Source organism: Tachyglossus aculeatus, assembly GCF_015852505.1.
Source record: "Tachyglossus aculeatus isolate mTacAcu1 chromosome 12 unlocalized genomic scaffold, mTacAcu1.pri SUPER_6_unloc_1, whole genome shotgun sequence".
NCBI lineage: Eukaryota > Metazoa > Chordata > Mammalia > Monotremata > Tachyglossidae > Tachyglossus > Tachyglossus aculeatus.
The window spans coordinates 21120621-21262848 of NW_024044828.1; the positions used below are offsets into that span (position 1 = coordinate 21120621).

The window sequence follows — 142228 nt, forward strand, 5'->3', positions numbered from 1 at the left end:
CGGTACTCTGCACCCAATAGACTTTAAACTCCTGTAGGACAAGCATCGGGTCTACTAACTCTATTGGACTCCCCTGAGTGCTCAGTACAGTGCTCTACACACAAGAGAATCTAAACTCCTCGAGGGCAGGGATCCTACCTACTTTCTGGTTCCCTCTGTCACCGCTGACCTGCTCGGATAACAGGACCGCCCCTGCCCCTCAAAGGGTAACCATGACCAGGGGATCGTGAACCGGGATCATGCTCATAATTGGTCAACCAATCGTATTTATTGAGCTCTTACTGTGTGTAGAGCACTGTACTGAGCACTTGGGAGAATACAGTGTAACAGAGTTGGTAGACACATTCCTTTCCTACAACGAACTTACAGCCTAGAGGGGAAGACAGACATTAATCTAAATAAATACATTATCCATTCATTCATTCAATCGTATTTATTGAGCGCTTACTGTGTGCAGAGCACTGTACTAAGCGCTTGGGAAGTACAAGTTGGCAACATATAGAGACGGTCCCTACCCAACGGTGGGCTCACAGTCTTGAAGGGGGAGACAGACAACAAAACAAAACATATTAACAAAATAAAATAAATAGAATAAATATGTACAAATAAAATAAATAAATAGAGTAATAAATATGTACAAACATATTCATTCATTCAATCGTATTTATTGAGTGCTTACTGTGTGCAGAGCACTGTATTATGCTCTTGGGAAGTACAAGTTGGCAACATAGAGAGACGGTCCCTACCCAACAGCGGGCTCACAGTCTAGAAGGGGGAGACAGACAACAAAACAAAGCATATTAACAAAATAAAATAAATATGTACAAATAAAATAAATTGAGTAATAAATATGTACAAACATATGTACATATATACAGGTGGTGTGGGGAGGGAAAGGAGGTAAGGCGGGGGGATGGGGAGGAGGGGGAGAGAGGGCGAGAGGGGGAGATTGATCATAAATATCAATCAGTCTTTTTCTGAGCACTTACTGTGTGCAGAGCACTGTCCTTAGTCCTTGGGAGAGAACAGTGGCCCAGCATCTTCAGGTTGATGCATCTTTGGATTTGCGGCAAAGGCACGCATTGCCTTTTGTAGCTAAAGAGATCCACTCCAATCAATCAATCAATCAATCAATCAATCGTATTTATTGAGCACTTACTGTGTGCAGAGCACTGTACTAAGCACTTGGGAAGTACAAGTTGGCAACATATAGAGACAGTCCCTACCCAACAGTGGGCTCACAGTCTAGAAGGGGGAGACGGAGAACAAAACCAAACATATTAACAAAATGAAATAAATAGAATAGATATGTACAAGTAAAATAAATAGAGTAATAAATATGTACAAACATATATACAGGTGCTGTGGGGAAGGGAAGGAGGTAGGATGGGGGGGAGGGAGAGGGGGATGAGGGGGAGAGGAAGGAATACTTCCCAGACCCCTCCCCTTCCATCCAAGAGCCGTGCGTGTTTTCGTGTGTACTAAGCGAGTTCTTCCTTCCTTTAGATGAATGAGGGGGTGCGGGAACACGCAGGAATTCTCCGGCAGAGGAAATTCCTCTCGTGATGAGGTAAGCAACGCCGATTCCTCCGTCTTTTGATGATGGTGTGTCCAGGAAACCCTGTCCAAGAGAGAGCTCCGGGTGTTGACGCTGGAAAACGCTGGGACTTTTCCCCGAGTAGTTCCGCAGGTGACCACATTGTCCACCCTGGACCGACAGTGATTATAATTATAGTAATAATAACAACTGTACTGGTTAAGCGCTTACATTGTGCCAAGCACTATCCTAAGCACCAGGGTAGGGACAAGTTGGTCAAGTTGGACACAGTCCCTGTCCCATATAGGGCTCACTGTCTAAGAAGTATTTAATCCCCATTTACAGATGAGGAAACTGAGGCCCAGAGAAGTGAAGTGACTTGCCGAGCTCACACAGCAGACAAGTGGCGGAGACGGGATTAGAATCCAGGTCTTCTGGCTTCCAGGCCGGTGCTCTTCTTAGAGAAGCAGCGCGGCTCAGTGGAAAGAACAGGGGCTCTGGAGTCAGAGGTCATGGGTTCAAATGCCGGCTCCGCCAATTGTCAGCTGTGTGACTTTGGGCAAGTCGCTTCACTTCTCTGGGCCTTAGTTACCTCATCTGTAAAACGGGGATTAAGACTGTGAGCCCCCCCGTGGGACAGCCTGATTACCTTGTAACCTCCCCAGCGCTTAGAACAGTGCTTTGCACATAGTAAGCGCTTAATAAATTCCATTATTATTATTATTATTATTATTATTGTTATTATTATAATTATTCCCACTGGGCTACACATGCAGTCTCAGAGCTGGTGTCTTCCTGCTATTATTTTGCGGTGGGCAAACAGGTGCCCAGGAGTCCCCAGGACCATTAATAACAATAATAATAATAATAATAGCATTTGTTAAGCACTTACTATGTGCAAAGCACTGTTCTAAGCGCTGGGGGAATCCAAGGTGATCAGGCTGTCCCGCGTGGGGCTCACAGTCATCATCCCCATTTTACAGGTGAGGTAACTGAGGCTCCGAGAAGCAAAGTGCCTTGCCCAAGGTCACAGGGCAGATATGTTTAGTTTTGTTCTCTGTCTCCCCCTTCTATCATCATCATCATCATCATCAATCGTATCTATTGAGCGCTTATTATGTGCAGAGCACTGTACTAAGCGCTTGGGAAGTACAAATTGGCACCATATAGAGACAGTCCCTACCCAACAGTGGGCTCACAGTCTAAAAGGGGGAGACAGAGAACAAAACCAAACATACTAACAAAATAAAATAGAATAGATATGTACAAATAAAATAAATAAATAGAGTAAAAAATATGTACAAACATATATATATACAGGTGCTGTGGGGAAGGGAAGGAGGTAAGATGTGGGGGATTCTAGACTGTGGGCCCACTGTTGGGTAGGGACTGTCTGTATATGTTGCCAACTTGTACTTCCCAAGCGTTTAGTACAGTGCTCTGCACACAGTAAGCGCTCAATAAATACGATTGATTGATTGCTGTGGCGGAGCTGGGATTCGAACTCAGGACCTCTGACTCCAAAGCCCGGGCTCTTTCCACTGAGCCACGCTGCTTGGGGAGAAGGGAGGGAGGGAGTAGGGGAAAAGGGGGAAGAGGGGAGACGGAGCACTGGCAGCACTCCTGAGGAGTCAGGGCGGAGCTGTGGGCACAGGAAGTGCCCAGTCCAGCACTGGGTACGTGGTAGATGCCCAGTCCAGCACTGTGTACGTGGTAGATGCCCAGCCCAGTGCCCTGCTCCCGGTGGCATTTAGGGGCCACTGGAGCTGATTTCCTGGGCTGGGAGCGCCCCCTCGTGGCCGCCTCAAGGAGGGCCGGCGAGGCCGTGCTGCCCCAAGTTGAGCGGGTCTCAATCAATCAATCAATCAATCAATCAATCAATCAATCAATCGTATTTATTGAGCGCTTACTGTGTGCAGAGCACTGTACTAAGCGCTTGGGAAGTACAAGTTGGCGACACATTAGAGACAGTCCCTACCCAACAGTGGGCTCACAGTCTAGAAGGGGGAGACCAACCAATCAATAATAATAATAATAATAATGGCATTTGTTAAGCGCCTACTATGTGCAAAGCACTGTTCTAAGCGCTGGGGGGGGATACAAGATGATCAAGTTGTCCCACGTAGGGCTCACAGTCTTAATCCCCGTTTTACAGGTGAGGTAACTGAGGCTCAGAGAAGTGAAGTGACTTGCCCACGGTCACACAGCAGACATGTGGCAGAGCCGGGTTTTGAACCCACGACCTCTGACTCCAAAGCCCGGGCTTTTTCCACTGAGCCACGCTCAATCAATCGTATTTATTGAGCGCTTACTATGTGCAGAGCACTGGACTGAGCGCTTGGGAAATACAAGTTGGCAACATATAGAGACAGTCCCTACCCAACACTGGGCTCACAGTCTAGAAGGGGGAAATAGAGAACAAAACCAAACATATTAACACAATAAAATAAATGGAATATATATATATAATATAAATATAGATATAAATAGAAGAGAAGAGAAGCAGCGTGGCTCAGTGGAAAGAGCCCGGGCTTTGGAGTCAGAGGTCATGGGTTCAAATCCCGGCTCCGCCACTTGTCAGCTGTGTGACTTTGGGCAAGTCACTTCACTTCTCTGAGCCTCAGTTGCCTCATCTGTAAAATGGGGATTAAGACTGTGAGCCCCCAGTGGGGCAACCTGATCACCTTGTAACCTCCCCGGCGCTTAGAACAGTGCTTTGCACATAGTAAGCGCTTAATAAATGCCATCATTATTATTATTATTATTATTATCATTATCATTATTATTATTATTAATGACCAGCACAGAGGCCAGGGAGTCAGAAGGACCTGGATTCTAATCCCAGTCTCTACCACTTGTCTGCCATGTGATCTCGGGCAAGTCACTTCACTTTTCTGCACCTCAGTTGCCTCATCTGCAAAATGGGGATAAAGACAAAGAGCCCCAGGTGGGACAGGGACTGAGCTCAACCTGATTAGCTTGTACCTTCCCCAGGGTTTAATACAGTGCTTGGCACATAGTCAGCGCTTAACAAATACTATAAAATGCACTTTCCGTAGAGGCCAGGGGCTCCGGGAGAGATTCTCGGTGGTTAGGTGTCTCCCCCACTGCTCGGGCCCTTGGTCGGGCCTGTGACCACCTTGGTCCGGCCTGTGACCATATCATCATCATCATCATCATCAATTGTATTTATTGAGTGCTTACTGTGTGCAGAGCACTGTACTAAGAGCTTGGGAAGTACTTATATAAGTATTATTATTATTATTACAAGTTGGCAACACATAGAGACAGTCCCTACCCAACAATGGGCTCACAGTCTAAAAGGGGGAGACAGAGAACAAAACCAAACATACTAACGAAATAAAATAAATAGAATAGATATGTACAAGTAAAATAAATAAATAAATTCTCAGGCTCCCTGGGTGGAAGGGAGCCTGAGCCTTCTAGACTGTGAGCCCACTGTTGGGCAGGGACTGTCTCTATATGTTGCCAACTTGGACTTCCCAAGCGCTTAGTCCAGTGCTCTGCACACAGTAAGCGCTCAATAAATACGATTGATTGATTGATTGATTGATTGAAGGGGTCAAGGAGGTGTGAGCCACCAAAGACCTATTCCTCGTCTGCCTGCCCGTCCACCAGCCCATTTCCTCTCCCTGCCCACCGTTGTCAGACATGGCCTGGTCCTTTCTTCTTCCTCAACCCCTGTCCTCCCTGCGGAAGACAGGGAATGGGTCCCCCCCTGATTATCTCGTCTCTACCCCAGCACTTGGAACAGTGTTTGATGCCAAGCGTAGTGGAGAATGGAGACGCAGCAGAGCCCAGTGAGTCAGTAGGACTTGGGTTCTCATTCCGGCTCCACCACTCGTCTGCAGTGTGACCTTGGGCAAGTCACCTCACTTCTCTGGGCCTCGGTTCCCTCATCTGTAAAACTGGGATTTAATCAATCAATCAATCGTATTTGTTGAGCGCTTACTGTGTGCAGAGCACTGTACTAAGCGCCTGGGAAGTCCAAGTTGGCAACACATAGAGACAGTCCCTACCCAACAGTGGGCTTACAGTCCACAGACTTTGAGCCCCACATAATAATAATGGTATTTATTAAGCGCTTACTAAGTGTAAAGCACTGTTCTAAGCGCTGGGGAGGTTACAAGGTGATAAAGTTGTCCCACAGGGGGCTCACAGTCTTAATCCCCATTTTACAGATGAGGAAACTGAGGCCCAGAGAAGTTAAGTGACTTGCCCAAAGTCACACAGCTGACAATTGGCAGAGCTGGGACTTAGTAGGCGCTTAACAAATACCATAAAAAAGTACACATTGAACAATCAGTCGAGGCCTTCCCTAAGCCCTCCTTTCCTCTTCTCCCACTCCCTTCTGCATCCCCCTGACTTGCCCCCTTTATTCATCCCCCTCCCAGCCCCACAGCACTTATGAACATATCTGTAATTTGTCCATTTATGTTAATGTCTGTCTCCCCCTCTAGACTGTAAGCTCACTGTGGACAGGGAATGTGTGTCTGTTAATTGTAATTTTGTACTCTCCCAAGCGCTTAGTACAGTGCTCTGCACACAGTAAGCACTCAGTAAATACAATTGACTGCCCAACTGACTGGCATTTACCCGGGAGTGGAAGTGGGAAGGCAGGGAGGGAAACTTTCCAGGAGAACAAGAGCTTGAGGGGTTTATGCAAGAGGAAGTTGTAGTTTATTTTATTAGTAATAATAATAATGGCATTTATTAAGCACTTACTATATGCAAAGCACTGTTCTAAGTGACGGGGAGGGTACAAGGTGATCAGGTCGTCCCATGTGGGGCTCACAGTCTTAATCCCCATTTTACAGATGAGGGAACTGAGGCACAGAGAAGTGAAGTGACTTACCCAAAGTCACACAGCTGACAATTGGCGGAGCCAGGATTTCAACCCCTGACCTCTGACTCCAAAGCCCGGGCTCTTTCCACTAAGCCACGCTGCTTCTTTAATGTAAGTCTCTCCCAGTAAGCTCCTTACAATAATAGTAATTAGGGTATTTGTTAAGTGCTTACTATGTGCCAGGAACTGTACTGGGCCCTGGGGTGGATTCAAGCAAATCAGGTTGGATATGGTCCCTGTACTGCATACTGCTCACAGTCTTAATCCCCACTTTACAGATGAAGGAACTGAGGCCCAGAGAAGTGAAGTGATTTGTTTTGCACTCTCCCAAGCACTTAGTACAGTGCTCCGCACACAGTAAGTGCTCACTGAATATGATTGAATGAATGAATGGCCCCGATACTTATGACACTCAGGCCTGGGGTCTGTCCACTAGACCATGCTGCTTCTTGTCCAGTTTCAGTCCCCCCCGGCAGCTGAAAGGCCTGAGGTGGGGGGAAGAGGAAGGGAGGGTGGGGTGTGTGTGTGTGTTTGTCCATCTGTCCATCCCAGTATCATTCATTCATTCATTCAGTCGTATTTATTGAGCACTCACTGTGTACAGAGCACTGTATCTGCGTCCATCCTGGCTTCCCCATCAGCCCAAGCTTCCTACCCCGTGCCCAGCCCGGCCGTGCCTCCGGTTGGCACCCGGGGTGGACAGGCTGCCCTGTGAGGCTGCTCCCCGACCCCTGGCACTGCCCGGTCCCTGGAGGGGTGGGGTGGATGCCCCTCAAGGCCCCGTTGGCCCCTCACTTCGTCCGCCTCGAGGCTCCGTTGGCCTCTCGCTTCGTCCAGGCAGTGGGGCGACCAGCATCAGAGTCCCCATCCTTCCCCAAGGGTCTGCTCTGGTCCGGCCGGGCACTGATTCCCCCTGGCCCTGCACCTCTTCTGGGGGGAGTTTCAAGGCTCCTCCTGCCCCTCGGGTGAGTTTCAAGACTCCCCAGTGCCGTTTCTCCCCAGGCCTCTCCTCCAGTGATCGTTTCACTGCTCCCAGCGCCCCTCTGCCCCTTACCCCTTGTGCCCCTCTTGGATGAGAGTTTCAGGGCTCCCCATCCCTCGAACCTGATGATGGGGGTCTGGCACCGAGGGTCACAGGGGCCTTGGCAAGGGGTTCCGGCAGGCCAGTGCCCCCTTGACTGGGCATGGCAGGGCAGAACAAGGGGTGTGGGGCCGAGGGCGGGCCCTGGTCCCTGAAGCGACCCGGGTGGGACCGGGCCAGGATGAGCCACATGAAAGGGGCCGGGTGGGGCTTGGAGGCGCCCATCCTGTCTCCCGCCCAAGTAGAGAGCCACATTCGAACTCGGGGCCCCGGGGAGGGGGGAGCGACAGTCTGCCACCCCAGCGGCTCATTTTGTTTTTAAAATGGTATTTGTTAAGACCTTACCATGTGCCAGGCAGTGTACTAATAATAATAACAATAATGGTATTTGTTAAGCGCTCACTATGTGCCAAGCACTGTTCTAAGTGTTGGGCGAAACAAGGTGATCAGGTTGGCCCATGTGGGGCTCACAGTCTTCATCCCCATTTTACAGATGAGGGAACTGAGGCACAGAGAAGTGAAGTGACTTGCCCAGTCACCCAGCTGACAAGTGGCGGAGCCAGGATTGGAACCCACGACCTCTGACTCCCAAGCCTGGGCTCTTTCTGCTGAGCCATGCCGAATGAAAGTAGTGGGTAGAATATGGGCCTTAGAGCCAGAATTCTGACTTGGACACTTATCTGCTGTGTGACATTTGGAGAAGCAGCGTGGCTCAGTGGAAAGAGCCCGGGCTTTGGAGTCAGAGGTCATGAGTTCAAATCCCGGCTCCGCCAATTGTCAGCTGGGTGACTTTGGGCAAGTCACTTCACTTCTCTGTGCCTCAGTTATCTCATCTGTAAAATGGGGACTAAGACTGTAAGCCCCCCGTGGGACAACCTGATCACCTTGTAACCTCCCCGGCGCTTAGAACACTAGTGCTTTGCACATAGTAAGCACTTAATAAATGCCATTATTATTATTATTGTTAAGTCACTTCACTTCCCTGGGCCTCAGTTACCTCATCTGTAGAATGGGGATTGAGACTATAAGCTCAGGTGCTGATGAGGCGCTCTCGGGTCCCCCCAGTCTCAGCCTGGCCCCCAAGTCGGTCTCCCTGGCCAGGCTAGGGGCAGAAGGAGAAGGAAAAAAGCTGAGAAGAAGCTTACGGTCCTCTAGACTGGAAGCTTATTGTGGGCATATATATGTACATAAATGTATATATATATGTATATATGTCCTGTATATGTGTATATATGTTTGTACATATTTATTACTCTATTTACTTTACTTGTACATATCTATTCTATTTATTTTATTTTGTTAGTGTGTTTGGTTTTGTTCTCTGTCTCCCCCATTTAGACTGTGAGCCCACTGTTGGGTAGGGACTGTCTCTATATGTTGCCAACTTGTACTTCCCAAGCGCTTAGTCCAGTGCTCTGCACACAGTAAGCGCTCAATAAATACGATGGATGGATGGATGGCAGGGGATATGTCTATTTATTGTTACATTGTACTGTCCCAAACGCTTAGTATTTCATTCATTCAATCGTATTTATTGAGCGCTTTATGCAGTTCATTGTACTAAGTGCTTGGAAGAGTACTAAACAACAACAAACACAGTCCCTGCCCACAATAAGCTTACAATCTGCACCCAGTAAGCACACTAAGCGCTCAATAAGTACAATTGAATGAATGAATTAATGACTGGAGTGATGAAGGAGAGGAGATGGGGGGTCTGTGGGGCAGTGGGCAGCAGGGGAGGGGCGCGCAGCCCCTATCGGGGCTCCCAGCTGGCAGCACAGGAAGCGGCAGCCCCGGCCCGGTGCCAAGGAGAACCGTGGTGAAGTCCTAGTCTGCCCGTGGCGGAGCTGGGATATGGCAGCGGCGGGCTCGGAGCCCTGACGGGCCTCGGGGAGGGCAGGAAAGGGGCTGGGGTGGAATAGGAGCCCACCCTTCCAGGGGGGAGCACCAAAGGGTCAGAACAGGGAGGGGCCACTGGTAAGAGAAGCAGTCACCTTCCTTATAATAACAATAATGTTGGTATTCATTAAGCGCTTACTGTGTGCCAGGCACTGTACTATATGCTGGGGTGGATACAAGCAAATTGAGTTGGCCACAGTCCCTGTCCCATATTTGACTCAATGTCGTAATCCCTGTTTTACAGATGAGGTAACTGAGGCACAGAAAAGTGAAGAGACTTGCCCAAGGTCACACAGCAGGTACGCATGTGGAAGACTCCCGACTCCTAGGCCTGTGCCCTATCCATTAGGCCGTGCTGCTTCCTCTAAGTGCTGTGGGGCTGAGGTAGGGGTGAATAAAGGGAGCAAATCTGAGAGCACAAGGGGGACGCAGAAGGTAGTGGGAGAAGAAATGAGGGCTTAGTCAGGGAAGGCCTCTTGGAAGGCTTTGAAGGATAGGAGCAGTGTGGTTCAGTGGAAAGAGCCCGGGATTTGGAGTCAGAGGTCATGGGTTCAAATTCCAGCTCCACCAATTGTCAGCTGTGTGACTTTGGGCAAGTCACTTCACTTCTCTGGGCCTCAGTTCCCTCATCCGGAAAATGGGGATTAAGACTGTGAGCCCCCCGTGGGACAACCTGATCACCTTGTAACCTCCCCAGTGCTTAGAACAGTGCTTTGCACATAGTAAGCGCTTAATAAATACCATCATTATTATTATTATAGGAGTCCAGAATCCCCAGTTCGGCCCTCTGCCCAGGACCCCCACCTGCAAAGTCAGGCCCTCTCCCCCAGGCCCTCAAACTGGAGCCCAGCACAAGTGGAGGAGGCGGGGCGGGGCCACCTGCCCAGAATCTAATCATAATCTTCAGCTCAGCCACTCAGACAAGAAAGTGAAAGGGATTTGGCTGGGGGCGGGGCACTCAGGGACAGGAGAGGCAACAGCAGCCCTGGGCCTGTGCCCCCTCGCCTCCCCACCTTCGCCATTCTGGGGGGGGCACCCTGGGGGCATCAGACCACACTGCCCACCTACTTGCCCTCTGACTTTTCTCCAAAATCAATCTCCCAGCCCTGCTCCATCTTCAACCCCAGTGTGCTATACTGTCTCCCCCTTCTAGACTGTGAGCCCATTGTTGGGTGGGGACCGTCTCTATATGTTGCCGACTTGGACTTCCCAAGTGCTTAGCACTGTGCTCTGCAACAGAAAGCACTCAGTAAATATGAATGAATGAATGAATGAATATTGAATGCTTACTGTGTGCGGAGCACTGTGGGCCTGGGAATCAGAAGGACCTGGGTTCTAATCCCTGGTGTAGCCACTTGTCAGTTGTGTGACCTTGGGCAAGTCATTTTACTGCTCTAGGCTTCAGTTCCTTCATCTGTAAAGTGGGGAGTAACACTGTGAGCCCCATTTGGGTCAGGGACTGTGTCTGACCCTGTATATATGTATATATGTTTATGCATATTTTTTACTCTATTTATTTTACTTGTACATATCTATTCTATTTATTTTATTTTGTTAATATGTTTGGTTTTGTTCTTTATCTCCCCCTTCTAGACTGTGAGCCCACTGTTGGGTAGGGACTGTCTCTACATGTCGCCAACTTGTACCTCCCAAGCACTTAGCACAGTGTTCTGCACACAGTAAGCGCTCAATAAATACGATCGATTGATTGATTGATTGACCCGATTATCTCGTTGTCCACCCCAGCATTCAGAACACTGCCTGGCACATAGTAAGCGCTTAACAAACATCACCATTAGGTTAGATTAGATTACCATAGAACAGAGTTGGTAGACACGTTCCCTGACCACAAGGAGCTGAAAGTCTAGGGGCGGAGACAGATTTTAAAATAAATCTGGATATAATATAATAATAATGGTATTTGTTAAGCGCTTACTATGTGCCAGGCAGTGTTCTAAGCACTGGGGGGGATACAAGGTGATCAGGTTGTCCCATGGGGGGCTCACAGTCTTAATCCCCATTTGACAGATGAGGGAACTGAGGCTCAGAGAAGTTAAGTGACTTGCCCAAGGTCACATAGCAGACATGTGGCGGAGCCGGGATTCGAACCCATGAGCTCTGGCTCCAAAGCCCGGGCTCTTTCCACTGAGCCATGCTGCTTCTCTAATGTACATTAAGGGCAGAGGGGCTGAAGGATAAAGGGAGCAAATCCAAGTGCGAGGGTTAGGGAGTGGGAGAAGAGGAATTGAGGGCTTTGGGAAGGCCTCTAGGAGGAGATGTGCCTTCAAAAAGAATTTGAAGTGTGCAGTAGCAGGAAGGCTGTGTCTGGGGGGGTGGTTGGGGGGTGTTCCTGGCCTCACCCTGTTGAGGGCCCCGGAAACTGGGGGCCAGGGAGGGGATCAAGGGAGAGGGGGAGGAGGCGTTGGCGGCCTGCAGGGCTGAGCTCCCAGGTACCCCGCAAGGTTTCAGAGTGGCTCGGCCCAGGGAGAGCAAGTGCTTCCTCTGGCAACCGCAACCGGGCGTCTGCGAGCGGCTGCGTGTGTGAGTTCGAGAGTGTGGATGTGTGTGTGTGTGTGTGTGCGCCTGTATGTGTGCCTGTCCGTGTGCGCGGCCCGGTGTCTTTTCGTGGGCGCCCAAGTGTTCGTTACCACATGTACAAGACAGAATGCAGGTCGCTAAATATATATATGTTTGTGTGTATATATCTATATGTGCGTGTGTGTGTGTGAAGTGCAGGTGTCACTGCCTTCATTCATTCATTTATTCATTTATTCTTATTTATTGAGTACTTACTGGATGCAGAAAGCTGGGGAGAGGACAATATTCATTCATTCAATCGTATTTATTGAGCGCTTACTGTGTGCAAAGCGCTTGGGAAGTCCAAGTTGGCAACGTATAGAGACGGGCCCTACCCAACAGCGGGCTCACAGTCTAGAAGGGGGAGACAGACAACAAAACAAAATATATTAGCAAAATAAAATAAATAGAATAGTAAATATGTACAAGTAAAATAGAGTAATAAATATGTACAAACATATATACAGGTGCTGTGGGGAGGGGAAGGAGGTAAGGCAGGGGGAATGGGGAAGGGGAGGAGGGGGAGAGGAAGGAGGGGGCTCGGTGTGGGAAGGCCTCCTGGAGGAGGTGAGCTCTCAGTAGGGCTTTGAAGGGAGGAAGAGAGCTAGCTTGGTGGGTGTGCGGAGGGAGGGCGTTCCAGGCCAGGGGGAGGACGTGGGCCGGGGGTCGACGGCGGGACGGGCGAGAACGAGGCCCAGTGAGGAGGTGAGCGGCCGAGGAGCGGAGGGTGCAGGCTGGACTGTAGAAGGAAAGAAGGGAGGTGAGGTAGGAGGGGGCGAGGGGATGGACAGCCTTGAAGCCCAGGGTGAGGATGTGTAGGTTGAACAGATATGTTCCCTGCCCACAACGAACTTACAGTCTGGGGTGTGGGGGGGACAAACATTAATAGAAATCAATAAATGACAGATCTGGACATAACTGCTGTGGAGCTGGGAACGTGGCGGAGTGGGGATGAATGAAGGGAGCAAGTCAGGGCGATGCAGGAAGGGAGAGGGAGAAGAGGAAAGGAGGGCCTAGTCAGGGAAGGCCTCTTGGAGGAGATGGGCCTTCAAGTAAGGCTTTGAAGGGGAAGAGAGTAATAGTCTGTTGGAGAGGAGGAGGGAGAGCATTCCAGGCCAGAGAAGGTCATCATTAGAAGAGCAAAGCGTTCGGGCTGAGTTGGAGTAGGAGAGTATGGAGGTGAGGTAGGAGAAGGCAAGGGGGTGGACTGCTTTAAAACCGATGAGGAGTTTTTGTTTTATGTGGAGGTGCAACCACTGGAATTTCTTGAGTGGGGAAACATGGTCTGAACGTTTTCGTAGAAAAATGATCCGGGCAGCAGAGTGAAGTCTAGACTGGAGTATGGACTGGAGTGAGGGGAGACGAGTTAGGAAGGTCAGCAAGAAGGCCGAGACGTGTGTGCCCATATGCGTGTGGGCATCTGGGGTTTATAATAATAATGTCTCGTATTTGTTAAGCGCTTACTATGTTCAAGGCACTGTACTAAGTGCTGGAGCGAAGACAAGCAAATGGTCTGGACACAGTCCCCGTCCCCCGTGGAGCTCCCAGGCTTAGTCCCCATTTGGCAGATGAGGTCACTGAGGCCTAGAGAGGCGAAGTGACTTGCCCAGGGTCTCCCAGCGGACAAGTGGGGGCGGCGGGATTAGAACCCAGGTCCCCCGGACTGTATGGGAAGGAGCCCGCCCCGCTCCGTTGTTTCCTTGCAAAGCCTGCGGGGCCGGGCGGGGCCTGGGGCTGGGGGTGGGGTCTTGGGGCTGGGGGCGGGGTCTTGGGGCTGGGGGTGGAGGAGGAGGCGGCGGTGGCGATGCCCCCGCACCCAGGCCGCGGGAGCCGGGCCGCCCATGGGGACAGTGGGGAAGGCGGGGGACCCGCCACGGTGAGTGTGGGGGCGCGGGGGGCGGCGGGGACGGGAAGGAAAGTGGGCCCGGGCCACCCCATCCCCACAGACACACACACTCACACCCCAATCCTTCCAGTCTCCCCGACTCAGAGCACCCCTTTCCCCTTCGCCGTCCCAGCCTGGTAGGGGGGTTCACGCAGCTCCCAATCCCACCCCCCCCCCCACCACCGGGCCCTTTTTACTTGCCAATCTATCAATGGTATCTAGTAATAATTATGGTATTTGTTAAGTGCGTACTATGTGCCAAGCACTGCCTGAGCACTGGGGAAGATACAGGGTAATCAGTTTGTCCCACGTGGGGCTCACAGTCTTAATCCCCATTTTATAGATGAGGGAATTGAGGCACAGAGAAGTTCAGATACAAGGTAATCAATTTGTCCCACGTGGGGCTCACAGTCTTAATCCCCGTTTTACAGATGAGGGAATTGAGGCACAGAGAAGTTCAGATACAAGGTAATCAATTTGTCCCACGTGGGGCTCACAGTCTTAATCCCCATTTTACAGATGAGGGAATTGAGGCACAGAGAAGTTAAGATACAAGGTAATCAGTTTGTCCCACGTGGGGCTCACAGTCTTAATCCCCGTTTTATAGATGAGAGAATTGAGGCACGGAGAAGTTAAGTGGCTTGCCCAGTGTCACGCCGCAGACAAGTGGTGGGGTCGGGATTAGAACCCACGTCCTCCAACTCCCAAGCCCGTGCTTTTCCAAGAAGCCACAGTGCTTCCCAATATGTTGAGCACTTATCGTGTACTGAGCACTTGGGAGAATACAGTACAGTAGAGTAGGTGGACACGAGCCCCTCTCTCCAATGAGTCTAGAGGGGGAGGAAGACATTAAAATAAATTGCAGATGGGTATGGCCATAACTGCTGTGGGGCTGGGGGTGGTGTGATTATCAAAACGCTTAAGGGGTTCAGATCCAAATACATGGCGAATTGGGTGGGGGAGTAGGGGCCCGGCCTGGGTCTGAGCAGAGAGGGGGATCCCCAGGTTTGGCCCAGGTCTTGAGGGAGGGTGAAGATCCAGGACCCCAGAGAAGCGAGGCTCCAGCCCCCCTCAGAGAGGTAGAAGTGCAAGGTATCCCGGATGGAGATGGTATTAGATCCAGGGAAAGGCGGTTTAACCTGAATTTGCTTTAGTTGTTAATATATTAGGGACATTTTAAATATTGTGACGATCTCAGATCTTGGCGTCTGCCCACTGTGGGGGCTGGGGGAGAAGCTCAGTGCGGGGGGGATACGGGGCCCAAAGCCCTTAAGTCCCCTGGCCAGCATCCCCCTCTTTCAATCAATCAATCAATCGTATTTATTGAGCGCTTACTATGTGCGGAGCACTGTACTAAGCGCTTGGGAAGTACAAGTTGGCAACATATAGAGACAGTCCCTACCCAGCAGTGGGCTCACAGTCTAAAAGGGGGACAAGCAGGACCAGAAAGGTTCAGCCACCAGCGTGGGGTCACATAGCACATTCTAGGCAGGAACCCAACTCTGACACGGCCAAGCTCGCACCTGGGGCTTTGTAGAATTTGAACTCAGAACACTGGTGCCTCCCAGGGCCTGGCTTAGCTCCAGGGGTGCCGGGGGGTGGCGGGGGTGAAGCATCTTCTGCCTCTGAGCATTTTAGGGCTTCCCCAGTCCCCTGTTTATGTGCAGCCCCCTCCCTCACCCCCCAGTCTACAGCTCCGGGCTGCTACTGGTGGGACTGGTCTCCTTTGGACTGCAGGCTTGGGAAGCCCCGTCAATCCCAGAGGGCCCCTGCAGCCCACAGCTCCTCCCCATAAGCCCTCAACACAAAAGTGCCAACCAGCCGGGAATGGGCAGGGCTCCTTTGGGGCCCATGCCCGCGGTGCCCTCAGCCTCGGGGCAGCACAGCTGGGGACGGGCAGGGGGAGGGAGATCTGAAGGGGTCCGTGGGTTGGGGTGTTGCAGACTGGAAGGGGGTGGGATTGGGGTCCGCAGAGCCTTGGAGGTCAACCTGACAAATACAGAAGTGTCCTTCCGCAGATTTCACCCCACTCGCCAACAGACACACACACACCCACACCCAACTCCCCAGGGCCTGGGCGCTCACAGGACTGATCAGACGGAGAAATGAGGGCTTAGTCAGGGAAGACTTCTTGGAGGAGATGTGATTTTAGGTGGGCTTTGAAGGTGGGGAGAGCGGTGTTCCGTTGGTTATGAAGGGGGGAGCGTGCCCCAGGCCAGAGCCAGGACGTGGGCGACAGGTCGGCGGCGAGATAGACGAGATCGAACTATACAGTGAGTAGACTGACATTAAAGGAGTGAAGTGTGCATGCTGGGTTGTAGTAGGAGAGTAGCGAGGTGAGGTGGGAGGAGGCAAGGGGGTCGAGGTCTTTAAATAATAATTGTGGTATTTGTTAAGCCAGCGGTGAGGAGTTTCTGCTTGATGCAGAGGTGGATGGGCAACCACTGGAGGTTCCTGAGGATTGGGGAAATGTGGACCGAATGTTTTTGGAGAAAAATGATCCGGGCAGCAGAGTGAAACCTAGACTGGAGTGCGGAGAGACAGGAGGCAGGGAGGTCAGCGAGGGGGCCCGGTGGGATACGATGAGTGTTTGGAGCAGCTTGGATGAAAGGCAGAGGCCGAATTTAGCCACGTCGGGAAGGTCGAACAGACAGGATTTGGTGGCCAACAGACTGATTAGAAGATACGTCGGGGGCCAGCCCAGACTGGATGGGAGTGGGTTGAGGGAGCCGAGGGAGGCTGGATCAAGGGGAGCGGTGTGTTCTGTTCCCCCATTGCCCACTGTGAAGACTGGTGACTCCTCAGCTCCCCCCACCCCTTGCGTAAAAGTCAAAACTGAAACAAGTCAGCAGGCACAGCTCCCAGCCCTGGAAATGGGCCTAACCCTGACCCTGTTCAAACCCCATTCGACTCCTAACTGTGACCCAGCCCGCCCTGACTCCAGCCCACCCCCAGTCCCCGATTATCTCGATCTTCCCGGTCCCCTAGGGTCCCCCAGCCCCCCATGGCCCGGATGCAGCCTGGGACCAGGACTCCCCACAACCACCAAGGGCTGTGTGCGCCCTGTGTGTCTGTTCTCTTCCGTCCCCTGCCCTGGCCACTTTCGACTGGCCTGTCTCTCTCTCTCTCTGCCTGTGTCGCTCTCTTGCTGTCTGAGTCTCTGTGTCCCTGCCTGTGTCTCTGCTGACTGAGTTACCGTGGGCCCAGTCCCCTCCCGGTGCCTGTCCCCCGACACTGAGTGACTCTGTTCTCTGTCTCTCCCTCCTCCCCACTTCCTGCAGGAAGCCCCCCGGCGACGGCGGTGGTGGTGGAGGGGGCAGCGGGGGCGAGGCCGTCCCTAGGGCTGGTCCGGAGGTGAGGCTGGCAGAGCCGGTCCCCTCCCGGCCCGCTCCGGGCCAGCCCCCTCACGGTCGGTCCGGGGCCAAGGCAGCCGTGGCCCTGGGGCCCCTGGCCAAGGGAGCCAGCCTGGACCAGCTCATCGACACCTGCGTCCAGGCCTTTGGTGAGTGAGGGGCCGGGCCAGCCCGGGATGAGGGGCGGGCTGGGGGGCAGGTTGGCCAGGCCGTGTGGGCATGTGTTCGAGTGTCTGTGTGCGTGTGCACCTGGGGGAGAGGTTGCTTATGGCGTGTGAGTGCTTTTCCACCATCAGTATCCGAGAGGCCACACCCAGTGGAGGGAGGGAGGGCCCCCCTGCTTCCCTTTCTTTCCCTTGTCCCCCTTTTCTCCCCGCACCTGCTTTCCTCCCTCTGCCCCCGACCCGTTTTCCCCTTTCTTTCTCCTGACGTTGATATCCCCAATCAGTCGTATTTATTGAGCGCTTACAGTGTGCAGAGCACTGTACTAAGCGCTTGAAGCCTCGTTCACTTGTGTCACCCAGAGCGCTTTCTCCAGGCAGGACGGGTAGGAGGAAGGAGGCATCCAGGTGAGGGCCAAGGCCCAGAGAGGTAGAAAGACTCGCTCGAGGTTCCCCAGCAAGCTGGCGGCAGAGCTGGGACGACCCCCAGGCCCGCACGCATTTCCTGCGGAAGACTGGCCTGGGGTCCCCTCCGTGGCTCAGTGGAAAGAGCACGGGCTTTGGACTCACAGGTCATGGGTTCAAATCCCGCCTCCGCCAACTATCAGCTGTGTGACTTTGGGCAAGTCACTTCTCTGGGCCTCAGTTACCTCATCTGTAAAATGGGGATTAAAACTGTGAGCCCCCCATGGGACAACCTGATCATCTTGTAACCTCCCCAGTGCTTAGAACAGTGCTTTGCCCATAGTAAGCGCTTAACAAATACCAACACTATCATTATTATTATTATTATTATTCAGCAGGGGTGAGGAGAAATGGCCGGGAGCCGGGGGCCGGGGTCAGAGTTCCTCAGGAGAAGCCGCTGGCCAGGCGTCAGGCGAGATAGCTGCCTGTGGCAGAGAGCAATGGTAGATCGAATCCTTGTCACCCTCTGGCTTGCAGTTCTGGAGCGGGGTGGGAGGCGGGGGGCTGGGGGCAGGGGGAGATGGGGTGGGATCAATCAATCAATCAATCGTATTTATTGAGCGCCTACTGTGTGCAGAGCACTGTACTAAGCACTTGGGAAGTCCAAGTTGGCAACATATAGAGACGGTCCCGACCCAACAGTGGGCTCACAGTCTAGAAGGGGGAGACAGAGAACAAAACAAAACACATTAATAAAATAAAATAAATAGAATAAATATGTACAAAGAAATAAATAGGGTAATAAATACGTACAAACATATGTACATATATACAGGTGCTGTGGGGAGGGGAAGAGGGGGGATGGAGAGGGGGAGGAGGGGGAGAGGAAGGAGAGGGCTCAGTGTGGGAAGGCCTCCTGGAGGAGGTGAGCTCTCAATAGGGCCTTGAAGGGAGGAAGAGAGCTAGCTTGGCGGATGTGTGGAGGGAGGGCATTCCAGGCCAGGGGGAGGACCTGGGCCGGGGGTCGACGGCGGGACAGGCGGGTCCAGCTGGGAGATCCAGGCTCGGCCACAGCTGCCCTCTTTGACCTCAACTGGCAACTCTGTGCTCACCCCGGGTGACCCTGGCAACCGCCCCAGCCCCCAACCTTGTAACCGCCACCATCTAGCAATCAGTCAATGGTAGAGGGACTAGTGGCGAGAGCCCGGTCCTGGGAGTCAGAAGGACCTGGGTTCTAATCCCGCCTCCACCACTTGTCCGCCGGGTGACCTCGGGTAAGTCACTTCACTTCTCTGGGCCTCAGTTACTTCTTCAGTAAATTGGAGATTGACTGTGAGTGTCATGTGGGACATGGACTGCGTCCATCCTGATTATCTTGTATCTACCCCAGTGCTTAATGCAGTGACTAGCACATAGTAAGCTCTTCATAAATACCATTAAGAAAAAAAAAAAAGAAAATACCTCACTATGTGCGGGGCACCGTACTGAGCACTTGGGACAGCACGATTCCATAGAGTTCGTAGGCACTATCCCTGCCCTGAAGGAGCCTCCGATCCAGTGGGAGAGACGGACCCTCAAATAAGTCAGAGAGGGGGAAATGGCAGGGGGGACGGAGATGTATGTAAGTGCTCCAGGACTGAGGTTGTGGGGAATATTAAGAGATTAAAGGGTACAGAGCCTCGTGCAGAAGAGACACCGAGGAAAACGAGGGCTTAGGGGAAGGCTTCTTGGGGGAGATGTGATTTTAGGAGGATGTTGTAGTTGGAGAGAGCGAGAGACCACTGGATATGAGTGGATAGGGAGTTCCAGACTGGAAGGAGGGATGTGCCTTCTGTGAGCAGGGCACTGTACTGGCCACCCACAGGGCGCTGTATTAGGCGTCTGCCAGGTGTGGAATGGCGCACGCTGCTTAGGGACGTCACAAGAAGTCGATGCTCAGTCCTCGGCCCTCTGGGAGCTCACCGGTCCCCACCCCCTCACCCTTTAACCCTGGGCCTCGCCGTCCTTGTCTCCCCCTCCACCAACCTCCTGCTCACACCCTCCCTCCCCCCTCACATTATTATTGTTATTATTATTGTATTGGTCACACCTTTATTATATGTCCAGCGCTATAATAAACACTAGGGAAAGATGTAGGTTAATCAGATCTCTGTCCCACATGAAGCTCACGGTCTGAGTAGAAGAGAGAACCGGCATTGAATCCCCATTTTACAGATGTGGAAACTGCAGCCCAGAGAAGTGAAGGGACTCAACCATGGTCACACGGGTGGCAAGTGGCAGAACTCGGATTAGAACCCAAGTCCCCTGACTCTCAGGCCCGGGCTTTTCCCATTAGGCTATGCTGCTGTCCCCATCTTCAAAGCCTTTCTGAATCCCTTCTCCTCCAGGAAGCTTTCCTCGACTAACCTCTCATCCCCCCTCCTATTCCCCTCCAACTGCCATTTCAGCACTTCCTCACCACCCAAGTACGTAAATACCCCCAACCCCCAGGAACACATGGGACCGTCTCTATATGTTGCCAACTTGTACTTCCCAAGCACTTAGTACAGTGCCCTACACACAGTAAGCACTCAATACAATTGAATGAATGAATTGCACACCACATTTTTAAGCACGTGTACATGTCCATCTTTTTTCCTTCTCTCCCGTCTGTAAGCTTTCTGTCGTTCTCCCCATTAGACTGTGAGCTCCAGAGGGCGGGGTTCACGTTCACTAACTCTGTTGCCCTTTCCCAAGTGCTCAGTAAAGGGCTCTACACCCATTGGGTGCTCAGTACCCCCCAACTGAGTGGTGGTTGATTGGGAGAGAGGGAGCTGGGTTGGAGGGTGTGTGGGGACGAGGAGGTTTGGAGCAGAGAGGGAGAGAGACTGCCGACTGTGAGGACGAATCATAACCCTTTTGGGAGGACAAGAGGGGCTTGTTGAAAAGAGGTGTCACTTGTGGGGATTGAGGCCCATGCAGATCACCAGGTGGTCCACCCCTGTGCGCCTTGGGGCCAAATTTTGGGGTGAGTCCCATCAGGAGCTCGGGGGCCGGGCACAGTCTCCCTCGGGCGACACTCCGACCCGCATGATCCGCCCTTCCACCCGGCCCCCGAGGTGTTGGGGAACACCACCGTGCTGCCCGATCCAGGCAGGCCCACAGGCTGAGCCAGGGAATCCCCCTCAGCTGTGTAGACCGCAAGTCCCAAGCTGCCCCACCCAAGCCCTCGGCTGGTCGGCAGCGTAATAACAGTAATAGTCATGATGATGGTATTTGTGAAGCGCTTACTTTGTGGCCAGCACTGGTCTAAGCGCTGGGGTAGATACAAGGTAATCAGGTTGTCCCACGTGGAGCTCACAGTCTTAATCCCCTTTTTACAGATGAGGTCACTGAGGCACAGAGAAGTTAAGGGACTTGCCCAAAGTCACACAGCCGATAAGTGGTGGAGCCAGGATTAGATCCCACGACCTCTGACTCCCAAACCTGTGCTCTTTTCACTAAGCCACGCCGCGCCCGCCCGCTTCCTCAGAGGCCGGTCTCGGGTGGCCGGCGGCCCGAAGGGGCCCCGGCTCAGGTCAGCGGTGGGATCTGGGCCCCTTACTGGCAGGCCCATGGGGCCGGCAACCGCGACAGAGGCACCCAGCCCGCCCCCGCTTCTTTCTCTCGTTCTCTCTGTGTGTCTCTGGCTCACTCTCGCTCGCTCCGGCACTGTGGTTTGCCTCGCGGTGGGGAGGCGGAAGCAAGAACAGGCCCCCAGGGCCGGCGGAGCTTGGGGCCGGGGGTTGCTGGGGATTGATTGGCAGAGGGTGGGGATGGATACCCAGGCGAGGGCGCGAGGCCGCTGTGTGACCTGGGGCAAGTGACTGCGCCTCTCTGGGCCTTGTTGTCCATCTCTGGAAAATGTTGTCCATCCCCCCCCATCTTACCTCCTTCCCTTCCCCACAGCACCTGTATATATGTATATATTTTTGTACAAATTTATTACTCTATTTATTTTACCTGTACATATCTATTCTATTTATTTTATTTTGTCAGTATGTTTGGTTTTGTTCTCTGTCTCCCCCTTCTAGACTGTGAGCCCGCTGTTGGGTAGGGACTGTCTCTATGTGTTGCCGACCTGTACTTCCCAAGCGCTTAGTCCAGTGCTCTGCACACAGTAAGCACTCAATAAATACGATTGATTGATTGTGTGTAGGGTGTGTGTGTGTATGTGTTTTGGGGGGGAGAGGGCGAGGGGCTTCCTCCTTCTCTCCGTCCCTCCCGGGGGCCGCTGTGAGGATGAACTGAGACAGCGGATGTCGGCGGGCTCGGGGGGCTCTGCTCCCCTTTACCAGAGTTAGTTACCGTTGGCATTGCTCTTTTTTGTTGTTGTCTGGGCTGACAGACGGGTTGACACCCTGTAAACCAGAACACACCTGCCCCTCCCCTGCCCGGTGCCCTCCTCTGTGCTCTGTTTGCTCTTCCCCTTCCTGTCCTCCCCGCTCCCCCACTCACCACCCCAGCCATCTAGAGATTAGGATCTTTTATCCAAGAAACTAGGTCGCGCCATACAGAGCATAGCAGGCTTCAAAAGAGCGGGGTGGGGCTCACCCTGCTAGAGCGGGGCACAAGAATCCCACCAGGGATTCCAGTTCCAGTTTCGCTACCGACTTGCTGTGTGACCTTGTACCGTTTATTTATCCTTAGAGAGGCAGCGTGGCGCAGTGGAAAGAGCCCGGGCTTTGGAGTCAGAGGTCATGGGTTCAAATCCCAGCTCTGCCACTTGTCAGCTGTGTGACTTTGGGCAAGTCACTTCACTTCTCTGGGCCTCAGTTGCCTCATCTGTAAAATGGGGATTAAGACTGTGAGCCCCCCCGAGGTCATGGGTTCAAATCCCATGACCAATTGTCTGCCAATTGTCAATCAATCAATCAATTGTATTTATTGAGCGCTTACTGTGTGCAGAGCACTGTACTAAGCGCTTGGGATATACAAGTTGGCAACATATAGAGACGGTCCCTACCCAACAGTGGGCTCACAGTCTAGAAGGGAGAGACAGAGAACAAAACCAAACATTAACAAAATAAAATAAATAGAAATGGAGAGAGAGAAACACAGAGGGGGGCAGAGAAACAGACAGAGAAAGAGAGGAAGAAATAGAGAAATGGAGAGAGAGAGAGAGAGAGAAACAGAGAGGGGGCAGAGAAACAGAGAAAGAGAGGAAGAAATAGAGAAATGGAGAGAGAGAGAGAGGGCAGAGAAGCAGACAGAGAGAGAGACAAACAGGCAGAGACAGAAAGAGAAACAGAGATTGTCAGCTGTGTGACTTCGGGCAAGTCACTTCACTTCTCTGGGCCTCAGTTCCCTCATCTGGAAAATGGGGATTAAGACTGTGAGACCCCCCGTGGGACAACCTGATCACCTTGTAACCTCCCCAGCGCTTAGAACAGTGCTTTGCACATAGTAAGTGCTTAATAAATGCCATCATCATTATTATTGTTATTTTTATCCTCTCTGGGCCCCGGGACCCAGCCCTGAAGGAGCAGGGGCAGCCTGGCCTGGCATCTCCCCTCCCTCCATTGCAGCCCTGGAGCAGATCTCAGGGCGCCCCAGCACAGGGGCGAGGGGGCCCTCTCTTCCTCCCTGCCTCCAGCCCTACTCTGGGGGTTAGGGCCCTGCCGTCCCCCTCCGCCTGCCCCATGGGGAGGGGCCTGGGTATTTTTGGCACAGCCCACGCCAGTGAACAGCTTTCACACCTCTCAGCGGGGGCGGTTGAAGGGAGCAACAGGCTCTGTTATTGCTCAGGTTCCCTCATGCCCTGACCGGAGGGTGGAGGGGGTCGGCAGTCCGTGCCCCAGGGTGTCCTGAAGCCCACCCTGCTGCTGATAATAATAATAATAATGGCATTTATTAAGCACTTACTACGTGCAAAGCACTGTTCTAAGTGCTGGGGAGGTTACAAGGTGATCAGGTTGTCCCACGGGGGGCTCACAGTCGTTGGATAGGGACTGTCTCTATATGTTGCCAACTTGTACTTCCCAAGCGCTTAGTACAGTGCTCTGCAGACAGTAAGCGCTCAATAAATATGATTGACTGATTGATTAATCCCCATTTTACAGATGAGGAAACTGAGGCACAGAGAAGGTAAGTGACTTGCCCAAAGTCACACAGCTGACAGTTGGCAGAGCCGGGATTTGAACCCGTGACCTCTGACTCCAAAGCCCGTGCTCTTTCCACTGAGCCGTCCTGCTTCTTTAGCCACACTGATCCTACCCCCCAACACGGCCCGAGTCACCTGCTCTCTCCTCCTTCCCTCCCTACCCTTTTTTCCTCCTTCCTCATCCCCCCACTTGTCCTGTTTCTCCCAGAAGCATCTCCCACGGTGTGTTCTGAGTGCCTACTGTTTGCAGAGCGCTGTGCTGGCTGTCTGCTGTGCGCGCTCGGAGTGAGCCATGCTGGGTGCCTGTTGTGTGTGGAACGCGGGCCGGTCACCGACTTGCGGGTCGGGCACTGTGCCGGATGCTGATTGTGTGCGGAGCACTGTGCCCGGGGCTTGGGAGCTGGCACGGAGGAGCAAGCAGCCAGTGAGTGGCGGGGGGAGCTCCAGGCCATCGCTCCTGCATGGAGGCCATGGTCTCCCCCCTCCAGGGGCAGTGGGCACAGTGAGCAGGAGGGAAACTGGGCGGGTGGTGTCTCTGACGGAGGCACCCCTCACTCCCCCCCAGCAGATGCTAACGGGAGCCCGAGCAGCAGCAGCAGTCCCCTGCTCCAGGCCACACTGGCCATGCACCGCATCGTACTGCCCTCCGCCGACCTCCTCCACAGACTCGCCACTCGATATCCTTTGCCCATGTGGGATGGGGAGGAGCCGGGCCACGGGGGCGGAGGGGAGACCCGTGGCCCATATCCCTGGGGTTCGGGCGGGGCCTCGGCTCCCCATCCTGGCTCCAGGGCCTCGGTGGAGATTGCAGCGGCCCCCCAAGGTACCGGCCCAAGCCGATGCCTTCCAGGTGAACCCCGGCCTCCTCTTCCCCTAGCCCCAGGGGGGCCGCAGCAGGGCTGGGATGGGGGTGCCTGCTGTGTCTTGATTGGCCCAGGTGGGCGTGGGGATCCTGGGGAGACTGGAAGAGGCGGTGGCAGTTGATAGATGTGCCCAGGGGTGGTGGGGTGGTTCCTCAGTACCTGTATATATGTATATATGTTTGTACATATTTATTACTCTATTTATTTATTTATTTTACTTGTACATATCTATTCTATTTATTTTATTTTGTTAGTATGTTTGGTTTTGTTCTCTGTCTCCCCCTTTTAGACTGTGAGCCCGCTGTTGGGTAGGGACTGTCTCTATATGTTGCCAACTTGTGCTTCCCAAGCGCTTAGTCCAGTGCTCTGCACACAGTAAGCGCTCAATAAATACGATTGATGATGATGAGGCAGCCCAGAGGATCCCGGCTTGGGGGAGGGGAGGCCGGCCCCCGGTGCCGGGAGACCTCGCTGCCCCGTGGCAGCTCCACCAGGAAGTGCTGTGGGCTCTTCATCCCACCTCAGCTTCCAGGAAACCCAGCCACCCCAGGGCCATCCTGGGGCCTTCCTGGGGCTGGGGGAGCCAGTGGCCCCTGGGGCCCTGGTTCCTCCACGTTGCCCCCGCGGCTCGTCTTCCCCAGGGGCCTCACGCCCAGCATGTTCACTTCCCTCCCCACCCATCTGCCTTAGGTCCAAGACCCCTATCGGGAGATTAGGACAGTGTAGACACTACCCCCAGCGTGTGTATGGTGGCCCTGTGCTGGCAGGACCTCAGTGGGGATGGATGGAAGGACAGACAGCCCCACCCGCCCCCGCTCCCACCTGGAGTCTTCCCAGAGACGGGGCCAACGTCAGCTTGGATTGGGGGCCGCCTCGGGGGGCCGGGGCCAGCCATCTCCTGGTTTCCTTGACCGCCGGGCACATACCAGGAGGCGTTGGCCAAGGACTCGGCTGAGATTTGCCTGCAGGTCTGCTACTTTATCTGGTGAGAGGCTTCGCCAGGGCAGTGGGGGCCCGGTCCGTGGTCACATGACCACCACAGCCCCACGGGTGTACTCAGTGGGGGCGTCTGCTCATCCTCTGGGTCCACGCCCAGGGGAGAAGCAGCCCCACCCGTGAATCCGCATCCACAGGGCTCTGCTCGCCCGCGGCGTCCCCACCCTGGGGACTGGCGGCACCTGGCGTGCCTGCCACCATGGGCAGAGGCCACCATCCGGCCTCATGGCCGCCGAACCCCGCAGGTACTGGATCACCGAGTTCTGGATCACGTTCAAAACAGACCCGGAGCTGGCTCTGGCCCTGGACCGCTTCCAGGCCTTGGTGAAGGCAGCAGGCCAGGAGGCCCATGCCCGCCTCGTCGACACGGCGCAGATGTGAGCCCGGTGTCCCGCGCCCCCTCCTCGTCAGCCCCCTGCCCCGGGCAGATCCTCGGGCCCGTGGCTTCTCCCAGCTCCCCCTCTGGCCCTGTCAGGTCCCATTGTCCAAGCCCAGACCCCAGGGGAAGCCAGGCCGGGGTCCAGCCGGGAGAGCCTGTGTGGGAACCACGGCTCTGCCCCTCCAGCCGGGATCCGGCCCCAGCGGGGGGCAGGAAGGGACAGAGGGAGGGAGAGCAGGGCATCTCGCTGGTCAATCAATCAATCAATCGTATTTATTGAGCGCTTACTATGTGCAGAGCACTGTACTAAGCGCTTGGGAAGTACAAATTGGCAACACATAGAGACAGTCCCTACCCAACAGTGGGCTCACAGTCTAGAAGGGGAAGACAGAGAACAGAACCAAACATACCAACAAAATAAAATAAATAGGATAGAAGTGTACAAGTAAGATAAATAAATAAATAAATAGAGTAATAAATATGTGGTCCACTCCACTCTATCGGGTGTCAGGATACTGAGGGTCCCAGTCCCCGTGCTGACCCCCGGCCTCTAACCCACCCAACCCTGGTGGGTGTGACCGGCAGACTCGGCACAAGAGTGACCCTGGGCTGAGCTGGGAGGCTCCCAAGCCAGAGCCGTGACACTTGTCTCTCTTGTCTCTCTGTCTGTCTCTACCCCCACCCCCAGCCACGCCCGAGACTGGTCTCAGAAGCTGACGCACAGAGTCCAGCCCAACACCAGCAAAAAGCGCAAAGTCTCGCTCCTGTTTGACAACCTGCAGCCCCAGGAGTTGTCGGACCACCTGACCTACCTGGAGTTCAAGTCCTTCTGCCGGATCTCGGTGGGGGCTCGCTCGGCGGGGGGCGAGTGGGGAGGGGGCGGTGGCGGGGGAGATACCTCTGCTCTTGATAGACTGGGTTCCCGGAACGGCCCCCAGGCTGCCCCCCTACCCCGCCCCACAACTGCCCGGTTAGAGTCGCCCGCCGCCCCAGCCCGTCCCACTTCCCGTCGGGGTCGCCGTGTGCTGACGGCTCTGCGTGTGTGTCGCGGCACCTAGTTCTGTGACTATCAGAACTACATCGTGAGCAGCTGCGTGCGGGACAGCCCGACCATGGAGCGGTCCATCGCCCTGTGCAACGGCGTGTCGCAGTGGGTGCAGCTTATGGTGCTCAGCCGGCCCACGCCACAGCTGCGGGCCCAGGTCTTCGTCAAATTCATCCACGTGGCACAGGTCAGATTCCCCGGGGCGAGGCTGTGGCCGGAGAACGGATGGGAGGGAGGTTGCGGGGGAGGCCCTGGATCCGGGCCGGCCGGCGGGGAGGGCCCCTGGTCCGTCTGGGCGCTGCCACCGGGTCCTCTGGGTCCGGCCCCACAGGGGCTCTACAAGCTGCAGAACTTCAACACGCTGATGGCCGTGGTCGGGGCCCTGAGCCACAGTGCCGTCTCTCGGCTCAAGGAGACCAGCGCCCACGTGCCCCCCGAAGCCAGCAAGGTGGGGGTCGCCCCCACCAATGCGATTGCCAGAGGGAGGGGTGGGACGGTTCTCCGGGCCGGCGGGGTGACCCCGGTTCCGCCGCCCCACAGACGTTGGGCGAGCTGACGGAGCTGTTGTCGTCGTGCCGGAACTACGACAGCTACCGGCGGGCGTTCGGCAGCTGCGGCGCCTTTCGCCTCCCCATCCTGGGCGTCCACCTCAAGGACCTGCTGGCCCTGCACGAGGCCCTGCCCACCTACCTGGACGGGGCCCGGGTCAACGTCCACAAGCTGCTCACCCTGCACGGACACATCAGCGAGCTGGTCCGCCTGCAGGACACCCCGCCGCCTCTCGAGGCCAACAAAGACCTGGTGCACCTGCTCACTGTGAGTGCCGCCCTGGAGGGGCCGGGGTCGGGGGCAGGGGCTGGGGGCATGAGCGGGCCAGACGGGCCCGATGCCCGGCCGCAGGGCAAACCGGGATCCTGAGATGGGACTTGGTTCCGGAGAGGGGAAGGGACTTGCCCCGGTCCGCTGTCGGGCGGGTGGCATTCATTCAATCGTATTTATTGAACGCTTACTGTGTGCTGAGCACTGTACTAAGCGCTTGGGAAGTACAAATCGGTAACATATAGAGACTGTCCCTACCCAACAGCAGGCTCACAGTCTAGAAGGGGGAGGTAGACAATGAAACAAAACATGTGGACAGGTGTCATCATCAGAATAAATAGAAGTAAAGCTAGATGCACATCATTAATAGAATAGTAAATATGTACAAGTAAAATAGAGTAATAAATCTGTACAAACATATATACAGGTGCTGTGGGGAGGGGAAGGAGGTAGGGCGGGGGGGGGGGTGACGGGGAGGAGGAGAGGGAAAAGGGGGCTCAGTCTGGGAAGGCCTCCGTGGTAGAGAGGGGTCTGGGCTGGGGTCCCCGGGCTCCTTCCCCCTCCCGCGGTGGCTGACGCCCGCCCTGCTGCCAGCTGTCGCTGGACCTATACTACACGGAGGATGAGATCTACGAGCTGTCGTACGCCCGCGAGCCCCGGACCCACCGTGCCCAGGCAGGTGCCTCCAACCCGGGCCCCGGGGGAGCAGGGAAGGAGCGGGGCCGGGCCGCGCCGCCCAGACTGCGCGGGAACCAGGGCCGGGGACTCGGGCCTGATCCCCCCTCACTGCCCTGGGCTTTCGAGCCCAGAGGTTCTGGGGCAGGGGGTGGACGGAGGAGGTGAAAGGCGCTTCTCCGGCCCTCCGCAGCCCCTGACGCCCTCCAAACCCCCCGTGGTGGCCGACTGGGCCTCGGGCATCTCCCCGAAACCCGACCCCAAGACCATTAGCAAACACGTGCAGAGGATGGTGGACGTGAGTACAGGCGGAGCGATATGGGGGTCTCGGTGGGGGAGAGGGAGAGAGTCCGTTGCCGGCCGCTGGGACCCCCAGCTTCTTGTCCTCTGTTCCGCCCCCGCCCTGTTGACCTCCAGAGTCGGGTGAGACACTGGACCTCTCTGAGCCTCAGAGTCTTCACCTGTCAAATGGGGGTGAGGGACCTTCTCGGCTGGGAGTGAGCTGGGAGAGGCACTGGGGGGGATTTAAATTTGAGGGCACAAGGAACTTATCAGGGTACCAACAAGGCAGGGAGATAATGATGATATTTGTTAAGCATTATGAGCCCAAAACCTGAAGCATGGGGGTCAGCCTGAACAGCTGCTCCGTCCCTGCCCCCCACCCGGGGACCCCTCCCCTCCAAGCCTCTTCACGCCCCCCCTCCCTTTGCCATCCCCAGTCCGTGTTCAAGAACTATGACCACGATCAGGACGGCTACATCTCGCAGGAAGAGTTTGAGAAGATTGCTGCCAGTTTCCCCTTCTCCTTCTGCGTGATGGACAAGGACAGGTGAGCCGGGGCGGGAGCCAGACCCGGGCCACAGAGCCCGCCCACCCACCCATCCACCCCCTGCCTTGGGGTAAGTCAGGTTCCAGAGAAGGAAACCCACCCTCCCTCAAGGGAAGTTCTTCCTTGCGTCGCTGATATTTATTGAGCACTTACCACGTCTACGGTGCTGTACTAAGCGCTTGGGAGAGTACACTACGACAGAGTCGGTAGACATGATCCCTGTCTGTGACAAGCTAACAGTCTAGACAAACCTAGCCCTTCCGGACCCCCGAGGAGCCCTCCAGCTTCAGGACCAGCAGGGACAGGGCCGGGGAAGGGGCGGGTACAGGGGGGCGACTTTCCAATGCCCCTCCCGCAGCTCCCTGCCTTCCCTGATCCTGGTGCCACAGCGGCCCCCACTCCTCCCCACTGATGGGCTTCGATGTGTGTGCAGGGAGGGGCTGGTCAGCCGGGAGGAGATCACGGCCTATTTCATGCGCGCCAGCTCCATCTACTCCAAGCTGGGCCTGGGCTTCTCCCACAACTTCCAGGAGACCACATACCTCAAGCCCACTTTCTGTGACAACTGTGCCGGATTCGTAAGCCCGGGCCCTGGGGCAGGGTGGTGGGGAAGCCGGCAAGAGAGACAGTGCCCTGCCTGGGTGTGGCAGAGTGGGGCGAGGGCGGGGCAGGCGGGGGCCCAGCTAACACATCACCGCTTTGTCTTGCAGCTCTGGGGTGTGATCAAACAGGGCTACCGCTGCAGAGGTAAGGAAGCCCAAGGAGGGCAGCCCCGAGGCCGGGGGTGGACCTCCTTTGCCCCTCTACCCACCCCCCACACACACCTGACGGTCAGCTGCAGGGGCGCGGCAGGGGGGTGGGCGCTGAGCCAGCCCTCTGGCCCCCAGACTGCGGGATGAACTGCCACAAGCAGTGCAAGGATCTGGTGGTGTTTGAGTGCAAGCGGAGGGGGCAAGGGCCAGCCGGCCCCACGGAGACCAACCCCCGGCCCGGCCTGGCACCCAACCTTGGCAGCCAAGAGCCGCTCCCCGGTGAGTCTTGGAGCACCCCTCCTCCTCCCCTTCCCTCTCATTCCCTCATCCCGCTGCGAGCACCAAGCTGGGACTTGGGAACCTTGGTCTCCTTATCTGGGACAAGAGGAGGACGGGCCCTGCTTCTAAGCATTGTCAGGGAGCAGGAGACTGCGGGGGGCCGGGGGTGGGGGGCGCTTTCCCAGGACCCTCTGGGCTCGGCAGGGGTCCAGTGACCACCCCGTGTCCCCCACTCCCAGGAGCCGAGGAGGGGCCGTTCCCCAACGGACTGGAGGAGGGCAGCCGAGACAGGACCATTATGCTCATGGGAGTGTCGGCCCAGAAGATCTCTGTGCGCCTCAAGCCAACTGTGGCCCACCGGGGCACGCAGACCAACCCAGGCGGCCCCGAGGTCCCGGGCAGGCCACTCGCCCCCTCGTCCCCCTCCCCACCTTCCCTCTCCTCTTCCCCTTCCCCGCAGAGGTCACCCCTGGAGACGCTTTGCCTACCGCCCAGTCCTCCCTCGCCACGCCCTCCGTCCCCGTCTCCATCCCCAGGACTTAGCCGTCACCGCCGGGCCTTCGCCAAGTGGGACAACAAGGCAGTGGTGGCCAGGGCCAAGGAGGAGCTGCGGCAGCTCAGGTTCCCCAGCTACCGGGAACTGGAGCAGGTGGGACCCCCAGCCTCCGCTCCCATTCCCCTTTCCTTCTCTTGGGGCTGGGGTGGGGGAAAGGGCAGGACTTCCCCTGCAGCAGTGTGGGCTCTGTCCTGCAGGAGAACCACGCGCTCAAGGCAGACAACGAAGCCCTGCGGTTCCAGCTGAGACAGGCCCAGCACAAAATGGATGCCCTCTTACTCTCCCACGGCCCACAGCCCCTCGACCCCGGGGGCGGGCAGCTCGCGGGTGAGCTAGATGGACGCAATGTCCAGGCGCCCTAGCCCTGGGGCCGCCCGCTCCAGGCTGGACTAGATGGACAGATTTGGCTGGCACCGAGGACAGAGACGGCACCCGCGTGCCTCTGCCGCCGGGGTTGGCTGATAGGTGGGCCCAGCCCAGGCCCCGTTGTGGTCACCTTCTGGAAGGTTCTGGCCATGCTTGATCACTGCGACCGGCCGCCCCCTCCCCTGAGGAGTTGAACCATGGGACCGTAGTGGAGGATGTTGCCTATTTATGGGATAAAAGGATCCAAGCCCAACCCCTGCGTCCGCCTCTCGTGTGCCTTCACGCTCTACCCGCCGCGTGCCCGGCCCCGGTAAGGCCAGCCTCCCCGAGCTTGTCTCTCTGCGTCCCACCGCACCCCTGGCACCGGGCCCAGGGGTCGGGGCTGTGATCGGCCTCCGCACCGCCACAGAGGAGGACAGAGGCCAGCTGGTTCTCCACCCACCCCTCTGGAGCCAGGTCAGTGCGGGGCTCCGGCCCCACCCCTCTCCCGGGCAGCCAGCTCCCTCACCAGCTTTCAGGACCCCTGTTGCCCATTTGCGGGAGACGTAGATGTACAGGCCTCCCACCCCGCCACCGGTCAATGCTAGCCTGGCAGTGCCGGCGGTGTCTCCGGCTGCGCCTCCTCCTTCCGTTGGCTCCGCGCCGCATCACCAACACGAAGCTCCTGAGGAGAGCTCTCCCCTGCTCCGCTGCCCCTCACACAGACGCCCACAGCGAGGGGAAACCGAGAGGACGGGGGTCACTGAAGGTGCACAGAATGCCCCCTTCCCGTTTTAGCTGACAGCCCCTCCAACGGCAGAGGGGGAGGCTCCCCCTACTCCAGTGCCCTAGGGCTGGGGGTGGCCCAAGAACCAATGGGACAGGGAATCCGATGGGAAGGAGTGGATTTGGGGTCTGGTGGTAAGAAATTTTTACTGGTCTACAAATTCATTTTTATTCGCTTTTCTGCTTTTTCTTTAAAAATCCAGGCTGCTCCAAGGACACACAAGGAAGGGGCGGGGGTGACCCACAAGGGGCCCTAACTCAGTGTCTACACAAAAGACCAGCTTTGCGTCACAGACAGACAGCAGGCACAGTCCAGCGGTGGCGGCCTCAGCCGCTCCCTCCTCCTCAATAACGCCGGTAGCCCCCTCCTCCGCCTCCATAAGGATCTCCGTAGCCCCCCCCGCGCCCACCGTAGTTCCCTCCACGCCCGCCACCGTAGCCTCCCCTACCCCCAAAGCCTCCACCTCCGCCCCCACCGCCCCAGCCTCCACCTCCACCTCCGCCCCCCCCACCCCAGCCTCCACCCCCACCGCCCCAGCCTCCACCTCCTCGCCCGCCCCCACCTCGCCCACCACCCCCTCGCCCACCCCAGCCCCCTCTGCCTCCACCTTCCTGTCTTTTCTGCCATGGGGGCATTTCTGGTGGCGGGGGCTCGATCTCCGTGGGCCGCCCACCCCGGTCAGGCACCCTTCCCATCAGCACCTGTGGCGAGAGAGCGCCGCTTGGCTAGCCCTGGGCACAGAGTCCCATGCCATGGGCATATCTGCCGCCCCCCAGGCAGCCCGCAGCTCCCTCTGGAAGCCCCCAGAGAGCTTCCTTCGGGGCAGCAGACAGCCCTCGTGGGGGGTGGTGGGGGAGGAGGAAGCATGCAGAGAGGTGGCACAGTAACCTCCCGAAGGCGGCCGTGAGGGGAAGCACCCACCTTATTGATGGGGCAGGCGGTCTTGTCGCGGGAGGAGCCGCTGCTGGTGCGGACGATCTTGGACAGGTCGGCGCGGGCGGCTAGGAGGTGGGCCACGCTGACGGTGGGCTTGGGGGACAACGCATAGCGCTTGGGCTGGTAAACCCTGGCGATGTCGTCCGTCTTCACCTGATCGCACAACCAAACGCCCGCGTCACCCCTGCAGCCGGGGAGCTCCAAGGGGGACGGCCCAAACATGGGTGAGCTGAGCCAGCGCCCCCGTACCTCGGTGGGAAACACCCACCCACAGCTCCGGAGTTAGGCCTAGCGGCCCCCAGTCAGAAAAATCATGACAGAAGGCGGGAGGGGAGAGTGCCCACTCCACGGAGGCCGGCTCTTCCCTCAAACCCGGCAGACGGTGCCTCGCAAATGCCCGTGAAGGGTGGCCTGTGAGAGGTTCCAGGGTAGGCCAAAACTAAGAACTCTCCACGTTCACTGTGACAACGTGTGGGGCCTCGCCACGGCCCCCACCCCGGGGCTCAGAGGGGCCGGGAGAAGCCGGAGTGCTGGGAGTTGTCTGGGCATCCTGACCTTGGCTCTCTCGGACCAGCCGAACGACTGCACGGTGACGTCCAGCCGCTTCATCAGCATCCGCCGGCGACATTCGTACTCGCTGGTGAGGGCCTTGTTGATGGCTTCCAGCCGTTCCTACGGCACAGACAGAACTGAGGTCCGGCGCCGCTCCCCGGGAACCCCCATTCCTCTCCGCTTGCTCCACCCCACCAGGGCCTTCTCAGAGTGGGGATGGGGCAGTGGCTGCAGTTGGGACCCAGTGCCTCGCTGCCCTGCTCCTGTTCCTCTATGTCTGCGACCGGGAGGTTTTCTTGCCCGGTGTCCTGTGTCTGCCACCCATCCCCCTTTGCCCCCCGCCGGTCTTAGGTCGTCGGCACCAGCTTGGGGACCAGCGACTGTGTCTACTTCCACCTGGGCCCTTTTTTCCCAGTGCCTAAAGCAGTGTTTTGAACGAAGTAGGCGTTCAACAGAAGGCCCTGCTGCTACTATTACTTAAAGGCATGGGAGGGGAACAGAACAGGGCTGGCCCCCTACTCTGGAATGGGTGGGGCCACCAGACCCTTTCCTGATTCCCAGCTCCTAGAGGAGGATTAGTCAGCAGAGACCACTTGCCCAGCAGGCTGCAAGATGGTCAGGGACAGGGCTTGGGGCTGAAAGTCCAGGCTCCTCCCCAGCTCGCTGTAGAGTGTCCAGCAAGTCCCTGACTCTCTCTGGGCTTCCTCCTGCCCTCCCTCCTAGGAGCCCGGGATGGGGCCCGGCTCCCTTGCAGCAGGGGCCCACCACAGCACATGCTTAGTCCCGAGCCAACTGCTACAGAAGCGGTCTCCCGGCAACCCCCGCGACTGGGGAAGTCTTACCGCCTGGCCGGGATTCAAGGCCGTCTGCAGCAGTGGCTTTCCCACGTGGTCACTGTGAACCTTGGAGAGGATGTCTTGCACCTGAAATCCCAAATACGGCAGCAGGGTCAGGGGCCGGCTGATCTCCCACCTCCGGGCAAGGCCCGGTCAGCCACAGCCTTGCCTCCGGCTCCGTCACTGGGGCTGCCTGCCGTGAGTTAGGGCAGGGGCCCCGTCCCAGGAGGAAGCAGAAACGGAGACATGGACAGACCCACCCTATGTGTGCACACCCCAGTGAGACCCCACGCCGGCCCCGCCTGCCCTTCTTGGTTATTCTGGTCCACCATGGGCCCGGGCTGGGGGGTCGGGGGGCATTCCTCAAGCCCGGCCGCAGCATGGGGGGTTGGGGGGCGGCTTGGAACCCTCTGGTCCCTTTTCAGGCAGGGTTCTGGGCAGGATGGAGGAAGGGAGTCAGAGGGCAAGGGGTGGGGTGAGACAGCCTTGAATGCACCACCCGTTAGGCACCTTGGCCTCCACGCTGTGCAGGAGGAGGGGGACGTCAGGAGCGGCCAACTCGGGCACGCCCAGCGTGTCACACACGGCCCGGACTTCGCGGTACATCTCCCCTTTCTTGTCGGCCCGCGCGCCGGCCAGCTGCTTCCTCTGCGTGATCTGCAGGGCCTGCAGCTCCGAGCTCAGAAACACTACAGAGAGGAAGACAGAAAATGGGGCCTGGAGCCCGGCACCTCCACCTTCTGCAGAAACCAACATTGGACCCGCCACCGACCACAACGGCAACGCTGACACGCCAGCCTCCCCGCCGGCTCGGGCAGGAAGCTGCCGGCACAATGGGAAAGCCCCGGCCGCTCCGCTGACAGCCACAGATGGGATGGGGGCCCAAACTGGTCATCTCCTCTGGGTGACACCAGGAGCGTTTTGCGGGCCAGGAAGCAGTGGGGGAGTTGGGAGCACCTACCCGACTCTATGAGCCTGCCCGATTTGGGCCTATTTCTATTTCCTTTCCCCGAAGCCGTCAAAAACGAACCACTCGCCATCTCCCTTGAAGCGTCCCTTCTCCTCGCTGTGACCTTCCCATGTCAGGTGATGACACCACCACCGCCCCCCAACCCGCCCCCTGCCTCCTTCTCTCTCGTCAAATCCTGCCGGCTCTTTCTAACCCACCCACCGCCTCCCGGTTCGGCCCCTTCCTCGCCACCAAACGGCGGTGATGGCTGTGGTGGGGGTTCTGGGCCAGCGGGTCTCCCCGCCTTGGGCCTCGCCCTGCTCCCCTCTACTGCACACATCAAAGCCTTCCGCTGTCACTGGGTGCTCACCCCTTCTCAAAACCCTGCGCTGGCTGCCCGGGTCCCTCCGCACCAAGCGGAGACTCCTCGGGGTCGGCTTCCAGGCTCTCTGCCAACACACCCCATCTTCCCTATCTGCTCTGTTCTCCTGTCGCCCCCAGCTCTCTCTCCGCATGCCTCCCGGGCCCACCTTTAAGCAGCGCCTTGCTCTCGACTCTCCCGTCCGTCCGTCCCCTCATTCATACCGTTCCCCCTCCCTCCCCAAATCCGGCACACCGCGGTGCTCCCCGCATTTGAAGAGTCAAACTACCTTGATAATTCTGTAAATACGTCCCTCTCCCCCATTAAAATGGGAGCTCCCCGTGGGCAGGGATTGTGTCATTTCTTTTTCTTATGCTTCCCAAGCGCCCGGTATAGTGCCCTGCGCCCCGGGAGCGGGCCCACCATTATGACTGTTCCTCCGGCGCCAGACCCAAGGGTCTCACACGACCCGAAGGTGGCAACCGAGACTCCTGAGATTCAATTCTCAGGGTTCTGCTCTGCTCTCTGGCCTCGACGTTCACCCCCTGGTCAGTTCTGGACAGTCCGGTTGTGCCCTGCTGCCACAACGGCAACGGACAGGCGCTCCCCAGTGCTGGAAGGAAAGGGGCAGGTTTGGGCGCCGTTTCTACTGACCAGCTGCACCATGTACAGCCTGCAGCTTCTGGCGGCCTGCCGGCTCCCTCCCTCGTGGGCCCCGGCGGCCCCACCGAGAGCCACTGCCGCCCCCGTCAAATCACCCTCCGGCTTATCCCAGGCCTGTGCCAGACCTGTACCCGTAGGGAGGGTTGGGAGAAGGCGCCCGGGCAGGGTGATGGCAGGAGTAGAAGGGTGACTTACAGAGGAGTTTCAAGCAGTCGTCCTTCTTCCGTAGCCGGTCTTTGATCTCGCCGGAGACCAGAGCTGCGTAGGGGCAGGCCATTTCCTTCAGGAACCCGCTCACTTCCAGCTGGAAGCTCTCTATGTCTTCTCCACCTTAAAAAACAATCACCTGTATTGTCATCATCATCACCACCACCGCCGCCGTCATCACTGGCACACCTGGGTGTGGTGCCCGGGGGAGTCTAGCGGGCCCGAGCACCAGGGCCCTCTCTGGCCCTCAAGGAGCTTCCACTGCACCATGGGGGAGTGGGGCAGGGGTCGGTTATTTACAAAGAGTGGGAGCGGTGACTCCAGGCCAGGCGGAAGCTCCTAGTAGGTAGGGAGTGAGTCTTTCCCAAGCAGCCGGAGCAGTGTAACGGGTGCTCAGGAAATGGCCCTGGCCAGGATGATGATGATGAGGGGAGGACGAGCCTGCCCCACCCAACCTGCTGCAGGTCCTGATGGGGAGGATGATGATGGCGGGGCCCGGGCCCAACCCCGACGCCCACCCCGGGGCAGGGAGTACCTGCTGCGGAGGTGATGCTCTCTTCCAAGTGGCCCAGCGGCTTGATCTGGGCGCCAAGCCAGATGCAGAGCTCAGAGAACGCTGGGCTGGACAGCCCGCTCTCCACCGCCGCCACCAGAGCCTGCTCCTCCAGCAGAGGCCCCTGGTACCTGGGACCGGGACGGACACAAGGACAGACACGGGGCAACACAGCACGTGAGCCTCCTGGATACTGACACTTCCCCTGTGCCGCGCTAAGCCCACCACTTCTCTCCACTCGGGGATCGGTGACAGGCCCCCAGAAGACAGTTTTGTTGGCAGGCACGGTTCCTTTCCACGGAATGGCCTCTCCCCACTCCATTCAAACTTGGGTTTGCCCGTGAACTCCTCGAGGGCCGCAGGGGCAGGGGCAGGGGGGTGAGTGGCGGGTCTTTTTTCTGGCCCGGGCTCTCCCTAGCCCCCAGTCCGGCACTCGGCTCACAGTGGCCACTCAAGGACTACTACCGATCGGTCATTTGATCAATCGTCTATCGCCCCTACCCCCCATCTCCCCTTTGCAACTGGCAGGGCGGAGGCACCAGCGTGGCTCGGTGGAAAGGGCACGGGTTTTGGAGTCAGAGGTCATGGGTTCAAGTCCCGGCTTCGCCAATTGTCAGCTGCGTGACTTTGGGCAAGTCACTTCACTTCTCTGGGCCTCAGTTCCCTCATCTGTATAGTGGGGATTAAGACTGTGAGCCCAACACGGGACAACCTGATCACCCTGTAACCTCCCCAATGCTTAGAACAGTGCTTTGCACATAGTAAGGGCTCAATAAATGCCATCATCATCACAGCGAACCGGTGAGTGGTGGCCCAAGGGGCCGTTCCTCCTGCCACCCCCAAACTCTGCCACTTTCCCAGGAGCACTTCAGTCCACCCACCAATCAATCAGTCGATCCACGGTATCGACTGCATTCACGTTACGTATCTTTAAATTACAAAATATAAATTACTTATTTATCCATATTAATGTACGTCTCCCCCTCTAGGCCGTAAGCTCACTAAGGGCAGGGAATGTGGCTGCTAATTCTGTTGCACCGTTCTTTCCCAAGCTCTTAGTACCGTGCTCGTCATGTAGTAAGCGCTAAATAAATACCACTGATCGGTTGATGGACTGAGGGCAGAGCAATGGAGCAAGTCACTGGGAGGATCCAGTAGGGATGGTGGCCACGATCCCTGCCCTCAAAAGCCTCCCCGTTTAGCGGTGTAGACGGACATTTAATTTTGGATGAGGAAGGAGGAAAAGGGCACCTGTACGTGAGTTAGTGTCCAAGTGAAAGGGTGTGAGAGACATCTTGTCTACACAGTGCATAGGTGGTGCCTGATAATAATAATACTAATAATAATGGCATTTATTAAGCGCTTACTATGTGCAAAGCACTGTTCTAAGCGCAGGGGAGGTTACAAGGTGATCAGGTTGTCCCTCGGGGGGCTCACAGTCTTAATCCCCATTTTGCAGATGAGGGAACTGAGGCCCAGAGAAGTTAAGTGACTTGCCCAGAGTCCCACAGCTGACAGTTGGCGGAGCCGGGATTTGAACCCATGACCTCTGACTCCAAAGCCCGGGCTCTTTTCCACTGAGCCACGCTGCTTCTCTACCACAACTAACTACTGGGCCCAGGGCACCAAGCTGGGAGCACACGCTAATGGCTCACTGGAAAGGGCATGGGCTTGGGAATCAGAGGTCATGGGTTCTAATCCTGGCTTCGCCACTTGTCAGCTGTGTGACTTTGGGTAAGTAACTTAACTTCTCTGTGCCTTAGTTCCCTCACCTGTAAAATGGGGATCAAGACTGAGAGCTCCAAGTGGGGCAACCTGATTACCTTGTTCTCCCCCCTGCCTCCCCAATGCTTAGAACAGTGCTTGGCACATAGTAAGTGCTTAACCCATACCATCATTATTATTATGATGATTATTATGGTCTCTGCCCCTGAGGAGCCCCTATCTAATGGGGGTGAGAGTCACAACCACGTTATTTACATAGACCAGGAGCAAAGATACGGATTAACAGGTAGAAGCAGGAGTATGGAAAAACGGAGACATAAATGGAGCTCGCCAATCTGTTACGGGTCTAAAGCGCTAAGAGTGGCTGTGGGACGATCTCCGCCAGGAAGCCTGCCCTGATTCCTCCCCAACCCCGTCACCTCAATCAATCAATCAATTGTATTTATTGAGCGCTTACTATGTGCAGAGCACTGTACTAAGCGCTTGGGAAGTACAAATTGGCAACATATAGAGACAGTCCCTACCCAACAGTGGGCTCACAGTCTAAAAGAGTCCTCAGCCCTTGGACACTCACCCCCATCCCTCCCCAAAGCACTTCTCTCTATTGTTCCCTCCTGCCGGTCACTGATTTTGGTTCCTGTCCCCCTCTCTGTTCCCTGGATTGACTGAAACCTCCTTAAGGACAGGGATTGTGTCTATGGAGTCTATTGGACTTTCCCAGTGTTCAGCACACAGTGGACCACAAGGTCCCTAAGGGCATGGGTCCATGTCTACTAATTCTACTGGACTCTCCCATGTGCTCAGTACAGCGCTCTGCACAAAGGAGACTGGGAGTTCCTTGAGGGCAGGGATCGTGTCTACCAACTCTTCCGAGCGCTTGGTACAATGCTCTGCCCAGAGTGGGTGCTCAATAAATAATAATAATAAAGGAGGTAAAGTGGGGATGGGGAGAGGAAGGAGGGGGCTCAGTCTGGGAAGGCCGAATCACCTTGTAACCTCCCCAGCGCTTAGAACGGTGCTTGGCACATAGTAAGCGCTTAACAAATGCCGTCATTATTACCAACTTGTACTTCCCAAGCGCTTAGTCCAGTGCTCTGCGCACAGAAACTGCTCACTACGATTGAATGAATGAATGAATGAATCCCCCTGGCCTGGAATGCCCTCCTTCCGCACATCCGCCAACTTGTACTTCCCAAGCGCTTAGTACAGTGCTCTGCACAGAGTAAGCGCTCAATAAATACGATTGATTGATTGATTGATCCGCCAAGCTGGCTCTCTTCCTCCCTTCAAGGCCCTACTGAGAGCTCACCTCCTCCAGGAGGCCTTCCCACACTCAGCCCCCTCCTTCCTCTCCCCCTCGCCCCCCTCCATCCCCCGTCTTACCTCCTTCCTTTTCCCACAGCACCTGTATATATGTATATATGTTTGTACATATTTATTACTCTATTTCCCTTACTTGTACATATCTATTCTATTTATTTTATTTTGTTAATACGTTTGGTTTTGTTCTCTGTCTCCCCCTTCTAGACTGTGAGCCCGCTGTTGGGTAGGGACCGTCTCTAGATGTTGCCAGCTTGTACTTCCCAAGCGCTTAGTCCAGTGCTCTGCACACAGTAAGCGCTCAATAAATACGATTGCTTGATTGATTGTCTCTATAAGTTGCCAACTTGCACTTCCCAAGCGCTTACTACAGTGCTCTGCACACAGTAAGCGCTCAATAAATACGATTGATTGAATGATTGAATGAATGAACAAATACCATTATTATTATTAGATAATTATTATTATTAATAATATAATAATAATTATTATTATTAGAGAAGCAGCGTGGCTCAGTGGAAAGAGCCCGGGCTTTGGAGCCAGGGGTCATGGGTTCGAATCCCGCCTCTGCCACATGTCCGCTGTGTGACCTTGGGCAAGTCACTTCACTTCTCTGAGCCTCAGTGACCTCATCTGTAAATCAATCAATCGTATTTATTGAGCGCTTACTGTGTGCAGAGCACTGTACCTGTAAAATGGGGATGAAGACTGGGAGCCCCACGTGGGACAACTTGATCCCCTTGCATCCCCGCCAGCGCTTAGAACAGTGCTCTGCACATAGCAAGCGCTTAATAAATGCCATTATTATTATTATTATCATCATCATCATCATCAATCGTATTTATTGAGCGCTTACTGTGTGCAGAGCACTGTACCTGTAAAATGGGGATGAAGACTGGGAGCCCCACGTGGGACAACTTGATCCCCTTGCATCCCCCCCAGCGCTTAGAACAGTGCTCTGCACATAGCAAGCGCTTAATAAATGCCATTATTATTATTATTATCATCATCATCATCATCAATCGTATTTATTGAGCGCTTACTGTGTGCAGAGCACTGTACCTGTAAAATGGGGATGAAGACTGGGAGCCCCACGTGGGACAACTTGATCCCCTTGCATCCCCCCCAGCGCTTAGAACAGTGCTCTGCACATAGCAAGCGCTTAATAAATGCCATTATTATTATTATTATCATCATCATCATCATCAATCGTATTTATTGAGCGCTTACTGTGTGCAGAGCACTGTACCTGTAAAATGGGGATGAAGACTGGGAGCCCCACGTGGGACAACTTGATCCCCTTGCATCCCCCCCAGCGCTTAGAACAGTGTTCTGCACATAGCAAGCGCTTAATAAATGCCATTATTATTATTATCATCATCATCATCATCATCCATCGTATTTATTGAGCGCTTACTGTGTGCAGAGCACTGTACTAAGCGCTTGGGAAGGACAAATTGGCAACATCTAGAGACGGTCCCTACCCAACAGTGGGCTCACAGTCTAGAAGGGGGATTGGGTGGGGACTGTCTCTATGTGTTGCCAATTTGTATTTCCCAAGCGCTCAGTACAGTGCTCTGCACATAGTAAGCGCTCAATAAATACGATTGATGATGATGATGCTGATTATTAAAACGCGACCCCTGTCGGCGGGAGGAGACATGACGGACTGGGGGGGGGGGGTGTCACGTGATGAGAACGGTGGGGGGGGAGGGGAAGAGACAGACGGGGGTCGGGGGGGGCGGGGTCGCGCGGCCTGTCAGGCTCACCCCAGCGCCTCCAGGGCGTCCAGTACGTCCCCCTCCATGGGTCCCGGGGGCCGGGGGTCGGGCAGGGGCTGCGGGCGAGGCCCTGTCATGCTCCGGCGGTGCGCCCCCAAAACCCTCCGCACGGAAACGCGCGCCCCCGCACTCGCGTTCCCGCCCCCCCCAACGTGCGCGCGCGCCCCCCCCTCCCACCAGCCGCGCATGCGCCCGCGCGCTCCCCCACCAGCCGCGCATGCGCCCGCGCGCTCCCCACCAGCGGCCGCGCATGCGCGCCCCGCGTCTCCATGGGAACGGCGCCCCGACCCAGGGGAGACAATCATCATTCATTCATTCATTCATTCAATCCTATTTATTGAGCGCTTCCTGTGTGCAGAGCACTGTACTAAGCGCTTGGGAAGTCCAAGTCGGCAACATCTAGAGACGGTCCCTACCCAACAGTGGGCTCGCAGTCTAGAAGGGGGAGACAGACAACGAAACAAAACATATTAACAAAATAAAATAGAATCAATATGGACAAGTGAAATAAATAGAGTAATAAATATGTACAAGACGGTCCCTACCCAACAGTGGGCTCACAGTCTAGAAGGGGGAGACAGACAACGAAACAAAACATATTAACAAAATAAAATAGAATCAATATGGACAAGTGAAATAAATAGAGTAATAAATATGTACAAGACGGTCCCTACCCAACAGTGGGCTCACAGTCTAGAAGGGGGAGACAGACAACGAAACAAAACATATTAACAAAATAAAATAGAATCAATATGGACAAGTGAAATAAATAGAGTAATAAATATGTACAAGACGGTCCCTACCCAACAGTGGGCTCACAGTCTAGAAGGGGGAGACAGACAACAAACCAAACATATTAACAAAATAAAATAGAATCAATATGGACAAGTGAAATAGAGTAATAAATATGTACAAGACGGTCCCTACCCAACAGTGGGCTCACAGTCTAGAAGGGGGAGACAGACAACGAAACAAAACATATTAACAAAATAAAATAGAATCAATATGGACAAGTGAAATAAATAGAGTAATAAATCTGTACAAACATCTATACAGGTGCTGTGGGGAGGGGAAGGAGGTAAGGTGGGGGGATGGGGAGGGGGAGGAGGGGGAGAAGAAGGAGGGGGCTCATGGGTTCTAATCCCGGCTCCGCCACTTATCTGACGTGTGACTTTGGGCAAGTCACTTAACTTCTCTGTGCCTCAGTTCCCTCATCTGTCAAATAGGGATTAATACTGGTTATGATTAATATAATTAATAATTAGATTATTACTGATTATGATTAATAATCATAATCAATCGTATTTATCGAGCGCTTACTGTGTGCAGAGCACCGCACTAAGCGCTTGGGAAGGACAAGTTGGCAACCTATTGAGACGGTCCCTACCCGACAGTGGGCTCGCAGTCTAGAAGGGGGAGATAGCATCATCATCATCAATCGTATTTATTGAGCGCTTACTGTGTGCGGAGCACTGGACTAAGCGCTTGGGAAGTCCAAGTTGGCAACATCTAGAGACAGGCCCTACCCAACAGTGGGCTCACAGTCTAAAAGGGGGAGACAAAACCAAACATACTAACAAAATAAAATAAATAGAATAGATATGTACAAGTAAAATAAATAAATAGAGTAATAAATATGTATAAAACATATATACAGGCGTCAGTCTGTAAATACCATGTATGTGCGCCTGTGTAGAGATAAGTACTGTAAAATGTAAATAAAATGGTGTGTATAAGTGTCTGCATAAAGTAAAAGGATATAAATGTACAGCCGTATTTTAAGCGCTTAGTACAGCGCTCTGCACACAGTAAGCGCTCAATAAATACGATTGATTGATTCGAAGGTGGGTTATCTTCCCACTTTTTTCTTCCAATCATATTTATTGAGCGCTTACTGTGTGCGGAGCACTGGACTAAGCGCTTGGGAAGTCCAAGTTGGCAACACATAGAGACAGTCCCTACCCACCAGTGGGCTCACAGTCTAAAAGGGGGAGACAAAACCAAACATACTAACAAAATAAATAGAATAGATATGTACAAGTAAAATAAATAAATAAATAGAGTAATAAATATGTATAAAACATATATACAGGCGTCAGTCTGTAAATACCATGTATGTGCGCCTGTGTAGAGATAAGTACTGTAAAATGTAAATAAAATGGTGTGTATAAGTGTCTGCATAAAGTAAAAGGATATAAACGTACAGCCGTATTTTAAGCGCTTAGTACAGCGCTCTGCACACAGTAAGCGCTCAATAAATACGATTGATTGATTCGAAGGTGGGTTATCTTCCCACTTTTTTCTTCCAATCATATTTATTGAGCGCTTACTGTGGGCAGAGCACTGTAGTAAGTGCTTGGTTAGAGAAGCAGCGTGGCTCAGTGGAAAGAGCCCGGGCTTTGGAGCCAGAGGTCATGGGTTCGAATCCTTGGCTCCGCCACAGGTCTGCTGTGTGACCTTGGGCAAGTTGCTTCATCATCATCAATCATCAATCGTATTTATTGAGCGCTTACTGTGTGCAGAGCACTGTACTAAGCGCTTGGGAAGGACAAGTTGGCAACATATTGAGACGGTCCCTACCCGACAGTGGGCTCACAGTCTAGAAGGGGGAGATATGTTGGTGTTTGTTAAGCGCCTACGATGTGCCAAGCACTGTTCGAAGCGCCGGGGTAGATACAAGATAATCAGGTTGTCCCACGTGGGGCTCACAGTCTTCGTCCCCATTTTCCAGATGAGGGAACTGAGGCCCAGAGAAGTTAAGTGACTTGCCCAAGGTCACACAGCGCGCCCCCCCGTCTCCATGGGAACGGCGCCCCGCCCCCGGGGAGGCAATCATCATCATCATCATCATCATCATCATAATAATGTTGGTATTTGTTAAGCGCTTACTATGTGCCAAGCACTGTTCTAAGCACCGGGGTAGATACAAGATAATCAGGTTGTCCCACGTGGGGCTCACGGTCTTCGTCCCCATTTTCCGGATGAGGGAACTGAGGCCCAGAGAAGTTAAGTGACTTGCCCAAGGTCACACAGCGCGCGCCCCCCCCAACCAGCCGCGCCTGCGCGCCCCGCGTCTCCGTGGGATCGGCGCCCCGCCCCCGGGAGATAATAATAATAATTATAATTATAATAATGTTGGTATTTGTTAAGCGCTCACTATGTGCCAAGCACCTTCTAAGCGCTGGGGAGGATACAGGGTGATCAGGTTGTCCCACCTGGGGCGCACAGTCTTCATCCCCATTTGACTGATGAGGGGACTGAGGCACAGAGAAGTGAAGTGACTTCATAATAATAATAATAATAATGATGGCATTTATTAAGCGCTTACTATGTGTCAAACACCTTCTAAGCACTGGGGGGAATACAAGGTGATCAGGTTGTCCCAAGTGGGGCGCACAGTCTTCATCCCCATTTGACTGATGAGGGAACTGAGGCACAGAGAAGTGAAGTGACTTAATAATAATAATAATAATAATAATAATAATGGCATTTATTAAGCTCTTACTATGTGCCAAGCACCATTCTAAGCACTGGGGGGGATGCAAGGTGATCAGGTTGTCCCACGTGGGGTGCACAGTCTTGAGCCCCCTCCTTCCTCTCCCCCTCCTCCCCCTCCACATCCCCCCCCAGCCTTACCTCCTTCCCCTCCCCACAGTACCTGTATATATTTATATATCTTTGCATGTATTTATTACTCTATTTTATTTGTACATATTTATTCTATTTCTTTTATTTTATTAATATGTTTTGTTGTCTTTCTCCCCCTTCTAAACTGTGAGCCCGCTGTTGGGTAGGGACCGTCTCTATATGTTGCCAACTTGTACTTCCCAAGCACTTAGTACTGTGTGCAGAGCACTGTAAGTACTCAATAAATACGACTGAATGAATGAATCCCCATTTGACAGATGAGGGAACTGAGGCACAGAGAAGTGAAGCGACTTCATAATAATAATAATAATAATGGCATTTATTAAGCACTTACTAGGTGCAAAGCACTGTTCTAAGTGCTGGGGAGGATACAAGGCGATCAGGTTGTCCTACGTGCGGCTCACAGTCTTCATCCCCATTTGACAGATGAGGGAACTGAGGCACAGAAAAGTGAAGTGACTTGCCCAAGGATACACAGCTAAGTGAAGCAGCGTGGCTCAGTGGAAAGAGCCCGGGCTTTGGAGTCAGTGGTCATGGGGTCAAATCCCGGCTCCGCCAATTGTCAGCTGTGTGACTTGGGGCAAGTCACTGTGAGCTCACGTGGGACAACCTGATCACCTTGTATCCTCCCCAGCGCTTAGAACAGTGCTTTGCACATAGCAAGCGCTTAATAAATGTCATCATTATTATTATTAAGTCACTTCACTTCTCTGTGCCTCAGTTCCCTCATCTGTAAAATGGGGATTAAGACTTAGAGCCCCCCCGTGGGACAACCTGATCACCTTGTTACCTCCCCAGCGCTTAGAACAGTGCTTTGCACATAGTGAGCGCTTAATAAATGCCATCATTATTATTATTATTAAGTGGCAGAGCTGGGATTAGAACCCATGACCTCTGACTCCCAAGCCCGGGCTCTTTCCACTGAGCCACGCTGCTTCACCTGCCTGTGCCAAGCACTGTTCTAAGCACTGGGAGGATACAAGGTGATCAGGTTGCCCCACATGAGCTCACAGAAGCAGCGTGGCTCAGTGGAAAAAGCCCGGGCTTTGGAGTCAGAGGTCATGGGTTCCAATCCCGGCTCCTCCAATTGTCAGCTGGGTGACTTTAGGCAAGTCACTTCACTTCTCTGGTCCTCAGTTACCTCATCTGTAAAATGGGGATTAAGACTGTGAGCCCCACGTGGGACAACCTCATCACCTTGTAACCTCCCCAGCTCTTGGAACAGTGCTTTGCATATAATGAGCGCTTAATAAATGCCATTATTATTATTATTATTCATCCCCATTTTACAGAGGAAGGAACTGAGGCCCAGAGAAGTGAAGTGCCTTACCCAAAGTCACACAGCTGACACGTGGCGGAGCCGGGATTAGAACCCATGAACTCTGACTCCCAAGCCCTGGCTGTTTCCACTGAGCCATGCTGCTTTAAGCACTTAGTAAGAGTTTAACAAATACCCCCCTGCCTTACCTCCTTCCCCTCCCCACAGCACCTGTATATATTTGTACAGATTTATTACTCTATTTATTTTACTTGTACATACTTACTATTCTATTTATTTTGTTAATGACGTGCATATAGCTATAATTCTATTTGCTCTGACGATTTTGACACCTGCCTACATGTTCTGTCTTCTTGTCTGTCTCCCACTTCTAGACTGTGAGCCCACTGTTGGGTAGGGACCGTCTCTATATGTTGCCGACTTGTACTTCCCAAGCGCTTAGTGCAGTGCTCTGCACACAGTAAGCGCTCAATAAATACGATTGATTGAATGAATGAATGAAATACCATCATCATTATTATTATATATTATTATTATGATATGTCTATCTCCCCCTCTAGACTGTGAGCTCGTTGTTGGGTAGGGATCTTCCCAGACTGAGCCCCTTCCTTCCTCTCCCCTTCGTCCCCCCTCCATCCCCCCCATCTTACCTCCTTCCCTTCCCCACAGCACCTGTATATATGTATATATGTTTGTACATATTTATTACTCTATTTATTTTACTTGTACATATCTATTCTATTTATTTTATTTAGTATGTTTTGTTTTGTTTTGTTCTCTGTCTCCCCCTTTTGGACTGTGAGCCCACTGTTGGGTAGGGACTGTCTCTATATGTTGCCAACTTGTACTTCCCAAGCGCTTAGTACAGTGCTCTGCACACAGTAAGCGCTCAATAAATACGATTGATTGATTGATTGACCGTCTCTATATGTTTCCAACTTGTACTTCCCAAGCGCTTAGTACAGTGCTCCGCACACAGTAAGCGCTCAATAAATACGAGTGAATGAATGACTCCCCACAGCACATATGTATCTATCTGTATATATCTGTAATTGATTGTTTTATCTATTTGTATTAATGTCTGTCTCCCCCTCTAGACCGTGAGCTCGTTGTTGGGTAGGGACCATCTCTATATGTTGCCAACTTGTACTTCCCAAGCGCTTAGTACAGTGCTCCGCACACAGTAAGTGCTCAATATGACTGACTGAATGAATGAATAAATATCATTATTGTACCTTCCACTGCCATCCCATTGGCCAGTGGGCTCCTAGCCAGTGTGTTAGTATGCATAGCTCTAATACTGGAGCACTTAGTACGGTGCCCTCCACACACAGTAAAGCTTTGACTTCAGAGTTGTGCATCCCCTCGCCCCCTCCCACCTCACCTCCCTCCTCTCCTTCTCCATCCCAGCCGGCACCCTCCGCTCCTCTGGTGCTAACCGTCCCAATGGGCCTCGTTCTCGCCTGTCCCGCAGTTGATCCCTGACCCACATCCTACTCCTGGCCTGGAATGCCCTCCCTCCACACAAAAGTAGCTCTCTTCCTCCCTTCAAAGCCCTACTGAGAGCTCACCTCCTCCCGGAGGCCTTCCCACACTGAGCCTCCCCTTTCCTCTGCTCCTCCTCCCCTCCCCGTCGCCCCCACTCCCTCCCTCTGCCCTACCCCCTTTCCCTCCTCACAGCACTTGTGTATATTTGTACATATTTATTACTCTATTTTATTAATGATGTGTATAAACTATAATTCTATTTATTTTAATGGTATTGACACCTGTCTTCTTTTGTTTTGTTGTCTGTCTCCACCCCCTTCTAGACTGAGCCAGTTGGGTAGGGACTGTATCTGTTGCCGAATTATACTTTCCAAGCGCTTAGTAAAGTGCCCTGCACATAGGAATCGCTCAAGTAATACGATTGAATGAATGAACAATAAGCTCTCCATCAATACGTTTGATTGATTAATGGATCGTGTTCCTCCCTAAGAACCCCTATTGGACTGTCTCCAGCGCTCAGTACAGAGCTCTGCCCACAGGGGGCGCTCAGTCCCCACTATTGAGTGATTGACGACCTCCGGAGAGTCAGTCAATCCTATTTATTAATAATGATAATAACAATAATGGCATTCATTAAGCGCTTACTATGTGCAAAGCACTGTTCTAAGCGCTGGGGAGGTTACAAGGTGATCAGATTGTCCCGCAGGCGGCTCACAGTCTTAATCCCCATTTTACAGATGAGGTAACTGAGGCACAGAGAAGTTAAGTGACTTACCCAAAGTCACACAGCTGACAGTTGGCAGAGCCGGGATTTGAACCCGTGACCTCTGACTCCAAAGCCCGTGCTCTTTCCACTGAGCCACGGTGCTTCTCATTATTGAGCGCTTACTGTGTGCAGAGCACTGTACTAACCTCTCGGGAGAGGACAATATAACAATAAACAGACTCATCCCCGGCCCACACGAGATTACAGTGTAGAGCGGGAGGCAGACATTAATAGAAATGAATAAATTACAGATGTGGATATAAGCGCTGTGGGGCTGGAAGGGGGCACGGAATAAAGGGAGCGAGTCAGGGCGATGCAGAAGGGATCGGGAGAGGAGGAAAGGAGAGCTTAGTCGGGGAAGGCCTCTTGGAGGAGATGGGCCTTCAATAAGGTTTTCAAGGCAGGGAGAGTAATTCTCTGTTAGATATGAGGTGGAAGGGCTTTCCAGGCCCAGAGCAGGATGTGGGCAAGAGGTTGGTGGCAAAATAGGTGAGATCTATTTCTCAGTGAGAAAGTTGCCATCAGAGGAGCAAATTGTGCGGACTGGTCTGTAGTAGGAGAGTAGAGAGGTGAGGAAGGAGGGGGCAAGGTGATGAAGTACTTTAAAACCGATGGTGAGGAGTTTCTCTTTGATGCAGAGGTGGATGGGCAAACACTGGAGTTTCTTGAAGAGTGGGGAAACACGGACTGACCGTTTTTATAGAAAAATGATTCAGGCAGCAGAGTGAAGTATGGACTGGAGTGGGGAAAGACAAGAGACACGGAGGTCAGCAAAGACGCTGATACAGTAATCAAGGTGGGATAGGATAAATGATTGGATTAACGTGATAGCAGTAGAAATCAGTTTAAATCTCCAGGCCTCAGATTCCCCATCTGGAAAATAAGATTCCCTCTCAGACCCTGAGCCCCATGGCAAATGGACTGAGTTGGCTCTGATTAACTTGTGTCTTCCCCTAAACTTGGTCACCTTAAGTGCCTTTTAAATGAATACGACAGTGTCGAGAGCATGATAACAATTATAATAATCATAGTTATTATTATACGAGGAGGGTCCATCTCGGAGGCCCAGAGTCGCGGCTCTGGAGGGAGGCGCGCTCGCTCACGGACCCGGCAGCCCCCTTGGCCAGCGGTCAGTGAGGCAGGACATCATCCACTTCCAAGGCGAGGCACGTGGCCAGGAGCTGGCGTAGCTCGAAGAGGGCAGTGCGGCTCAGTAGGCAGGGCAGCAGGTCGGAGGGCAGGTCGGGGTTGATGTAGCACAGGTGGAAGGCGGCATAGGCCAGGACAGTCCAGAAACCCAGCATCAGAAGGAACAGGCAGCGGAGAGCCCTGCCCGGGGATCGGGGTGGAGGGATGCTCCTCATGAGCCCCTTCCCCGGCTCTGTCAGTCTTTCTGACCCTCTTCCCACTGCCCAGGGTCTGTGGGAATCTGCCCTGAATCCGGCTACCTCCCCCTTCCACCACCCCCCCCACCAGCCTGGCTGGCTGGCAACCTTCTTCCCCCTAAGAGCGAGGGCTGGGGACCAAAAAAAGACCCCACGGAAGGGGCTCCCATCTGAACTCCCAACCAGCGTGCAGCCAAGATTCCCAGTGACCTCCAAACTGTGCCCCCACCTGCTCCAGAAGTATCTTCTCTTGTTCCTCACAATGGTCCACTCCTGTGGGGAGGGGAAAAGGAAGGGGTTACCAGAGGGGGCCACTGGGAGGTGGGGGCAGGACTGGGGCTCCTCTTTCAGGGGGAAACGGTCAGATTTGGGGAATCACTCTGGCTGGTATCCTGGGGGAGGGGTCATATTTCTCAACTGCCTCAGCCTCGGCCCCAGAGGAGAGGGGGAAAAATCAGCTGCAGGGGACGGTGTATGGGTGAAGGTAGGGAAATGCCCCTTGGGTGAAGGAGAGGCTATGCCATAGGTGAGGGAGAGAACACCCCCCTGGGTGAAGTAGGGCGGCTGTCTCTTGGGTGAAGGAGGTGATACCCTTGAGTGAAAGAGGGGCTGTCCCCTTGGTGAGGGAAAGAACCCCTCCCCACCCTGGGTGAAGAAGGGGCTATTCCCTAGGTGAGCTGGTGTGGTTGGGGGAGGTTGGGGGTAAGGAATATCCCCTGGGTTCATGGCTCCAGAAGTCCCTACCACCAAGCTGGGAAGTTGGGCAGGGGGAAGTGGGGCCCACTCACCATGCTGCGCTGGATGTCCTCCACCAAAATGGACCCCGGGGTCACTGACTGGGCAAACATGCTCTGGACCTTCAGGCTAGGGAGCCAACAACAGGTGGGTCAGTCAATAAGTACATAAATCAATCATTTATTGAATGGTTACTGCATGCCGAGCACAGTCCTGAGCACTTGGGAGTATACAGTATAACAGAGTTGGCAGGCATAGTCTAGAGTGGGAGACAGACATTTAATATAAATAAACTCCGGCTATGTACATAAGCGCTGTGAGGTTAAGGGTGGGGTGAATAAAGGGTGCAAATCCAAGTGAAAGGGTGATGCAGAAGGGAAAGTGAGAGGAGGAAATGAGGGCTTAGTCAGGGGAGGCTTCTTAGAGGAGATGGGATTTGAAGGCAGGGAGAGTGATGGTTGTTGGATATGATAAGGGAGGGAGTTCCAGGACAGAGGTAGGAAGTGGGTGAGGGTTTGGCGGTCAGACAGATGAGATCGAGGGGCAGTGAGGAGATCATCTCAGCCACTGGCTGGTCAAGCCCTGGGGGTGCCCACTCCCTTCCTGTGCTGGACACAGCCCAGATTGGGAGGGCAGGGGTTGGCGTGGAAAGGGTCCCCGCTTCAGTCCCCTGACCCCAGGCCCGCACCAACGTCTTTATGGGAGGAGCTAAACTCACACTTCCATTTCGAGGAGCCAAGTTTCCTCTTCCTCCTCCATCCACCGCAAGACTTCCTGGTATTTCTTCCGGAGGGAGGACCAGAGAACTGGGTGGTTGGGGCCACTCCAGGGCATTCCCTCTATCCCCCCACCTCGTGTCCCGCCCCTGCCACGCGCTATTCCCACTCTGGCACTGGGGGAGGGGTCCTCCTCAGGGGCAGAAGACAGAAGCTGGAGAGAGGGAGAAGCGGGAGAGGGGGATACCCTCCAGGATCTTCTGTCCTGGGCTGGATCACTTTCCAAGGGAGCTGCCCCCAGAATAAAACTATCCTACCCATACACCTCGGGGACTCAACCACCGCAAGATGGGCCCTGCAGGAAGGCGTCTGAGACTGAGGTGGGCGTGAAGTTTATACTGGAGGCCCCATGAGGGCAGGGACCGGCTCTCCTACTTTCTGTACTCTCCCAAGCACGCAGGGAACTGCTCCTTTGGCAGTATCCATGACAGGGATGGTGGTCACTAGTGGCAGGTGGTGGTGATGGTGGTAATAATAATAATGATGGCATTTATTAAGCGCTTATTATGTGCAAAGCACTGTTCTAAGTGCTAGGGAGGTTACAAGGTGATCAGGTTGTCCCACGGGGGGCTCACAATCTTAATCCCCATTTTACAGATGAGGTAACTGAGGCACAGAGAAGTCACACAGCTGACAACTGGCGGAGCCAGGATTTGAACCCATGACCTCTGACTCCAAAGCCCGTGCTCTTTCCACTGAGCCACGCTGCTTCTCTAGTAGTGGTAGTGATGATGATGGTGGCGGTAGTGGTGATGGTGGAGACGGTGATGGAGATCGGGGGTGACAATGGTAGTGGTGGTGAGGGTTCTTGGGGAAGGGGCTGTGGTTGGGAGGGAGGACGGGAGACTACCTGGATGATGCGTGCCTGTTCCTCGCACTGCCGCTGAATAACATGGTACTCATCTGTCACCTAGAAAACCAAGCACAGGGTCTCTGGGGCTGGGGGTTGGGGAGAGAATGGATCCTGGGTGTCCCTCAGCCTGTCTCACTGAGCGTGGGACAGCTGGCTTCCAGGACAGCCCAGTCGGTGGCCCAAGGGAAACCAGGGGTCACCACCCAGCCTGGCTCGAGGGACCGGGGAAGGAGGGTTGATCAGTGGGTCATCCAGGTGGGAGCTGCACAGAGGAGCAGAGCTCAGGGGCTGGGGGACTTGGGAGGGGCCTCAATCTGAGACTCGGGGGTGGGACCAGACCACGCCAGTGAGGGTCTGTTCCCCGAGCTGTCCCGGCCCCTGCCAAGGGGCCCAAACGGCTACCTTCTGGATCTCGTGGTCCTGCTGGCCGTGGAGAGCCTTGGCCTCCTGCAGTTTGGCCTCCGTCAGAGCTGCCATGTCCCCCAGCCTCTCTGGCTCTGACTCCAGCCGGGCGGATGTTTTCTGCGAGATCTGCAGCCCCCATCCCAAGTCAGCCAGACCTGCGGAAGCCAGGAGGGTATCCCCCCCACCGCCACCTGCCCAGAGCCCCTGGGAGACTCAGCACATGGCAGTTGATTTTTCTTTTCGGAAAGGGCTGGAGGAGGCCCTGCCTTCTCCTCAGAGAGTCAGCCCCTCCACCCCATCAGCCCTCCAACCTGAGCCATCCCTACGGCCTCAAAGTCTGAGCCAGTCTAGGCTCCGGGCCTACTCCAGAATCGGCTTCAGTCCGCTGGAGTCACTTCAGGGGGCGGGGGCAAGGGCAGGGGAGCAGTTTCAGGCTCTCACTTTCCTCTTCAGGTCTGCCAGCTTCCTCCTGAGAGCCTTGTTCTTCTTCTCCTGAGAAGAGAGCAGGGGAGGGGCTGAGGCTCTACCTCCCTGGGCCCCCTCCCTGGCCCCTGCCCCCTTCATTCATTCATTCATTCAATCGTATTTATTGAGCGCTTACTGTGTGCAGAGCACTGTACTAAGCGCTTGGGAAGTACAAGTTGGCAACATATAGAGATGGTCCCTACCCAACAGTGGGCTCTCAGTCTAGAAGGGGGAGACAGAGAACAAAACAAAACATATTAATAAAATAAATAGAATAAATATGTACAAATAAAATAAATAGAGTAATAAATACATACAGACATATATACATATATACAGGTGCTGTGGGGAGGGGAAAGGTGCTGTGGGGAGGGAAAGGTGCTGTGGGGAGGGGAACCCTTCACAGGGTTAACGCTCACAGTGCCAGCTGCCCCCTCTGCCCAGACCTGTCACGCTGGGCAGGCCATCCAGCCATCCATCCATCACCCCGGGGACACACAGGGTGAGGGGGTCTGGTGGGTTGTGGGGAGAACTGACATAGTCGAGGAGAAGGGCAACAAGGTGAGGGACGGGAGGCCTGGGTTCTAGTCCCGGCTCTGCCCCTGGCCTGCTCTATGACCTCTGAACCTTTCTGTTCCTCAATTTCCCCATTAGCCAAATAGAGCCAAGAGCCTCGCTCTCCCTCGCTCTCAGCCAAGGAGCCCCCGGTGGGCCAAGAATCAGGCCCAATCTGATTGTGTGGCACCCGGATCGGCCCCAAGCGAGGGCTAAGAGCACTGTTGGCTTTGTCGGTGGCCTGTCCCGTCGCCACTCACCAGCCTGGCGTTCTCCAGGTGCAGGGTGCCCAGGGCTTCTGCCCGCTCAGCCCTGGCGCCGTCCTCTTCATCCTTCCTCTCCGCCAGGACCAAGGCTTGGGCCATCTCCTGCTCCAGCCTGCGCGAAGCCCCGACCCGGCGCCTCCGGACCCCCGGCCCGGCCCAAGGGGAGGGGGAGTCGGAGGAACGAAACGTGAGCTCAACCCGGGGTCACGCCCTCTTCCTGCCAGGCCAGATTTGAACCACTCTGGGGCTGGGGGCCCTGAGACACCCCCCCAGAGTCCCTCCCACCCATGCTCCAACCTCCCCCTGCTTCACTCCCAAACCTCTGGGGACCCCATCCTGAGCCACAACCTGCCGGGGCACGGGTCCCCAGTTCTTCATTCGGGGTCCAGCCTCCTCCCACCATCCCTCCCAGGCGGGGCCAGCCCCCTCGCCGGGCCCCAACCTCTTTCTCTGTTGGTCTTCCTCCTGGATCTGGGCGATGAGGACCTGGTTTTCCAAGTCCAGACGCTCCAGGTCGTTTTCCAGTTCACTGTTCAGACGGTCCAGGTTGTTCTTCAACTGCTGCAGTCTACAGAGCTCCCCGTCCAGGGGCCTACGGCCGCCACCGCCCTATCCTCAGATGCCGGGCAGTGCCAGTGTGGTCCCAGGGCCTCCGGGGGGGGCGGGGGTCATCCGGTCCAGGCCTCTGCCTCCCACACTATTCCCAGCAGAGAAATCTCCCTTCCTTCCCACCACAAACTACTCTTGGAGAGCCACCCCCGAGCAAGTCAGCAGAGGATTTGGGGCAGTCTTTGGCTCTGACCTCCCCACTCGGCCAGGGGTGACGCTCTTTGAGCTCTCCCCTCTCCAAGAACAAGGCCGGCTGGCCCACGGAAGACCAGATCCCCTCACCTCCGAATTGGCTCCGTCAGTCACTCACCCGCTGGTCTTGGCCTCTTCTCCTTCCTCCGTCATTGTCACTTCCTGGGGCCCGTTCAGGCATCTGCTCACGGGCTGGGGGCCGGGCTGACATGGAGGGTCCAGTCCCCGACCCCCGTGGGCCTGCAGGACCCTGCTTCTCAGAGCCTGCCCCAGCCCCTGGCCTGGCCAGGCCTCCAGATCCACAATCAACTGACCCAGAGGAGACCCAAACTGGAGCCCTCCAGGCTTCCACTCAGCCCAAACCTCCCAAAGTCACCAGGATCATGCTAATAAATGTGGGATTTGCTAAATGCCTACAAGGGATAGTTGCAATACACACTTCACTTTGAATGCTAACCTTCTCACTGTACTTCAATCTCCTCTATCTCACCACCGACCCCTAACCAACGTCCTGCCTTTGGCCTTGAACATCCTCCCTCCTCCTATCCGGCAATGACTCTTCCCACCTTCAAACCCTTATTGAAGGTATATCTCCTCCAGGAGGCCTTCCCTGACAAAGCCCTCTTCTCCCTCTCCCTTCTGAGTCGCCCTATCCGGCACCCTTGATTCATCCTCCCTCCCAGCCCCACAGCACTTATGTACCTATCTGTAATTCATTTATTTCTGCTAATGTCTGTCTCCCCTTCTAGGCTGTAAACTCGTTGTTGGCAGGGAATTTATCTGTTTATTGTTATTTTGTACTCTGCCACGCTTTTAGTATGCTGCACTGCAGGTAAGCGCTCAATAAATATGAACAAATGACTATAGTCCCTGTCTCTCACCAGGCGGGGTGGGGGGCACAGTCTAAGGGGAAGGGAGGACAAGTGTTTAATCCCTGTTTAACAGATGAGGAAACAGAGGCACAGAGAAGTGAGGGTCTCGGGTCACACAGCAGCAGACAAGTGGCAGAGGAGGATTAGGACCTGCATAATTTCCATAGGCTCAACTGGCTTTCTTTTCACCCCACTTGCCCTAATATTTATTAGCCACATTGTACTCTCTGAGAAGCAGCGTGGCTCAGTGGAAAGAGCGTGGGCTTGGGAGTCACAGGCCATGGGTTCAAGTCCTGCCTCCCCCACATGTCTGCTGTGTGACCTTGGGCAAGTCACTTCACTTCTCTGTGCCTCAGTTCCCTCATCTGTGAAATGGGGATTGAGACTGTGAGCCCCACATGGGACAACCTCATCTCCTTGTATTCCCCCCAGTGCTTAGAACAGTGCTTTGCACATAGTAAGCGCTTAACAAATATTATTATTATTATTATTATTATTATTATTATTATTATTATTAATGGCCAGCTGGGTCTCGCGTAAACCCTAGCCAGGGGAAACCCTGAACGTCCATAGCCCCCAGGGGACTGAGGCAAAATAAGTTTCTGCCTGGTCTCTGCCCACTCGTTTGTTTGTTGTTGGTTTTTGTTTTTTCAAAATGGCATTTGTTAAGTGCTGACTGTGTGCCAAACACTGTTCTACGTACTGGGTAGATCCAGATAAATCAGATCAGACAGTCCCTGTTCCACATGGGGCTCACAGTCTAAGGAGGAGGGAGAACAGGTATTCAATTCCCATTTTACAGTCGAGGAAACTGAGGCACAGAAGAGTTAAGTAACATGCCCGAAGTCACGCCACAAGCAATTGGCAGAGCCAGGAATAGAACTCAGGTCCTCTGACTTCCAAGTCTGTGCTCTTTCCACTAGGCTACACTGATTCCCTCTCCCTGTCTCCCCTTCCCTCCTCCCCTCCATCCCCCTCTACCTCCAAATACGAGTCCACTGAGTCCACTGCCTCATACCGTCGGGCTCTGGGGCCCACCAGCCCCCCTCACCCAATAGAACTCAGATCCTTCGGCCCCCTGGGCGGGGCCCCAGGTCACAGTGGGCAGTTCACAGGGCCCTTCCACGGGGTAGAGTCCGGCTACCAACTCTCTCCTGCCAGTCCCTGCCTGAGCCCTCTGAGGGGTTGCCAGCTCGGGGGTCTGTAGTCTTCCCCAGGGCGAGGTCAAAGGGCACGGGGCAAATTGTCATTTCATGACTCTCCTGAAGTCAGAGGTCCCCAGGGGCATCCAGGGGTTCTACACCCCCCCCCCCCCCCCCCGTCCCGCCCTCCCACACACATACCTCTTGACTGTAAGCTCGTTGTGGGCAGGGAATGTGTCTGCCACATTGTACTCTCCCAAGTGCTCTGCACATGGTAAGCGCTCAGTAAATACGATCGACCAACCGGCCGTCTGACTGGAAGCACATGTATGGCGCAGTTCATCCGCTCTCCAATTCGGCCTCCTGACCCTGGGCCTCCGTCTCAAGGGCCTCTGCTGACCCGGCTCTACGGAAAATGGACAGAACATGGCCACCCCTGGTCTGGGTGACTCGTGGGCCTTGGCTTCCAGGCTCTCCCCAGCTCTCTCCTCCTTAGTCAGTGCTCTTCCCAGCGAACCATCTCCCTGGCCTTGCTCTTGCCCCTCCCCTCCCTTCCCACTCCTCCCCAATGGCCCCTGGCCCTAGAGCTCCCAAGCCACACCCTACTTTATGAGCGGGTCACAGTTCTCCACAGGGATCAACTCTTTGGTGACTCCTTCCTGCCCAAAGAACCCCCCCAACCCACTTACTAAGAGACCTTGGGCAAGTCATTCAATAATCAGTCATATTTACTGGGCACTTACTATGTGTGCAGGACCAATACTAAGCGCTTGGTAGTGTACAACAGAATAAGCAGACAAGTCCCCTGTCCATAATGAGCTTACGGTCTACAGGTACTACTTAATTTCACTTAATTTCCCCCAGTACAATGGCCTAGGGGACGTGTCCAGCTACAAATCTCCAAGGTCAAAGATCCTCAGTGACAGCAGCCCCAAGCAGTCCAGCCTGCCTGGCCGTGGCGGGGTCCCCATGTAGCTACTGGGTTTCTATCAATTAATCAATCAATGGCATTTATTAATAATAATAATGATGGCATTTATTAAGCACTATGTGCAAAGCACTGTTCTATTTATTGAGTGCTTACCGCATGCACAGCACTGTACTAAGCACTTAGTACGGTGAAATATGAGAGTTGGAAGAGCTGCTCCCTGCCCATAGGTTTCACATTTTAATACATCACTGTGTTCAAAGTTCCAAACCCTAAATTCTGCTCTGCTCTCTACCCGACTACAGACCATTCTGCTGAACCCCAAAACAGCACGGGGAGAATGGGGAAGGAGAGAGAGGAAGAAACCCCTTTAATTTCAAGAGAGTTTTAATCAGGTAATTTGCAGGAAAGAAACATTAAAGCCAACTGTTGTATGACAGTATCGGACATGTCCAATCACACGGCCGAGGTGCAACGAAACAGTTACAAACTCACAGAAGTCTTTTCCATCCGCCCAAGTGATCGGGCCAACGCTGTATGGAAAGGGAAACAGCGAGCGCGGGGCAGGCGTTCAACCAAATCGGACGTCGCTCGTTACGGAGAAAAGCGGGAGCGATTTGGAATGGAAAATACTATACAAGTCAGGCACTTCTCAAGGTCATCAGAGTGGGTGCGGAAGGCCAAGCGAAAGAGGCGGCGTGTTTGCGAAGGATCACGTACCAAGCTGACGGCAGCTTCGGACAACAAAGGGTCTCCCCGACTAGGTAAGGTCGTCGGAGGCCTCGTGAGGGACCACAGGAGACAAAAGCTCAACAGCCATCGGTGCCCAAAGCAACTGGGAGTCTGGGACTACCCCTCCCATGGGGCTGTGAGCCCACGGGGGCCGGTCTTTGCCACTAAGGGGGTCCGCCCAACCTCCCCTCCGGGTTCCCGCTTGCAGAGCTGGACCCAGAATGGTTTCATGTCCAATTTCTCCCTGGTAAAAGTGCTACCGTTGACTCTATGATTCCCGGTGTGTCCCTGTTCCCTCCCCACCACCAGACACAAGAGGAAAAATCACCCCCAAGGCAGTTGAAACCCCTGCCGATTTTTAGGGGTGGGGGAGGTGGGACCCTGCTGGGACTACTTGATCGTGCACCCCAAAATGAGGCAAGGAGGAGGTTTTCTGCGCTGTTTACTTGGGGAATGGGCCCCTAGCTGACTGTTTTGTGAGCTCCTTTTTGTCCTTTCTCTGCTCCGGGTGCTGATCTATAATAAAACAACTTGCTCTGGGCCAGCCTAAGTAAAGTGCATTCGGCTGTGCCCAAACTCCAAAGGCTAGCTGTAGGCACCTCTCGATAACCAATCATAATAGGTAGTTACATTTTTTTCTCCTCTAAATCATACCCCCTCAGAATCACCACCTCACAGAAACACACACCCAAAAACACACAAACACACACATGCTCTCTCACTCTTCCCCCACACAGCTCCTATCCCTTTATACATCCAAGCACAACAACAAGCCACTTGAAGACTTCTCGACAAGTCAACCCAAGCACGGATCTGTGGTTAGGGCTTTGCGTCTTAGGTGTGGATGAACCATTTCACGTGCTTTTTCAGATCCCAACTGGTGAGGTCCATTACTCTCTGAACATCATCAATGGGCTGTTACCTAATTAAAACCACTTGACTGCTTCCTCCAGCTCTGGACACTCCACTAAGGTAAACTGGGAGGCAGTGAGTCTGGGTGGAAAGAGGGGGCGGCTCAGCCAGGAGACCCAGGTTCTAATCCCAGCTCTCCCGCTTTGTCTGGTGAGTGATGTTGGGCAGGTCACTTCATCTCCCTGGGCCTATTTCGTCATTTGAAAAATGGGGATAGGCTCTTCCTGCCCTCCCTCTATGCCAGACTGAGCCTCCGGAGGGATAAGGGACCATGTTCGGTCTATAATCCTGTATCTAGCCCAGAGCTTAGTTCAAAGCTTGGCACAAAGTGGTAAGTAAATACCATCACGATCATCATTATTATCATTCTCCCCCTCTAGACTGTACGCTCATTGTGGACAGGAAACATGTCTATCAACTGTTATATTCTATTCCCCTAAGCGCTCAGTATAGTGATCTGCATACAGTAAGCGCTCAATAAATACCGTTTCTTGATATTATTGGGGAGGAAAGGAGCCTGATTGACCGGATCGGCTACGAGGGGGCCACAGAGGCTGCTACAGAGCACATGCCAGCAGCCCTTAACCCCCCTGGCCAATGCCACGGGCACAGGGGAAAACCAAGCCCAGTCTGAACATGCAAACTGGGAAACAAGGCCGGTGGACGTCTTAGCCACCAGCGAGGCACGACAAGAGCGGCCTCTGGTTTTCAAACCCTGCTTAGATGCTTCTTCCTCTAAGGCCCTGGCGCCGTTCTGGAGGCCGGACTGGGCTGGGCCAGGCCGGTAGTGGGGAGAAGAGCCGCTCGTGCCACTCCTGAACCATCTTGGATCTTGGTATAGGCACCGATGGTGGTCCCCTGTACCATTCTCCTTTTCTCTTCTGTAAAACAGGGATTAAGACTGTGAGCCCCATGTGGGACAGGGACTGTGCCCACCTTGTATCTACCCCAGGCTCTTAGAACAGTGCTTGACACATAGTAAGCGCTAAACAAATATATTATTATTATTATTATTATTCTGCCCCACACCACACCAAACTTTTTCTGTCTGGAGGCCCTACTGGGAATTCAGGGGTTGGGGAGGCGGGGGCAGTCGTAGCAGTTGGATGGCAAAGCCTCCTTCTCTTCCTGCTGGCCTGCTTGCCTCCCTCCCTCCCTCTCTCACACACACACTCTTCCACACCCCCTTCACCACACACACGAGGGAAAAAAAAAAGAGGCAACAAAAACCAAAATCCTACTGGCCCAGTAGTTACACTAGATTCCCCATCTCCTTCCAAAACCACACCCAAGCCCCCAAGAACTTCTCAGAGAAAGAATGACTCAGAAGCACTAAACGGTAGGTAACAGGGTAGGTTCCTAGAATGGATATGGGAGTTTGTGGGAGTGTCAGTGTGCCCTGGTGTGTGTGTGTGTGTCTATCATCTCTGCATCTGCTGCTACAGGATTGTGCATTGGTAAGGATTCAGGTAAAGCGCATCTGTGAGCGGGGCTGAAAACCAAAATTTCTCCTGGTCCTTGGCCGTGGGGACAAGGGTCACTCGCGTTCTCCAGATTCATTTGAAAGTTCTGAAAATCGGGTGAGACGACTAGAAAAGACCCAGGGTGAATCCTTTAGGGGGTGTGTACCGTCTACATTGTCATCATTTCAGCTATTTGCATGTTTTAGAGAGTAAAGATGGGGGTGGGGGCCTGGGCGAGGGAAGAGCGCCAAAAGATTAGCAGCAAAGTGGTTAAACACAAATCTGAAAATATTAATGCACAAGTTCATTAAAAATATTAAAGCATATATGTTGCATATAAAATACAGTACGGGAGCAAGAGATGCACTTTTATCCATTAGTGCCCAAAAGAGGAATAGGTTAAACGGTTTTCTTTTCAGAATTATATCCACAGTCCATTAACACAAAGTTTTCCTACCCAGCCAGCTTGCTCTGTCCTCCTGTCGGTGCACACCTTGCTCGGATCGGAAGCGAAAACCAAGCCCTCCATTTATCAGATTTCATTCCCCAGAAAGACAAGACCGGCGGGGAGGGGAGGAAGGGTAATTTGTTGTTGTTCTTCTCGTGAAGTTTAACAGTCTTATTCTAGGCAACCGAGTGGCGCCGTGAGCAAGTGTCACCCGAATCACCCAGGGCGACAGCTTCGAACCCATCCACGATCAAAACCGGGGTCGGCTGGAGGGGGCGGCTGCTGGAGCCAGCATCTCGGAACTAGGCCTCCGAACCGTTTTCCCCCCATACAAAACTAGAAAGAAGCTCTTGGCCATAACTTCTAGAGTTATCAATATATACTGTGTCTTCTTTTCAATGTGAAATAATACTTCGGGATGATCTATGTACACGACGTCGTCAGGTCAAGCGGCCATATAAATATAAATGCTTTCTTTAAAAAAAGAAAAAAGTATTTTACAGACAGATAGTGTTATTTCTGTACATTTGTTCGGTCTCACTGTGGGGCGACCGAGCGGCGCCAGAAGAAGAAAAGCGGGCACGGGACCGGAACGGATGCCCAGAAAAGACGACTGTCCAAGGTAGTGTGATTTTCATTTTTGTCACCTAGGACCCTTCTGAGGGCAATCAAAATTAAAACAGGAACACCATTCCTTCTCCCTCCACAAAAAATCCAGAGCCAAGACTTTCTTCTCTCCATCCCCCAGCCGCTCCTCAGAAAAACCCTGACTCGGTTGGTGTTTGAACACAGCGCAAAGAACTGGCCTGAGGCGCTCGGCTTCACCTACGCCGAGGGTCGTCCACAGAAACCCTTGTTCAACCGGTTCAGGTGAGAAACATCCATAATGGTGGTGTCCCCTCTGCGGCCGCTTGCCTTGGTGTCCAGAGCATCTGGTCCAGCCCCCGGAAGATTCCCGGTGCCGGGTCCGTCTGTCATCTTGGTTACGAGCGATCCGTCGTGCCGCTCCAGCCGGCCGGGAACACCGCGGCACTGGAATGCAGATGCCAACCAGGGTGGTGGTGGTGGTGGTGCCATCCAGCGTGGCATCCAGTTGCGACAACGCGGTCAGCTGCCCAGATCGGACCGCCTCGGGAGAAGGTGACACCCTGGAGGAGATGCACAAACCCTGGTCTTGGCTTCTTCTCTTCTGCTCAAACATGGCAACCCAAGTCTCTGCTCTGTATAAAAATAAGCGTCAGGCTCCTGTCGGAACACCAAGCCATGGTCAGTTCCATCTGTGCTTCAAAAAAGTTGGTCACTCGGCGCGATCGGGAGGGATATTTTCAAGCTCTCCTTTGTTTGAAGACTGCCAGAATGTACAGATGCAACTCGATACAAACTATAGTAGGCAAGGGGAGACGAGGGGGAGAAAATCGATGTGCTCGGTCCGCAAAGAAAGCGGGACGCGCTACCAGCTGGACCAGTTAGTTATGCTGCAGTGGAATGTGACAGCGGTGACTGGAGGTGGAAGGAGATGGAAGGGGGGGGGCGGCGGCAGCCCTGGGGGTGAAGCCGCTAGATGTGGAATAACTCGTACCTTTGACATTTTCATACAAATGCCCCCAGCCCCTTACGGACAGTGCCTGGGGGCATACGCGTGGCTACGATCACTGCCCGGTGGCCCTCAGGATGCTCAGACCTCCCAGAGGGGGGACCCGCCTCCGTTGCAGCGGTTTGACTGGTCCCAGCGTCCTCTGCGTCGCGCCCCCCAGCCCGCCCACATATCGGGTCCCATCCGGACCCCGGCACTCTCGTGGACCAGACCGCCTCCGCGGCTCCTGGTCGAGAGGGCGGGGACCACCCCACGTCTGCCCTTCCTGATGGCCGGGCGGGGAGGGGCGGAGGGAAAGAGAGGGCACTAAAGAGTCAGGCGTGGCCAGCTCCCGGCCTTGGGGGCAACGGGAGCGTCTCCACCCCCGGTCCGGTCGTCCGGCTCCCGGGAACCCAGATTTCAAGACCCGGCATGGCCCGGCGCCCGCCTCAGCCGGCAGCCTTGTGCTTGCCTCCGCAGCAGCCGCCCGCCTCCCCGCAGCGGTGGCAGAGGCGCAGGGGCCCGTAGCAGCACATGCACGGGGCCAGCAGGGACAGGGCCACCAGTGCCAGCCAGCGCAGGCAGAAGCTGCCGTCGCCGGGGTCGCAGGAGCAGGGGTCGGAGAAGTCCCCCTCGGAGTCGGACATGCAGTGGTAGAGCATGCTCTCGGCGCACAGCATGCAGCTGACTTGGTAGATGCAGCGCCTGACAGGGTCCGGGGCGTCCTGGCAGCGGCCCCGCCCGTTTTCCTCCAGGTTGAAGCGCTCCTGGCAGTAGACGCAGCGGGACCGCTCGCCGTCCTCTTTCCGCCGCTTGGCCTTCTTGGCCTTCAGCGGGGCGGGCTGGGTCCTCAGGACCGCCCCCGGTCCCTTGGCGTCCTTGAGGGCCCCCGGCTTCGTCCCGTCCCCGCCCGAGAAGCCCAGGTCAGACTTTTTGCCATCTGGCTTGGCCGGCTGGATGCCGGGGTCCGGGCCCTCGCCATCCCCATCCGTCTTCCAGCCATCGGGGTGCCGGTAGTCAGCGTAGCGCCGGATGAGGATGTCACGGGGGTTGATCCTGACGATCTCATCCTCGTCTTGAAAGCTCACATGCCTGATGGGTTTCAAGGGCACCTGTGCAGGGGGATTAGGGGAAGGGAGGGGGACGAAGACAAGGCCGGTGAGCGCAGGGGTGGTGGGCCGCCCGCCACCGATGAGAAACCTCTCGGCTTCTGTAAGTCACCGGGGCAGCTGGCCCTCGGAGACGGGTGCCTCTTCTCAAGTGGAGAAATGGCCAGGTCCACCACCCGCCCCAGGGACCATCCATCAGAACCGGGCCGAATGCTCCCCGGAGAATATGTAACCCCCGCCTGCCATTTTGAAGGGGGTCCCTGTGGCCCTCGACCCCGTTGAGCCAAGGGCAAGGCCTCTGGGATGGAGATGAAGAAATGGAGGAATCTCTCTGATTCCCCCTGATGGAGTGAGGGAGCCTGGGTTCTGCCAAAGTGGGTGATATCACCCCCTCGCAAAGAATCATGACCTCTGGCATTTGCTCCAGACTCCTGGGACTTGTTGCTGAGAAGCCTCTTGTTTTGGAACTTGTCATGTCCTTAGTACGGACAGGCACCACACTCCCATTCTCACCCTATTCTGAGGGCTGAGACACAGGTTCTGCGGGGGGAAAGAAGTGCCACTTCTCTCTCTATCCCGGGTTGGGGGCAGCATCGGAGCACTGCTGGGGGAAGCCGGCATGAATACCCAAGGTGGGAAGGGGCTGCGGGGCAGTTGTGATTGGCAGAGAGGCAGGAGACAATCAGGATGCCAAAATGGCTAACGGGGTGGGAGGGGCTGACTCCATGGGAGAATTGGGGAGGTTAGTAGTCCCAACTTAAGGAGATGAGGTAACAGAGCTGGGCCCGGAAGGGGGCCTGGGTGCTCGGTGAAGAGGGGCCAAGCCACGACAATGATAATGGTTCCTGACAGATGATTGGTTTTGGTGCCGGTGATCAGCGTGGCCCAACTCGCAGCCTCCGGCCCTGACCAGTGGGTTCCTGCTGGGGCCTGGCGGCCAGCTCCCTGCCACCCGGGGGCCAGACAGAAGAGGGCTTGCTCAGGGGAGCTGTTCCTGCCATGAGGCAGGCCAAGCTCCCTGCAGCCCGGTGGGTATGTCTGTGCAGACAGCAATCCTGAAACGCGAGCCTGGGGGGCAGAGCTCTGGGGCCACTCCACTCTGTACCTGCCAATCTGGGAGGCAAGATGCCACCCAGGGGCGGCCACTTGCCTGTCTGTGGGATGTGGTGGTGCCAACCGCCCCCCCCGCCCCCACCCCAACCTGTGGCTCCTGGCCATCGCCACGCTGTCCCCCAACCCAAGAGCAGATCCTGCTCCATCCGCCTTGGCAATCCAGCAAGGACACCTACCCGACTGTGGGACTTGAGGCTTCCACAGTCCTTGGCTACCGGGCGCTGGGTAGAGTCACCGGGTCTGCCCTGGAGGGGGGCGTCCACGCTCGTTTGGCTGTACACCACCTACGTGGATCCAAAGTCCTCCGTCAATGCAAAGGGAGCAGGTGTGGGGGGCTGGGGTGGGGCTCATCATCATCATCATCAATCGTATTTATTGAGCGCTTACTATGTGCAGAGCACTGTACTAAGTGCTTGGGAAGTACAAATTGGCAACATATAGAGACAGTCCCTACCCAACAGTGGGCTCACGGTCTAAAACACTGTGGGCTCATTAACAGGAAGAGTACAGTTGGGACGTTTTGAATTGACCTGGCCAACGTCCTCGGGCGGCATTCTTCAGAGGTCCCGAAAGCCTGATTCTCTTCCCTAACATGCACCTCCAGGTGCCCCTTTTACGATCTGGCTCATGGATGCCCAGTAAACCAATTCCCCTGCTTCCCGCTGCTCACATTTTGGTGCTTTTCCCAGGAGCCCCATCTCCCAGGAGAGAAGCAGCTACATGGGTGACAGTCAAACTTCCTACCGAAATATTGTGAAGCAGCGTGGCTCAGTGGAAAGAGCAGGGGCTTTGGAGTTAGAGGTCATGGGTTCGAATCCCGGCTCTGCCACATGTCTGCTGTGTGACCTTGGGCAAGTCACTTCACATCTCTGAGCCTCAGTTACCTCATTTGTAAAATGGGGACTAAGACTGTGAGCCCCATGTGGGACAACCTGATCACCTTGTATCCCCCCAGCCTTAGAACAGTGCTTCGCACATAGTAAGTGCTTAACAAATGCCAACATTATTATTATTAACACCTGGAGCAGAGGGAGCGGTGAATCTCAGCTAAAAACGAGGTTCCTGGATTTACTGGGAGAATTCTCTCATCTACACGGTCCCTCGTTACACAGCCTAATTGATGGGTCAATATCTACTTCAATGTCGTTTCCCTCTGAAAGGAGAGGTGTGTGTAATCTGTTTAGAGTTGCCTACAATCCTGGGTTCTCCTGTATCGTAGGTCCCAGGACGCTGCAGGAACCGAACTGACCGGGCTCTGGGCCAAACACGGAAGGTCAAGCATGGACAGTGAGAAACAGCGGAAGCTGGCACGAGGTCGGTAGCCCAATTTGGCGGGCACAGATCTAATTCTGAGACACTGGTCTGCTGAGCTAAGGCTGCCCAGAGAGCTTGTCAAACTAGGACTTTGAGCCACCACCCCCTACTCCTAGCACAAGATGCTAATAATAATAATAACTACGGTATTGGTTAAGCATTGTACTAAGCCCTGGAGTAGTTACAAAATAATCGGGTCCAACACAGTCCCTGTCCCACATGGGGCTCACAGTCTAGGTAGGAGGGAGAACAGGAACTGAACTCCTGTTTTGCAGATGAAACCGAGGCACCCAGAAGTCGAGTGACCTGCCCAAGGCGGAGCTGGGATTAAAACCCTGGTCCTCCAATTTCTAAGCCCGGGTTCTTTCCCCTAGGCCACGCCATTGTCCTAAGATGATAAACTCCCAGATCCAACATTCTTTCCCTACCTGGTTGGATTGGCCGTGCAAGTAGGCTCTTCTGGAACTCAGCTCTTCGAATGGTGAGACCCGGGTACCGGCGCTGCGGTAAGGCTCACTGGTCACCACTGTTTCTTGCTGGAAGATGCGCTCTTTTCTGAGAGAACTGGAAATATTCTCTTCTGCTGCCTACGGAAGACCAACACAATCCAATTTATGGTTAAATGCAACGTGAGCAATTAACATTCAAACGTTGAAGATGGGGCGACGGGGTCTCTAATTCGCTACTGAGTGCTTTTTCCAGGGGGCAGTGCACGTTTTCAAGACATGCCACGTGGCCAAAGGGTGGTGGTACTGGTTGACTTTTATGCAGAATACAGTGGGCCCTCTGAGACATCGCAGTTTCCTTTCCAAACATCCTCGTGCTCCAATCAATTGGTTGAGCAATCACTCAATCATATTTATTGAGCACTTATGTGCAGGGCACTGTACTAAGCCCTTGGGAGAATACAACACAACAATATAACACACACATTCGCTGCCCACAACGAGTTTACGATCTAGCCCCACGGGTCATCACCCCAGCCCAGACTGCCTCTTCCGCCGCCTACCACCAGAAGGGCTTAGAGCGATGCCCACCATGCCTTGGTCTGAGCCAGCCGGGTGGGCTTTGCCACCCACCTCGACGCTGAGGACCGGACCACCATAGTAAGGAGGCAACCCGACCACCCTGCACCCAAATTCTGGCCGTCTCTCCTTCCGACAACCGGGAAGGGCCCAAGCCTGCAGCGCCAGTTTGAAAGGCAGGTCCCAGGAAACCCTCCTGAGAATGGGCGGAGCCTGCATCCTCCCCCAGCCTGGTCCAGAGGGTGGCAGTGGGGGCAGCACGGCTACTGGGGCCTGCCCCCACTTCCCTGTTGTGCCACTGGCAGTGGCAAAGGCTGTCAAAAGCAGGGGAGGCTCCAGAGAAACCAAGAGCCCTTCCAAAATCCTCAATTCTGGGCCATCCGCATAAAAACTGGGTATCCAGCCCCAATCAGAAAACTTTCCCCCACCTAGGCCACCGTTCCCAAGGGAAAATTGGTTTCAACTTTGGGACCGATCGTAGAGTGACTGGTGTTTGCTGGACTGGGCCCCCTTCAACAATTGCCAGACTGTCCCCTTTGAATCTCTCGCCCGTCTGAATGCCTCTGATGCAACTTGGTCTTCCCCAAGGCGTCCCCATTTTACAGATGAGAAAGCCGGGGGCCAGAGAGGTTAGGTGATTTGACCGAAGTCACACAGCAGACCTTAGCAGAGTTGGGACTAGAATCCAGGTCTGACTCTCAGACCCACAAGCTTTCCAGAAGATTACATCTGCTTCTCCCACTCATCCCCCTCCTTGTCCTGATATTCCCCAAGTTCCCCTGATATTGCAACCTCCCCCTAACCCACCTCACTACTTCTCTCTCCACATTGCCTCTCAGTTTACTTTAGAGGAAAGTAGGGGGGCTACCTAGTTGAAATCACATTTCCACTACAGTCTGTGTGGGAAGCCCACCCACCCAAATCCCAATGGAAATATTTAAACAGGGCTCAAGCCCACGATCTCTGGTCCAGGTTTTAAATTATTTTCTGCTTTGGATCCTCACTCTGAAGCATGATCCAAGGTGTCACAAAATTTCCAAGGCTATGGAGGAATTACCATCAAAAAAACAAAACAAAAAAACCCGCTCCACACGTACTTGTGATTCACGTTTTGTTTGTGCCTGAGAGCAGTTTCCCGCCTCTCTCCAGATGAAATAATGTTTGAAGGTTCAAGAAAAAACAAAAACACTGGATTCTTAAGATGGAAATAGATTTATGGAACCACTAACTTTGGCCTGAGAATTCAGAGAGTCGCCTTTTAAGTCACTGCAGTTTATTTTTTCTTTATAAAATAGCCAAACGATTAGGTCACTTTCTGTTATGACGTACCGATTTTCATTGTAAAAAAAAAAAAAAATCAAGCTTTTTTTTTTGAGGTCGACAGAGCAGAGAAGAAAGTCAGGCCAATCTTTTTTTTTTTTTTACTGTAAATCCATAAATTTAAAAATAACCAAAACAATTTTATTGAATCTGGAGGAAAAGACCCCACCACCGTAATTGCCAAGAGTGAGTCCAATGTTTTTTTTTTTCCTTTTTTACGGTCAGCTTCTAAACACCTTAGAACTGTGTATATCATGGAAATGCTGACATAACCTGGATAAGAAGCTCTTACAGTGGATGGACTTCCTAATAGAGTGGGAAAATAAACCCCTTAGAAATGAAAAGCCAAAACACACAATCCTCTGTAATGGCAAAAACTTGCTACATAATATGTGCGTGTATGTGTCTTTGTGTGCGCGTGTATATGTTTACAGAGAGATAGTGTGTACACACACACACACATAACATAACCAAATGCCCACATTCCCTTCTTCAAGGGTCCAAGCCAATTACCCACCGCCCACGTTCAATATCTTTAAACCACATCCCACAAAGCCCAGGGCTAGCCTGGGCTAGTGAGAAGCATCTATAAAGTAACCAACGCCAGTTTTTAATGCACAACGGAAATCTGGTTTGCTCTCAGCTGCTGGTATCATAATTACGGTTCTATGGTTGCTAAGAGATTCTTGGACTTTTTTTTTTTTCCAAGACGACTAGAACATCTCTGTGTGCAGAGGCTAGAGGATGCTGGGTAAAGCAATAAAATGACTCCAGCTGTAGCTCCCCGACAGAACTCAGAGCCAAATGGCAGCTGGAGAGAAAATGAAAACCACCCTGAGCACTTTTCCCCCCCTTCCTCCATCTCTCCCTCTCTCTCAACGCTTCTCCCTTCAGTTTTCTCCTTTCCCCTGTTGGGTCAGAGCTGAGCCCAGGGCAAAATTCAGCACTGTTGTGCAAACTCTTGGGCCAGGTTCCGCTCTCCCGGAGGAGAAGAGGAGGAAGAAAGATGCAGAGACCCACAAATTTTTCCAGAAGACTCCACGCTCACAGTGGCTTCCCTGGAGGCCGGAGATGGGATTGTTTGGTTTATCCCCAGGAATCGAAGCTTTCTTTAAAAAGGATTTTTTCTTTTCAGCAAATGGTAGAGGCCCGAGGCGGTTCCTGAGACATTTAGAGGAGCCGCCGTCGCCATTGGGTCTAGCTGTTCTCAAGCTAGATGGTTCCCCTTCCATGGTGATCCAGGCCTGCGATCAGTCAATGAGATGACGAGTTCCCTCTCCCACTTACTCTGTGTCATTTGGGGAGATTTGAGGAAAAATAAACATTTACCTAGTAGATTTTTTTGGCCCCCTGGACAAACCACTGGCTAAGACTCCTGGAGAGAGAGGGTTGTTCTGAATAGAGAAATCAATAGTATTCACTGAGTCCTTTCTATGTGCAGGGCACTGTACTAAGCATTTGGCAGAGTAAAAATAATATTAATTGTGGTATTTGTTAGGTGCTTACTATATACCAAGCATTGTATTAAGCACTAATGCAGATACAAGACCCACATGGGGCTCACAGTGTCCAACATAATTAACTTGTACCTACCCCAGTACTTAGAATCATGTTTGCATATAGGAAGCGCTTAAATATGAGACACAGAGAGAGAGAGAGAGAGAGAGAGAGAGAGAGAGAAAAAGAGAGAGAGAGAAGGTATTGAATTCCCATTTTGCAAATGAGGGAACACAGAGAAGTTAAGTGACTTGCTCAATCTCACACGACAAGTCGGTGGAAGAACCAGGATTGGAAGCCAGGTCCTCTGATTCCCAGGCCCGGGATCTTTCCACTAGGCCATGCTGCTTCTCTACATTACAACAGGGTTTCCCTGCTCACGGTGAGCTTAGCGAGTGGGAGACACACCGGGGAGACACACCACAACCTCTCCAGGCCCTGGGAAAACCTACAGAAAGAGTCGTGCTGATTGTTCAGTGAAAACAACAAATGAAAAAGATTCCATCAAATGGGCCAATGAGAACAGAATGGCCAGTGATCCCTTCATGCTGACTGGGGCCAGGCAGAGCTATAATCAAAAGTTGGAACTCAGACTTCTCTATTGCAAATAGCCCCTGCTTTGATAACACCTGGCTAGCTAACACAAATGTAAACCTCCCTGAAACTGGCAACAATTACCACGGGCCTCTCAATCCCCGGTGCAGCCTCTTGACAGAAAAGTGCTGGGCTGGAGCAGCCTGCGGACAATCCATCCCCCCGCCAGCCTCGGACCCCAGAATGGGGAATTTCCACAAACTCGCCCAGGCGAGATGTGGCCCTGCAAAAGTCTGCCATGGCCTAAACTGACACTTCTCAGTGACAAGTTTCTGGGACATCTCCAGTCAAGTACACGGCACTTACATTCATATCTGTCATTTATTTATTTCTATTAATACCTGAACCCCCTCTACAGTGTAAGCTCGTTGTGGGCAGGGAATGTGTCTGTTATATTGTACTCGCCCAAGTGTGTAGTATGGTGCTCTGCATGCAATAAGCACTCAATAAATATGACTGACTAAAGGTAGTCTGTTAATGGACCAGGCCTAGGGCTCCATCCATGGCTAGCTTCCATTCCACTTTGGCCGACATTCATTCATTCAATCGTATTTATTGAGCGCTTACTGTGTGCAGAGCACCGTACTAAGCGCTTGGGAAGTAGAAGCTGGCAACATATAGAGACGGTCCCTACCCAACAACGGGCTCAAAGTCTAGAAGGGGGAGACAGACAACAAAACATGTAGACAGGTGTCAAAATAGTCAGAACAAATAGAATTAAAGCTATATGCACATCATTAACAAAATAGTAAATATGTACAACTAAAATAGAGTAATAAATCTGTACAAATATATATATATATACAGGTGCTGTGGGGAGGGGAAGGAGGTAGGGTGGGGGGATGGGGAGGAGGAGAGGAAAAATGGGGCTCAGTCTGGGAAGGTCTCCTGGAGGAGGTGAGCTCTCAGTAGGGCTTTGAAGGGAGGAAGAGAGCTAGCTTGGCGGATGTGTGAAGGGAGGGCATTTCAGGCCAGGGGAAGGACGTGGGTTGGGGGTCGACGGCGGGACAGGCGAGAACGAGGTACAGTGAGGAGGTTAGCAAAAGAGGAGCGGAGGGTGCAGGCTGGGCTGTAGAAGGCGAGAAGGGAGGTGAGGTAGGAGGGGGCGAGGGGATGGAGAGAAACCCAACAACAGTATTGTTTTTTGCCTGAGGTAGGCAATTCTTGTCTGTTTCCCTCCTGTATCCCTCTGGGTTTTTCCACGCTGTTAGCAGCCTTGCTCTTTCCCATTTCCTGTTGTAGGGTTCAGGGGCAGTGGTCGTTTGTGCTGTGATCTCTGGGGTGTGCACGTGCGTCCCTCCTTGACCTCTGTGGTGGAAGCAGACCTCCGTACGTTTGGGGGTGATCTGGGGTTACATTTAGGTGAAGAGCTGGGAGAGAAGTTTGGGTACATTTCTAAGGATAGTGATGGAAGGCTGGTGGGAAAGGGCCCATGTTAGGACTCTGGCTGGCAAAGTAACATCGGCGCTACAATGTCTCCACCTCCAGGGGCTGGAGGTTGGATGGAACAGCAGCAGCTGGGAAGGGTAGGTGCATTGCACTGCTTCTCACACCGCACGGTGAAGAATCTTCTTGGGCCAGAACTGCTCCTGGCCATCTCTCCTCCCCCTTAGGGGCCCCAGGCGCAGAGTGGCCCTGAGAGCCTGGTTACTGCAAGCTAGCCACTCCATATGGGAAGGAGAGAGAGAGAAAGAGAGAGAAAGAGACGCACGAGCAAGCACACACCCATTCAGTGAGGTTTCTCTAAGCCTCGTCCTCCGAGCTAAGGTATTTACCACAGCATCACTTCCTAGTGCCACACTGCAGTGTACTCCCTTACCCAGAGTGTCAACTGACGACAATAACTCCAGTGCATTTCCCGGAATTCTTCCTTAAGGCCACAACTGCGGTCACCCTGAGGTTACTGGGAGGTCACTGAGCCCAGCTGAGTTGCCTTGGGCTGCTCCAACTTGGGAAAGGGGGTGGCGGGGTTGGAGACTAGCAGAGGCGGGTGAAAGTGGCAGTTTCAGGGGCACTCCCCTGTGGCACAGCCACAGCCTGGTCCCCCAAACTCCACGGGGGGTGGGGGGGGTCATGCCGGGCCAGAGTTGAACCTGGCTTTGGGATGGAGATGAGCAACCCCCTCCCAAAGCCCCCGCTTTGACCACAGTATTCCGGTTTCTGCGGCCTCGGTCCCGGACCGGTGGAAACCTGGTTTAACCAGGCCAATTCCGGTTAAACAGCCCAGACTGGGAGACGAGGGGGAGCTTCTGTTTCTTTTTGAAACATGCAGGGATTAGGATTGCACCAGTGCGTGTCTGTCTCTCCAGGAGGGAGCAGTTTCAGGATTTCCTGGCAGGAAGTTATCCGCCAAACAGCTGCTGTCCCAAGAGAGGAGCCCCTGCCCCCCACCTTTTTGAATGGTATTTGTTAAGTGCTTACTATGTACCAGGTACTCTACTAAGAGCTCGGGTAGATACAAGCTTATCAGGTTGGACACAGTTCCTGTCCCACTTAGGGCTCACAGTTTTAATCCCCATTTTACAGATGAAGTAACTGAGCCACAGAGAAGTTAAGGAACATCCCCAAAGTCACACAGCAGGCAAGTGGTGGCGCTGGGATGAGTCCTTCTGACTCCTATCCACTAGGCCACACTGCCCTCCCTCCGCACATCCGCCAAGCTAGCTCTCTTCCTCCCTTCAAAGCCCTACTTAGAGCTCACCTCCTCCAGGAGGCCTTCCCAGACTGAGCCCCCTCCTTCCTCTCCCCATTCTCCCCCTCCCCATCCCCCCGCCTTACCTTCTTCCCTTCCCCACAGCACCTGTATATATGTATAGATGTTTGTACGTATTTATTACTCTATTTATTTATTTTACTTGTACATATTTATTCTATTTATTTTATTTTGTTAATATGTTTTGTTTTGTTGTCTGTCTCCCCCTTCTAGACTGTGAGCCCGCTGTTGGGTAGGGACCATCTCTATATGTTGCCAACTTGTACTTCCCAAGCGCTTAGTACAGTGCTCTGCACAGAGTAAGAGCTCAATAAATACGATTGAATGAATGAATGCTTCCCTTACCCTCATCTGTCCACCCAAAGAAGGGGTCATAGAGGCAGGCCCTGCTGAGGGGTGGGAAACTTCCCCTGGCCATTCCCTCTGACCAGGCCACCCTTTCTGAGACACAGGGAAGATGACAATGTTACCAAGAGGAAAGAGTGTGGGTCTGAGAGAAGGGAGACCTGGGTTCAAGTCTTAGCCCTGCCATCGGCCTGCTGGGTGACCCTGGACAAGCCACTCGGCCTCTCTGGGCTTTAATTCCTTCATCCATAAAATGGGGATAAGTACCTATCTCCCTCCATCAGACAGGTAGTACTGTGGGGCACAGGTACTGGGTCCGATCTGATTATCATAGGCTTATTCCAGTGTCGAGAACAGTGCTAGGCACATGGGGGCAAGATCTTGGGCCTGGGAATCAGAGGACATGGGTTCTAATCCCGGCTCTGCCACTTGTCTGCTGTGTGACCTTGGGCCAGTTATTTAACTTCTCTGTGCCTCAGCTAGCTCATCTGTAAAATGGGGATTAAGACTGTAAGCCCCATGTTGGACTACCTGATTACCTTGTATCTATCCCAGGGTTTAGAACAGTGCGTGGCATATAGTGATTAACAAATACTATTATTATTAATAAATGCAGCTATATAAAGGCCGTGGGGACATTTCTGTTGGTGCTCCTGAACCACAAATCAACGACTCATACCCCCAAACTGAGATGCCCGGTCTCCACGTCCCAGTGGCTTCTCCACCTAACTCCCGCTGTGAGACCAAATTTTCCAAGGAGCCCAATTCCCAAGTAACGGTCGAGCAAGCTGGAGGACTTACTTGCAAACTGCTTTCGGCCACGTCTGCTTCTCCTTGGGGTGTTGAACAACCTGTGGGAGAGCCAGGAATGGGGGAAAGAATTAGGCTTCTTGGAATTCCCCTAAGAACTACCGTCCAGTGATGGTGCCGAGCTGCTGTGACAGCCACGTGCTGAGAACTGACCATGGGCCCTTGGGCCGACCCTGCCGTGTGGTGGTCGTGGATGATGGGTGGTGAGGGTGATGAAGAAGGAAGTAGGAGTTGGCCTGGGGGCCAGGGGAACCCCCAATCATCTCTCTGCCCCCCTCCACCCATGCACCCCAACCAACGGTCTGGGTCCACTCAGCCCAGCAAGGGCTTCTGGGACAGAACTCAAAGTCAGGTTCTGGCGTCTTTTTGCCTTACACAGTGCCCTCCTATTTCAGAAACATCAGGTTTTAAGCCTCTCCTTAGGTAAATAAATCCTGCAGTTTGAACTTCGCTGACTAGCTAAAGATTTCCAAACTCCAGAGCATGGGCTTGGCAGTCAGGAGACCTGAGTTCTAACCCTTCTGGATTTTACCCGCTGGCTCCTCTTCCGCTCCTACTCCCTTAACTGGGGTGTGTCCCATCAGGCTCGTTCTGGATGCCATCCTCCTTCTGCTCTCCCAGGGAGCTCCTCCAGTCCCACGGCTTCAGCTCCCACTTTTCTGCAACGGCTCCAAAACTGATCGCTCGGGCCCTGACCTCTCACCCCAACTGTGGCCCCGCATCTTCCCTTCCCTCCGGGACGTCTCTGCTTGGCTGTCCTATCGGCATCTCAAACTCAACGTGTCAAAAGCGAACGATCTGTCATCTCTCTTGAGGCATCCCTCATCCTCCCTCTGACCTTCCCATCTCAGGCGATGACACCACCACCACCCTCCCTGTCCCCCACCTTCTTGCTCTCCTTCAACACCAAATCCAAATCGGGATAAGATGACTGGACTTGGAACCAGCTCCCAGTTTTACTTTGTCACGTAACTCTGCCGCTTCCTTTGCATTTATTAAGCAATTTCCTCATGTATCCCTGGCAAACAGTCTTTCATGAAGAATTCAACGGGGAGCAGAGTCCAATACCGTACTTCCAACATCTGGTCCCTTCAACCTTTCCAGACCAGAAACTCCCCCACCCTTAAGAATCTGATAAGGCCTTATGGGAATTTGAGTGCTTTATAAACCCGCCCAAGCCATCTTGGTGCCACAGGACCCTTTTATTTTTTTAAATGGAATTTGTTTAGTACTTACTACGTGCCAGGCACTGTACTAAGCTCTGAGACCAGGCCAACACCACCAAATTTTTCTAAATGAACGTACTTCGCCAAGAGTCAGTTGCCTATCAGAGGGTGGCCTGCCTAGATCCTCTGGTGTTTTAAATGCACGGACTCTTCAGGGTGGGCTTCGGGAACAGGTGGGGCTGCCATCCATGCCAGGCGAGTGAAGTGCCGGGGGGTGGGGAAAACGGGAACCACATACCTTGAGAGAGGTCCTCTGCCGCTCGGCGGATACCTCGATCGAATGCTCTGGCGTCCGCGGGGCTCTGGAAAGTGAGGCCGAACTTCTGGTTGTCGATCTTCCAGTGGTGAAAGGTTGGGGTGACCTTGTTGTAAATGAGGTCCTTCTTGAGCACGCATTCCAAAACCACCTGGTGCCAATCAAGAGCAGAATGCCATTAGAACCAAACATCTGGACCTCTGGAACCAAGAGGGACTGAGTGAGGCCAGCCCAGAGCCGGGGAAGGGAGGGAGCAGAGTTGAATAGGGGTGGGCCTGATGCATTGAGAAAAAGGCCCCCAAACGGTCTCTTCATGGTTCAAAGCACGTTTCACCCTAGCATCAACTGTTGCGATGTACAATTTTCAAGCCGCTTCATCCTCGCATTCTCAATTTAGTTAAGTAGTCAATCCACGAGTCAGGTCAGCAATCAGTAAGTCAGTCACTCTCATATTTGGGGTGCTAACTATGTGCAGAGCACTGTGCTAAGCGCTTGGGAGAGCACACAATAAAAGACTCATTCCCTGCTCATAATGAGCTTACAGTCTAGAGGCAAAGGGATAGTGTATCTTAGGGCGAGATGTGGGCGGCTCCTGCCCTTCAGAAGAAGGGTTAGCTGCAGCTTGGAATCTTAGACAGGGACCATTGGTTATTGGTTGAGACAAAATCTCAACTGGGAGCAGAAGTGCTTACCATAGTCAATACTACCACCCCAACCTTTTTTTTTTTTAAAAAAAGTGGTATTTGTCAGGCACTGTACTAAATGCTGGGGTAGATTCAAGCTAATCACGTTCAACACAGTACATGTCCCACGTGGGGCTCAAGTTCTTAATCCTCACTTTATAGATGAGTTTATTGAGACACAGAGAATTAGGTCACACAACAGACATATGGTGGAGCAGGGATTCGAATCCAGGTCCTTTGACTCCCAGGAGCATGCTATTTCCACTAGGCCACGCTGTCTCTGGTCATGTCTACCTACTCATTCAGTAGGTAATCATTCAGTACCTATTACCAAGCACTCAGTACAGCACTCTGCACAAAGCAGGCAGTCAGTGCTAAGCCACATGGCCTAGTGGAAAGAGCCTGGGTGTCGGAGGACCTGGATTCTAATTCCAGTTCCACTACTTGCCTGCTGGGTGGGTGACCTTGTGCTAGCCACTTAACTTCTCTGGGCCTGTTTCCTCATCCGTCAAAAGGGGATTCAATACCTGTTCCCCATCCCACCAGGACTGTGGGCTCCATGTGGGACAGGGACTGTGTCTGACCTGACTGTTTTGTATCTAACCCCAGTGTTTAGTACAGTGCTTGGCACACAGTGAGAGCCTAACTCTTCCACATTCTCCCAAGTGCTTAATAAGGGGCTCTCCACCAAGCAGATGCTCTGCCAGTACTATTCCCAATTAGACCCTCATTTCTTCTTCTCTCATTCCCTTCTGCATCACCCTTATACTTGATTTTGATTATTTTGAGTTCCTGGACTTTCAGTGATATTTTCTGGTTGAATTTGCTCACCTTTTTCTCCGGTTTAATCTCAACTCGGTTCCTCTACACTGAAGCCCTCTAGGTTTCCCTGCTCCCCAGAGAGTTCCAATACCCCTAACTTTGATAGAATCTGTGAATTTAATTAATATGCTGACTTCCTCCTCTGCCCTAAATGAAGGGGTTGAGCTCCCACCCCTATTTCTTGCCAACAGCAGGGCACAGGACCCCGCCCCTGGATCCAACTAACCTGAAATTAAAGGTCAGTTTGAGGAACTGGACAAAGTGGAGTTCAAAATAAATAAATCTCCCCGACTGGAACCTCAGGGGGCGGATTCAAGTGCCTTTTTTTGTTTGGCTGTCTCGGCTTCCCATTTAGAAAGCAAGTTCCTTGAGGTGGTGGGTTTTTATCAGGTCTGAGAAAAGCACTGAAGCAGGGAGGGTAGATGTTCTCAATTTTCACTAATGACAGAACACCAGCAAATGGGCTTATATTGTAGGAGAAGCCAGTTGGGGTCTGTGTAAGGAAGAATGTCCAAGCAGAAAGGGGGTTTTGAAGCATCAGGAAGGCTGGGCAGAGGTCTGCCGGATACCCTTAAAGGGAGTCAATGAGTTTTGGATGCCAATCCATCTGAGAAGCCTCCTGAGCCGGAAGCTGCGGAGCAGACCGGATGATCTCCAGGCTTCTCATCCCTCTTTATCATCCCAGATTCCCAGTCTGTTTCTGCCCGGGAGGAATCCCTCAGCCTCCAGGTCACCACAATTCCCCACAAGCAAGAGCACAGGAAGTGGTGATCTATTTTTTGTTCTCAATTTCGTGTCCTTTCCACGAATCTTCTAACAGTGGTTCACGGCTTATCTGAGGGACTTGTGATAGTTTCAAGGAATAAACCCTGTGCTGAGTGGTAGTGGGGTGGATGCAGTCTAAATGGGCGGGAGAATGGGTATTGAACCCCCATTTTACATTTGAGAAGTGGAGGTGCAGAAGTTCAGTGACTTGCTCATGGTCACCCAGCAGGCCCATGGCTGAAGAGGGATTAGAACCCAGGTCCTCTGGCTCCCAGGTCCTGCCTCCACTGGGCGGCACAGAATATGCCACTTGGCCGGCTTTCTGGCTCATTCAATCAATCAATGGTATTTATTTATCAGTGTGTGGAGCACTATACTAGGCATATCAGAGAGTATAATATAATCAGTCGCATTTATTGAGCACTTACATGTGCAGAGCACCGTACTAAGCGCTTGGGAGAGTACACTCTAACAATATAACAGAGTTGGTAGACACACTCTCTGTCCACAGGGAGCTTCCAGCCTAGGGCTTGCAGCGGACACATGTAAGACAACCACACGAACCTTCTGCAAAGCCCTGAAAGCCCCAGGCACTGCTGGATCCAGGCTGCCCAGCATAGAAACGAGTGCCCGTCCAACCCCAGAGTGAGGGCGAAGACTCCTGCCGGCAAACCCAATGGGCCTTCTGCACCTCCAGAACAGGAAGTCCAGCTTCAGCAGGGAGACCAGGCCCAGATGTCCTTACGTGCCCGAGAAAACTCCCTGGGTGTTAAGAGAAGGTTCCCGCACTGGCTTTGTCGTGGGTGAGGGGGAAGATGAGCCAATCGGCATGCCTGTCTACCAACAGGGCTGAGGAGTTCTTCAACTCCACGCCCAGGATTCCAGAAATCCTTTGCAGCCACCTGCTGCATGATTCTGGGCGAGTCAATCAAACAATGGTATTGACTGAGTGCTTACCGTGTGCAAAGCACAGTACTAAGCGCTTGGGAGAGTATAACAGAGTTGGTAGACACGTTCCCTGCCCACACAGAGCTTATAGTCTAGAAGGAGGAAGAAAGGAAGGGGATCCAGGAATCTTTCAACTCTTGCTCGGCTCCTACAGCTGTGTCTCCTGCACAGAGCTCTGGCTACAAAGGGCTGTTGAGGCCGGTGGCCGGTCACCCTCTCCCAGGACCAGGAGAGGCGGATTTAAGACAGGCATAAAGTAGGTGGTGGGGTTTTGTGGGGGGAGGTGAGCTACTACTATGGCACGTAGTAAGCGTTTAACAAACGCCATTAAAAGAAAAAGGCAGCACGGTCTAGTGGAAGTAGCATTGAACAGAGAATCAGGAGACTTGAGTTCTAGCCTGGTCCTGTCACTTGCCTGCTGTGTGACTTCAGGCAAGTCATTTCACTTCTCTGGGGCTTTTTTTAAATTAACTTTTTCTTGGTATTTACTAAGTGCCTACTATGTTCATTCATTCATTCAATCATATTTATTGAGTGCTTTCTGTGTGCAGAGCACTGTACTAAGCGCTTGGGAAGTACCAGTTGGCAACATATAGAGATAGTCCCTAACCAACAACGGGCTCACAGTCTAGAAGGGGAGACAGACAACAAAACATGTGGACAGGTGTCAAGTCATCAGAATAAATAGAAGTAAAGCTAGAAGCACATCATTAACAAAATAAATAGAATAGTAAGTATGTACAAGTAAAATAAATACAGTAATAAATCTGTACAAACATATATACAGGTGCTGTGGGGAGGGGAAGGAGGTAGGGTGTGGGGACGGGGAGGAGGAGAGGAAAAAGGGGGCTCAGTCTGGCCATGTGTCTATGTGTCAAACATTGTTCTATGTGTTGGGGTGGATAAGTGAATTAGGTTGGATACAGTCCCTTGTCTCATAGGGGACTCAAAGTCTGTTAAATGGGAGTGAGATCCCTGTACTCTTTCCTAGATTGTGGGCCCTACGTGGGATAGGAACTGTGTCTGATCTGATTATTTTGGATCTGCCCCAGAGCTTAGCACAGAGTAAACACATAAACCCTCATTAATTATTATTACAATGACTATTACCTGTTTTGTTTTTTGTTCTGTGGTATTTGTTAAACCCTTATTATGTATGCAACACTGTTCTAAGCACTGGGGTAGATACAAGTAAATTAGGTTGGACACAGTCCCTGTCCCTCATGGGGCTGACAGTCTAAGTAGGAGGGAGAACAGATGAACAGAGGCACAGAGAAGTTAAGTGACTTGCCCAAGGTCACACAGCAAGCAACTGACACAGCCGGGATTAGACCTCAGGTCTTCTGAATCCCGGGCCCATGCTCTTTCCACTGGGCCATGCTGCTTCTCAATCATCACCATTTAAAAGGACCACTTGCTTCACTGAGGTCCTGACCGACTTCTGTTAGCAGAGAAGTTGTTCTGGAAGAGCCTCGGCCGCCTAAAATTCGCCAACGCGTACAAAGCAATCAAAAAGACGGGAGCCTAATGAATTGGTTTGAAGAAAATAATGGCAACCACGCCCCGAAGTAGAAAGAACTTTTCAACTTGTTCATGCCACTGGGGATCAAGAAGAGCCATTTCTGTCCCTGTTTACCCAGGCCGGCGGACCTGAGCGGGTTCCAGTGGCAGCTAATTGCAGCAGAGCAGACTGGCTGGAGCCGGCTCTCGGAAGGTGACTGGAATAATGAGCAGGAAGTGTCTAATTATGGCAGGGGGGTATCTGGCCAAATGGCTCCGCATTCCAACTAGGATCCCGACAAGCTGGGTGGGAGGCGGGGTGGGATGGACAGGCCGGTCAGGAGAGGCCAAGCCCACCCACCCATCTGTCCATCCATCCTTCAGCCCTCTTTTCTGGACCCATCCACCCATCCATCTGTTCTAACTCTTTTTCTGGCTGAAGTCAAAATGGGCTGGGGGGAGCACCCACCTTTCTCCCCACTCCCCTTTGCTCTCCTCAAAGATCAAAAGGTCAGAGGGTCCCCAGTCATGACTCCCACCCCTGTGGCTCAGATGGTGGAAAACAACACGAAGGGACACATAGCTTTCTGTACTCTTGCAGGGCGATCATCAGCTAGGAAAGCACAGTTGCCACTATGGACCGAGCTAACTTATATCTACTCCAGATCTTAGTACAGTGCCTGGCACATAGTAAGCGCTTAAATGCCATTTAGGGGAAGGAAAAAAAAAGAACTAAAGTGGGGGGTGGGGACGTATTTCCTTTAAAAGACAGCAGTCTGGCTGTAAAATCTGAAGGATTTGGGGGAGAGAAATTTCTTTGCCTCAGCTGGATTCTGCCACTCTAAAATGGAAGCCCTTCTGGGCAGGGACCACATCTACCAACTTTCTTGGATTGGACCTTCCCGAGTGCTTAGTACAATCTTCTGCACACAGTAAGTGCTTAATAAATCGATTGAATGAGTGAATGAATAAGTGAATGGATGTATTGGCTGGGGTCCACTACTGGGGTCCCCTTCTCTCTTTCCTGCAGCGTTTCTGCGGGGCACCACCTCGTCTTGCTGGAATCCCGCTTCCTCCAACAAGCCTTCCCAGATTAATAATAATGATAGCATTCATTAAACGCTTACTATGTGCAAAGCACTGTTCCGAGCACTGGAGAGGTTACAAGGTGATCAGGTTGTCCCACGGGGGCTCACAGTCTTAATCCTCATTTTACAGATGAGGTAACTGAGGCACAGAGAAGTTAAGTAACTTGCCCAAAGTCACACAGCTGACAACTGGCGGAGCTGGGATTTGAACCCATGACCTCTGACTCCAAAGCCCATACTCTTTCCACTGAGCCATGCTGCTTCTCTAGTCCCCATCCCAGCCAATGCACAACCTGCCTGTATCGTGAACATATCTATTTAGCTCCATCCACAGCCTATCTGCATGTATGTTTATTCAACAATACATTCCTTATTTTGATTACTCTACAAGGATTTTTCTGTCTTCCCATTGGAGTTTAAGTTCCTTGCTGGCAGGAAAGCCTGCCTTTAGCCTGGAATGTCCTCCCTCCTCTAATTCTACACAGGATTACTCTCTCCCGCTTCAAAGCCTTATTGAAGGCACATCTCCTCCAAGAGGCCTTCGCAATCAATCAATCATATTTATTGAGCGCTTACTGTGTGCAGAGCACTGTACTAAGCTCGCAGACTAAGCTCCACTTTTCCTCATCTCCCACTCTCTTCTGCATTGCCCTGGACTTGCTCCCTTTGTTCTTCCCCCCTCCCAGCCCCACAGCACTTATGTACGTATCTGTAATTTTATTTATTTGTATTGATATCTGTCTCCCCAACAACTATAAACTCGTTTTGGGTAGGGAATATCACTCTTTATTGTTGTATTGTACTCTCCCAAGGGCTTAGTACAGTGCTTTGCACACAGCAAATGACTGAAAAGCATGAAGTGTCTTTGTTCTGTATTTCCCAAGCTCTTAATACAATGCATTGTGCCCAGAGGGCGCTCAATAAATACTACTACAGCTTAGTACAATGCAATGCGCCAACAGCTACGGCTGTAACACTGCTATGGTTACTGACACAAAAGGTCTTAATTTCCATGTAATCACCCCAGGGCTCAGAGGAGTGCCTCACATACATATCGAGGGCTCAGTAAATGCCGGGTGATTGACTTGCTTTTTAAAAGCTAAATAAATACCCTCCCCACTTCCTGCCTAAGCTGTTGATCTAAGAACAAAGGGAGGGCTTCCTGCTGGGATCGGAAGAACCAGAGAGACAGTCCCTCTGGAATAAGCAGCTTTCCTTCTAGACACCCATATTTCTGAAAATGACTCCTTTCATTAACTGATCATGTATAGGGAGGAAGCTGTAACGTACTTTCCCAAGCGATTAGTACAGCGCTCTGCACACAATAAGCGCTCAAAAATACAACTGAATGAATGAATGAAGAAGGAAGTGGTCCCTTAACTCTCAATAAACCAAAACCGAGAAGCCGCGTGGCCAAGTGGCAATAGCCCGGTCCTGGGCCTCTGGCGATCTGGATCTAATCCTGGCTCCGCCACATACCTGCTGTGTGACTTTAGCACCTTTCTTGTCTCCGGCCCTCAGTTGCCTCACCTGTAAAATGGGGATTTGGTACTATTCTCTGCCTTACATAGGAAGGAACTTGATGGGCATGGATGAGAGAATGCAAATAGCACAGTGCTGACCAACAACATCAAACCTGACAGATGGCATATTTCAAAACACAGAATGATGAGGTCAAGATGAAGAAAAACGCTCCTTTTTAAAAAAAAATGAGATGTGACCCTCATTTGAAAAGAGCGCTTCAAAGAGAGGGATGTAGTTAGATTGGCACACCTCCCAAACTGTCAAATCGCAATCAGAATTTACCCGCCATTCTGAGCCCATCAGCTGTGTGAGTGACACTCTGTTCCCATTGGCCAACTCCTGAAGCGGCGGGCTGTGGGACCTTAAAGTCCTTTTCATTTAAGAAATGAAATAATAATAATAACAAAACAACTGTGTTTACTATATGCCAAGCACTGAACAAAGTGCTGGGAGAGGTACAATATAAGCAGGTCAGACACTGTCCCTTTCCAACACTGGGCTCTCAGTGTAAACGTGGGGGGCGGAGAACAGGCACCATATCTCCATTTTACAGATGAGAAAACTGAGGTATGAATAAGTGGCTTGCCCAAGGTCACACAGCAGGCAAGTGAAGCCCCCCATGGACACAACATAAATCAATCAATCAATCAATCATATTTATTGAGCGCTTACTGTGTGCAGAGCACTGTACTAAGCGCTTGGGAAGTACAAGTTGGCAACATATAGAGACAGTCCCTACCCAACAGTGGGCTCACAGTCTAAAAGGGGGAGACAGAGAACAAAACCAAACATACTAACAAAATAAAATAAATAGAATAGATATGTACAAGTAAAATAAATAGAGTAATAAATATGTACAGACAACTGCCTAAGAAGCAAGCTACTGATCAATCAATCAATCATATTTAGTGAGTACCTACTTGTGTACAGAGCACTGTACTAAGCACTTGGGAGAGTACAATATAACAGTGTTTGTAGATGCATTCCCTGGCCACAATGAGCTTACAGTCTACTGATATAGTGATAAGTATAGTGTCTTATTCCAGTCCATACCACTTTGCTGCACGGATCAGTAAGCGCTTAACAAATACCATCATCATTATTATTATTATTATTATTAAAAACCAAAGTTGCCAGAGGCAACTGATAAATGCCATCAGTTGGCAAACAGAAGCAAGCGTGAAGCTGCTCCATTCTGGAGGACCACCCTCCAGCCCAGTCAATCCCCCATGGTCCCGGGCACAGTCCGAGGGCACAGTCCGCTCGGGGCCATTACCGTCTGGTCCCGCAGGCGCTCTCCACGTATCAGCAGGTCGGCACGGCCGTTCTCTTCGGGGCGGGGGGCCTTGAAGATGGTGACGCTGCTCAGGCCACCCCCTCCGAGGGGCAGCCAGCCCCCGCTCGAGTCATCCCGGGTCATCACCACCGCTCGCACGCGGGCGTAACTATTTCTGAAACAGAAGCAGAGAGGGCCTGTTAGCTCTGCCAGGATCACCGGGCCCCCGGGTGGTGGGCACTTCCTTCTCCCGCATCTGTCAATCGATCAATAGCGATTGTGGCATTTGTTTCAGAGCCTACTCTGCGCCGAGCGCTGGGGTACATACAAGGCAGTCGGGTCAGGCGGGGTCCCTGTCCCACAAGGGGCTCAGAGAACAGCAGTGGCAATACACTCTACAGATGAAGAAAGTGAAGCCCAGAGAACTGAGGTGACTTGCCTAGGGTCACTCAGAGGTGGGGCCTAGTGGAAAGAGTCCAGGTCGGAGAGTCAGAAGACCTGGGTTCATATTCTGCCTCCACCACTTTTTAATTTTTTTTTTAAAGGGTATTTGTTAACGGTTTACTCTGGGTCAAGCACTGTTTTAAGCACTGGTGTGAATTTAAGTTTATCAGGTTGGAAATAGTGCTTGTCCCACATGGGGCTCACAGGCTAATTCAGGCTGCTGCGTGACCACTGGTCTGCCATGTGACCTTGGGAGAGTCACTTTACTTCTCTGGGCCTCCGTTACTTCACCTGTAAAATGAGGATTAAATCCTCCTCCCTCTGACTTAGACCATGAGTCCCATGTGGGATAGGGGCAGTGTCCATCCTGATTTATCTAGTATTCATTCATTTATTCTTTCAATCGTATTTACTGAGCGCTTACTGTGTGCAAAACACTGCACTAAGCATCTGGGAGAGTACAATACAACAATAAACAGACACTTTCCCCGCCAACAACAAGCTTACAGTCTAGTATCTACCCCAGCGCTTAGTACAGTGCCTGGCACACAGTAAGCGCTTTACAAGTAACACCAAAAAACAACAATCAGAAAAGCTGGCAGGTGGCCGAGCTGAGATTAGAACCCAAGCCCCCCGGCCCCTGGGCCAGGGCTTGTTCCTCTAAGCCGTGCTGCTTCTCAAAGCGGAGCCTACATGAAAGAGGCCAGAAGCCACAGTCTGGAAAACTGGCCAATCCCAAACTATCCTTGAACGCCCTTTGGTTCTAAAGGCGAGCCTCATGCTTACAGATGACATCATTTTTATTTTCCATCGTCGTTCCAGCTTAGGGAAGGCATACGCAGTTGCCATGGCAAAGCTCAGGAAGTCTAGGCGTTTGAGGTGTTCGGTTTTTTCTATTACCTTACTTAGAAAACGTCTCTTCAAAAGGGCGACTGTCATCAAGAAGCTGCCACTAAATGGGCTGAGCCAGGACACTTGTTTGCTTCTGCCAGTTCATGGTTACTTGAGAAAACCAGCTTTAACAAAGACAACCCCCTACACAAACCCACCCCTACCGTGCCCTTGCTCCCCAGGTTAGTTTGGGTCACCAGCTGCTTTCTATTCATTCTGCAAAATGACCCATCGAAACATCTAAACCATTTCCAGCAAAGAGAGCGTTTCCTGGAACTTGGGTTACGGTCTGCCTGGGGATACACTTCAATTATTTCTGCAAAGAACTAGATTTAAATGGGCATATTATATAGTATAATAATAATGATGGTATTTGTTAAGCTGTTTCTGAGCCCCAAGGTCTGTACTAAGCGCTGGGGTCGATTCAAGAAACATCGTGTGGGACAAGGTCCCTCCCCACATAATAATAATAATAATAATGGCATTTATTAAGCGCTTACTGTGCAAATCAATCAATCAATCATATTTATTGAGCGCTTACTGTGTGCAAAGCACTGTTCTAAGCGCTGGGGAGGTTACAAGGTGATCAGGTTGTCCCCTGGGGGACTCACAGTCTTAATCCCCATTTTACAGATGAGGTAACTGAGGCCCAGAGAAGTTAAGTGACTTGCCCAAAGTCACAAAGCTGACAATTGGCGGAGCCGGGATTTTAACCCGTGACCTCTGACTCCAAAGCCCAGGGTCTTGCCACTGAGCCATGCGGCTCACAGTCTAAGAGGGGAAAAAAGGTATTAAATCCCCATTTTACTGTTGGGGAAACTGAGGCACAGAGAAGCGACCTGTCCACGCTCACACAGCAGGCAATTGGCAGAACCCGGATTATAACCCAGGTCCTCCACTCCCCAGGCCCAGGCTCTTTCCACTAGGCCATGCTGCATTCACTGCATCTACCCTAGGGGTTACACAGAAAGCACTTCACAAGCCAGACAATTATTCTTATCGGCGGGCCGGGCCCCAGTCCGGGTTGGACTCTCCCCCCACAGTTCTGGGGGATTTTGGCCGGTGCTGCTCCTCTGGCAACCCCGTCCATCTCTGGAAGACCCAGGTGAACCCTGAGCCGCAACTTGCGAACCGCCAGCTGATGAAAGCCTCCCGCCGTGGGCTTCCTAGAACATTCCCTTGAGTCTTCGGGCTCACCTGGCTTCCGCTTGCCTTGGATTTCTACGTTGGTCCTTTCCCAGCCTCCTGACTACTTGGGAAGAGAAAGACAAATGGGAAGGATGAGCCGGCAGATGCCTGCAGAGGACCCAGACTGGCCATTGGCAAACCCAGAGATACTGGGCTCTGCTGCTCTGCCTACATGCTTTCTCCTGGATGGGGAGAACTGGAATGAAAAGTTCCCTGGGTGCATTTTATGCTTGGAGATCCGATAACGTTAATGGGCAACCAAGCCAAAACCCTCTCCAACTGCTCCCCTGCTGGACCCAGTGCTCCCCGACGGCTGGTGAAGAGTGAGAGAGGCAAGTCCGACACAATCCCTGCCCCGTGTGGGGCTCACAGTCTAAGCAGTGGGGAGAAAAGGTGCTGAATCCCCATTATACCGACGAGGACACTGAGACCCATAGAGGTCACAGAGTGGGCGGGTGGCAGAGCTGGAATTAGAACCCGGGTCTCATAACTCCCAGGCCTGGGACCTTTCCACTGGGCCATGCTGTTTCTCTATCAGGAGTACGGCTGGGTGAAAGCCTCTCAGCACCCTGGGTTTGCTTGGACTGCAGGGTGGAAGCCTTTACAGTATCTAGAAAGCCCAAGCTGATGAACGCACCCAATAAGACCCCCCGACACCCACACCCACACACAAATAACACCACCCCCCCCCAATGCCATGTCCTCAGTAACAGTCCAAATCGACAGCCTGGCATCACTTCCCTTTGCTGTTGCATCAGACGCAAGCCTTCCTCCTGCCATGCTCCCATCTACTTTGTCTTCCACCTACCCACATAGGCCCAGAAACTGCCCCGTGAGAGCTCTCAAACACCTGGCTTGGCAAATTAACTGAGGGCTGGGTTATTTTTCCAACCCCGGGAGGCGTGGAGGAGATTGGTTTACTCCACTATTCCCCTCCCAATACATCAAACCTCGGAAGCCGGCCCATCTAGAAGCAGTGAAGCAGCGTGGCTCAGTGGCAAGAGCCCAGGCATCGGAGTCAGAGGTCATGGGGTTCTAATCCCGGTTCTGCTACTTGTCAGCTGTGTGACCTTGAGCAAGTCACTTAACTTCTCTGGGCCTCAGTTACCTCATCTGTAAAATGAGGTAACTATCATTATTGTGAGTACCACCTGGGACAACCTGATCACCTTGTATCCTCCCAGCGCTTAGAACAGTGCTTCGCATATGTTAAGTGTTTAAAAAATGCCATCATTATTATTATCTAGAATTGGAGGTGACTTCTCAGCTGGTCAGCTTGCTGGCAGGTGGTCGGGGGGGGAGGTGGCTAGTGGGCTCTGTTGGAATCACCTGCAGCCTCTCCGCAGCCCCCAACCTTTGACGTTGCAGCTCTGGCTAAGTCGCGCATGCTGGAAGCCGGGCTGAGAGTATGCCACAGCCCTTGGAACACATGGGGTTCCGGGCACCATGCCCTCGGTCTCTTCTCCTGCTGCAAAACAGAGGCCCACCGGACAGCAAGATGGATCCCTTTCTGCTTCTGCAGACATCCAAGGTCCCCACATCCCCCCAAACAGCACTCCCAATTGCCCTCTTTTGCTATATTTTTCCTCTTAAACCTCTCAAAAATCTGACCTCCCATTAAAACTGGCTGGACTCCATAAACACCCATTCATTCCCATTCTACAATGCTGTCCTTTTCATAACCAGGGGTTCAGACGCTCACTCGAGCAGCAGATAAAGGAGATGGAAAAAGATTAAGTTTCCTTGAAATGAGGGCTAATCTTTTTACAGAAACCACAGGAGGGCAAGATTTTAACAAAGCGAGTCTGTATTTTCCATCTTCAACCAAATATCTGTCCTCATCTTTCCTCACCAAGGAGGAAGGTATTTAATACCTGCTGGCCTCTGGGTTGGAGGAATTGACTGGTGGATACATGTTTAACAAGTCCCCTCCCACTCACATCAGAATAACAGTTATTATTATGGCATTTGTTAAGCATCTACTCTGTACCAAGCACTGTTCTAAGTACTGAAGAAGATACAAGACAATCAGGTCAGGCACAATTTGACCTCTCGCCCACAGCCTGCCTCTGGCCTGGAACGCCCTGCTTCTTCATATCCAATGGACGATCACCCTTCCCACCTTCAAAACCTTATTAAAATTACATCTCCTCCAAGAAGCCTTCCCTGACTAAGCCTTCCTTTCCTCTTCTCCCACTCCCTTCTGCATCGCCCTTGCACTTGGATTTTCACCCTTTACTCTCTCCACCAGCCCCACAGTATCTAAGTACATATTCATTATTTATTGATTGAATAACGTCTATCTCCCTACTAGACTGTAAGCCCATTGTGAGCGGGGGAACCTATCTACCACCTCTGTTATATTGTACTCTCCTAAGAGGTTAGCACAGTGCTCTGCACGAGGTAAGTGCTCAATAAATGATTGAATTCCTGCCCCACATTACAAGTAGGACAGAGAATAGGCACTGAATTCCAGCTCTGAATAGTATCCAAGGTAAGATTTAACACTGATTGATCATAACCTCAAAGGAAGTTTAAAGTTCCTCATGGCTGTCTCCTCTCATTCTCTACACAAATAAAATCACTGTTTTGGAAAGGTCTAGAAAAATGCATCACCAGTGTGCCCCTTAATAAACTGATGTGTGTGTGTGTGTGTGTTTGTGTGTGTGTGTGTGTGTGTGTGTGTGTGTGTGTGTGTGTGTGTGTGTTGGGGGGCGGATGGACACATGTTTTCCCACAGACTTCCGTGCAATTAATTAGGTTCTGCTACTGGCCTCGCTCCACTTCCTTGCTCCCAATCCCTCAATCCACATATTTCTTGGGTCCTTACTTTGTGCACAGCACTGAACTAAGTGTGCTTGGGAGAGTTACAACAGTTAGCAGATGCAATCCCTACCCTCATGGAGCTTAGTCTCCTAACTGCAGAGCACTGGACAACACAAGAGACATGATCCCTGCCCTGAAGGAGCCTACAGTCTACTGACAGCAGAGCACTGTACTAAGTGCTTAGGAGAGTACAACAGAGTTAGCAGACATCTCTGCCCTCCACAGCTTACAATCTAGTTGGGGAAACAGACACCAGAATGAATTACAGGAAGAGGTAAGTTATAGAGTTTAAAAGATCTGCCCTCTAGATGATAATTCTGCTGTACCATGCTGTATCAAGCGCTCAAAACTCTGCTCTGCACATAGCACTCAATAAATACCCCTGATTGATACAAGTGCTAGGGAGGGGAAAGAGTGGGAAGATTGAGAACACAAATGCTTAGGTGACATGGGAGTCCTGGAGTGGGAGGGAACAGGATGGGGAAATGAGAGACTAATCTGGGAAGGCCTACTGGAGGAGATGGGATTTCAGAAGGGCCTTGAAGAATGAGGAGAGCGCTGGTCTGTCAGATGTGAATAGGGAGGAAGCTCCGGGCAGGAAGGAGGGTGACGGGTCAATGACGAGAGAGGGCACAGAGAGTTGGTTGGCATTAGAGGAGCAGAGTTTATGGGAGAGGAGGGAGGTTAGGGAGGTGAGATGAGAATAGATTAAACACTTTTGAGCCAAAGGTTAGAAGTCTCCATTTGATGTGGAGAGCAAAGGACAACCACTGGAGGATTCTGAGGAGTGAGGGGACAGGAGCAGAATAACGTTTTGGAAAAACGACCTGGAAGGCGGAAAGAAATACGGACTGGAGGGTGGAGAGGCTCGGTCCCGGGCCACAGGGCCACCGAGTTGCCCTTCTGCACTACTGTTAACTCACGCACCACAAAAGCCTGCTCTGCCCTTCTTCTCCTCCCTCCCCGCCCCTCAGCACTTCCTCCCACCCTGGGGAATCAGCAAGTCAGGGAACCTAGGGTCCAATCCCAGCCCTGCCACTTGTCTGTTGGGTGACCTTAGGCAAGTCATCTCACTTTCTCTGTGTCTCAATTTCCTCATCTGTAAAATGGGGAGTTCAATGCCTGATTGCTCTCCCCCTTGGACTGTGAGCCCCCGTGTGGCTCACCTGTTCAACTTGTATCTGCCCCCGTGTAAGTGCTTAACACTTACTATGAGAAGCACCTACTAGACCACTCTGTGATGAGAAGCAGGGGAGCCAAGTGGGTAGAGCATGGGCTTGGAAGTCAGAGGATCTGGGTTCTGATGCCGGGCATGTGACTTGGGCAAGTCGCTTAACTTCTCTGTGCCTCAGTTCCCTCATCTGTGAAATGGGAGATTCAATACCTGCTCTTCTTCCTATTTAGGCCGTGAGCCCCATGTGGGACTTGTACCAACCCCAGTGCTTAGAACAGTGCTTGGCATATATAGTAAGTGCTTAACTATTGCAATTGTTATTATCATCCACAAATATCACAACTCTCATTCCTTTTACCCAGAATGCTCTTCCAAAGCCTTCCTTCCCAGGACCTCCCTCCCCTTCCTGTCCGTCAAAACCTTCCATCTGGACTTCCCGAATGGGCTTCGGTCACCCCAACCCGTCCGGCACCCTACCCCCACCACCCCTTCCGCGACAGCAGCCCCCTGTCCAGCTGGAACCAGCCGGATGCATGCTTCATACAGTAAGGTCAGTGTCGCTCGTGTTTATACCCCTCTGCCACCGCCTCACTTTTTCCCTCAGAGATTTGCACAACCAGAGCCTTTTTCCAACCCCACGTTTAAACATTAGTCACCCTGGGTACCTGCCCGGAGCTTTCAGCCGCGGCTTCATGCAAGGGGGACCCTCCACACATGGTATCACTTCACTCTGTGCCTTACTTGAGCCCTCTTGCTCCCCAAAAGGGTCATCAACCAATTTTCTTGGGTTGGTACAGAGGACCCCGGATGCCCCCCGCTAGGAATTCAGACTCTATCCTGCTTTGAGCTCATTTCCTGTTTGAACTTTTATGTGAAACGCGCTGCTTTCTTTTTGGTGATGTCCACTCAGTGACACTGAATTGTCAAAGGGGCCTGCCACGCCAGGTTCTTATGGGCAGAGTGGCTGCTTATGGATGGATCCAGTTTCCATGAATCAACAGTACTGGTTGGGTACCTACCGTGTGCCACGTACTGTACTAAAACGCTTGGGAGAGAACAGCAGAGTTAGCACACATGACCCCTGTCCTAAAGGATCTGACAGGTTACTGGGTGTAGAGCACTGTATTAAGCGCTAGGGAGAGTTCAAAAGAGTTAGAACCAATCCTTGGCCTCAAGGATCTGACAGTTTACTGTGTGCAGAGCATTGTATTAAGCGCTAGGTATAGGACAATTGAGTTAGTAGACATGATCCCTGCTGTCAAAGAGCTGGCCGTCTAGCGGAGGAGATGGACCATGAGGGAATGTATAGATGGGAGGATAAGACCTCTGAAGAGCAGTGTGTGTCATAAGGTATGTACGGAAGTGCGATGGGAAGTGGGGACAGCAACAGCACTAAGGTGCAGATAGTGGGGAGGTTGCAACCTGGGGAGAAGAAAGATCAATCAGGGGAAAGAAAACCTCCCGGAGGAAGTGAGATTTCGTCCACAAGACAGCGCCCAGAAGGCCCTGGGGCCTGCTTGTGTTTCTGACATTGGACGGAAGTAACTGCCTCAGCTGGATGGGGGGCAGGGGAGGGGGATGGGATGGACGTATGCCATGTCTAACCAACGGGGCGAGAATACCTTCACAGAGATGGGTATAAAAACACCACTCCACCAAGTCAGAGTCTTGACATGTTCCCTGTAGATTGCAAGTTTGTTATGGGCAGGGAATGTGTCTGCTAATTCTGCTATATTGTCCTCTCCCAAGGGCTCAGTACAGTGCTCTGCACATAGCAAGTGCTCAATAAACACCATTAGTTGATTGAGCGACATAAACGTACCATTGCGAGTATTCATATCATATGGCAACTGGATGCCATTCTCCATAGACTCCTCTACAAACAAGGTCCGGCCTTATCATCGTTTTTAAATTCCAAATGCAATTTCCCCAATGTCTGACGGTGGGAAAAGACAGTGGCCCCAGTGTGATACTTTCATCCATTTGACTTTTCCAGGAAGTGGAACATTTGAATCTCCTTTAAAAGGGAACATCTTCGATCCAGATGTTTCACTAATTCAGGCCCTTCTCTCCGGCCTTTGGATCAGAGTGAGGTTTTAATCTACGTGAGCTCTTGTGTTGCGGCAAACCAGAAGAAGGTACCGAAGAGAAACCCGTACTCTGTCCCCGAGGGAAAAAAGGGGGGCCAAGAGTGAGAGGGCACTCCCCCAAGGTTGCCCGAGCCATAGGGAACCCCCACCTCCCACCCACTTCCCCCCAGGACTCTCCACTCTGGCCAACACTGTGTGAAAAGTATCATCAACACTGGGTGATCCTGCTGAGGGCTAAGTGGCCTAGCCGTGTCCCCTAAAATCTCATCTCCTCCAAGAGGCCATCCCTGGCTTTTACCTCACTTACCTACCTTATTTGTTCCTGCTATGGAACCTCAAGCAAGTCCCTTAACTTCTGGGTGCCTTGGTTACCTCACCTGCAAAATAGGGATTCGATACCTGTTCTCCCTCCTACTTGGACAGTGAACCCTGTGTGGGACCTGATCAGGATGTATCTACCCTAGTTCTTGGCATAAAATAAACACTTAAATACCACAATTATTATTTTCTTTATCCCCTCTGCATTGTTTCTGCACTTGGGTCTGTACCCCTCATGGACTTTGATCCTCACCCCACCCCCTCAACCCCACTGCACTTGTATACATCATACTTTGCCACTAATTTATTTTAATGCCGGCCTCCCCAGCTAGATTGTAAGCTCCCTGAGGGCAGGGAGCCTACAGGCCAACTCTATTGTTCTGTACTTTCCCCACACACAGTGGACACTCGATAAAACGCCAATAATAAGAATAATAATAATTGTGGTGTTTGTTAAGTGCTTGCTACATGCCAGGCAGTGTAATAAGTGCTGGGATGGATACAAACAAATCGGGTTGAACACAGACATTGTCCCACAGGGGGCTCACAGTCTTAATGACTGACTGGGGGGGGGGGGGTCATTCCTGGGGAGTGGTCAACAGGGCCCTACACTTCCCCAGCCTCCATGTGGCATCCAAGGCCCAGCCCTGGAAATGAAGCACCTGGAAAGGGGGACACAAGGGGGAAAGGAGGGGATGGGATGAAGCGAGGGGTTTTCCTAAGAGCCAACACTGCTTCTCCCAGGTCCCTCATAGAAAAGCTGAAAAGGAAAGTTCCTTGGATGCTTTTTATGCTCGGAGATCCACTAAGGTCAGTCAGTCGATCGTATGTATTGAGTGCTTACCATTTGTGAAGCACTGTACTAAGTGCTTGGGAGAGTATGATGTAATAGAGTTGGTAGAAACGTTCCCTGCCCACAATGAGCTTACAGCCTAGAGGGGGTGACAGACATTAATAGAAATAGTGATAGATATGGACATAAGTACTGTGTGGCTGAGGGAGGGGTGAATGAAGGGGGCAAATCCAAGTGCGAGGGTGATGCAGAAGGGACTGGGAGAAGAGGATATGAGGGCTTAGTCAGGGAAGGCCTCTTGGACATGTGCTTTTACTGGTGTGCAAATAATAGTCATAAAAATAATACTTATTAAGCACTTACTATGGGCCAAGTACTGTTCTAAGTGCTGGGGTACAAGCAAGACTAATCAGGTTGGACACAGTCCCTGTCCCACATGGGGCTCACAGTCTTAACATGCGTGCGTGCACATGCGCGCACAAACACACACTTCGCTGATTTACCAAAATCAGAAGATGGCAGAGAAAACAGGAAGCCTGTTATTTACTTCTAGTGGTGACCTGAAATGACCTCCCCCTCCCTCCCCCTCCCACTAGAAGTTGAGAAGGAAGCATGAGGCCCCAGAGCATTCCATTCCCATTCCATTCCCATTCCCATTCCATTGTCAGTGTCCACCACTGAAGACGACGACCATGGGAATGTGACCTCCTCTCCAGGGCAGACAGCAAGGAAATCGAGGTGGGGCCTGGAAGGTGGGAAGGAATCGGAGACAAGGATGGAGCCGGGAGGGAGGCCTGGAAGTCTTCCCCATCCCCTTAACCTCCAGGCCAACACAGAGCTCCAGCATTACCTGCTCAAGGGCCTGGGGCAGGAATTGATCCAATCCATCCTATTTATTGAGTGCAGAGGACTGTTCCAAGCACTTGGGGAGCGTACAATGTAACAGAGATGGTAGACATATTCCCTGCCCACAGGGAGCTTATAGTCTAGAGGGGGAGACAGTCATTAATATATATATAAATTATGGGTATGTACATAAGTGCTGGGGGCTGAGGGTAGAGTGCAAATCCAAATGCCTGGGCGATGTGGGCCAATCAAATTGTTTGATTAATCCAGGGCACGGTGGCTTCCAGAAGGGTAATGGCACAGAGGGACGTGTCCAGCTGGTTGGAGAAGTAGCAAAGTGCAGGGCTGTTTGCATGACTGATATCAAATTAGGCGAGCAACTTACACATTAAACTACTGGAGTACTTAAGTGCTGCTTATATTTAGAAAGGGGTCGGGGAAAAAAAGGGCCATGAAGGGAAGGGGAAAAGGAAAACTACAAGATTTTGAAAAGGTTGACTTGTCATCTCACACCTGTGGTCCTAACTCCACCCTTCAGCAGCCTTGCCTCCTCACATCGACTGCATAGGTTACAGTAAGTAGAGCACGGGCCTGGGAGTTAGGGGGTCATGGCTTCTAATCCCGGCTCTGCCACTTGTCTGCTGTGTGCCCTTGGGCAAGTCACTTCATTTCTCTGTGCCTCAGTTCCCTCATCTGTAAAATGGGGATTAAGAGTGTGAGCCCCATGTGGGACAGGGACTGTGTCCAACCCGATTTGCTTATATCCACTTAGTTCAGTGCCTGGCACACAGTAAGCACTAAACAAGTACCACAGTTATCATTATTATTATTATTACAGAGGATGCACCCAGAGCAAGACTGGAGGCTTCGTTACAAAAATAATGGCTTCCAAAAGGTACAAATGAAAGTAGCCAGCGCATCATTGGTGAAAATGAATGAATAGGTGAGCTTGCGGGGAGGGGGCGGATCGGGAGGACGCAGGGCAAACAAACAGACAGGCCAAAGACAACACACCCAGGAAGAGGCAGACCACATCTGGGGAGTGCTCCTTTGACTTCCATCTGTGAACTAAGCCAATATTTATTGAGCTCTGGGGATGTGGAAATGAAGGCCCCTTTAAGAACCCTTTCCTTTAATTATTAACTAATACTTCCTGAAGCCACTTAAACACACACACATATCTAGAGAGCTATCCGGGATTTGTGCTTAGTAGATACATTTAAACTTGGTGATAATAACAATAATGGTGGTATTTGTTAAGCACTTACTATGTGCCAGGTACTATACTAAGTGCTGGGGTAGATACAGGCTAAACAGGTTGGACAGAGTCCATTTCATTCATTCAACCGTATGTATTGAGAACTTACTGTGTGCAGAGCATTGTACTAAGCACTTGGGGAGTACAAGTCGGCAACATAGAGAGACGGTTCCTACCCAGCAATGGGCTCACAGTCTAGAAGGGGGAGATATACAACAAAACAAAACAAGTAGACAGGTGTTAAAACTGTCAGAATAAATATAATTATAGCTATGTGCACATCATTAATAAAACAGAGAAGTAAATATGTACAAGTAAAATAAAGTAATAAATATGTACAAATATATACAAGTGCTGTAGGGAGGGGAAGAGAGTAGGGTAGAAGGAGGGAGGGGGGCAATGGGGAGGGGAGGAGGAGAAGAAAAAGGGAGCTCAGTCTGGGAGGGCCTCCTGGAAGAGGTGAGCTCTCAGTAGGGCTCTGAAGGTGTTTCTCTCTAGGGCAGCAGTTTCCAATCTTGTTCAGCCTGCAACTGCCTTGGCACTCAGCAAGGGTCACAGACTTGTTTTCACTGATTCGATCAATGCCCACCCTCATTTCTTGTGCTTCTTTACCCTCTCAATCTCCCTAACTTCAGTTTATTCTCCTACCCGTGGCATCTCCCCATCAACAAATAACCTCCTCAATAACTCTTTATCCTTAGACCCAAACAGCATCTGCTGTTGCTCTTTTTCGAGAATCTAGAATTGTTCGGCAACTCTTTAGAATCAGACTGGTCTTAGGCTCCCCTACGGGATCCATATACCCATGGGGAGCAGACTCTGGTCATATGAATAGGGCACAGAGAGCATCCTGGCTCCAGGACCCAGTGCCCTCAGTTCCCAATCCTGGGCTCTGGACCCCAGATCTCGTTGTCACTCTGCTGCTCTATTTTGTCGTGACTTGTTGCTTTTGAGTTCAGTGCATTTTCCACACCCCCTCTTAGGCCCCTCAACCCTAATGTGCATATCCTTATACCCTTACTATTTCCTACCTGGCTTTATTTCAATGTCCGTCGCCTGCTCTATTAACCCAATTTTACAGACAAGGTAACGGACATCGAGAAGTGAAGTGACTTGCCCAAGATCCCGCAGCAGTCAAGTGGCAGATCCGGAATTAGAACCCATGACCTTCTGACTCCCAAGCTCATGCTCTATCCACTACACCATGCTGCTGCCTAATAAGTGTGTTCTGGGCTACTGGATACTACCATTAGTAGTAATATTTACCAGGTGCGAACTGTGTGTTAAGCACTGGGAAAGAGTACACAGGTAGGAATTAGACAGGATTCCTGAGCTCCTCCCCCATTCCTGATGTCAGTACACCTGGCTGGGTGTGTAAAAGAATTTAAAGGATGGAGGTCTCACAGATCCCTTTCCTGGAAACCTGTCTGGTCCTGGGATCTGAACATGGACCTTATGGAAGCCCAGACCTGCCTGGGTATCTGCAGGTCCTGAACTTTGTGACCAGCCCTGGGGAATCTTTCTCCTCCCCGAGTCCAATAGCCCAGTTTCCTTACTAATGACTACCAGCCTGATTAGCTTTTACCTACCAACACTCAGTACACTGCATGGCCCATAGGAAGCACTTAAATGCCATAAAAGTAGGTAAAATTAGCCACTTAACAATGATAAAAAAAGTAATTATGGTACTTGTTAAGCGCTTACTATGTGCCAAGCACTGTTCTAAGCACCGGAGTAGATACAAGTTAGGTTGGACACAGTCTCTGTCCCACAATGAGGCTCACACTCTTAATCCTCATTTTACAGATGAGGCAACTGAGGCCCAGAGAAGTGAAGTGACCTGTCCAAGGTCACACAGCAGACATATGGCGGAGCTGAGATTAGAACCTTTGACCTTCTGACTCTCAGGCCTGTGCTCTATCAACTACGCCACGCTGTTTGTTTATAAATCTTCTGCCCTTCCCACCCCACTACCCTTTGTGTTTGTGCCCGGCTCTGCTGTCTTTGCATTCAATGGTTGGCACGCCTTAGCGGACGGGGTGCCCACCAGAGCCTTCTCAACGGCACCAACTGTGTGGGCCGGCAGCATGGGCATAGGGAGCACTCCAAGCAGGGGAACCCAAGCCCCAAGGCTGGCGGCCAGCCAGAGCCCACATCAAGCAGAGACAGAAGAACAGCACTGGGAAGGAAGGTTTTCCCCCCAGCTCACAAAATGGGGTGAGTGACCCCGGTTTCAAGGGTCAGGCCTTTAGGGAGAAGGCCCCTTGTTTAGATGCCACGAAATGGGGTGGGGCGTTTTCTGCAAAGAAGTCTAAGAATTAGCGTGGGCGGCTGCAGATTGGAAAGCGGGTCCGGGGGCCATTACACCCGGAAGCGAGCTCTCGGCCTCCAGAGGCCAAATGACCAGATATGACAGTGTTGACGGCAGCTCCTTTAGGCTGCCTCTGGACTGTAAGCTCATCCCTCTAAACGGTAAGCTCAATGTGAGCAGGGAATATGTCTGCTATACTGTTAGAGTGTACTCTCCCAAGCACTTAGTACAGTGCTCTGCACACAGTAAGTGCTCAGTAACTATGACTGACCTAGCCCACTCTCAAAGCACTACAGCTCGGTTCATACCCTCTTTTCTACCTTCTCTCTATCTGCAATCAGTGTCTGTCTCCCCAACTAGGCTGTGAGTTCCTTAAAGGTGAGAATCAATCAATCATTCGTATTTATTGAGCGCTTACTGTGTGCAGAGCACTGTATGAAGCACTTGGGAAGTACAAGTCGGCAACACATAGAGACAGTCCCTACCCAACAGCGGGCTCACAATCTCGAATCACATCTGCAACCTACTGTACTCTCCCAGGTGCTTAGTACAGTGCTCTGCATGCAGGAGACTAAGTTCCTTTAATAATCTACTAACTCTATTTCCCTCTCCCAAGCTCTTAGGACAGTGCTTTGCAGACAGCAGTTCTCAGTAGACATTACCGACAGACTGAGATAGTCAGATTATGAGAAACGGCCTGGCCTACTGGAAAGAGCCCGGGCGTGGGAATCAGAGGACCTGGGTTCTAGTCCCAGCTCCACCATTTGTTTAATGTAGGGTCTTGGGTAAGTCACTTTACCTCTGTGCCTCAGTTTCCTCATCTGAAACATGAATTCTCCCTCCTCCTTAAACTGTGAACTCCACAGAGAATAGGGACTGTGTCTGACCTGATTAACTCATAACTACCCCAGCGCTAAGAGCAGTAATGGATACACAGTAAGTGCTTAACAACTACCATTATTGTTGGGAAACCCAAGCCAAGCCTGAACTTCTCTTCCCAATCAGTGCTGAAGGCGGGGCCAAGTGTCTACCTCCCTTATGATCACCCTGCTCAGACTTTAATCATGCCTTGATTACTGCTTCCCGAACTGCAGGTCTGCAGCCCTTATCTAGTTTCAGCGGGTTTGCTGAGCGCTCAGACGGCATGGAGAACTTGGGGAGGCTTGGGGGGGGTGGGGGCTGCATCCTCCACTGCCCCTCCAAACCCCCATTTCCATTCCTCTAGACTGTGAGCTCGCTGTGGGCAGGGATTCTATCTTTATTGCTGTATTGTACTTTCCCAAGTGCTTAGTACAGTGCTCTGCACCCAGTGAGTGCTCAATAAATACGACTGAAGGAATTTCCCCCTTGACCCCCCTCCCCACAGCACTTAGGAACATATCTGTAATTTTATTTATTCATATTATTGTCTGTCTCTCCCTCTAGACTGTAGACTCATTGTGAGCAGGGAATGTCTGTTATATTGTTCACTCCCAAACACTTAGCACAGTGCTCTGCATATAGTAAACACACAATAAGTACAATCGACTGACTGAATGAACCCTTACAGTGCACTTTCTTGATGTTCTAGTGTTGCTCTGTGGCACGCTGTACCCTGAAATGCCACAGAATCGAGCAAAACCCATCAGGGGAAGGCACTCACCCACCTGCTTCCAATACCACAAGTTTATTACTAGCGAGTTCACGTTTCACCCACAAGCCCTTTCACTCTGCAGCTGACATCCCTGACGCACACAGCAATGACACTACGAACCCTTCTAGTGTGGGCTTCTTTCTTTTTCACTCCATCTACCGGTTTTCGATCCTAAACAGCTCCTGTGCAAATCCCCCTTGGCATTTGCCAAGTTTTGGTATTCCAAGGAAATTGTTCAGATGCGAAAATGGCAGTTAAGACATGCTGGGTTTTGCCAGGAACTACTCTATCTGGTGGCTTTCAAATACCAAGGCAGAGAATACAGATAAATGCTTAGATTTCACTGGTAAGTTAGAAGGCTCCAAGGTTGATTGCTTCAAAACAATTAAATGTGACCCTTTCAGTAAGAAAAATGAAATGCATAAGACTCCAAAAAGAGACTGGCTGAGATAAGCGGTTGATCTGTAATAATGTGTGTGGAGATTTATTTATATTTATTTTTAATAACTGGATTTAAGTGTTCTGGGCTAACGTATATGCTCCATAACCAGATTCACTTGTGCCTGTCCCACAAGTACAGTGCAAGCACTTAGAACAGTGCTTTGCACATAGTAAGCACTTAATAAATGCCATCATTGTTATTATTATTAACTAGGGAGAGAAGGAATCTTATCCCCATTAGAAGCAGCGGGGCCTAATGGAAAGAGCCCGGGCCTGGAAGCCAGAGGACCTGTGTTCCAATCCTGGCTCCGCCACTTGTCAGCTGTATTATCCTGGGCAAGCTGTTTAACTTCTCTAGGCACCAGTTCGCCCATCTGCAAAATGGGGATTCAATTCCTGTACTCCCCTCCTACTTGGACTGGTGAGCCCCATGTGGGACCTGATCATCTTGTAATAATAATAGTAATAATAATAATAATAATAACAGTATTTTTAAGTGTTTACTATGTGCCGAGCACTGTTTTAAGCGCTGGGGTAGATACGAGGTAATCAGGTTGTCCCACGTGGGGCTCACAGTCTTAATCCCCATTTTGCAGATGAGGTAACTGAGGCACAGAGAAGTTAAGTGGCTTGCCCAAGGTCACACTGCAGACAAGTGGCAGAACTGGGATTAGAACCCACGTCCTCTGACTCCCAAGCGCATGCTCTTTCCACTGAGTCAAGTTGCTTCAAGTAATAGTACGCACTTAACTACCACAACAATTATCATTACCACCTCTACTGCAAATGGGGAACCTGAGGCTCAGAGGATAAATGGCTTGCCCAAGGTCACCCAGTAGCCCAGGGACTAGAACATAGGTCTCCTAACTCCCAGTCCCAAGGCTCTTTCCCCTAGGCCATGCTGCCTCACGTTTTCTTCAATCCCCTCCTCACAGCTTCATTTCCTGAATGTTCAAATTCTCTTGAAAACCTAAACAGCCTGTAACAATTTGGCCCCAACCTCTTCTTGCTTCCAAACTATCTCCCTTTACAGTACAGACTGGGGGAATATCAGACTGGTGGTCAGGAAGGCAATACAAAAACAAAAATACAAACATCGCATTCTGCCCTACACCAAGTAACACACCAAGCCTGCAAACACAGAATAAAATATGTTCATTTTCACAGAGTCCCGTGTCGAAGGAGCTACCCCTGTCAACAAGGTCCGGTTGAATAATGATTGCTTTTACTTTGCCCTCCAGGTAGCAGAGGGATTTTTCGAAGAACGAAAGTTGCTTAGCACAGTGACTGACACATAGTAAGCGGTCAACAAATACCACTTCCGCATTGGGCATTTTCTGTGGCCATAGGGTTTCCCCTCCCCAGTCTTGATCCTCCTTTGACTGTGAGCCCCATGTGGGGCAGGGACTGTGTCCGACTCAGTTAACTCAAACCTGTCCCAGTGCTTGGCACACAGTAAGCGCTTAATGAATAATGCAATTATTATTACACTTATCTCAATCCGGGAGCTTTCCCAGGGTACGAATCATTTTTCAGAAAGCCATCATTAAGCTACATTTCAGGCTTTATGTTGATCAAAACATGCAGCTAAAATGTCAGCCATTCACGGAAAAATGAAAGCTTCTAAATAAAACAAGTGACTAAAATGATGGCGTGGAGAGAACCACAGCAGCTACATGATTTATCTTATTCCCACTGTATACGTGAGGAAATTGAGGCCCAGAGAGGTTCAATAACTTTTCCAAAGTCACACAGCAGGCCAGGGGCAGAGCTGGGACTCGACCCTAGGTCTCCTGGCTTGCAATACTATGCTCTTTCCACTGGGCCCTAAGACCTCATTTCCTCTTTTCCTACTCCCTTCTGTGTCGCCCTGATTTGCTCCCTTTTCTCACCCCTCCCCTCAGCCCCACAGCACTTACTTACACATCTGTAATTATTTATATTCATGTCTGTCTCCCCCTCTAGACTGTAAGCTCATTGTAGGTAGGAAATGTGTCTACCAGCTCTGTTGTGCTGTTATATTGTACTCTCCCAAGTACTTATTCCAGTGCTCTGCACATAGTAAGAGCTCAATAAACATGATAGATCGATTGGGCCTTGTTGGGTTTTACTGGAAAAGGGACACAAAAGGACTCACAAAACCCTGGATGCCAGTCCAGGGGTACCCAGCATTTTAGGTGGCTTTGTGGAGTCCTCACATACAGAACTGTGGAAATGAGGAAGGAACAGCTATTTGCCTACTACCCTTCTCAGACAAATGTATACATTAGTCGCACATCATCCTGAAGGCTCAGGACCACGACGATGGGGTGAAATGTCTTTTCAAGTGGACGTGTACACACGTACACACACACTCTCCCAGACTGCATATAGAAAGAGTCCAAAACCTGAGGCTGTGTTGGCGGGGAATGGAGCAAGGTGAGTGGGATTTTCCCCATGTTTTCTGCTGGAGGGACTTTGACTGGTGGAGGTGTTTGCCCAAGGAGAAGTTTGGGCAGAAGTCCGGGGTTGGGGAAACAGGGAGGTGTCGGAAGGGTAGCTGGGCAAGTCCCTACTGCAGCTGAGGTTCCGGGGGAGGCCCGGAGAGTCTCTGGTCTCTGGGACTCCACAGCGGTGGCTACAGGGGGCCAGAATTGGACCCTTGTGGAATCAGACACAGGAACTGGTTACTGGGCCTGTGCCACCCGGTGCTATCTGTGAGTCCTTCTATGTGTCAAGCACTATACCAAGCGCTGGGGGAGACGGAAGATCTCCCTCCCACGTGGGCCTCATATTCTAAGTAGGTGGAAGAATCGGTATTGAAACCCCATTCTACAGGTGAGGAAACTGAGGCCCAGAGAAGTTAAGGGACTTGCCCAAAGTCACACCACAGGCAGGCAGAGGAGCCAGAATTAAAATCTAGGTCCTCTGAATCCCAGGCCTGGGCTCTTTCTTCCCATCCATCACGGGCCAAGCACCGGGTGACAAAAACAGGGATGGAGGGGTGGGCGGGGAGGGTGGCGAGAGCCCGGCCTTAGAAACCACAGTGGCCCGGACCAAGCTCCTGGGAAGCACAGGCCCTGCCCCGCAACCTTGGGAACTAACCATGCCCATCCCTCCTGTTCAATGTTGGTGCTGAAGCTGGGAGCTGGGATACCACAGAGTTCCAATGGGCCCATTGGGGGAGGGGGGCAAAGTGAAACAGAGAAGTGATGGGGGCCAAAGGGGAAGGGAGAGTCCCAGAAAGGAGAAGACGGAGAAAGAGAAGTTCACCGACATCACCCAGGCAAAACCTGGGTGTTTTCCAAGCATGACTGGGAAAAACTGGCCCTTGAAACGTAATAAATTCAGTCACGCAGTTGCCCTAAAGCATGTGGAAAAATTGCCCAAAAGTCTTTGCCTAAAGAACCCCCTAAATCAGCTTAGTGGGGAACGCTTTGAGGTGAGATTTCTACTAAAGGCTCTCCAGAATCAAGTCCCCACCTTGAGTTCTCTAATGCATAAGTGTCCTTTAGGTGTTAGCATGTGGGCAAGCAATCAACCCCTGGTTAGCATAATTAACTGAGCACTGCTGGCCCTCTGGACTGTAAGCTTGTTGGGGGCAGGGAGCATGTCTACCAACTCTGTTATGTTCTACTCTCCCAAGCGCTTAGTACAGTACTCTGTACACTGTAAACCCTCAATAAATACGATTGATTGCTCAATCCCAAACTCTTTACTGGTGCCAGAGCTACTAAGTGACCAATGCCCCGGCTACCTGACTGCAGAAACGGAATATTGATAGCCACCGAAGCTATGTCTCAGGAGCTCTTAAAAGGTCCTACACCTGGATGGTTTTTCAATTCCAAAAAGGTGGGGGTGAGAAGTGGACGGGGTGGTCTGAAGAGAGAGAATCTTTCCTCCGAAAGGAATTCCCCGACCGCGCCTGCTCCCCTCCACCTCGATACTACAAGCGTAAGCAATACAGAAAGCAGAAAATAGAAATCCATTACAGGAAATCCCACTCAGCACTGGAAGTCCTCTTCTTTGAAAATATCGCCAGGGTTTAAAAAAAAAAATTGCTCCTTGAGAGCCCCGAGTCCAATATCTGCTCAATAAATAACACTGATCGATCCAGGGAAAGAGGGCTGGTTTCCTGAAGTCTCCGATTTCACCATTTCTAGAGAAGCACCCGAGGACTGAAGCAGGCAGATGGAAACAAATGCAGGGGAGGAGAGGTCGAGGCGGGGGGCGGGGGGTGCTTGGCTCCTGCTCCCACTGTGCCAAACCCAAACCCCTACCTCGTCTTCCACCTCCCTTCTTTCTGGTCCCATCCCAAGAGCCTCTCCGTGGACTTCAAAATGCCCAGGCCTCGACCCCTGTGGCTTCAGCCTGAGGTGGCAAAGTCCCCTAGCCTGGTGCCCGGGCAAACAGGGCAGATGCCAACAGAGGCCCAGACCAGCCACCAATAAGCACCTAGCTGGCTGGGCCCAGATCAGTGACCTCTCTCTGAGGAGAATGGTTTTCCTCGCCACATTTCAGTGCTCCTTTATCCCTTGGGGCTGCGGGGCCACAACCAACTTCCCTCGTTGCTGGGAACCTCTCACTTCAGAGAACTTGCCGGAAGGCTGATGGCTTTTTATTTCCTTTTCCTGTGCATTTCTTCCCACACTAACCACCCGCCTGGTTCAGCTGACATTTAGCCTGTAATGGGAAGAGCATTACTGAGTCCCCAGAGGGCAATGCACTCTGTGCTAGGCGCCCGGGAGGGCACAAAATAGCAATGTGTTCTCGTGGGGCTCGCTGAACGCAGCTGGGGGTTGGGGAGTCAGTGTAAACCATAATTGTGGCTGCTTACGTTTTTGTCTGCGAGGTCTTCCTTTACTACAAAAGCACGACTGTCTAAGCTAACAGGCACGCCATCATCCCAGCGTGCTCCATTTCCACTATTACAGAATTTTGAGGATGCTAAAGAGTGATGTCTCAACACAAACTTTTTGTGGCTCGTTACAAACGGCATTGAGAAAGGCTATCAATCAATCAGTGGTATTTACTGAGTGCTTACTATGTGCAGAGCACTGTTCTAAGTGCCTGGGAGAGTACAGTACAAGAGAATGAGCAGCCACGTTCTCTGACCATAATGAGCTTACAGTCTAGAGGGGGAAACTGACATTAATATAAACATGAGATAATATTAGACATTAGAGAAGCAGTGTAGCTTAGTGGAAAGAGCATGGGCTTGGGAGTCAAAGGTCACTGTTTCTAATCCTGGCTCCACCACTTATCAGCTGTGTGGCTTTGGGCAAATCACTTAACTACTCTGTGCCCCAGTTACCTCATCTGTAAAATGGGGATTATGGCTGTGAGTCCCATGTGAAACAACCTGATTACCTTGTATCTTCCCCAGTGCCTAGAACAGTGCTTGGTACATAGTAAGTGCTTTAGAAATACCATTATTATTATTATTATTATTATTATTATTAATATGGATAAGGGAAGAGGAAAAAGTCTTGGTTAATGGGTTAGTCTACCATATTTACTGAGCGCTTTCTGTGTGCAGAGCACTGTGCTAGGCGCTTGGCAGAGTGCTCCCCCTTCTAGACTGTGAGCCCGTTGTTGGGTAGGGACCGTCTCTATATGTTGCCAACTTGTACTTCCCAAGCGCTTAGTACAGTGCTCTGCACACAGTAAGCGCTCAATAAATATGACTGAATGAATTAATGAATGAACAATCAATCCATTCTCAGCCTCCACCCACAAAAAGGAAGGGAGAAAATGCCACCCAACGGGTCCCAAAAGCAAGAAACTGCCACCCTACAGAGCCTATGTTCCTTCTCGAAAAGCACCGTGCTTTTCGTATCATCATCTACAAGAACCTGCACCTCTGACACATTTCCTGATGCTATGGTTTTGAAACAAAGTTGTTCAATCGCCAATGTTTTAACTCACTTCAACCCTGAAATGAGGCGATTTATTTGGGGTTCATTTAGAGGGTCCTCGGGCAGCGCGTGCCAAGGAAGGACTTGTCATCAATCTGGCACATTGGTTCAAAAGCTCTTTAGCCTTACTCAGATTTTCCAAACATAGGCTGGGGTGATTCTTGCTCTTAGGAGTCTACAGAGAACAATGCCAAAGGTCCACGGCAAGAAGCCGGGAAACAGCATTTACTGAGCACCCACTGCATGCAGAGCACTGTACTGAACACTTGAAGTATGACAGAAGCGCGAGACACATTCCCTGATCACTATAGGGGCCTATACTCTAACTGGGGAGATGGATGAAAAAAAACAACAACAAAATAAAACATTGACAAAGAGGGAAACTGAAATAATTCAATTGACTGTTCGGCTAGCTATGCATGTATACCTTCAGTCCCGAGAAAGAAAATAACTATGTAAGATAATCCATTCAATTGTTTACAGTCTTTTTTTTTCCTCCATGCCTATAGTATAACTTCCCTTAGGCCCTCTACTCCTAAAAGCTGAATCCGACTTGAATGGCTGCCCAATGCAACACAAATCTGGTAAGCAGTTCTACATTCCTCCCACTGTTCGTTCCGTGGAAAGCACAGCCTTTTGTGGGGGGGAGGGTTTACCGAGGCACAATCCGAGGAAACTTGAACCTTCCTTCTTTAATTCTGGGTTTTTGGCGGAGTAGAAAAGAAGAGGGATTTCCCTGCACAGGATATGGGAAGTAAATACAGGGGAAGGGAGCACTTACCCCGGCCATAGAATCTGGCTATTTGCTAACCTAAGTAGGCAAGCATTTAATGATTAAATCCTTTGCTAAAGAGATTAGTATAATTCTAACTAAGTGGAAGGAACTTTTGGCCTTTGGGGTTTGGGTCACCCTTAAGAAAACAGGGGGAACCGGATGTAGTGTTTTGATCCTTTCAAGTGGCTCAAGGATGTCTTCAAGGAAAGTCAGGGGGAGAGGGGGGAGGTCCGTGGAGATCTTCCGGGGGCGTGGGCAGATGGAACCGGAATCTGGAAGACAACGGTTCCTGTGATGCTGACATTGGCTGCCTGAGCCGTGGAACCTCCCTGACCCCAAGTAAACACGGCGACGATCCAGCTCATTTAGGTCCCGCCGGGATTCCGGCCTTGGCTCTGGGATCGACGCACCCAGGTGGGACGTCGCTCCCAGGAGGACCAGTGGGAGGTGGTGTCAGGCCGCAGACTGCTGTGGGTCCTTGTTTGGCAACTCTCTCAAGCGTTTAGCACAGTGCTATGCACAGAGTAAGCACTCAATAAATATTACTGATTGATTGGGATGTTTCACAACAGCGGGATCTTCTCCAAAGGAGTGAGGGCGCTGCCTCAGCCTGAGGGCCTGGTGGCCACAGGGGCATCTGAGTGATTCCTCTTCCTCCTCCTAGGGCAAAGGGGCATGCCAACGACTGTTCTCCCGTTGCTCACGGCTACACAGCATCCCGTCCTTGGGGCCGGGGCAGGGAGAGTCGACCAGACCGGTCGGCAGCACCCTCACCACAGCGACAAACCACTGTCCGGTTAGGGGTGGCGGAGGAGGCTCAGGCTGAGGTGGTGGGACTGAGACTCTGCGAAGAGGAGCTGGTTTTGGTGCCAGTGGCCGGCACGGCATGGCTCCCTCCCCTGTGCCCGCCAGGTGCCCACTGGAGCCCGGAGTGGTGCTACAGCATGTTTGGGGGGCTGAGCAAGCCCTTCAGTAGCATATGCTGGCCTGTGTTTCGGGTTGGCCGGCCTCGCCCCGGCTCCCTCACCAGCAGTTATACGTGCCCCAGAGCTCTGCAAGGCAAGGATAATGCATTTCCTGCTTGTCGGCGGGCAGTTTCATCTAGTCCGGCTCGAACCAGTCCCTCGGTCCTGTAGGTGACCTGGCAGGCAGCGGTTTTGGAGCCTCCCGGGGGCTCTCCTCTTCGGGACTTGTCGATGGCGGGGTTCGGTCCAACGGATGAGGGCTGGACTTGGCTTTGAGAACCAGGAGAAGCCTCTGCGACACCCCTCCCTCCCAACCCCACAGACTAGGGGGATTCCCATTCTAGACTGTGAGCCCGTTGTTGTTTACGGACCATCTCTATATGTTGCAAACTTGTACTTCACAAGCGCTTCGTACAGTGTTCTGCATACAGTAAGCGCTCAATAAATATGATTTAGTGAATGAATGAATGAATCTCCAAACTCCTTTGGGCAGGCATCCGGGAGCCTCTGGAACTAATGAGAAGGGCCAATGTGCCCTGGAGGGGTACACGAGGAGAACGTGCACGAGATCGCCAACGACTACAAAAAGAAGGGAGCGCAGACAGGTGGGGAAGCTGGAGAACAAGGTTCTTCAGAGAAGCGGTGTGGCCTAGTGGAAAGTGGCCGAGTTCTAATCCCCACTCTGCTACTTTCTTGCTGCATGACTTTGGATAAGTCACTTTACTTCTCTGTGTCTCAGTTCCCTCACCTGTAAAATGGGGATTCAATACCTGTTCTCCCTCATCCTTAGGCTGTGAATCCCAGGTGGGACTGTATCTGATTGCCCTTCATCTATTCCAGCGCACGCGGCAATGCTTGGTACATGATGAGTGCGTCTGTCTCCCCCTTCTAGACTGTGAGCCCGCTGTTGGGTAGGGACCGTCTCTATATGTTGCCGACTTGTACTTCCCAAGCACTTAGTACAGTGCTCTACAAACAGTAAGCACACAATAAATATGATTGAATGAATGAATGAATAACAAATGCAACAATAAGGTAATAAAGCATTCTCAAGGCCCCCAGGTAACTGAAGATTTTCATCGGCAGCATCAAGCTGAAGACTCTCAATCCGTGCTGCGGCCTAGGCAATACACCAGTACCATGATGCGCTGGTAAGCAGGTAGGCAATCACAGCTGGAAAACAAATGTGTCTTTTGGGAGGCTGACCTGTGGCCACAGATTGGAAGAACCCTGAGTGGGCAATGCAGAGCTCAGACCTGTCCATCAAAAAGAACTCTTTACTGAGTGCCTCCTGTGTGTACAGCACAGAACTAGGCACTTGGGACAGAACACGATAGACAAGACCCCTGTCCTCAAGGAGTTTACAGTCTAGCAGGAAAGACAGTCAAATAAACGACAGACAAGAGGAAGGTGAAGGGGATATGTGCATGAGTTAAAGTGTAATAGGGTATGTTAAATACGCACAAGTTTTACTAGCAAACTAAACTCTCCTCTCTAGATAATCTTATTCTACCTTTGTGTGTGTGTGTGTGTGTGTGTATATATATACACACACAATATATACATATATATATACACACACATTCACACACAATCTCTATTCTGTTGAAAAGAACCCACAACTTGAACTGCAGGCTAAGATTAGACTATACCTCCCAATTACATGTAGAAATTTCCAGCTGCTATGCCTACTAAATCCCATGTTTTTAGAACACCAAATTGACACAGAAAGTTGAAAAAACACGAAAAAAAGTTAAGTTAAAGGCATAGTACGCACTTTGAAAGTACTTCAGTTGTTCTAGACAACTCCACCAAAAAGCTCACTGTTTTCCAAGAATGGACATTTTCAGTCAGTCCGCTCCAAAAAAAATAGTTTCTCTGAAGTGAAAAATGGTAAGGGGGCTTCAGACCCTGGAGTTTTCCAACCATCTGACCCCTAAAGGCCCTCGCCTGTCACTTGTTCAGTTCACATCTTCCTTCCAGCACCTTACCTTCATTAAGGAACCCTGTTCAGGCTTCTGATAGGGAGCCCTGTTTAAATTCATGACTGGTCTAGACTGCAAGCTCCTTGCGGCCAGGGAACATATGTATCAGCTCTGTTGTATTATATTCTCCCAAGTGCTTAGCAAAAAACTCTGCATACAATAAGCATACAATAAGTACCAGGGATTGATTGATTGCTCTGTGAATTTTCAGAGTTCTTGTTCTTCAGAAGGTGACTTTGTTGGCACAGTTCGTTCTAAGCCATTAAGTCTCGGACCACAAATACCATCTTATTTTTTTTCTCCTCACATCCTACCCACTCCCAACAACACATTTCCTTTTCCTTCCCTCTTCTCTCCCTTGAAATGTCAGGCCTGCAGTTCTTGTGAAAACACTACTATGACATGAAACAGCAACAGAAGTAGGATGCCGTTTCTCTTACGACCCTTGGTACAGTTATATTCAATTCTTGCTAGAGGAGACCAACAGAAACCCAGAAGACTGGAGTTCTGATTTTTTTTTCTTTTTTAAACTAAACCCTGGAAGGATGAGAACTTTATGATCATCAAGCCTAACAGTGCTCTATAAAATATTCCACGCTGACACAGGTTAGCCAGGAAATTTTCATCCTCCAAATAGCTTATATCACACCATAAGGAAATTTTAGAAAAAGTAAAGAGTACGAGTGAGATCCTGATTTAAAAATAAAAATCCTAAAAGAAAGGAAGTCATTTTAACACACTATTCCAAAGCCAAGCTGCATGCTACCCACTCTTTGGTAAGAAACCATAGTCCTAATGTCAGGCCTCTGAAAACCAAATAGAAAACATTTAAATTTTATGAATGAAATTGACAGTTCCTTGCTCCTTACTTACATAACTTCCCCAAAACCACCATCCGAGACAACCAAGAATATAGATGTAACATAAGACAGTATCTCTAATACAAGAGAAATGTGCAGACGATCAAGAAGCATGTGAATTTCCTTATAAAGTTCTGTTGAGAGCAACATTAATGTTTTAATTTGGAATACCTTAAATACTCAGAAACAAAATTAAATAGGTAAGGCGACAGGACTGGCCCAACTGCCGTATTGATACTAACATCTGACTTATTGACATAAAAAGGAAACATGCACTAACGTGACCCAGGTGGTGGGTAAAGCCCAGGAAAACTCCCTAACTTCAATTCCACCTATACATCTCCAAACTATTAAGTGTGAATATACATATATTCACTCAATCATATTTATTGGGCACTTACTGTGTGCAGAGCACTGTACTAAGCTCTTGGAAACTACAATATATGTATTGAAAAGTACTATATATATAGTACTTTCTAGACTGTAAGCCCACTGTTGGGTAGGGACCGTCTCTATATGTTGCCAACTTGTACTTCCCAAGCGCTTAGTACAGTGCTCTGCACACAGTAAGCGCTCAATAAATACGATTGATGATGTGCCAACTTGTACTTCCCAAGCGCTCAGTACAGTGCTCTGCACACAGTAAGCGCTCAATAAATATGATTGAATGAATGAATATATATATATATATATACATACGCATATATATATAAACACATGTGTGTTTATCACCCCTTCGACCTCTGGACCCCCTCCCCAAAATAAAACAAATCGCATTTGGAAAACATCGGGGCTGAGCAATCCGCCCCACCCCTAATCCCGGGCCTCTTCCAGCTGTTAACCTAGACTTCCAAGTTATTTTTTTAATTAAAAAAATATATTTATATATATATATTTTTATATATAAACACATGTCTGTATACAAACACTTCAGGGCATATACACAAGTTTTCCAACAACATATTCCAACTTCCTACCAAACTATACCTCCTCAAGCTATTAAATTTGAGTCCATATGTGCACACAAATGTTTACCTAAATGTTTATGATATATATATATATATATATATATCCTTAAATGTTTTCCAACAAGACAATCTCCCTCCCTACCAGTTACATGTCCAATTAGTGCATGTGCAATTAGTGAACGTCCAATTAGCCGTGGTTCTCTCTGACCTTTGCCACAAGTCTCTCCTCTCCCCCAAAATGCAGTCCCGGGTGTCGGTGTACACGGTGTACACGGCGTGCACCCTGTCGCCCTTAATGCAGGTCTAACGTGCAGATGGCAGGCATTCAGGCTGTACACAGTGCACTGCTCTGTGAATGGACAGCCAGGTATTTTATGAATGGAGCCCACCACGTGATCCCAGCACCTCCCCGAGCTGATATTTCCCACATAACCGTGTCAACAGCCAGAGAGCGGGGGTTGCCGGTGGCTTGGTGGTGATTCTCTTTTTCTTTTCTTTTTTTTTCCTTTTCCTCCTAACCAGAAAACCCAAACCCCTCTCCAACTCCCTCCCCTCGAATTTCCCCTTCGGGTCACACCCCCTGGAAAGCGGGTCCTCTTCCTTCCCCGGGCCCTCCCTTTACCTAGGCCCGCGGTGGAGGGAGCTTAATTATTATTATTTTTTTTTTATGAATGGAGATCGGGCTATACAAATGAGAGCGATTCACAGAAAAAGGAGAGAGGGAGAGAGAAGGAGACGAGGGAAGAGAACATGGCGGCGACTTCTGCTTCTCTGCTTGCTGCAGCAAGCTCCCTTTCTGCACCCTCTCCAAGACTACTTATGCTTAGTGTTTTTTCTTTGGTTTTTGGTTTTTTTGGTCCCGAGGATTTCTTAATGCTCGTCTGGGTCACCGGGGCCTCGAAGGGAGCCTCTCTGGGCTTAAAGTGGCCCGTCTCGAGGAATGCGTGGTTTATTTAAAGGAATGCATCCCAGAGAGGAGGCATCTCCCACCACCCCAAACCTTATTTTTTAAAAATCAGGAAAAAAACCCCTAAGAGGATAGATGGTTGCCCCGTTCAAACGTGCAATCGGCTCCTACGACAAACCACCAATGCACCATCACCCCTTGGACCTCCGGACCCCCTCCCCAAAATAAATCGCATTTGGAAGACATCGGGGCCGAGCAATCCGCCCCGACCCTAATCCCAGGCCTCTTCCAGTTGTTAACCTAGACTTCCAAATTATTTGAAAAACCCCCCTAGAAGGATAGAAAATTGCCCCGTTCAGACGTGCAATGGGCTCCCATGCAAAGCCACCAATGCACCATCACCCCTTGGACCTCCGTACCCCCTCCCCAAAATAAATCGCATTTGGAAAACATCGGAGCTGAGCAATCCGCCCCGACCCTAATCCCAGGCCTCTTCCAGTTGTTAACCTAGACTTCCAAATTATTTGAAAACCCCCCCTAGGAGAATAGAAAATTGCCCCGTTCAGACGTGCAATGGGCTCCCATGCAAAGCCACCAATGCACCATCACCCCTTCGACCTCCGGACCCCCTCCCCAAAATAAATCGCATTTGGAAAACATCGGGGCTGAGCAATCCGCCCCGACCCTAATCCCAGGCCTCTTCCAGCTGTTACCCTAGACTTCCAAGTTATTTATTTTTATATATAAAAAAAAGCAGTGGGATTAGAGAGGCCCGAGTTGGACCGGGCAAATAAATACTGCTTTAGACATCAAGGCTTGACAGACGGGCTCCATCCACGTTGGAAAACAAGTCTTTTTTTAAGGGCTCTTAAATACTGGCTCCAGGCTAGGGTTCCGTTGCCTTTCGCCCGAATTCCTCCCATCCCAGCCTCCTCCCTTTTCCCTTGCTTCCAGAGGGGTGGGAGCCGGTACTTATTTACAGTCCCTGGCTCATCCCGGCCGGAGTGGGGAGCGTTTTGACCCCCCCAAGCCCCCCTCCCAATTCGTTTTGCGTGCGAAATCAATCAATCAATCAATCAATCCCAGCCTCCTCCCTCTTCCCTTGCTTCCAGAGGGGTGGGAGCCGGTCCTTATTTACAGTCCCTGACTCATCCCGGCCGGAGTGGGGAGCGTTTTGACCCCCCCCAAGCCCCCCCTCCCAATTCGTTTTGAGTGGGAAATCAATCAATCAATCAATCCCAGCCTCCTCCCTTCTCCCTTGCTTCCAGAGGGGTGGGAGCCGGTCCTTATTTACAGTCCCTGACTCATCCCGGCCGGAGTGGGGAGCGTTTTGACCCCCCCAAGCCCCCCCTCCCAATTCGTTTTGCGTGGAAAATCAATCAATCAATCAATCGATCCCAGCCTCCTCCCTTTTCCCTTGCTTCCAGACGGGTGGGAGCCGGTCCTTATTTACAGTCCCTGACTCATCCCGGCCGGAGTGGGGAGCGTTTTGACCCCCCCCAAGCCCCCCCTCCCAATTCGTTTTGAGTGGGAAATCAATCAATCAATCAATCCCAGCCTCCTCCCTTCTCCCTTGCTTCCAGAGGGGTGGGAGCCGGTCCTTATTTACAGTCCCTGACTCATCCCGGCCGGAGTGGGGAGCGTTTTGACACCCCCAAGCCCCCCCTCCCAATTCGTTTTGAGTGGGAAATCAATCAATCAATCAATCCCAGCCTCCTCCCTTCTCCCTTGCTTCCAGAGGGGTGGGAGCCGGTCCTTATTTACAGTCCCTGACTCATCCCGGCCGGAGTGGGGAGCGTTTTGACCCCCCCCCAGCCCCCCCTCCCAATTCGTTTTGCGTGGGAAATCAATCAATCAATCAATCGATCCCAGCCTCCTCCCTTTTCCTCCCAACCCCCTGCTTCCAGAGGGGTGGGAGCCGGTCCTTATCTACAGTCCCTGACTCATCCCGGCCGGAGTGGGGATAGTTTTGACCCCCCCCACGCCCCCCCACCCAATTCGTTCTGCGTGGGAAATCAACCAATCGTATTTACTGAGCGCTTAGTGTGTGCAGAGCACTGTACTAAGCGCTTGGGAAGTCCAAGTTGGCAACATAGGGAGACGGTCCCGACCCAACGGTGGGCTCACAGTCTAAAATGGGTAGGGGGGACGGGATGGTCGGGACCCCCGCCCCAAATAGGAGGGAGGGAAGGGGGGGTTGGGGGAGACGCACTTACTCGTGGTCAGCAGTGGCCGTGTCCTCGCTCATCTTTCCCTCACCGCGATCCGATGCGGGGACGGAGCAGGGGCAGCGCGGTCACCATGGTGGACGCCCCCCACCCCCCTTTCCCGCGCGGGGCCGGGCCTGGCGGCGGTTAATCGGGGTCCGGCGGCCAGGCGCCCCCCGAACCATCCCCGCGGGCCCCGCCCCTCTCCGCGCGCGCGCGCGCGCCCCCCCCTCCCCCCGCGCGCACGCGCGCCTCGCCGGGGTCGGGCGCGCGGACTCCTCCGGGCACGGGCCGGCGCGCCACTGCGCACGCGCGCGCGGCCCGGCCCTCCGCGCGCCACCCCACGCGCCTCAGTTGGGGCGTCGAGGACGGGGGCGCGTAATCCCCTTAATAAATAAATAATGATGGCATTTATTAAGCGCCTACTACGTTCAAAGCACTGTTCTAAGCGCTGGGGGAAAGGTTACGAGGCGATCAGGTGGTCCCACGGGGGGGCTCACGGTCTCCATCCCCGTTTTACAGATGAGGTAGCTGAGGCACAGGGAAGTAATAATAATAATAATAGTAGTAGTAATAATAATAATGATGATGGCATTTATTAAGTGCTTACTACGTGCAAACCACTGTTCTAAGCGCTGGGGAGGTTACGAGGTGATCAGGTTGTCCTACGGGGGGCTCACGGTCTCCATCCCCATTTTACAGATGAGGTAGCTGAGGCACAGGGAAGTAATAATAATAATAATAGTAGTAGTAATAATAATAATGATGATGGCATTTATTAAGTGCTTACTACGTTCAAAGCACTGTTCTAAGCGCTGGGGAGGTTACGAGGTGATCAGGTTGTCCCACGGGGGGCTCACAGTCTTCATCCCCGTTTTACAGATGAGGGAACTGAGGCACAGAGAAGTTACGTAATAATAATAGTAATAATAATAATAATAATAATGGCATTTATTAAGCACTTACTACGTGCAAAGGACTGTTCTAAGCGCTGGGGAATAATAATAGTAATAATAATAACAATAATAATAATAATAATAATGGCATTTATTAAGCGCTTACTACGTGCAAAGCACTGTTCTAAGCGCTGGGAATGCTACGAGGTGATCAGGTTGTCCCACGGGGGGGCTCACAGTCTCCATCCCCATTTTACAGATGAGGTAACTGAGGCACAGAGAAGTTTATTAATAATAATAGCAATAATAATGGCATTTATTAAGCACTTACTACGTGCAAAGCACTGTTCTAAGCGCTGGGGAATAAAAATAGTAAATAATGATGGCATTTATTAAGCGCTTACTACGCTCAAAGCACTGTTCTAAGCGCTGGGGAAGGTTACGAGGCGATCAGGTTGTTCCACGGGGGGCTCACGGTCTCCATCCCCATTTTACAGATGAGGTCACTGAGGCACAGAGAAGTAATAATAATAATAATGATGGCATTTATTAAGCGCTTACTACGTGCAAAGCACTGTTCTAAGCGCTGGGGAGGTTACGAGGTGATCAGTTTGTCCCATGTGGGGCTCACAGTCTCCATCCACATTTTACAGATGAGGTAACTGAGGCACAGAGAAGTTTAGTAATAACAGTAATAATAATAATCATAATGGCATTTATTAAGCGCTTACTACGTGCAAAGCACTGTTCTAAGCGCTGGGGAGGTTACGAGGTGATGAGGTTGTCCCACGTGGGGCTCACAGTCTCCATCCCCATTTTACAGATGAGGTAGCTGAGGCACAGGGAAGTAATAATAATAATGATGATGGCATTTATTAAGCGCTTGCTACGTGCAAAGCACTGTTCTAAGCGCTGGGGAGGTTATTATTTAATAACAATAATGATGATGGCATTTATTAAGCGCTTACTACGTTCAAAGCACTGTTCTAAGCGCTGGGGAAGGTTACGAGGCGATCAGGTTGTCCCACGGGGGGCTCACAGTCTCCAACCCCATTTTACAGATGAGGTAGCTGAGGCACAGGAAAGTAATAATAATAATGATGATGGCATTTATTAAGCGCTTGATACGTGCAAAGCACTGTTCTAAGCGCTGGGGAAGGTTACAAGGCGATCAGGTTGTCCCACGGGGGGCTCACAGTCTTCGTCCCCATTTTACAGATGAGGTATTTGAGGCACAGAGAAGTTAAGAAATAACAATAATAGTAATAATAGTAATAATAATAATAATGGCATTTATTAAGCACTTGCTACGTGCAAAGCACTGTTCTAAGCGCTGGGGAATAATAATAGTAGTAATAATAATAATGATGGCATTTATTAAGCGCTTACTACGTTCAAAGCACTGTTCTAAGCGCTGGGGAGGTTATTATTTAATAATAATAATAATAATAATAATAATGATGGCATTTATTAAGCGCTTACTACGTGCAAAGCACTGTTCTAAGCGCTGGAGAAGGTTACAGGGTGATCAGGTTGTCCCACGGGGGGCTCACAGTCTCCATCCCCATTTTACAGGTGAGGTAACTGAGGCACAGAGAAGTAATAATAATAATAATGGTAATAATAATAATAATGGCATTTATTAAGTGCTTACTACGTTCAAAGCACTGTTCTAAGCGCTGGGGAGGTTACGAGGTGATCAGTTAGTCCCACGTGGGGCTCACAGTCTCCATCCCCATTTTACAGATGAGGTAACTGAGGCACAGAGAAGTTTATTATTAATAATAATAGCAATGATAATAATGATGATGGCATTTATTAAGCGCTTACTACGTGCAAAGCACTGTTCTAAGCGCTGGGGAAGGTTACGAGGCGATCAGGTTGTCCCACGGGGGGCTCACAGTCTCCATCCCCATTTTACAGATGAGGTAACTGAGGCACAGAGAAGTAATAATAATAATAATGATGGCATTTATTAAGCGCTTGCTACGTGCAAAGCACTGTTCTAAGCGCTGGGGAAGGTTACGAGGTGATCAGGTTATCCCACGGGGGGCTCACAGTCTCCATCCCCATTTTACAGATGAGGTAACTGAGGCACAAAGAAGTTTATTAATAATAATAATAGCAATAATAATACTAATGGCATTTATTAAGGGCTTACTATGTGCAAAGCACTGTTCCAAGCGCTGGGAAGATTACAAGGTGATCAGGTTGTCTCACGGGGGGCTCACAGTATCCATCCCCATTTTACAGGTGAGGTAACTGAGGCACAGAGAAGTAATAATAATAATGATGATGGCATTTATTAAATGCTTACTATGTGCAAAGCACTGTTCTAAGCGCTGGGGAAGGTTACAAGGTGATCAGGTTGTCCCATGGGGGGCTCACAGTCTTAATCCTCATTTTACAGATAAGGTCACTGAGGCACAGAGAAGTGAAGTGACTCTCCCAAAGTTACATAGCTGACAATTGGCAGAGCAGGGATTTGAACCCATGACCTCTGACTCCAAAGCCTGTGCTCTTTCTACTGAGCCACGCCCCTTCTCCAACTCCGTACAGTGCCTGGCACATAGTAAGCGCCTGTTGTCAGCTGTGTGACTCTGGGCAAGTCACTTGACTTCTCTGGGCCTCAGAGACCTCATCTGGAAAATGGGGATGAAGACTGTGAGCCCCAAGTGGGACAACCTGATCACCTCGTATATCCCCAGCGCTTAGAACAGTGCTTTGCACATAATAGAGAAGCAGTGTGGCTCAGTGGAAAGAGCCCGGGCTTTGGAGTCACAAGTCATGGGTTCAAATCCCAGCTCTGCCACTTGTCAGCTGTGTGACTTTGGGCAAGTCACTTAACTTCTCTGTGCCTCAGGTATCTCATCTGTAAAATGGGGATTAAGACTGTGAGCCCCACTTGGGACAATCTGATCACCTTGTATCCCCCCCCAGCGCTTAGAACAGTGCTTTGCGCATAGTAAGTGCTTAAGAAATACAATCATTATTATTATTATTCTCTGTGCCTCAGTTATCTCATCTGTAAAATGGAGATTAAGACTGTGAGCCCCACTTGGGACAACCTGATCACCTTGTAAACTCCCCAGCGCTTAGGACAGTGATTTGCACATAGTAAGCGCTTAATAAATGTCATTCATTCAATCGTATTTATTGACCGCTTACTGTGTGCAGAGCACTGTACTAAGCGCTTAACAAATATCAAAATTATTATTATTATTGGGAAGCAGCATGGCTCAGTGGAAAGAGCACGGGCTTTGGAGTCAGAGTCAGGGGTTCAAATCCCTGCTCTGCCAATTGTCAGCTGTGTGACTTTGGGCAAATCACTTCACTTCTCTGTGCCTCAGTTACCTCATCTGTAAAATGGGGATTAAGACTGTGAGCACCCTGTGGGACAACCTGATTACCTTGTATCCTCCCCAGCGCTGAGAACAGTGCTTTGCACATAGTAAGCGCTGAAGAAATACCATCATCATTATTATTATTCTCTGTGCCTCAGTTATCTCATCTGTAAAATGGAGATTAAGACTGTGAGCCCCACTTGTGACAACCTAATCACCTTGTAAACTCCCCGGCGCTTAGGACAGTGCTTTGCACATAGTAAGCGCTTAAGAAATACCATCATTATTATTATTATTCTCTGTGCCTCAGTTATCTCATCTGTAAAATGGAGATTAAGACTGTGAGCCCCACTTGGGACAACCTAATCACCTTGCAAACTCCCCGGCGCTTAGGACAGTGCTTTGCACATAGGAAGCGCTTAATAAATGTCATTCATTCATTCAATCGTATTTATTGCCCGCTTACTGTGTTTAGAGCACTGTACTAAGCACGTGGGAAGTACAAGTTGGCAACATATCAGTTGCCAACTCAGTTCCCTCATCTGTAAAATGGGGATGAAGACTGTGAGCCCCACGTGGGACAACTTGATCACCTTGTATCCCCCCAGCGCTTAGAACAGTGTTTTGCACATAGTAAGCGCTTAACAAATGCCATCATTGTTATTGTTGTTATATAGAGACAGTCCCTTAGTAGTAGTAGTAAGCGCTTAGCAAATGCCATCATTATTATTATTATTATAAGGGAGGAAAGTAGTAAGTGCTTAGCAAATGTCATTATTTGTTACTCTATTTTACTTGTACATATCTATTCTATTTATTTTGTTTTGTTAGTATGTTTGGTTTTGTTCTCTGTATGTATTTATTACTCTATTTTACTTGTACATATCTATTCTATTTATTTTATTTTGTTAATATGTTTGGTTTTGTTCTCTGTCTCCCCCCTTCTAGACTGTGAGCCCACTGTTGGGTAGGGACCGTCTCTATATGTTGCCAACTTGTACTTCCCAAGCGCTTAGTACAGTGCTCTGCACACAGTAAGCGCTCAATAAATACGATTGATTGATTGCTTTCCATCCCCCTCATCTTACCTCCTTCCCTTCCCCACAGCACCTGTATATATGTTTGTACATATTTATTGCTCTATTTATTTATTTTACTTGTACCTATCTATTCTATTTATTTTATTTTGTTAATATGTTTGGTTTTGTTCTCTGTCTCCCCCTTCTAGACTGTGAGCCCGCTGTTGGGTAGGGACTGTCTCTATATGTTGCCAACTTGTACTTCCCATGCGCTTAGTCCAGTGCTCTGCACACAGTAAGCGCTCAATAAATACAATTGATGATGATTGATTGATTTCCATCCCCCTCATCTTACCTCCTTCCCTTCCCCACAGCACCTGTATATGTTTGTACATATTTATTGCTCTATTGATTTATTTTACTTGTACATATCTATTCTATTTATTTTATTTTGTTAATATGTTTGGTTTTGTTGTCTGTCTCCCCCTTCTAGACTGCGAGCCCGCTGTTGGGTAGGGACCGTCTCCAGATGTTGCCAACTTGTACTTCCCAAGCGCTTAGTACAGTGCTCTGCACACAGTAAGCGCTCAATAAATACGATTGATTGATTGTCAACTTGTACTTCCCAAGCGCTTAGTACAGTGCTCTGCACACAGTAAGCGCTCAATAAATACGATTGAATTATTATTATTAGTATTAGTATTAGTATTAGTATTAGTATTAGTATTATGGAGGAAAGCCAGAGATCGGGACTGGGGTCTCGGGGGCCGTCAGAGGACCGAGATGACCGGGAGGGGGCGGTGTTGGGGGGTTGAAGGGGCCCGAAAGAAGCGCGACCAACTCCAGCTCCTTCCGCTACGGATTCCCGATGGGGGGGCGAAGTAGTCCCCCCCGCCACGACTCCTTGGGAAGCGACGGTGGCTCCCGGGGAGCGGGGGAGACGGCAGCCTCTTCCCTCGCCCCCCGTCGATTTTCGGGACCGGTTGGAGGGCAACCTTTTCCCGCCGTCGTTTTTCCCAAGTGGCTGGAAAAAGGAGGAGGCGGAGGGATACGATGGGGGGGCGGAGCGAGTCGTTAAGTCCACGCTCCAGCGCCCCCCTCCGGAGCGCGCGCTCCGAGGCGGACGCGCACGCGCTCCAGCCCCTCGAGGCGCGCGCACGCGCGTGATGGGGGGGCGCGTTGTCATAGCGACGCATCCCCGCCCCTCCCCCCGCGTCGGGGTCAGCCCGGGAGAACGACAATCACCGCTTCATTCATTCATTCAGTCGTATTTATTGAGCGCCTACTGTGTGCAGAGCACTGTACTAAGCGCTTGGGAAGTCCAAGTTGGCAACATCTAGAGACGGTCCCTACCCCACAGCGGGCTCACAGTCTAGAAGGGGGGGAGACACAGCAAAGCAGAACATTCATTCATTTAATTGTATTTATTGAACGCTTACTGTGTGCAGAGCACTGTACTAAGCGCTTGGAAAGTACAACTTGGCAACATATAGAGACAGTCCCTACACTCATTCAATTGCATTTATTGAGCGCTTACTGTGTACAGAGCACTGTACTAAGCGCTTGGGAAGTCCAAGTTGGCAACATCTAGAGACGGTCCCTACATTCATTCAATTGCATTTATTGAGTGCTTACTGTGTACAGAGCACTGTACTAAGCGCTTGGGAAGTCCAAGTTGGCAACATCTAGAGACGGTCCCTACCCCACAGCGGGCTCACAGTCTAGAAAGGGGGGGACACAGCAAAGCAGAACATTCATTCATTCAATTGTATTTATTAAGCGCTTACTGTGTGCAGAGCACTGGACTAAGCGCTTGGGAAGTCCAAGTTGGCAACACCTAGAGACGGTCCCTACCCCACAGCGGGCTCACAGTCTAGAAAGGGGGGGACACAGCAAAGCAGAACATTCATGCATTCATTCAATTGTATCTATTGAGCACTTACTGTGTGCAGAGCACTGTACTAAGCACTTGGCAACATCTAGAGACAGTCGCTACCCAACAGTGGGCTCACAATCTAGAAGGGGGAGACAGACAACAAAACAAAATATATTAACAAAATAAAATAAATAGAATAAACATGTACAAATGAAATAGAGTAATAAATACGTACAAACATATACATATATACAGGCGCTGTGGGGAGGGGAAGGAGGTAAGGCGGGGGGGGGTGGGGAGGGGGAGGAGGGGGAGGAGAACAAGTAGACAAGTGTCAACGCCATCAAAACAGAATTATAGATATAATAATAATAATAACAATGGCATTTATTAAGTGCTTACTATGTGCAGAGCACTGTTCTAAGCGCTGGGGAATTTACAAGGTGACCAGGTTGTCCCACGTGGGGTTCACAGTCTTCATCCCCATTTTACAGGTGAGGGAACTGAGGCCCAGAGAAGTTAAGTGACTTGCCCAAAGTCACACAGCTGACGGGTGGTGGAGCCGGGATTTGAACCCATGATCTCTGACTCCAAAGCCCGGGCTTTTTCCACTGAGCCACGCTGCTTCTCTAATATTCATTCAATCGTATTCGAGTGCTTTCTATGGGAAGAGCACTGTACTAAGCACTTAGGAAGCACAAGTCGGCAACAGATAGAGACGGTCCCTACCCAACAACGGGCTCACAGTCTAGAAGGGGGGAGACAGACAACAAAACAGAACAAGTAGACAGGTGTCAACACCATCAAAATAAATAGAATTATAGCTATATTCATTCAATCGTATTTATTGAGCGCTTACTGTGTGCACAGCACTGTACTAAGCGCTTGGGAAGCACACATCTGCAACAGATAGAGACGATCCTTACCCAACAACGGGCTCACAGTCTAGAATGGGGGAGACAGACAACAAAACAGAACAAGTAGACAGGGGTCAACACCATCAAAATAAATAGAATTATAGATATATTCATTCAGTCGTATTTATTGAGTGCTTACTGTGTGCAGAGCACTGTACTAAGCGCTTGGGGAGTACAGATCAGCAAGAGATAGAGATGATCTCTACCCACAACGGGCTCAAAGTCTAGAAGGGAGCTTTGGTAGCCTGCGGCGGGAGGGGCTGCTAAGGCTTGGAAATGGGCTCTCCCAAGCGCTCAGCACAGTGTTCTGTACCCCGCAAGCGATTAATAAATACCATGGATTGATGGATGGATCAATGATCCAAGGGCGGGAGGGAGGGACCACGCGTGACCCTCCCTTAGGGACGGGAGACCCTAAGCTCGCCGTGGGCAGGGAATGTGTCTGCTCATTATGTTGCATCGTAATAATAATACTAGTATTCATTCATTCAATCGTATTTATTGACCGCTTAACTGTGTGCAGAGCACTGTGCTAAGCGCTGACAGCTGCGGCGTTTGCATCGTGAGACGACAATGCGACCGTTCAATCATTCATTCATTCAATCGTATTTATTGAGCACTTACTGTGTGCAGAGCACTGTCCTAAGCGCTTGGAAAGTACAATACAGCAATAGAGACAATCCCTGCCCACACCGGGCTTACAGTCTAGAGGGGGGGACACAGACGTCAAAAAGAGTAAAAAGGTATCAATATAAATAAATAGAATTATAGATAATAATAACAGTACTTGTTAAGCGCTTATTATGTGCCAAGCACTCATTTAAACGCTGGGGTACATACACAATAATCAGGTTGTCCCACGTGGGGCCCACAGTCTTAATCCCCATTTTACTGATGAAGCACAGAGAAGTGAAGTGACTTGCCCAAATCAATCAATCAATCAATCGTATTTATTGAGCGCTTACTGTGTGCAGAGCACTGTACTAAGCGCTTGGGAAGTACAAGTTGGCAATGTATAAAGACAGTCCCTACCCAACACTGGGCTCACAGTCTAGAAGGGGGAGACAGAGAACAAAACCAAACATATTAACAAAATAAAATAAATAGAATAGATATATATAATGTAGATATAGATATAAATAGAAGAGAAGCAGCGTGGCTCAGTGGAAAGAGCCCGGGCTTTGGAGTCAGAGGTCATGGGTTCAAATCCTGGCTCCGCCACTTAGCTGTGTGATTTTGGGCAAGTCACTTAACTTCTCTGTGCCTCAGTTGCCTCATCTGTAAAATGGGGATTAAGACTGTGAGCCCCCAGTGGGGCAACCTGATCACCTTGTAACCTCCCCGGCGCTTAGAACAGTGCTTTGCACATAGTAAGCGCTTAACAAATGCAATCATCATTATTATTATTATTAGAACAGTGCTTTGCACATAGTAAGCGCTTAATAAATGTCATTATTATTATTATATGTACAAATAAAATAAATAAATAAATAGAGTAATAAAGTCACACAGCTGATCAGTGCTGTCTCCCCCTTCTAGACTGTGAGCCCACTGTTGGGTAGGGACTGTCTCTATATGTTGCCAACTTGTACTTCCCAAGCGCTTAATACAGTGCCCTGCACACAGTAAGCGCTCAATAAATACGATTGATTGATTGCACTTCCCAACTGCTTAGTACAGTGCTCTGCACACAGTAAGCACTCAATAAACACGATTGATTGATTGATTGATTGATTGGTGGGGTCGGGATGAGAACCCAGCCCTTTTGACTCCACATAAATGCTGTGGGGTGGAGGGGAATGCAAAGGGGGTGAGTGGAGGTGACGTGTTGGGAGGGGGAGCTAGGAAAAGGGGGCTTAGTCTGGGAAGGCCTCTTGGAGGAGGTGCGCCTGCAGAAGGGCTTGGGGGGGGGGGGGGAAGGGTGATTGTTTAGCCGCCGGCCGGCGAGGAGGGGAGGGGAGGGGGACACACGCCTCTCAGCTGTTAAGGGAGGGCGATCTATGGCTGAGGAGGCCTTCCCAGACTGAGCCCCTTCCTTCCTCTCCCCCTCGTCCCCCTCTCCATCCCCCCCATCTTACCTCCTTCCCTTCCCCAGAGCACATATATATTTGTACATATTTATTACTCCATTTATTTATTTATTTATTTTACTTGTACATATCCATTCTATTTATTTTATTTTGTTAGTATGTTTTGGTTTTCTTCCCTGTCTCCCCCTTTTCAGACTGTGGGCCCACTGTTGGGTAGGGACCGTCTCTATATGTTGCCAACTTGGACTTCCCAAGCGCTTAGTCCAGTGCTCTGCACACAGTTAGCGCTCAATAAATACGATTGATTGATTGATTGAGTAAGCAACGCCTTTCTCTCCGGGCTGGTGTTTCTGCAAGTTTGTCAGGGGGCGTCTACAGGGAGCTCGGGGGTGGGGGGAGGAATGAGGTGGGCGGTGGGCCGGGGCCGCCTCAAGCCAAACGAACGCACCGCCTTGCCGCTCCTCCAGAAGTCGCAGGACTGCAACCCTCTCTTCCACCGGCTCAATAAACCTTGCAAAAACGAGTGTCACCTATAATCATCATTATTATCACAGTAATAATAATAATAATGATGGCACTTACTATGTGCAAAGCACTGCTCTAAGCGCTGGGGATGTTCTAAGCACTGCCCTCTCTTCCACCGGCTCAATCAACCTTGCAAAAACGAGCGTGATCTATAATCATAATTATTATCACAGTAATAATAATAATGATGACGCTTACTATGTGCAAAGCACTTATATAAGCGCTGCCCTCTCTTCCACCGGCTCAATCAACCTTGCAAAAACGAGCGTGATCTATAATCATCATTATTATTACAGTAATAATAATAATAATAATGATGGCGCTTACTATGTGCAAAGCACCGCTCTAAGCTCTGGGGATGTTCTAAGCGCTGCCCTCTCTTCCACCGGCTCAATCAACCTTGCATAAACGAGCGTGATCTATAATCATAATTAATATCACAGTAATAATAATAATGATGGCGCTTACTATGTGCAAAGCACGGCTCTAAGTGCTGGGGATGTTCTAAGCGCTGCCCTCTCTTCCACCGGCTCAATCAACCTTGCAAAAACGAGCGTGGTCTATAATCATAATTATTATCACAGTACTAGTAATAATAATAATGATGGCATTTACTATGTGCAAAGCACTGTTCTAAGCGCTGGGGATGTTCTAAGCGCTGCCCTCTCTTCCACCGGCTCAATCAACCTTGAAAAAACGAGCGTGATCTATAATCATAATTATTATCACAGTAATAATAATAATAATAATAATGGCACTTACTATGTGCAAAGCACTGCTCTAAGCGCTGGGGATGTTCTAAGCGCTGCCCTCTCTTCCACCGGCTCAATCAACCTTGCAAAAACGAGCGTCATCTATAATAATCATTATTATCACAGTACTAGTAATAATAATAATGATGGCGCTTACTATGTGCAAAGCACTGCTCTAAGCGCTGGGGATGTTCTAAGCGCTGCCCTCTCTTCCACCGGCTCAATCAACCTTGCAAAAACGAGCGTCATCTATAATCATCATTATTATCACAGTAATAATAATAATAATGATGGCGCTTACTATGTGCAAAGCACTGTTCTAAGCGCTGGGGATGTTCTAAGCGCTGCCCTCTCTTCCACCGGCTCAATCAACCTCTCAAAAACGAGCGTGATCTAATCGTAATTATTATCACAATAATAATAATAATAATGATGATGGCGCTTACTATGTGCAAAGCACTGCTCTAAGCGCTGGGGATGTTCTAAGTGCTGCCCTCTCTTCCACCGGCCCAATCAACCTTGCAAAAACGAGCGTGATCTATAATAATCATTATTATCACAGTAATAATAATAATAATAATGATGGCGCTTACTATGTGCAAAGCACTGCTCTAAGCGCTGGGGATGTTCTAAGCGCTGCCCTCTCTTCCACCGGCTCAATCAACCTTGCAAAAACGAGTGTGATCTATAATCGTAATTATTATCACAGTAATAATAACAATAATAATGATGGCTCTTACTATGTGCCAAGCACTGTTCTAAGCGCTGGGGATGTTACAAGGTGCTCAGGTTGTCCCCCAGGGGGCTCACAGTCTTAATCAGGGTCTTGGTCAGGGGTTCGAATTCCGGCTCCGCCTCATGTCTGCTGTGTGATCTTGGGCAAGTCACTTAACTTCTCTGAGCCTCAGTTACCTCATCTCTAAAATGGGGATTAAGACTGTGAGCCCCACGTGGGGCAACTTGATCACCTTGTATCCCCCCAGCGCTTAGAACAGTGCTTTGCACATAGTAAGCGCTTAACAAATGCCGTTATTATTATTATTATTATTATTATTAATCCCCATTTTGCAGATGAGATAACTGAGGCCCAGAGAAGTGAAGTGCCTTGCCCAAAGTCACACAGCTGACAATGGCGGAGCTGGGGTTTGAACCCACGACCTCTGACTCCAAAGCCCGGGCTCTGTCCATTGAGCCACGCTGGTGTTTGTGAAGCGCTTACTATATTGCCAGGCAGCGTACTAAGGCACTGTACAAGCCAAATCGGGTTGGACACAGTCCCTGTCCCACGTGGGGCTCACAGTCTCAATCCCCATTTTACAGATGAGGAAGCTGAGGCACAGAGAAGTGGAGTGACTTGTCCAAGGTCACACAGCAGACAAGTGGCAGAGCGGGGATCGGAACCCATGACCTTCTAAGTCCCAGGCCCGTGCTCTCTCCATTACGCCATGCTGCTTCTTCAAAGCTGTGAGTTCGTGGTAGGCAGGGATTGTCACTAGTGTTCTATTGTAATAATCATAATAATGGCATTTGTTAAGCGCTTACTATGTGCGAAGCACTGTTCTAAGCACTGGGGGAGATACAATGTGATCAGGTTGTCCCACGGGGGGCTCACAGTCTTAATCCCCATTTTACAGATGAGGTAACTGAGGCCCAGAGAAGTGAAGTGACTTGCCCAAAGTCACACAGCTGACAAGTGGCGGAGGCAGAATTAGAACCCATGACCTCTGACTCCCAAGCCCCGGCTCTTTCCACTGAGCCACGCTGCTTCTCTTTTGTACTTCCCCAAGCGCTTAGTACAGTACTCAGCACACAGTAAGCACTTAATAAATCTGATTGAATGAATAGTGGACAAAGCCTGGGAGTCAGAGGGACTTGGGTTCTAATCCCATGCCCATCCTTCTCTGTTGTATGAACTGGGCCTCAGTTTGCCTCATCTGCAAAATTCATTCATTCATTCAATCGCTTACTGACTCAATGTCAGTCTCTCCCTCCAGACTGTAAGCTTGTAGTGGGCAGGGACTGTGCACACAGGAAGAGCTCAATAAATACGATTGAATGAATGAATGGTTCTATTGTCCTTTCCCAAGCATTTATTACAGTGCTCTGCACACAGTGTGCAGCGTGGCTCAGTGGAAAGAGCCCAGGCTTTGGAGTCAGAGGTCTTGGGTTCAAATTCCGCTCCGCCAATTGTCAGCTGTGTGACTTTGGACAAGTCACTTCACTTCTCTGTGCCTCAGTTACCTCATCTGGAAAATGGGAATTGAGCCTGTGCGCCCCCGTGGGACAATCTGATCACCTTGTAACCTCCCCAGCACTTAGAACAGTGCTTTGCGCACAGTAAGCGCTTAGTAAATGCCATCATTATTATTAGCAGTAGTAAGCGCTTAATAAATACGATTGAATGAATGAGGGGAGTACAATGCAACGGACTCGAAAGACACATTCCCGGCCCTTATTATTATTATTAATTGTATTTATTGAGCGCTTACAGTGTGCAAAACATTGCACTAAGCGCTTGGGAAGGTACCTAATTAGCTTGTGGGCCGAGACCCGGCTCCTTGCAGAACCGGAACACCGGGGCGGGAAAAGTGGGGAACTGTCGTTTCCCTCTCCCTTCGCTGGATGCTCAATCACACCCAATTGTGGAAGCGGCACACGAGCACGCACATGCCACGGGCATCATGCACACATATCCACCCACCCCCGGCTCCAAGCGTGCTCCGAGCATGCACACACCCGCCCACCTGCGCCGGGGCTCCGTAACCGCCCACTGCCACACAAAAGCAGGCCAGGAAAGCTGGGAAACGAGCCACGGACGCTGTGGAAAAAGAATTTCCTCTTTTTCCCCCCTCTCCCACTCCCGAGTCGTCCTTGCACTTAATAATAATAATAATAATGATGATGGCATTTGTTAAGCGCTTACTATGTACAAAGCACTGTTCTAAGAGCTGGGGAGGTTACAAGGTGATAAGGTTGTCCCATGGGGGACTCACAGTCTTAATCCCCATTTTACAGATGAGGTAACTGAGGCCCAGGGAAGTGAAGTGACTTGCCCAAAGTCACACAGCTGGCAATTGGCAGAGCCGGGATTTGACCCCATGACCTCTGACTCCAAACCCTGGGCTCTTTCCACTGAGCCATGCTACTTATCTACTTATGCTTATGATTATAATACTTGTGCTTCCTGTTAAGCGCGTACTATTACTGTATTGTACTTTCACTCATTGCTTTATTGTACTTTCCAAGCGCTTAGCAGAGCGCTCTGCACACAGTAAACTCTCAATAAATACGATTGAATGACCAATGATTGTATGTGTCAAACACTTTTTTGTGTGGTGGGGTAGATAGATACATATATACTGGTTCATCTGGTTGGACACGGTCACTGTCCCATAAGGGGCTCACGCTCTTATCCCCATTTTACAGATGAGGTAACTGAGGCCCAGAGAAGTGAAATAATTTGCCCCAGGTCACACAGATGACACAGATGACATGTGATGGAGCTGGGATTAATAATAATAATAATAATGGAATTTGTTAAGCTCTTACTATGTGCAAAGCACTGTTCTAAGTGCTGGCGAGGGTACAAGGTGATCAGGTTGTCCCACGTGGGGCTCACAGTCTTAATCCCCATTTTACAGATGAGGTAACTGAGGCCCAGAGAAGTTAAGTGACTTGCCCAAAGTCACACAGTAGACAAGTGGCTGAGGCAGAATTAGAACCCATGACCTCTGACTCCCAAGCCCGGGCTCTATCCACTAAGTACAGTGCTTTAGTAAGCGCTTAACATACACCGTAATTAATTACTATTATTATTACTGTCATGCTGCTTCTCACTTGGATTTGCTACCTTTATTCACCCCCTCCCTCAGCCCCACGGCACTTAATGCACATAGCCCAAACTGATTTATATGAATGTTTTGTCTCCCCCTCTAGTCTGTAAACCCCTTGTGGACAGAGAATGTGGCTACCAACTCTGTTCTACTCTCCCAAGTATTTGGTACAATGCTCTGCTCAAAGTAAGCATTCAATAAATACCATTCATGGATTGATTGATCTCGAGAGGAGGAGAGGAGGGGAGAAGGGGGCGGCAAACAATTCCAAACCGCCTCAGGCTTCACCCTGTTGGTTCTTAGTCCCGTCTCTGTTCTCTTCCCTGGGGATAAGCAGTATTTTCCATTTTAAGAGCTTAATAACTTGGCTCTCTCCTCTTCTCCACAACATGGTGAACTCCTTGAGAGCGGGGGTCATGTCTACTAACTCAATTGTAACATAAACCACAACTATTATTACTATTTACTCTTTTATGCGCTCAGCACACAGCACTTGATCAATATGATTGATTGATGGATTCCCTGCATTCCACTGCCCCGTGCTTTGCCCCAAGATTTGGTTTGGAGAAAATGATCTCAACCCTCAAGGGAAACACAAGCAATTCTGGGACAGCCCCATTACACGTTTCTGAGGAAATCGTTTAGAGCAGGGAATGGATCTACCAACTCTATATTGTATTGTGCTCGCCTAAGCTCCTAGTACAGTGCTCTGCACACAGCAACTGCTCAATAAATACCATTTTTACGGTATTTGCTAAGTGCTTACTATGTGCCAGGCACTATACTAAGCGCTGGGGTAGAAACAAACTAATTAGGTTGGACACAGTTGATTTCAAGTGAATGGAAGCAGCATGGTCTAGTGGATACAGCCCGCTTTTGGAAGTCAGAAGGACCTGGGTTTTTTTTTTAAATGGCATTTATTAAGCGCTTACTACCACTACTACTACTAATAATGATGGCATTTGTTAAGCACTTACTATGTGCAGAGCACTGTTCTAAGGGCTGGGGGGATACAAAGTGATCAACTTATCATCATCATCAATCGTATTTATTGAGCGCTTACTGTGTGCAGAGCACTGGACTAAGCGCTTGGGAAGTACAAATTGGCAACATATAGAGACAGTCCCTACCCAACAGTGGGCTCACAGTCTAAAAGGGGGAAACAGAGAACAAAACCAAACATACTAACAAAATAAAATAGATAGAATAGATATGTACAAGTAAAATAAATAAATAAATAGAGTAATAAATATGTACAAACATATATACAGGTGCTGTGGGGAAGGGAAGGAGGTAAGATGGGGGGATGGAGGGGGGAGAGGAAGGAAGGGGCTCAGTCTGGGAAGGCCTACATGGGGCTCACAGTCTTAATCCCCATTTTACAGATGAGGTAACTGAGGCTCAGAGAAGTTAAGTGACTTGCCCAAGGTCACACAGCAGACATGTGGCGGAGTCAGGATTCGAACCCATGACCTCTAACTCCAAAGCCCATGCTCTTTCCAGTGAGCCACACTGCTTCTCTACGTACAAAGCACTGTTCCAAGCACTGGGGTCTCGTCCCAGCTCCGCCACTTGTCCGCTATGTGACCTTGAGCAAGTCACTCAACTTCCCTGTGCCTCAGTTACCTCATCTATAAAATGGGAATTAAGACCGTGAAACACGGACTATGTCCGACCTGATGATCTTGTATCAACCCCAGGGCTCAGGACCGTGCTTGGCCCTTAGTAAGCGCTTAACACATACCACGAAAAAACTGAAGCTAAGGGAGGATTCCAGGGGCCGCCCACCTTCCCTGGGTGGGAGCCTTCGATGATGCGTTCACTTTGAAGTCGCGATTCTGGGGGTCGCAACCGAACAAAGCCTGAATTCATCGCCACGCTGGGGCCGCCTCGCAGGCGGGGAAAACTAAGGGTCAAGTTTAGTTATTCATCAAACCGTGGCACCGCCCACCGCCTCCGGGACCGGAGGCGCCAAACCCGGGGTCTCAAACCCGGGGACTTGAAGGAGGGGCGAGGGGGTGGGGGGCTTTCGGTTTCCAAGGGACTTCCAGCCGCTCTCGGTCTCCGGGAAAGAATGCAGCGCATGATAAAACGGGAGGAAAAGGCTGACAGGTCTCTGTAGAATGGCCACTTCTGACACTTGCTAATGAGTTTAAACTCTGACCTTTCCAAATGGGATGCAGATTCCTGGAATGCCCTGGGGATGGAAGTGGGTTTTCCAGGCCGACCCGGGAGGAGGTGGAGCGGCTGAATGGAGACAGGTAATGGAGTGGGAAGCAAGGGGAATAAACAAATGTGAGCCCACTGTTGGGTAGGGACTGTCTCTATATGTTGCCAACTTGTACTTCCCAAGCACTTAGTACAGTGCTCTGCACACAGTAAGCGCTCAATAAATACGATTGATTGATTGAAGTTGCAACTCTTTATTCACCCTTTCCTCAGACCCACTGCACTTTTTAATTATATTTCTTAAGAGCTCACTATGTTTCAGGCACTATTCTGGGGCAGAAACAAACTCATCAGGTTGGACACAGCCCATGTCCCACATGGGGCTCCCAGTCTTAATCCCCATTTTACAGATGAAGTCACTGAGTCCCAGAGAAGTGAAGTGACTTGTCCAAGGTCACAGAGCAGACAGGTGGCAGAGCCGAGATTATAACCCAGGACCTTCCAACCCGAGGACTATGCTCTATCCACTAGGCCACGCCACTTCTCGGTGTCCATATCCATAATTTATTTAGTAATATTAATATCCATCTCCCCGGTTGACTGTAAATTCCTTGTGGTTAGGGAACGTGTCCATCAACTCCGCTGTAGACGCGTATTTCCTGAACACTTACTGTAAGTAGAGTGCTGTACTAAGCACTCAGAAGAGTACAATATAACAGTTCATTCATTCATTCAATCGTATTTATTGAGCACTTACTGTGTACAAAGCACTGTACTAAGCGCTTGGCACAATACTAAGCGCTTGAGTTGGTAGAGCTGCTCCCTGTTCACATGGGGCTTACAGTCTAGCGGACTGCAAACTTGGGCGACAGTCACAGCCCCCAGAGCGAGTTTGCACAGGGCTGTTACAGTCTTGTGGAATATCCCAGATGCTCAGAATCTGCCCTCCCAAAATCTCATTGGATTTGTCTAAACAAATTTAAATTTCAAAACTCAATGGCTTATCATTGATCAGGCTACGTTGTAAACTCATTGAGGGCGGGGATCATGTCTGCTATCTCTTTTGTACTCTCCTAAACCTTTAATTCAGTAGTCTGACCACAGATGCTTAATAATCAATCCATCAGTTGTATTTACTGAGCATTTACTTTGTGCAAAGCACTGACTAAATGGGAGAATACAATATAGCTGAGTTGGTAGGAACGGTTCCCTTCCCACAAGGAGTTCACAGTCTAGAGGGGCGGAAGAAATGCTGCTGGTTGGCTATTCTTCCCTCATTAGAGTTTAAACTAGCGGCTCAAGAGGAATGAAGAGAATGGTTAAGGAAATAGAGATGCAAGAGAAAAGCAGCATGGCCTACTGCATAAAGCATGGGATTGGGAGTCAGAAGGACCTGGGTTCTAACTGTCTACGGTGTGACCTTGGGCAAGTCACTTCATTTCTCTGTGCCTCAGTTACCTCAACTGTAAAATAGGAGTTAAGATTGTGAGCACCATGAGGGACAGGGACTGTGTCCAACCCCAGCGCTTAGTACAGTGCCTGCCACATAATAAGCGCTTAACAAACACCACAATTATTATTATTATTAATTATTATTAGGTGCAAGGGAACACATGTAATGGATGATGATGATTGGGGTATTTGTTAAGCGCTTATCATGTGCCAAGCACACAGTCTATGGAGGACAGCAGGTTATTTACTTTCCATTTTACAGATGAAGAAATCTGAGAAGCCAAGTGATTTACTCATGGTCAACAAGACAGCAGCAGAGCGTTGAGACTAGAACCCAGGGCTCTGATCTGATTAACTTGTATCTAGCCCAGAGTTTAAGAACAGTGCATATAATAAGCTCTTAAAGACCCTAATAAAAATAATGATACTAATAAGGCTTGTTATACACACAGATACACTCACAGTGTATTTATATATGAGAAAATTCCTCTGTTTGCTTCCCTTTTATCCCGTAATGATCTTGTGGAAATGTCATTTAACAAGCATGTGCAGCATTCAAAGTAGTTTCACCCACACCAAATGCTGTCAAGCCATTCAGTCAGTCAATCATGTTTATTGAGCGCTTACTGTGTGCACAGCACTTTACTAAGCACTTGGGAGAGTACAGTATAACAGACACATTTCCTGCCTGCAAGGAGCTTACAATCTAGAGGGGCAGGCAGACATTAATATAAATTAATAAATGACAGATGTGGACATAAGTGCTGAGGGGCTGGAAGAGGAGATGAATAAAGGGATCAAAGGGTGATGCAGAAAGGAGTTGAAGAAAAGGAAAAGAGGGCTTAGGGAAGAGCTCTCGGAGGAGATGTGTCTTCAATAAGGCTTTGAAGGTGGAGAGAGTCATTGTCTATAGGATATGAGGAGGGAGGGCCTTCCAGGCCAGAGGAAGGACTTGGGCGAGAGGTCATAGGGTGGATCCGAGGCTCTATTTATTTTACTTGTACGTATTTACTATTCTATTTATTTTGTTAATTCATTCAATCGTATTTATTGAGCGCTTACTGTGTGCAGAGCACTGTACTAAGCGCTTGGGAAGTACAAGTTGGCAACATATAGAGACGGTCCCTACCCAACAGTGGGCTCACAGTCTAGAAGGGGGAGACAGAGAACAAAACAAATCATATTAACAAAGTAAAATAAATGGAATAAATATGTACAAGGAAAATAAATAGAGTGTGCATATAGCTTTAATTCTATCTGTTCTGATGATTTTGACACCCGTCTACATATTTTGTTTCGTTGTCTGTCTCCCCCTTCTAGAGTGTGAGCCTGTTGTAGGGTAGGGACCGTCTCTATATGTTGCCGACTTGTACTTCCCAAGCTGTTAGTACAGTGCTGTGCACACAGTAAGCTCTCAATAAATACGACTGACTGACTGAATGAATGAATGAGGCACAGTGAAATTACCATTCATGCAGTCCATTAGTAGTATTTACTGAGTGCCTACTATGTGAACAGCACAGACTGAGCGCAGTAGAATCAGTAAACACAATCCCTGCCCTCAAGGAGCTTCCAGCCTCCGTCTTCTAAGCACGGTACAAAGCACTTGGGAGAGGACAAGTGAGTTACTAGACATGATTCGTGGCCTCAAGGGACTGGTTTGGAAGATCGTGGGAAATCTTAGAGAGGAAGAAACAGGCTCACGCCAGAGGCAAGGAAACTATTTAGAAACATGGTTAACATTTAGTAATTCCTCTGAGAGGCAGAACTCATTAGCCAAGAGACTGGTTACATGGAGAAAAAATTATTATTCATTAAACAGAGTAGGGTATGAAAATAAAGAGTCCCCTTTGATCTCGATGGATCTTAACTACAGTTTTAAAATACAAAAAGTATTTGTAACATATGGTAAGAGGCAAGGCTAATGTAATTTTAGAAATTGCTGAATGCATGGTATATTTATATTGAGCTACCATCTCCCCAGTGCTGCAATTTCATGTATGTTTTGTACATGTTTGGGGATTTGCAAGTTTACTGTATCCTCCTGTGGCGAATATTAAATGCCTCACTGAATTGTGCTTGAATTGTCCTGAGTTTGTGTTTCATTTCAATACAAACATCTATTATAATTAAAGATTAGGACTGAAAGTTTGCTTTGTTCTTTGGTTGGGGGGGGTTGTGTGTGTGTATGAGGGGGTTGTATGTGTGTATGTATGTGTGTGTTTTTGTGTGTGTTTTAAAGAAGCATCAGGTCTGGCAAAGGAGAAGACTGCAAATTGCTCTGGAATTATTTTTGATTAAAAAAATGGTGCTTTAGCTTCTACAACTTTTCCCCCTGTTCAGATCCCTCGAAAATTACCCAAATATCTCCCAACAACCCAATTTGTATCTTCTCTGCAATCACCCCCAGCACTTCTGTACTTTGTTACTCTAGTCCTCATCAGCGGTAGGGGTATTTATTGCACATCTACTGAGTGCAGAGCACTGTACTAAGCGTGAGACCTTCCCTCCTCATGAAGAACTCAGTTTTGGCCATTTATTAACTGGACATTCAATTTTTCATTCTGATACTCTATTTGTAAATTTGTTTATGCCTGTTAGATTGGAAGCTCCTTCATTCATTCAATCATATTTATTAAGCACTTTGTGCAGAGCACTGTACTAAGTGCTTGGAAAGTATAATTCAACAACAAATAGAGGCAATCCCTGCACACAACTGGCTCACAATCTAGAAGGGGGGAGACAGACAACAAAACAAGTAAACAGGCACCAGTAACATCACTATAAATGAATAGAATTATGGATATATACACATCATCAATAAAAATAAATAGAATTATAAATATGAACGTGGCTTCTTATGGGTAAGGAACATGCTTTTTCATTCTGTGATACTTTCCCAAGCATCTAATGCAATGCATTGCACGAAGAAGGCACTCAGTAAATAGCCAATACTCAATCGTATTTATTGTGCGCTCACTGTGTGCAGAACACTGTAGTAAGCACTTGGGAGAGTACAGTACAACAATATAACAGACACAGTCTCTGCTCACAACAAACTTCAGGAAGGGGAAAGAATGGAGACTCCAGTTGCATTAAGATCATTTTTTATGGTTTGTTAAGCACTATGTGCCAGGCACTGTACTAAGCATTGGGATAGGTTCAAGATAATCAGGTTGGACACAGTCCATGTCCCACATGAGGTTCATAAACTTAGTCCCCATTTTACAAATGAGTCAACTGAGGCACAGAGAAATTAAGGGACTTGCCTAAGGTTACGCAACAGACAAATGGCAGAGCTGGGATTAGAACCCACGTCCTCTGACTCCCAGTCCCAAACTCTATCCACTCAGCCACAAGAATTCATTATGGAACATCAGGTGGCCGCCTGTATTTGAGTAAGATGAAAAATGGGGCTCTAAACTACCAACTCAGAACTGTACTGACCATGTGCAGGAAGCAGCCAATCAGTTAATGAACCAGTAGTATTGTGCAGAGCGTGCTGAGAGCTTGCAAGAGTCCAGTAGAGTTAAGAGACACAATCTCTGCCCTCAAGGTGCTTCATTCATTCATTCATTCAGTCAATCGTATTTATTGAGCACTTACTGTGTGCAGAGCACTGTACTAAGTGCTTGGGAAGTACAAGTTGTAGCAGGCTGGAACCAGCCCCTGTCCCACATGGGGGTCACAGTTTAAATAGGAGGGAGAACCGGTTATCGAATCCCCATTTTACAGATGAGAGAAGTTACGTGACTTGCCCAAGGTCACACACAGCAGGCAAGTGCTTGATCAGGGATTAGGGCCCATGTCTCCTGACAGGGCTCTAAATGTTAGGCCAAGCTGATTCCCCAAATGGGGGGAATCTCGGGGGGATTCAGAGCTTTGGTGGGACCACGAGGATCCCAGCAAAGGTGGAGATGGTCAGCCTTACCCCAGACCTATGGGGTTCTGAGCCCTCCCTACCTGCTCAACAAGGTAGCTGGGAGCTTGGGAGGGTTAACTTATCACAAGATTGTCTTGATGACAGTGTCTGCTTTTGGGATTAGCTGGGATAAACACTCTTAACTCCTCCGGCTGTATGACTCTCCCATCCCTCTCATCCCTCTCCTGCCTCCTCCCGACTCCCCTCCCCAACCAATCCCGCACCTCCTCACCATCTTAAAAGAACCAGGTCCTGGCACACTGATTCCTCCACACTCTCATTCCTTCACCCACAGTTTTGTCTTCTTACAGTTGTGCATGTTGATACACTGTACACAAACACGCATGCACATGCACTGCAACGCACAGTTTCTCATCTGTAAGATGAAATCCTGGTCTTCCCTGCCTCCGTCTGTAAATCCTAGTGGACACAGAGACTGTGTCCACTCTGATTCTCAGTATCCATCTCAGTGCTTGGCACATAGTACATGCTTAATAAAATGCCACAGGATTAGTAATATTGACCGGGAATTGGGAGAAATTTGGCCATTTTTCCTCCTGAATGGAAATACTTGATTGGAAAACCCTCAGGGATCTACAAGTTATCTTGATGAATTGTAATTGTAAATTCCTAATGGGCAGGGATCATGTCTCCTGACTCTACTGTACTCTACCAAGCGTTTAGTACAGTACTCTGTGGAAAGTAGGCTGTAAGCTCCTTGTGGGCAGTGATCTTGTCTACCAGCTCTATTGTACTCTTCCGAGCGTTCAGTCCAGTGCTCTGAACACAGTGGACTGTAAGCTCCTTGAGGGCAGGGATCGTGTGTTCTGAACTCTATTTTACTCTTCTGAGCGCTCAGTACAGGGCTCTACACACAGCAAATACTCAGTGAAAACCACTGATTGCTGAATTAATTGTATGTTGCTCTGAACTGTTCCTATTTAATGGGGCAGACCTCCCCCTTCGACCTACCATTTTGGCGATGACCATTTGGCTCTAGCCAACGCTGGTATTTATCAAGCTCTTACTGTGTGCAGAGCACTGTACTAAGAGCTTGGGAGAGTACAACACAGCCCGACTTGCTTAGTTCAGTGCCTGGCATATAGTCAGTGCTTAACAAATACCACAATATAACAGACACATTCCCTGCCCACAATGGGTTTACAGTCTAGAAGGGGAGAGAGACATTAATATAAATAACGGATATGGACACAAGTGCTGCGGGGCTGAGGGCGTGGGTGGTGAATAAAGATAAAAAGATGGAAAGAGTGATAGAAAGAGTAAGCCCTTAGTACAGTGCTCTGCACACAGTAAGCGCTCAATAAATACAATTGATGATGAAAACAGCGGTGTGGTCCTATCTTCCTGAAGTGGGTGAGCAGAGCGAGCCGTGATGGACGTTTGGGCTGGGCCAGTGACCTTTCAAACTGCTGTCCTGGGGGCGGGGTGGTGGCCGAGGCCTTCCGGCACCTCACACAAGCGCTTGTTGTGCCCGAGCTGGCCAGGAGCCCGACATGGGCTGGGCGGTTCAGGGCCAGTTACGCTCCGCGGCCTGGCGAGAGACAAAGAACCGATACATGGGCGAGCCGCAGAGGCCGGCGGCTGGGCCCTATCGAATGGCCTCACTCTAGAGGAGCTTTTCTTTTTAGAAGAATTCTTCAGGAAACGGCCTCTCACTCGGGATATCCCACTCTTAGCAGGTTTCTCCCGCAAAGGGGTGGTCCTGACCTGATGATCCTCTAGACTGTAAATTCTTTGTGGGAAGGGATCATGTCTACTAACGGTATTTTTTTTTAATGGTATCTGTTCAGCGCTTATTCCATGCTAGGCACTGTACTAAACGCTGGGGTACGTACAAGCTAATTGGGTTGGTCACAGTCCCTGTCCCACATGGGGCTCACAGTCTTAATCATTCACTCATTCATTCATTCATTCAATCGTATTTACTGAGCGCTTACTGTGTGCAGAGCACTGTACTAAGCGCTTGGGAAGTACAAGTTGGCAACATATAGAGATGGTCCCTACCCAACAACAGGCTCACATCCCATGAGGTAACAGAGGCATGGAGAAGTGAAATGACTTGCTCAAGGTCACATAGCAGACAGGCGGTGGAGCTGGGATTAAAATCCAGGCCTTTCTGATTTCCAGGTCTGTGCTGTTTCCACTAGGCCATGCTGTTTCTCTATCATGGTATTTTTTAAGCGCTTACTATGTGTTAAGCACTGTACTACAATATTCTAGACTGTAAGCTCGTTACGGGCAGGGAACGTGTTGTATTATACTCTTCCAAGTGCTCAGTACAGTGCTCTGCACGGGCTTGCGAGTCAGAGGGTGTGGGTTCTAATCCCGGTTCTTCCACTTGTCAGCTGTGTGACTTTGGGCAAGTCACTTAACTTCTTTGTGCCTCAGCTACCTCATTTCTAAAATGGGGATTAAGACTGTGAGCCCCACGAAGGACAAACTGATTACCTTGTATCTTCCCCAGTGCTTAGAACAGTGCTTGGCACATAGTAAGTGCTTAACAAATACCACTGTCATTATCATTATTATTCTAATAAACACTCAATAAATGCTATCGATTGAGTTCATTTCCCCTACCTCCTCTCCCTGGCTTATGCACTTGGGTCCGCACCCTTTAAGCATTCGATATTTACCTCACCCTCAGCCTCATAGCACTTTTACATATCCATAATTTATTTTAATGTCTGTCTCCCCCTGTAGACTTTAAGCTCCTTGTGGGCAAGGAACATGTCTACCAATTCAGTTATACTGAACTCTCCCAAGTGCTTAGACAATGCTCTGTACACTGTAAGCACTCAATAAATACCATTGCTTACTTGCTTGATCGATTGATGCCCCAACAATTAGTACAGGGCTTGGCTCATAGTAGGCACTTAAAAAATACCACATGCATTATCCTGTAGGATCTGTTTCCATAGCAATAGAAACGTGGCCCCGGGCCTCTGGCTTGTGGCACTGTCTGGGCCCGTTAATGCCAAGGACGACTTGGTTGCCAGCCTATAGGCATGCTGTGGGCGTGCCATGGACATTGGCTTCCTGGCTCTGGCCTTGTTTTCCAGAACCACTTGAGAAGCAGCGTGCCCTAGTGGAAAAAGCACCGGCTTGGGAATCAGAGATCCTAGATTCTAATCCTGGCTCTGCCAAAAGCCTGTTGTTTGATCTTGGGTGAGTCACTTAATTT

At 50.9% G+C, this 142228-nt stretch overlaps 4 protein-coding genes across 9 annotated transcripts; 1 reads left to right on the forward strand and 3 right to left on the reverse strand.

Moving 5' to 3' along the window:
- Positions 1-16859: 16859 nt before the first annotated feature.
- RASGRP1 (RAS guanyl releasing protein 1) lies at positions 16860-31509 on the forward strand. The gene is given in 18 exon segments (XM_038741293.1): positions 16860-16960; positions 16962-17031; positions 17033-17348; positions 24455-24563; positions 25672-25734; positions 25991-26122; positions 26813-26966; positions 27183-27356; positions 27501-27617; positions 27710-27985; positions 28583-28663; positions 28857-28961; positions 29383-29492; positions 29926-30070; positions 30203-30239; positions 30380-30523; positions 30763-31172; positions 31277-31509. Coding segments are annotated over 18 exon segments (2709 nt in total). The 3' UTR covers positions 31442-31509.
- Positions 31510-32365: 856 nt separating this feature from the next.
- Positions 32366-42203, reverse strand: FAM98B (family with sequence similarity 98 member B). Its single transcript, XM_038741270.1, has 8 exons — positions 42083-42203; positions 37251-37399; positions 36704-36838; positions 35046-35224; positions 34542-34622; positions 33703-33819; positions 33133-33300; positions 32366-32912 (listed from the first exon to the last, which is right to left on the reverse strand). Exons 1-8 carry the CDS (start codon positions 42169-42171, stop codon positions 32556-32558), a joined length of 1275 nt encoding a protein of 424 aa, XP_038597198.1. The 5' UTR covers positions 42172-42203; the 3' UTR covers positions 32366-32555.
- An 8082-nt stretch (positions 42204-50285) lies between these two features.
- TMCO5A (transmembrane and coiled-coil domains 5A) lies at positions 50286-57763 on the reverse strand. 4 transcript variants are annotated; one of them, XM_038741435.1, is made up of 11 exons: positions 57732-57763; positions 55635-55708; positions 55158-55307; positions 54710-54827; positions 53871-53921; positions 53427-53555; positions 53022-53081; positions 52114-52178; positions 51449-51524; positions 50890-50933; positions 50286-50604 (listed from the first exon to the last, which is right to left on the reverse strand). In XM_038741435.1, exons 2-11 carry the CDS (start codon positions 55667-55669, stop codon positions 50406-50408), a joined length of 927 nt encoding a protein of 308 aa, XP_038597363.1. In that variant the 5' UTR covers positions 55670-55708; positions 57732-57763; the 3' UTR covers positions 50286-50405. The 4 variants fall into 4 exon arrangements, with proteins under 4 accessions (XP_038597363.1, XP_038597362.1, XP_038597365.1 ...); XM_038741434.1 differs by lacking the exon at positions 57732-57763 and adding an exon at positions 57370-57403 and having other exon boundaries at positions 55635-55756; XM_038741437.1 differs by lacking the exon at positions 57732-57763 and having other exon boundaries at positions 55158-55244; positions 55635-55757.
- Positions 57764-57817: 54 nt separating this feature from the next.
- Positions 57818-116402, reverse strand: SPRED1 (sprouty related EVH1 domain containing 1). 3 transcript variants are annotated; one of them, XR_005448444.1, is made up of 8 exons: positions 116301-116402; positions 85515-85689; positions 76891-77059; positions 75418-75467; positions 67551-67709; positions 65985-66092; positions 62023-64698; positions 57818-57936 (listed from the first exon to the last, which is right to left on the reverse strand). XR_005448444.1 is itself a non-coding variant. In XM_038741205.1 (7 exons), the coding sequence occupies exons 1-7, from the start codon at positions 116330-116332 to the stop codon at positions 64036-64038; spliced, it is 1356 nt and encodes a 451-aa protein (XP_038597133.1). In that variant the 5' UTR covers positions 116333-116402; the 3' UTR covers positions 61090-64035. The 3 variants fall into 3 exon arrangements, 2 of the variants coding, with proteins under 2 accessions (XP_038597133.1, XP_038597134.1); XM_038741205.1 differs by lacking the exon at positions 57818-57936 and having other exon boundaries at positions 61090-64698; XM_038741206.1 differs by lacking the exons at positions 57818-57936; positions 65985-66092 and having other exon boundaries at positions 61090-64698.
- Between the last annotated feature and the right edge of the window lie 25826 nt (positions 116403-142228).

Bases quoted from the DNA above. Each gene is read 5' to 3' on its own strand.
- FAM98B (XM_038741270.1), bottom strand. From the start codon at position 42,171: ATGACAGGGCCTCGCCCGCAGCCCCTGCCCGACCCCCGGCCCCCGGGA. The intron at 37,400-42,082 runs GTGAGCCTGACA...TCCCGGTCCCAG, and splicing joins GACGCCCTGGAGGCGCTGGG to GTACCAGGGGCCTCTGCTGG. The intron at 35,225-36,703 runs GTAAGTCACCCT...TCCTCTCTGTAG, and splicing joins CGACTGCTTGAAACTCCTCT to TGTTTCTGAGCTCGGAGCTG.
- SPRED1 (XM_038741205.1), bottom strand. From the start codon at position 116,332: ATGAGCGAGGACACGGCCACTGCTGACCACGA. The intron at 75,468-76,890 runs GTATGTGGTTCC...GCTCTCCCACAG, and splicing joins GGCAGAGGACCTCTCTCAAG to GTTGTTCAACACCCCAAGGA. The intron at 66,093-67,550 runs GTAGGGAAAGAA...GGATCCACGTAG, and splicing joins TGCACGGCCAATCCAACCAG to GTGGTGTACAGCCAAACGAG.
- TMCO5A (XM_038741435.1), bottom strand. From the start codon at position 55,669: ATGACGGAGGAAGGAGAAGAGGCCAAGACCAGCGG. The intron at 55,308-55,634 runs GTGAGTGACTGA...TGGCGGCCGTAG, and splicing joins GAAGAGGCCAAGACCAGCGG to GCCCCTGGACGGGGAGCTCT. The intron at 52,179-53,021 runs GTAGTCTCCCGT...TCCCTCCGGAAG, and splicing joins AACAGGCACGCATCATCCAG to AAATACCAGGAAGTCTTGCG.